At 44.1% G+C, this 143,777-nt stretch overlaps 2 protein-coding genes and 1 long non-coding RNA gene across 6 annotated transcripts; all 3 read left to right on the forward strand.

Annotated features, from left to right (window-relative positions):
- The first annotated feature begins 3,375 nt into the window (after positions 1–3,375).
- On the forward strand, positions 3,376–82,050 carry TRPM8 (transient receptor potential cation channel subfamily M member 8). Its single transcript, XM_032355506.1, has 25 exons — positions 3,376–3,492; positions 7,613–7,686; positions 13,814–13,970; positions 14,679–14,856; positions 17,789–17,961; positions 24,368–24,542; positions 25,559–25,626; positions 27,892–28,089; positions 33,298–33,400; positions 34,495–34,613; positions 38,277–38,567; positions 40,343–40,438; positions 41,248–41,377; positions 43,336–43,481; positions 45,789–45,901; positions 46,286–46,502; positions 52,698–52,789; positions 54,063–54,204; positions 55,265–55,436; positions 56,582–56,759; positions 66,256–66,446; positions 70,813–70,912; positions 71,976–72,009; positions 76,708–76,800; positions 79,824–82,050. Exons 1-24 carry the CDS (start codon positions 3,376–3,378, stop codon positions 76,756–76,758), a joined length of 3,315 nt encoding a protein of 1,104 aa, XP_032211397.1. The 3' UTR covers positions 76,759–76,800; positions 79,824–82,050.
- A 6,240-nt stretch (positions 82,051–88,290) lies between these two features.
- SPP2 (secreted phosphoprotein 2) lies at positions 88,291–121,438 on the forward strand. Of its 3 annotated transcripts, none has more exons than XM_032355240.1 (10): positions 88,294–88,490; positions 95,768–95,869; positions 100,691–100,876; positions 100,967–101,091; positions 105,004–105,126; positions 106,229–106,336; positions 110,972–111,026; positions 112,834–112,881; positions 115,366–115,463; positions 121,094–121,438. In XM_032355240.1, the coding sequence occupies exons 3-9, from the start codon at positions 100,795–100,797 to the stop codon at positions 115,434–115,436; spliced, it is 612 nt and encodes a 203-aa protein (XP_032211131.1). In that variant the 5' UTR covers positions 88,294–88,490; positions 95,768–95,869; positions 100,691–100,794; the 3' UTR covers positions 115,437–115,463; positions 121,094–121,438. The 3 variants fall into 3 exon arrangements, with proteins under 3 accessions (XP_032211134.1, XP_032211131.1, XP_032211132.1); XM_032355241.1 differs by lacking the exon at positions 88,294–88,490 and adding an exon at positions 94,036–94,140; XM_032355243.1 differs by lacking the exon at positions 112,834–112,881 and having other exon boundaries at positions 88,291–88,490.
- Positions 121,439–124,972: 3,534 nt separating this feature from the next.
- LOC116597244 lies at positions 124,973–130,726 on the forward strand. Of its 2 annotated transcripts, XR_004288512.1 has the most exons (4): positions 124,973–125,684; positions 125,816–125,913; positions 129,743–129,874; positions 130,580–130,726. It is a non-coding gene; the product is annotated as an uncharacterized LOC116597244 (long non-coding RNA). The 2 variants fall into 2 exon arrangements; XR_004288511.1 differs by having other exon boundaries at positions 124,973–125,913.
- The last annotated feature ends 13,051 nt before the right edge of the window (positions 130,727–143,777 follow it).

Below are 143,777 nucleotides of genomic sequence, written 5' to 3' on the forward strand. Positions count from 1 at the left end.
CAGAACCCAACAAATTAGCTGATGGCCTCTCCTCCCATTTGCTCCTGTGGAGGGGAGGTCTATACCGGTTTTCTACACTGGTTATCTACATGCTCTCTCAATCCCCCAATGCAGAAACCCTGTTACCATGGTCACTGGTTATCTTCCCCTTGCCCAGCCTCTCGATGCTTATCCTGTTTATTGAGTCTATTTTCCAGATTACATGAGCAAAGTAGTCAATTTTGGTAAATATAAAAAGTAGAAAAAAGAAAATAATTGCTCACTATCCTACCCCCTACGTTAGCAGATAGTGGTTAGCATTTTGGTGTATTTACTGCTTGGTGCCTTCTACACATTATCCATGAGGCACTTAACCATCTGTCCTGCTGGAGCTGCCTTTCCCGTGGGCTCCGAGCCACCTTTATAAGGAACTGAGAGGGGGAAGGACCCACTGAAGGTTCATAGCTTAGTGCTTCACCCAAGGCCCTGTCTGTGAAGCCAGAGCTCTAAATTGCCAGGATTCCCTGCTTTCTGCTTTTTCTTTTCCTACTTGCAATAAATCATTATAATTTCTTCATGCCATTGAATTATACCCCCTTCATGGCCCCATCCTTTTATTTCTTTTGGGTGAAATGTTCTATTAATGGAAATTGAGGTTGTTTCTAATGGTCCCTATTACAAATAACTCAGCAATGAATAGCTTTTCAGTACAACTTTTTTGTGTTACTATTTCTTTTGTCTAGGGTCCCCAAAGCCAGTGCACCTCATCAACAATATTTAAGTCCCTTGCTATACCATTGCCCAGTTGCACTGCAGGTAGTGAAATGGTTTCCACACCACTCAGTCATCTGGAAGCCTCTGTCTCATTTCCCTCTTCCCAACATCAGATACTCTCATCTGAAAATACCTCCTCTCAGTGTATCATTGTTGTTGGGCTTTAATGATAAGGGAGGCTTAGTCTGTTTTCAAGTTTACTTGTGATCTGTGTTTTCTCTAAGGTGGGTTGGGATTTTAGCCCTTAACCTAGTTTTCTACCAGGTTTTGTATTATTCTGCCTGGTGGTGTGACTTTGTTACTTTTTCTTAGCCTAGGATGTATCCATTGGTTTCTCCCTAGTGTGATTTTCTTTTTCATTAAAGATTAATTCATTCACTTGAGAGAGAGAGACAGAGCATATGAGGGGAGCTGCAGAGGGAGAGGGAGAGAAAGCATCCTCAAGCAGACTCCCTGCTGAGTGCAGAGTGCAATGTGAGGCTGGATCCTGGGACCCCGAGATCATGATCTGAGCCGCAGCCAAGTCGATCGCCCAGCTGACTGAGCTACCTAGATGCCCTGGGGTGTGACTTTCACTCCTTCCTCCCCTACTGGCTATGGTCCCATCTGATTTACCTGCACTTTCCCAAAGTTCCCCAGGAAGGGGAACTGTGGGTCTCCTTTCACTCTCTGGGCCCTCTCCCTTGGAGTCTTCTGACCTTTACCCATGGTCCTCGGTTATCTGTCCCTTCCCCTAATGCCCCAGCTGCTCTCCACCCATGCCTTAACTCCTGACCATGTTCAGGGGACGGGTGAATGCCTTGAGCCCCTGGGATGTGAGATGTCCTAAAGAAGGACCAAACTCATAATCCACCAACCTGAGCTGGGCTCAGGAAGGCAGCTGGAAACAAATGTCTGATGCAGGCATTTGATGAGCCAGAACAGGGCAGCTCACTGCCTGTCTCACGCAACTTGCCCATTTCTTGTTTGAAGTGTGACTGAAAAGCAAAAATACACCTTTTCCCATTGCAACGAAAAAAGCAGTTTTTCATTGTGAGGCAAATGAAATCTTTTCCTGACCGTTGGTGCCCTACTTAGAAGCAATTTGCTGTATGGGGATCACAGTAAATACCTTGCAGGATTGATCTGTGGTTTTACAATAATGTATGTAAAGTACCAATTAATACTCAGAGCCTCTTTTTGAAATGTCTGGGGAGAGAAGTAAAAGCACTCGTCATTTTAAACAGCCTGGACTGCTGCTCTGAGTGGGTTTCAAAAAAGGTTCCAGACTCTGTGGTATGGGAGAGTTTTGAGGCTGCCTGGGGTGGGGGCAGTTGAGACATAGAAGTCAGACCCACAGGCTGAGGTTCGGAACCTGTGGCGGAGTGGCTGGTCGAGGCCTTTCCACATCCAGGGGTTCTGGAAGGTGATGTGGAAGCAGTTTAAAAGCTGGAGGAGGACTTAGGGTTTGGGAAAGGGTGTGTTGTTTACTCATTTAAATTATTCACTCAGTAAATATTTGTACAGATCTACTCTGCACACCTTGCCAGGTCTTGGGACCTGGTGCTGAACAAGAGAGATCTGGTCCACCCACCCAGAGATCTGGTGGAGGGTGGAGGTCACAGGGACATGCCCCCACCTGGGGGTCACAGAGCACCTCCCCAGAGAAGTGGCACACACATGAGGCCCAGAGGATGAGAAGAAGATGAATAGACAGGGGGTCTGGGGAAGAGGGTTCCAGACAGAGGGTGTGACCCCAGGGGCCACTGGAGAGGCTGGCAAGGGAGAAGGAGGGGGGTCTGGCTCTTGTATGTGCTGTGACTGGAGGGCTGTCACGAGTCGCTGAGGAAGCTTGGTACTGGAAGAGGAGACTCAGGGAGACTGGGAAGGATAATGCTTTCATCCTAGAAACGTCATGTCTAGTATGTCTGCCAGATGACACAGGCACATGGACGGAGTAGCCATTGGTGCTTTTTGTCTGCAGCCCAGGCTGAGGGTCAGAGGGCACCCTTGCAGGTTGAGATGGGAGGGTCTGGGCATCAGGAGAGCAGGGGCGGCCTGGGAAGCCACCCTGTCATGGCTGAGGCTTCTGTGTGTCCTGGGCTAATGGCCTGCTGCCAGGCCTGAGAGGGAATGGCGAGGTGTCCTTGGGGTCCAAGGGTCAGCTCCCAGTCTCAGGGTGACCTGGACACCCAGGCCCTCAGCCCCTGCCACCATGGGATGGATCAGGGCCAGGATCCTTCTCAGAGTCCGGCCCCTTCCTCTAGATGTCACAAGTCGTTGTTAGGGTTTGCTCTTTATGTTCCCTTGACTCCAAACCCCTTAAGTTGGAAGTAGCTATTGTGAAACTCCCAAGTGTGGTGGTCTACAGTGTGGACCCTGCCCCAGAGAGGGGCATCTGGGCAGGGTGTGGGGGGTGTGGGCAGACCTGTGCTGTAAGGACCAGAACTTTAGCAGGTCCTGGAGGATGCGGGGAGGATGAGGCCACAAGAGCAGGGCAGGGGTGCTGTTACTGGTGGGCGTCCTGGGGTGGAGCAGGAGGTGGTAGAGACAGAGAGCATTGAGACAAGGCTGTCTGTGGAGCCCTTTTACTGTTTGCAACTCAAACTAACCCCCTGTCCCGCCCCATTCTCCACAGACAAGATGTCCTTCGAGGGGGCCAGGCTCAGCATGAGGAACAGAAGGAATGGCACGCTGGACAGCACCCGGACGCTGTACTCCAGCATGTCTCGGAGCACCGACGTGTCCTACAGCGAAAGCGTGAGTCCCCAGCAGCGGTGCCGTCATGTCGGAAGGCAGTGCTCTGCCTGTGATGTTATTTGGGGATGCGCACTGTTTCTTTAAAAAGATCGTACCTCAAAGTGTAGTGTTTTGTTCTGTGGCTTGTTTTGGTCACATAAGGAAGCATATTCTCTTCTGTGTTGTTTTTCCAGTATCCTTATTTTAAACGTTGTAGCCTTAAGACATTGTTACATGATGTGTTTATTAACAGGCATTCAGGCAGTTTACAATACTGAGCTGTTCACACTGGTTAATGCTTAGTGCTTGGTGTTCTTTCACACTGGTTAATGCTTAGTGCTTGGTGTTCTTGCTTCGGGTTCGGCTGGTTCACCGCAAATGATTCTCGAATCTAAGTCCTTCTCTTCAGCTCTGTGGCTGGGTCTCAGTTTGGGTCCTCATTTGTTCTTGCAACAGCTTCTAATTGTTCTCCTGGGCACCTGTGTGTCCTGTTCCAAGACAGCAACTACGCTGCCCTGCAGATGAGGGGAACCGCCAGCGATGCTTCCTGGGGGCCAGCAGGGGCCCTCTTCTTCCTGTGACCAGACTCTGTGGGGTGGGAGAGTTTTGAGGCTGCCTGGTAGGGGAGCATCTCCCCATTCCTGTCTGCTATGTTGTTGCTCAGGCACGTCCCACTGGCTTCGTGCCCATCCTGCGGGCAGATCCAATATGCTCGCTTGTTAGGATATAAAGACAGCATTCTAGTCTGATATCAAGGCCCCCCTCGTCTGTGGTGTTGGAAGTCAGAACAGTAGCTCCCTGTGGGGTGAGGAGGGAGGAGGGTTTGGGAGGGGTGCTGGGCATGTCAGTGTCTAGGTCTGACTGGTGGTTACAGGGGGCTGGGTTTGTGATCTGTTGGTGAGCTCTAACACAACAAACGAGGGGCAAGCGGCCCCCGCATACTGCGTATGCAGGCAGCACTGGTTCTCAGGTGCTGCTCCAGCATGAGCCCACCCCCAACACAGAATGCCTCCTTGGATTTTACACCTGGTCTCACCTTAGCCCTGGCCCTGCAGGAAACAAATGAAGGGCAAAGACAGTGGGGCCTCTCCTCCAGCCTCAAGCAAGAGGCCTCCCTGAAGACAGGAAAGGCCTTTTCCCCATTTTGCTCTTGGACTTGGGCTGTGATGCCTCTGGGAGATGGACAAGGGCTGACTTTCCCTTGCCATTCTCCATGGCTCCCAGAGGATTTCTGGATGGATTTCCTGCTCACATCCTCAGAGGTGCTGGCGGCTCCCCCGGCTAGAACTGAGACCACCCAAGGATACCTCATTTCCAAGGGGTCCTGTTTGCAGCCACCCGCCTCCCCCAACCCCCTGTGAACACACAACTCTGCAAAGTGCATTTTCAGAGGGAATTTTTAGCTACAAAGCAGTGTTTGCACCACCGCTCGTCTGTGATCATTGACTCCGCAGGACTATACAGCTGTAGAGTCCTGTTCATTTAGTTATTAAGTAGACTTAAAATTAGTTAAGATGTTAGAAAATATTATCAGGGAGAAAAGGCATCACAGGCTTTGAGATTTTTGCCTTCAGATGAGTATAGGAATTGTGGTTGTTTTCCACTTTTTTATTGTCTGTGGAAGAGAATGTTCAAGTGTCAATTTCCAGCTTAAGGAGGAGTAATAAAAATACTTTTGCACCTACCACCAGCTTAAGGACAGGATAGGACAGACAACCGAATGGGAAAATGACAAAAGGCATGAGCATGCATTGAATAAAAGAGGACACAAAAGGGGAGCCTGGGTATCTCAGTGTGTTAAACCGCTGCCTTCAGCTCAGGTCATGATCTCAGGGTCCTGGGATCGAGTCCCGCATCGGGCTTTCTGCTCGGCAGGGAGCCTGCTTCCCTTCCTCTCTCTCAGCCTGCCTCTCTGCCTACTTGTGATCTCTGTCTGTCAAATAAATAAATAAAATCTTAAAAAAAAAAAAAAAGAGGACACAAAAATAACCATAAATGTGTGAAGAATGGCTCAGCCTCTCTATCAGCAGCAAGACTTTGGAAGGCCCCACGTGCCCCCCCCTCCCCCCCGCCGTGCCATCCTCTCTCTCCTGCCAGAGGTCACTGAGAGCCTGCATTCTGTGTTACTGTGTTTATAAGTTTATTATTTGAATATATATATAAATATATATCCCTAAACAATATATCATTTGTTTTTTAAAGATTTTATATATTTATTTGAGAGAGAGAGAGAGAAAGAATGAGCAGGGGGGAGGAGCAGAAGGAGAGGGAGAAGCAGGCTCCCTGCTGAGCAGAGAGCCCGATGTGGGGCTCCATCCCAGGACCCTGGGATCATGACCTGAGCCGAAGGCCGAGGCTTCACTGACAGACCCCCCCCAGGTGTCCCCCTATTGCTTAGTTTTATCTGGTTTTGGTATACATGGATGTCTACACGTATTCTTTGGGGAGTTTTTTTGTTGGTGGTGATCATTACGTTTTTGAAATTTGTCCGTGTGGAGAGATGAAGCAACTGCTGGCCTGTTTCATTCCTGTTCAGTGCTCTGTCCTGTGCATGTCTGTCCAGCCTGAGGGGAATGTCTGGGTTTTAGGGCTTTGCTGTTAGGAGCAATGCCATGTGAACGTTTTGGGGGGTGTGAGGTGGGGTTCGCTGGGAAATGTTCTGAGGGTGAAGTCGGGTGGGTGAAGGTAGACACCTCACCCTCATGGGGTCTGGGTTTAAGACGCAGGATCTATGGGATAACTTTAGTTTGAAGGGTCAGGAAGAGGAGGCATGCGGTCCCTGCTTCTCTGATGTCTCAGAATGTAGGGTGGTGGGCACCAGGGGGCAGATTGCCTCATGCACTGTGGACTTCATTCTTAGAGACTGCCTGCCGCCTGTTTTTCTGGGGCAGGGCCGGTGGCAGCCTTGCTGCCAAGGATGTGGGGGTCAAGGCTGGCTTTGGTGCCAGCGGCTTGACTTAGGGGGCCAAACCTCTATGAAGTTGTTGGAAAAGTCAGCGCCCTGAGGGAAGGGGGTTTGGACAGCCAGCCCTACTTCCCCAGGGCAAGAATCCCGGTAGGGCTGACAACCCATGGCCAGGCATTCTGAGCTTGTTGGCTGTTCACAGGACAAACCTACCTCTCTCTCCCCAGGGCATGATTTGTAGGGGGATAACTTTGCTGGACATGGTAAATAATTTTCCGGAGTATTTGTACCAGTTTACTTACCCACCCATAGGGAGCACGAGGCCCCATGGTGTCATATCTGGCGTCAGCTGCCTTTTTGATTTTCTCCACCTGGTGGGTGTGCCATGGGAAGTCGCTGTGGTTTTCCTTCACACTTGCTTCATTAATAGGGAGGCTGAGCCTCTCTTCACATATTTATGGGTTAATTTTATGTCCTCTTTTATTCGATGCATGCTCATGCTTTTTGTCCTTTTCCCCTTCAGTTGTCTGTCTTATTGTTGGTGATTTCAAGTGGTTGAGATAGTCTATCAATCCTGTGATGATTAATGTGTATTAATCTTGAGGAGTATAAAACTACACTTGAGGAGTGTAGTTTTTTCAATGCATTTGCAATTATAGTCTCCCGCTTGAGGAATATATATTTTTTCAATGTATTCTTCATTTCTTTCCATATAGTTTACTTTTGCATCTGAAGGGAAGACTTTGATGTATAGAAACTTGTGGTTGTTTATCAGAATGAGGTCCTGGATATGCCTTATGACCTTCTCCATGGGGGAGTAAACACAACTCTTGAAGGAGTCTTTGGAATATGTCTTCTTTTGAAAAGCAAGTGTAAGAGGAAAGAGAATCTGCTTTGATACATTATTTATGCTACACTCTCAACAAACGCTTACATTCCCTTGGTAATCCTAGGGACGGAAAAACATGATTTGTATGTGTATCATGACATTTATTACAAGATAACGCCAAGTTAACTTGTATAAAAATTTGCATTTAGTTATAAAAATTTAAATGTATGCCTCTTTTAAAAAAACTGTGTGGTACTCTAAAAGCATGAGCGGATGCTGGGTGCTATGAATATGTGGTAAATTCTTGAAACCTTTGAAGTAGGTGTAGATCATATTTAGTATTCATTAATGACAGCAGTGTGTGAGAATAAATTAGTGATATGCTGTCCAATGTTCTTTCTCCAAAGGACTTGGTGAATTTTATTCAAGCAAATTTTAAGAAACGGGAATGTGTCTTCTTTACCAAAGATTCCAAGGCCACGTAAGCAACAATTTTCCCTCCGTTTTTGCTTCCATGTTGGAAAATAAATTATTAACAACCATTTCAACAGACGAACGAATGTTCAGTAGTTCATTATTAAAGTTGTTTTCATCTTGCAATTCCCAGAAATGGTTTGTGAGCAGGAAGAATTTGGCAAGTAGCTTGAACTTGGTCCCTAGGGCGAGTCCCTAGAGCAGTATCATTTCGTTTTGTATTTTTAACTTTGGTAATATTTGGTAGAGTCTCCAAGAGAGGCTGTTGCCCCCTTTGGTGTTTCCATGAGCCTGGGAGCCCACCAGAGTAGCCACAGCAATGAAGGTTGTTGTGCTCTAGTGGTTGGCAGATGGCCCCAAGCAGGAACATGTGTGGCAATCTGGCTTCTCTTTAGGCTGTTGACCTTTGGCCTTCCCATCCAATCGGGTGTTCATCCACTCTGAGTCTCAAGTGTTTTGGAGCATCAACATGGGGTTTCAAAAGCCATGGGGAGCATCCCCCTGCAGCTGTAAATGCAGGCGGTACTTGATGAATGTTAGCTAATGAGTGACTGAGTTATTGGCCCAACTGCTGATCTTTCCCGTCGAAGATGTGCCTGGACCCAAAGAGATAATTTTAGTGTTACCTCCCTCTCATCCTGTCCCTTTGCCTTTCCTCTGTTGCCTGGGGCTGAGAGAAGAAAGAATCTAGCTATTCATTGGTTAGATAGTTGCTGCTGTAGTTTATAATTACATCACCGACCTTCTGCTGAGCAGAGGCAGCCAACAGAGGAAGGATGTAAGAACAAGCAAGAGGAGGTGTGTTCGAACCAGCCCTGGGTCCCACCTTGGCTTGGCTGCCAGCTCATTGCATGATCTTGAACCAGTTATGCTTTTTTTCTGAACAGAATTCTCTGATGCTAAAATGCTAGCAAAGTATACCTAACGGGTTGTGGTAAGGATTCAATGAAGTAACACCAAAATACCTACCATAGTGCCTCAGAGCACAAAAAGGTCTTAATAAATGTGTTTTCTTGCTTTGTGTGAATTAGAACATGAACATCAGAAAAGCTAAGAATCTCTGTTTTGTCACTGGTGTAAACTTACTCATCATGACTCCTTTTGATAGAGTATAAACTTCATGAGTCAACTATTTATTCCCTCAATGGTTTCAATGAAAGACTTTGCTGTTAATCTATTGGTTGACTGGTAGAAAATACAGTTTATTCATTCATTCACTCAAGAAATATTTATTGAACATCTACTATGTCATGGGGACTTATATACTTAATTGTTAATTCTACAACCAGCCCCCTTTGAAGGTAGCTGCTCTTTAAAAAAAAAAAAGAAAGTTTATTTATTTATTTATTTGAGAGAGAGAAAGTGAGAGAGAGAGAGAGCCAGAGCGAGAGAGAGTGAGCACATTAGTTGGGGGAGGGGCAGAAGGAGAGGGAGAAGCAGACTCCCTACTGAAGAGGGAGCCTGATGTGGGGCTTGATCCCAGGACCCTGAGATCATGATCTGGGTCAAAGGTAGACACTTAACCAATCGAGCCACCCAGGTGCCCCAAGGTAGCTGTTCTTATCATTGACAGTCAAGGCATGTGAGCCCCAACAGTTCAGTATTTTACTGGTCACACTGCCAGTGGGAGATGGATGAGGGACTGGACTCAGGTTTTTGGATTCCCAGCTTGTGTGCTCTTTTTGTCTCCTGACCCTATACTTTCTAAGAATGGGACTGCCTCAGGCATATTGTATTCATCAGCAATTTCTTAGGTGCAGAAATCAGTCTAATTGGTTTAAGTGAAAGGGTTAGTAATGGGAACTTTTGGCTGAAAAGCATAACCAGAGCCAGGGCAGTGGCATAGAGACTCTGTCTCTTCCCACTTGTTGTTTCTGCTGTCCTCTGGGTGGGCAGGCTCTTCATAATTGGTGGCAAAGTGGCTACTATATCTGACATGTTACCAGTGGCGGGGGGAAGAGGGCCTCATTCTTAGCAAATCCTCCAAAAATTCTGGACGGATGTTCATGGTTCTCCTTGGCCTTAGTTGGGCTATGTGCCTACATTTAAACTTGTCCCTGGAGTAGGGAATAAGATATGCTGATTGGCCAGACGTGGGTATTATGTCCACATGGAACCCATGTGGAAAGGAAGGATGCCTCAAAGGAAAATCAGGGTGTTCCTGCTAGCCAAACAGGAAATGGATGCAAGGTAGGGAAACCTATAGCTGTCCACCTTAGAGGGCTTGGTTACAGCCTGAGTCTGGCCCAAAACAAAGGGAGATGTGGTGAACAACCCCCATCTTGAACAACACAAGCAGAAGACAGGAATGCCTCAGGGTCTTCTGGTTCCCTTTTAGAAGGGCACAAGGTTGTAGACCAGGGCCAAGACTCTGTACTCTTTGAACTTCCCCGTATTTATTGCTATTATCTCTCCATAGGTGATAGGAATACTCTGTGTCATCCAAATTTCCTATTGGACAAGGACATCAAATGAAGTGACTATTAATATTGATACCCCCAACTTGCTTGCTTGCCGCACAAGCTGACATAGGTTGTCTGAGTCTCCCCAGAGAATCCCTGTGGTTGCTCATATGTGCTATGTGCAGACTGCTCAAGTTTCTCAGCTCTACCCCTTGTGGATGTCTATTTCTTGAGTAGTTACTGGAGGGTGATGCCCAACCACTGCCCCATCTGGTGAAGGCCTCTGAAACATTGCTGTCTGGCTCAGGGGCTGCGTCCCGGCACTTCTGAGGCTGTAAGCCCCTGGTCTGGGTTTGCTCTCTTCTCTTCTCTCTGCCTTGGCCATGCTGCACTCTAGATAGAAATAGAGAGGACTCTACTTTCTTTATAGCTGCTCTATGCAATGGAACTTTCAGCCATGATGGAAATATCCTATATCTGCACTGTTCAATATGATAGTCACTAGCCACAGGGGGCTTTTGAGCATGTGAAATGTGGCTAGTACAATCAAGGACTTGAATTTATGTAATTTTAATTTTAACTACTTTAAACATAAAATTACATTGCTACATGAGACTAAAGGCTGCCTTAAAAGTCTTTAGTGAGAACAGGTGAGGCAGAGACTTCTCTTCCCCATCCTGCAATGAACTTTTGTGGGTGTGGACAGACCCTTGTGGGTAGCAAGATGGTAAAAGCTAAAGAGAGAGAAGAGGAAGCCAACTTGGGCCCTAGTGGGGAGGACTCTGAGACTACTGGGGAGCAACCTTGGCTCTGTAATAGAGCTGAGTAAGTACCCCAAGTAAGGGACTGAGTAAAAGAAAGGACTGAGGAAGTTGAAATCAATTCTGGTTGTCTTTCTTTTCTTGGCTAAACTGCATGATGCCCCCAAACCTGTGCCAGAAAAGGGGCGAGATGACTGCTGAAGGCGGGATTTTGGATCCAGGCTTTACCTCCGTTTTTATAACCCTGGAAAATACTAGAAGTCTGACATATATTTTGAACACAGATAATTTCCATACTCTATAGTAATTAAGACTTTGAGTTACAAGGAACTCAAGCTAGCTTAATCTACAAGGGCTGACTTACTATAAGAAATAGTAATGCCACCCAGAACCCAGGAAAAACCTTGTCTCAATCCAGCGGTATAGATGGGATTGTAGAGCAGCAACAGGCTCACTGTGGTCCATGTTACACATGTACTCTCCAGCAGGAACCCACACTAATGTATCATTCACAACCTCACCCTTAGGAGGGTGACCTGCTTACGAGGATTCCTGCCATGGTGTACTTGTTCCTCACCGTATAAGGTCTTCGCTGGTTACCCTGGGCTTCCAGCACTTCAAAAAGATCTCTGTTAGCAGAGTAACTCATTTCACATAACACAGTTGAGGCCAATTGCTTCCAGGTAGTAGAATCTTGGTTACCAATAGAATCTGCCTCCTTCTGGAGCAATCATAAAACCTCCTCCTCAAACTATTTTTTTCTCCATTGTATTTTTAGAACCTGTCATACCACTATTATCATTTGGTAAAATGAAAATGTGATCTACTGCCATAGAGTGCTTTTAGAATTAATTCTATATTTTCCATCTGTCAAATAAGCTCATCAGTGAAGAAGACCTTGAGAATATAGCCCTTCCCATGACAGCTATATATGCTTAAGTCCACCTTCCAGAAGGCACAACAAACAAACAAAAAAAAACTTTACAAAAATCACTGAGGAATGATGAGTATTCTAACTATTTACATGATGACTAATCAATGTATTCATTCACTCATTTATGCCTTCATCATTTGGAAGATATTAGCCAAATGCCCTTATGCTAAGAACAGAGAATAGAAGATAAACAGAGTCTAGTTAGAAGCAAACCCTAACAGAATTTCTCAGCTTGTTTACGTTTATTTGACCTAGCCTGCACAGGGAATCTTTGCTTCAGAGTCGCCACATATAGTTGCCTAGGCTGTGCACTGCACAGGTGTGTTAGTGTCACAGGCCTATGTCTGCCAGAGGGAGCATCTTTTTAGGGTGACTACATACTTTATTTTGAGACTTGGACCACTGACAAGCATGATGAGGCTCTGACCCTACTAGGCCTTGAGCAGCAGATATAAACTGGGATTGTTCTGGGCAGATGAGGACCTTTGGTCATGCATGCTGTTCTGCTTCCCCACAGGCCATGGCTCCCTTGAATTCTTTGCACCTTCTGACTCTTGTCCAAAGACTAATGGGAGAGACAATAGGGGGAGCCAAGTGGGTGGGGCAGGCAGAAAGAAACTGGGAAAAGGGAGAGCTGCTTTGGCCACACTGACTTTTTTTTTTTTTTTTATATTAAAGATTTTATTTATTTACTTGACAGAGAGATCACAAGTAGGTAGGGAGGCAGGCAAAGAGAGGGGGAGAAGCAGGCTCCCTGCCGAGCAGAGACCCCCCCCCCCCCAATGCAGGGCTAAATCCCAGGACCCTGAGGTCATGACCTGAGCCAAAGGCAGAGGCTTAACCCACTGAACAACCCAGGCAACCTGGCCACACTGACAATTTTGTTGTGGTTCCTCTTCCTCTCTTTGGAGACATGGTGATCAGGATGCAACACAGCTCTGGAAAGAGGAGCCAAGTAGCCATGACATGGATTTTTAGATTTTGTTTAAACTGCATTTTTCTTCTTTTCTGTTGCCACTGCCTCTGCTATTCCTTGATCTGTGTGTATGGCAACAGCACAACCCAAAATCACTTGCTGGAGGGTGTGCTATTGTTTCCAACCCTCTCAGTAACCCTGGGAGGACTGGGGCTGTGCTGGAGAAAAGGAGGGGTTGGCTTCTTCTGTACTAAACTGGTGTTAGAACATATATATATATGTTATATATAACATACATAATAGGTGTTATACCAACTGTTCCCGAGAGGTCCCCCAAACTGGAGAGCAGGGGTCCCATCCAGTTAATTGCTGGGTGTGGTGGGTTCAGCCCAGGCCTGCCTCAGAACAGATTTTCAATCCTTTCCCTCTTAACTGCCTATCTTTTCATCCTCCTCCGATTTTGTAAATGCACACGTGTCCCTGAACAAACACATATATTTTAGTTCTGTGGCACTCTACATGGGGAGAAATAGTGTTTATTTATTGCAGTTTGTTCTTGTCTAGCCCAATGATAGAAAGTCTCCCAAGCAGCTGACATCTAGTACAGACAGGATGGTCTCCTTAATTTCTGAATTGCTTTGGGTCCCTGCCAGGGGACCCACTGTCTCTAGTGAGTACCAGCCCTGAGAAGGAGGACTCACCTCACCTCAGGCAAGTATTACTGGCCAGACGCACCCTGGCAGGGCTGGCACTCAGGGCTCCTGCATGTTATAAACCACACGGGTAGCTACATAAAGAGTCTCCAGATTTCAAAGGCTTAATCCCATAATAACCTCAAGGCTATGTATGCAGAGACAGACTCCATGAAGGCACTTCTGTACCTCAACTCTCAATACAGAGCCAGCTTTTTGGTGCATGCACAATAGACAACAGGGATAAAACAGCAAGATAGCTTTTAAACAATCCACTGAGATGATGACTGTAGTCTGAAAATAGGATTTGATGGCCAGATCTCTGTGTTTATTTAAGCTAATAACATGTAGTTTATTCTAAAAATGTGATGAATGACTCAAGTAGGCTTAATGAAACCAGTTCTTTCTTGTCAATATCATCCTGCTCAGGGACAATGTGTGCAAGTGTGGCTATGCCCAGAGCCAGCATATAGAAGGCACCCAGATCAACCCAAATGAGAAATGGAGTTACAAGAAACACACCAAGGAATTTCCGACAGATGCCTTCGGGGATATTCAGTTTGAGACTCTGGGGAAGAAAGGGAAGGTAAGCAAAGGTTATCTATTTTAGCTGATTCACACAACCTGAACTCCCTTAAGTTACCTTGAATGGGTTCACAGGATGGAGGCAGGAGATATGGGTAGTCAGTCCAAAAAGCACAAGTCAAAAAGCGGTGATTAGAATATGTACAGCTGGAAAACTCAGCTCCTGACTGGCTGCCGCCCAGAGGCTTTCCCTGAGGACACCGCCGGCATGGTGGTATCCTCAAATGCACAGGAGTCTCCGGTCTCCATGGCATCACCAGCCCTAGGCAGCTGGAAACCTGGGACTCCTCGCATCCCCAAGCCCTGTGTTTGCAGCCCTGGAAGGTGGCACACTGCTGTGTCTCTTCCCAGGGCCCCATACCCCAGAATGGGCCACAATTATCTCTTGCCTGCCCATAACTCCCCTCTCTCGGTCTTGTCTCTTGGTGTACAGTCAACACTGACGCTGGAGGGTTCCCCATCCCATCCTGTTTCTACTCTGCTTCAAACACTTCACAGGTTCTCCACCGTCTTTAGGATCAATTCTCGAGTTCTCCAGCTGGCCTGGATGGCCCGCTGGTGGCACCACCCCTCCCCAGCCTACTGTTTTCCTTCCACGTCCTCGTGGGGACCCGCGGTAGCTGCTGGCCCATACGCCTCGCTCTTCCCACAGGAGCAGGTGGTTGGGAGGACCGGTGCCCCACCCTGACACTTTCCCTCTTCCCCGCAGTATATCCGCTTGTCCTGTGACACGGACGCGGAGACCCTCTATGAGCTGCTGACCCAGCACTGGCACCTGAGAACTCCCAACCTTGTCATTTCTGTGACTGGTGGTGCCAAGAACTTCGCTCTGAAGCCGCGCATGCGCAAGATCTTCAGCCGCCTCATCTACATCGCGCAGTCCAAAGGTGCGGGCGGTCCCTGAGGGGGTGGGGACACGGCGCCGCCTCTGTCGATGCTGGGCCCCGTTGTCTTCGGGAGACGGAACTGAGTCCCCAAATGCAGTTCATGCACAGAATATAGACTCTCTAGAAGTACACGATTAATCATGATCTATTGAAAGCAAGGTCCTCGAATGGACAAGACAGGGAGCTCTGGTAGGTGGTGGTGAGGGGTTTGGGGTGGGAGGTGATGGTGAGGGGTCACAAGGTTAAATCAGCGTCAAGGTGCTTCCTTGTGGGTTCTTTTGTCTCCTTGAATCATCTAAAGTTTTCATTGTGTGGCTTCTACATATAAAATTTTACGCAGAAAATACTCTGGCAAACCATAAGGCAAATTTCATTTCTTTGCTCTTTAATTTTGAGATCACTGATGTGCCTTTGGAAATAGCGATGGTGCTTGACAGGTTGTAAGCACTAGGTAAGAGTTTGATTGAGATCAAGATGAGTAACTGTAGCTTTGTTACCTGAAATATTCACCACAGTGTTGCCTTTCTTAATTTTTTTATTATGAAATATTTCAAACCTACAGAGAAGAAAGAATCATATAAGGCACATCTTTATACCCTTCACTTAGAATCACAAATTATTAATATCTTCCCACAATTGTCTTATTACTTTCCAAAAAATAGGCACATGTTCGGATTTTAAATTTTTTATTTTTTTAAAGATTTTATTTTAATTATTTATTTGACAGAGGGAGACACAGTGAGAGAGGGAACACAAGCAGAGGGAGTGGGAGAGGGAGAAGCAGGCTCCCTGCCGAGCAGGGAGCCCACTGCAGGGAGCCCATCCTAGGACCCTAGGATCATGACCTGAGCCATAGGCAGACGCTTAACAACTGAGCCACCTAGGCACCCCCACATGTTAGGATTTTTTACTCATTTGAGAGTAAACTGCAGGCATCATGACCCTTGGCTCTAAGTATGTCGGCATGAACCTCTCAAGAACAGGGATGTTCTCTCACATAACCCAGTACAATTTTCAAACCTGAGAAAGTTAGCTAACCAGTGCTATTATCTTAAAAAAAAGTCCATATTTTATTTTTGCGGATTATTTCAATATTGTCCTTTTAAGCAAACAATAAAGTACAAAACAGAAACTCCAAAACAAAAAACACCCCCAAAACCAAAACCACCCACAAACTCCCCAAACTGAAAAGCAAACAAACAAACCACCTCCTTTTTCCCCTCCTCAGTGGACTCCATTGACTTAGCTTTTCATTCTATAGCAAACTAAAGAGCTTTTTTTCATCTTGGATTGCTCTGAAGAGTTTCTTGGTCTTTCAGGCCATTTTGAAGAATATAGGCAAATCGTTTTAGCAGATGGCTCCTTCATTGGATTTGATGTTTCCTCACGATTAGATTCAGTTTATCAAAGCCTAATATTTTAAAAATGTCTTATTAAGAATACTAGTTAACTGGCAGAACATAGGACACATGTCTTATTTTATTTTATTTTTTTTTCTTGCCCATCTTTTGTTAGATTTATTCCTGTGTATATTATTTTGTTGTTGACATCACTTTTATAAAGGTACCTTTCATTAAAAACTTTTTTTTATTGTGTTATGTTAGTCACCATGCAGTACATCATTAGTTTTTGATGTAGTGTTCCATGATTCCCTGTTTTCTTTAAACGTCAAGAATGTTCCCATTAGTTCTCCCTTTCCTGACCCATCAGAGGGAGTTGCAGTAGGAGTTTACTTTGTTTTGAAACTGACCAAGTCGGCTTCCTTACTACTAAATCCTGAACACACATTGTTCATTCAGAATACTTCTTAAATGCCTACTGTGTGTCAGGAATTGTTTTAAGTGCTGGGAATATAACAGAAAAAAAAACAAAAAAACAGACAAAAATCCCTGGCCTGAGTACTTCCAGTCAGATGAAGGGAAGGGCTGGTGCTGGATTTCAACAGTCTCGTGTCCTTTGTGTTGGCTTCACTTTCCCACACCTGGTATGAAAGGGGAACATTGACAGCTAAAATTGTCTAGAGGACAGAAACTGGGTGCCGAGGGTCTGCCATTCATGTCCTGTTAGAAATGGTTGCAGGAATCGGGGAGGACCACCCTAAGGACCACGCTGCATTTACCTCAAAATATCAGAAGGGCATTTATGTGTGAGGTGACTTACCTTGTTCCTTATCGTTGAAGACAGTAGTAAATTACAGAATGGAGACAAATAGTGAGCAAAGGGACTTTCTAATAACTGGGGGAGAGGGCCGCCTAGAGACTCTAAGAGCTAATCAAGAGCTAATCAAGACTTGCCAGTGACCATCCTCAGGCTGGATTCCTGCCTGGGTAGTACATTAGATCTGGGTGGCTTCCAACTTTAGATTCTATTATTATGCTAAATAATATTTTATAAGTATTTTCTTTACTTCATTTCTGAAAAAAAAATGTGCAAAACCCTTGACATTGTGATGATCATCAAATGTAAACCTTAAAATACCAGTGTGCAAAATTGTGTAATTATAAAGTAAAGCTACATGGTAGGCACCAGGGTCATGGGAGTCTGGGAGGAGAGTGCTGGCTTTTCATGGCAGCCCTGCCTTGACTTGCTCTCAAGCTCCAGCCTGGCATTTATTATCCATAACAGGATTTACCTGCAAGGCTGGGTAAGGATATAGATTCCCTGGCCCCACCCCCAGAGGATCTGATGATTTAGATCAAGAGTGGGGCCCAGAATTTGGATCCTTTTAAAACCAACATCTCTTAGAAATGCCTCTAGAGATTCTCTTCTCCTTCCTCTTCATAGGGTCCTCAACAAAGCCCATTGCAAGGGGTGGCTTGCAGTGCCTTGTCCTGGTGCTCACATGGTGGGGACTTCTTCAGGGGTCTGTGAGCACAGGATGGGAACCTTACTCAGAGCCAGCTGAGCATTTGCTCTCCTCCGTCTTTGACAGGCGCCTGGATTCTCACTGGAGGCACCCATTATGGCCTGATGAAGTACATTGGGGAGGTGGTGAGAGACAACACCATCAGCAGGAATTCAGAGGAGAATATCGTTGCCATTGGCATAGCAGCTTGGGGCATGGTCTCCAACAGGGACACCCTCCTCAGGAATTGTGATGCTGAGGTATGTGACAGGAAGAGGGATGGGACAGGAGGAGGTCTGTGAAGAGAAAGAACATGGCGTGGGGCTCTGGTCTGAACATTGTGGCTCTGAGATGGGGACAAGCTCATAGGGAACTTAACTTTACAAGGAGCACCTTTGGGACAGACAATTAAGAACAAGGTTGACACGGGTACCTGGGTGGTACAGTTGGTTAAGCTTCTGACTTTTGATTTTGGTTCAGGTCATGATCTCAGGGTCATGAGATTGAGCCTTGCCTCTGGCTCTTTGTCTGTCTCCCTCTCCCTCTATCCTGTGCCCCCACCCCCGGCCAATGCATTCTCTCTCTCTCTAAAAAACAATGATAACAACCTCCCCAAAATACCAGCAACAAAAACAACAAAAACCCCCCAAAACTAAAAACTCTCCCCAAAAGAACAAAAACCAACCCAACAAAAAGAGTGACACCATCAAAGAAGTCCTGCGAAAGAGTTACTAAAAGGTGTGTTTTGTTTATTAAAATTCTTCCTGACATTATTGTGTTGAAGTCAGATTCTTTATTCATTATAAACATTACTTGAGTCTGTCCCAACAGGGCTCAAGCCTTGGGCACCATATCTTTATTGCTTGGCCACACTCACAAGAATTGCTGGGAATGCTGGTTAATTTGGCTTTAAGAGAGCTATGAATAGTTTTCTCCTTAAAGTTTCCTATGAGCATATTTAGAAAGTAATCAACCCACATTTCATGGTATAAATGCAAGGTAGATACATGAGGATTTTTAGCAAGTGTAGAATTTTGAAAACAGCGCTTCTAGTGAATTGATAACCTCCTTAAACAATAGGTGATGTCTACCTAGAAGCTTTGGACCAGATGCTCAGAAATCCCAGTTTACTCTACATCTTCTTCCACCTGGGACTCTTTGGAAGTTTAGGTGGTAAATGTTCAGGATTTTTAGAATTATTCTGGTTCTTTTTACTTTCTATCTTTATTTTAGAAGATTTTATTTATTTATTTAGAGAGAGTGAGCATGCATGAGCAGGGGGAGGGGCAGAGAGAGAGGCAGAGAGAGAGTCTCAAGCATAGTCCACACGGAGCATGGAGCCAGATGCAGGGCTCAATCTCATGACCCAGAGATCATAACCTGAGCTGAAATCAAGAGTAAGATAATTAAATGACTGAGCCACCCAGGCGCTCCTGGGTCTTTAAAAAAAATTTTTTTTAAAAAAGATTTTATTCATTTACTTGATAGAGACAGATTACAAATAGGCAGAGAGGCAGGAGGAGAGAGAGAGAGGAAGCAGGCTCCCCGCTGAGCAGAGAGCCTGATGTGGGGCTTGATCTCAGGACCCTGAGATCAGGACCTGAGCTGAAGGCAGAGGCTTAAACTCACTGAGCCACCCAGGCTCCCCTTTTTAAAATTTTTTTTAAAAATGATATTACTTTTGTGCCTGGTAACATTTTTGAGGTATGTAAGGGACATAGGAGAGTATGGAGCCATTTCCAAGCATCTCCCAGGAGGCAAGGTGGGGTGGGAGGAGGAGGGCTTTGCAGAGAGAGTAGACTGGGTGTGAGGAACTTTCCTAGCTTTGTAGTCTAGAGTGAGTCTGAATTTTTATAAAAATAAACTTGTATTATTATGGGATGGATTAATTGTGCAGAGTGAATTGTAGATTTTGTTGTTGTTTCTAGATGCTCAGCCAGGGGTAGCAAAATCATCTCCCATCAAATGTCAACTTCAGGGGTCAGAATGGCCTGGGTTAGGATTCTGAGGACAGGGGCAGGCTGGGTGGGAAAGAATGTAGTGTTTATCTCTTAGCCATGTTTGTACTGGGCATTGGCTTAGTGTTGTATAATCACCATTGCCATGGGGATACATTCCATATATGAATTCATAGAGTCACAAGAACAACCCTATAAGGTAGGTACTTCCCCCTTGCTGGATTGGAATAGCAACAACAAAAGAGTTCAGTATTTCTCTGATGGCATCCTCTATCAATAAGTAAAATGTGAAATGATTATGTAAAGATTAAATGGAGAGTTCTAATCACTTGGAAATTAAGAAGAAAACAAATAAACAACATCTTGCTAAATAACTATTGGTTCAAAAATGAACTTTCAGGGCGCCTGGGTGGCTCAGTTGGTTGGACGACTGCCTTCAGCTCAGGTCTTGATCCTGGAGTTCCGGGATCGAGTCCTGCATAGGGCTTCCAGCTCCATGGGGAGTCTGCTTCTCCCTCTGACCTTCTCCTTGCTCATGCTTTCTCTCACTGTCTCTCTCTCAAATAAATAAATAAAATCTTTAAAAAAAAAGAACTTATATTTTTGAACTTTCAAAACTATAATCACAGATCACTTAGAAAAGAATGCAAATGAAAACATTATATGGCCAAAGCTGCACTCAGAGTGGGATGCATAGTCCTACAACACTTATTAGCAAAAATCAAGAAAATAATTCAATAATAATTGAATAATATCTGACATTATTTAGTCTTCACAACAATGAAGTGCTACAATGAAGTGCTCTCATTACAGAGGAGAAAACTAAGTCATAAAGAAAGTAAGAGGTTTTCTTTATTCACATGGCTTGTAAGTGCCACAGCCATGGTTCACAGTCTTTTAGCTACCACAGTGTTCAAATTAATAGGTTTGAAAATAACACCACTAACAACCCTTGAGAAGGAGGAAAATAATAATATTCCATCAGAAATAAATTAATTAGAAAGAAAAAATAGGAAGAATAGAACTCTTATTTATTCTCTGAAATAATTTTAACAATGTAAGGAATAAATAGAACTAAATCAAATAGAATAATCTAAATCAAATATAATAAAAATATTGGGAAAAATTTTACAGATGGAACATACAACTGTATGTCAATACATTTGAAAATCTCATGGAAATTTATATTTTTCTGTAAAACCATAATTTCCAAAAGATGATTCAACAAGAACTATAAAATCTGATTAAAAGAATTATCAGTGAATGAGCTTAAAGTTTAGGGAAATAAAAATCTTTACAATTGCTCTGGGCTAGATGATTTCACCCAGAAAATTTTAAAAAGTCTGTTAAGAGTTAAATTAGGGGCACCTGGGTGGCTCAGTTGTTTAGCATCTGCCTTTAGCTCAGGTCATGATCCCAGGGTCCTGGAATTGAGCCCTGCATTGGGCTCTCTGTTTGGTGGGAAAACTGCTTCTCCCTCTCCCACTCCTTCTGCTTATGTTTCCCTCTCTCATTTTATTTATTTGTCTGTCAAATAAATAAAAAAAATCTTAAAAAAAGAGTTAATTTAAAATATGGTTGTAGTCTCCAACACATATGGAAGCATGAGATCTTCATAAATTTCTGCAGAAAGATCAAATCTGTACCCTTTCTGGAAAACCATTTCAAAATTTGTATTAATCACTTCTCGGCCTTTAGGCTAAGATCAAGTGCAAAATTTGTATCAAGTGCATGAAGACTGTTCATACCATACTTATAAATATCACTAGAGAATTTAATATTTAATATTTAGACAAACACTGTTTAAAATATTTCTAATAATATCAAGAATTAACATAAGCCTAAATATCTAGTAATATCAAGAATAGAGGGATCTTTAGGTAGCTTACTGTGTAAAGAGAAAGAAATTTGTGCTAAATAATATTTGCAAAGATTTTCTGATAATATAGAAAATATTTGCAGTTTTAAGTAGAAAATTTTGAAAACAATGTAAATTAATCTATATGTCCAGGAAAGACATAAGTGCACTAAAATCTTGATGATTATCACTGAGTTGTGGAATTAAGCATGATTTTATTTTTTCTCATTCTTTTCTGTATTTTCCATGTTTCCTACAATGAGTATGTATTATTTTTAGATATTCAAATTATAACACTAGTTTTTATTCCTTTTACAAGTCTGCTCATGATACTTTGGTGAGTTAGGGTAGTCTACTAGCAAACCCATATGATTTTGTGGTCAACTTCTTTGTTTCTTTTCTGTCTTCCCTGGAAAACAGTGCTTGGTCTTTTGCACAAGTTGAACCCAGTAATTGTTCACAATAACTTTGTTGGCCATATCTTCCCATGTGGTTTCTATTCATGGCTTCGTTACAAACCCCACTACTAGTAGATGGGCTCTACCAGAACCCAGATTTAGCTGAACCAAAACAATACCAGGTACTGAAGTTTTATTCATTTGGAGTCTGTGTTACACTGTCAGAAGTATTGTTGCATTACATATACACAAAAAAAGAGCTCATGCCTCTACTATTGTTGTTATCTAAACTTTAAATCCCTTTGTCAAAGTACAACCATATATGGGTGCCTGGATGACTCTGCCTTTAAGCCTCTGCTTTCAGCTCAAGTATCAAGTGTATGAAGACTCCTGTGGTCCTGGAATCAAGCCCTGCACTGGGCTCTGTGCTCAATGGAAAGTCTTCTTCTCTCTCTCCTTCTGCCTGCTGCTCCCACTGCTTGTGCTTTCTCTCTATTGAATAAATAAAATCTTTTAAAAAAAGTACAACCACAAGGCAAAACAGCACAAAAAAATGAGTGTGAAATTTTATTGTCACACTCATTGAGTGAGGTCATATTAAAACCCAAAACTGATGCAGGAAAATTGAAATAATTTGAATATCAAGTCTTCTTCCAGTGATAGGATATATCCTTCACTTTATGCTAGTCTGTATCTTCGAGGAAAATTTTACAGTTTTTCTCACTAGGACCTACATATTTCTTCTTAATATCGTTTCTAGAGGTAATGGATTTTTGTTATTATTGTGAATGGGGTGTTTATTCAGTGTCATTTTGGAAGTGATTTTCATGAAGAAAGGATTTATTTGTTGTTTTGAATCAAATGTTTTGAACTCTTTTTTTTTTTATTCTAATAGTTTTTTAGTAGATTCGTTCGGTAGTCTGTGTTTGCAACCATATCACTGATAAATAGTGTTACTTTTAAACATAACTTTTCCATTTAATTATATCTTGCATTTTTTGCCTGGGCTAAAATGTTCAGACTAATGTTAAATAACAGTGATGATAACAGGTATCCCAATGGCATCCAAAATACCTGGTATCATAGTGGTAGGAATGAGACTAGTATTTTTACTGTAGACAGAATTTGGTGAAAGCTTCAATAACATTATTTTAAGAAGGTACCATAAGGCATCATCCTTTTATTTTTAGTTTATAATTTTTCTTTTTAAATTGAGAATGAACATTGAGTACCAAATATCTTTTCGCATCTGTTGGGTTGCTATTTTTTCCCCTTTAATCCATAATCTAATGGACAGAGCTCTGGGAAACAGTGTTACTTATTCCTTAATAAACTAATTAAACTGAATTTAAATAGCCAATATTAGGAGTTTAATATCCTCATTCATTAGAAAGCATGGTCTTTGGCTTTTCCTTTTGTGATTCTTTCCTTGTTAAGGTTTTAGAATTTGTGTCTGTAAAAGTGTAAGTGGAGTAGGAATGCTTTGTTTCAAGAAGGTTTGTAGGGCTCCTCTGTAATTGCCTGGATGCCTGTCTTGCCAATATTATCCTATCTGTCATTTCCAGGACTCTCCTGAGTAGAGCTCCTGGCTGGGTGAGGACCACTTTGAGAAGAGAACTGTAACATTTGAAATTTTTTTTCATTCTTCCTTTGTTCTGATTGAACATATATACCATTAATAGAGTCAGTAACCTTCTTCTCCTCATTGAATTTTCAACTTGACTTGTATTCTTAGAATTCAGTTTGAACATCTTTTAATGTAGCCCTAATCCTTTAAGAACTAAACACCTTTGAATGGGACACAGGGGTCCGGAGCTTCTTTGTTTATGCCCACCCCCCCAGCTATTATTTATTCTATGTCATTAAGTGTTAGGACAAAGTATCTGTTTAATTGTTTCTTTTTCTGGTCCTATAACTATGGACTTCTAAAGAGCAGAGATCCCATCTTGTTCACTTTCTAATTCATAAACCCTGGCCAAAGTCTTGGCATATGATAGGAAATATATATGTGTTTATGTCAATCTTCCTCTACCTGCATCTACACACACACAAATATAAGTCTGTGTATGTATATGTGTGTATGTGTATAAAACTACATGTACACACATGTGTGTGTATCTGGATACACACACATACATACATCAACATACATACACACATACTTCCTTGAATGGAATAAGAACTGAATTGGGAATCTGATCCTTACACTGTCACTGGCCATTTATGACAATGGGCAGGTGACCCAACCATTCTGAACCTTCAATTCTTCATACTTAAAATGACGTCCTGTACTATAAGACCTCTAAGACCCTTCCAAAAACTTAGGACTTTGGGAGGAGGCATCAATATGTTTGAACCTGATGGGTTAGCCTTCATAATAACATATAAAAATATTATCATGCATGTTGGCCAACAAATAAATCTCAAAAACAAGATTCTCTGTGCTATTCAGGGATATTTCTCAGCTCAGTACATAATGGATGACTTCAAGAGAGACCCTCTGTATATCCTGGACAACAATCACACTCATCTGCTGCTCGTGGACAACGGGTGCCATGGACATCCTACAGTTGAAGCAAAACTTCGGAATCAGCTGGAGAAGTACATTTCTGAGCGCACTATTCAAGGTCAGGATTCAGAAAGTGGATCTTAGACCTAGTATCAAGAGCAGTAGCAGCAGCACCAACAATGGTAGCCACCACTCATTAAGTGAAGCATGGTGAACCCAATTAGGTGTCCTGTTGCCAGAGAGGTGCTGTTATTTCTCTTCTTTCTTTGACATCCTAGGACCGTTGTTGCCAACGTGTGGGAGCATAAATGCTGCCTTGTTGCACTCTGGTTTGTCAGTACAGAAAACCCGCTGTCTCTTCTTCTGCTAGACAACGTTCAAGAACAAATAAAATCCATACTGGCAAATCTGAGCCTATGAAGCAATGTAATTAGCTAGGGTAAAAATGATAAAAACCAACCCATTAGGTCAACAGTTGGATGGGTTATGTGTTTGAATCCTGGTTATTTCTATATAGTGGAACCATTTAAAATATTGGTTTCAAGGGAAGAATGTAGCAGTTAAGTGAAAGCCTTTATCTGGTATGGGAAGTGACATATTCTCTCTCTTCACCACTGTTGAGATGTTGGTGTTGAGATACGTCTTATTATGGAACAAGAGTACCTCACAAGGTAGTGATAGACTCCATAACAGGGATTTATTGGAGAAGTTTTCAACATCTTTTTCCTTTTTCAGTGGGACATACATGAAGGAAGGCATTTATATATGTAATACTCTTTCTTGAGAGAATACTTAGTTATGCAAATTTGCCACCCACTCAAGAAAGCATAGGATTATGCAAATTAGCAAGAGTGTATTATAAGGATAAACTTGAACCTGGTCTAATATTAGTAAAAGTAAATTATTCACAGCCTTTAGCATTTTAAATATCAGTAACAAATTACAACATGACATATGTCATACTGGTTTGGGGTGCAGAGACACACCTGTCAAGATCAATGGGGAGATTTCAAGTCTGAGATCTGCAGTCATCACCCCACACCCTGGGAACAGAAGCTCCTGGTATGCTTCTTCCTGAGATAGATGAATATTTCTAATGAGTCCAGAGTCAGTTTTATGTTCTATGCCTTATAGATTCCAACTATGGTGGCAAGATCCCCATTGTGTGTTTCGCCCAAGGAGGTGGCAAGGAGACTTTGAAGGTGAGTCTTGGTTTGGTTTTCTAGAAAATTGATCAACAAACTAACCCAACAAATTTGCTTTGGAGTTCACGTTGATCTAATCTGACTAACTTCTTTTACTATTGCAAGTATTTTCACCACCCAATGTTCCCTAGCAGTCCAGAGGAGACTTTGCAAGAACATGAATAGCTTATATACCTAATATTGGCTTTGGCCATCAGCCCACCAAAGAGAAGAGTTGATATTAACTCATAAAACTACAGATCATAACCAGCATATATATCGGAAAATCATGGCCACCCCATCTGCATGGAGATGAGCTGTGATCACACACAGAGAGGCTACTCTCAGATGGGTTTCCCAGACCACTGAAGGTCCAACCACACACTTCCTGGGCCTGGAAGGATTCCACCCGTAAGAAGGAACCCCGAGTCCTAAGCGACTCTGGGATCATAGAAATCTTCCTGGACAATTCTATAACTCCAGTGTTGAGCAGTGGAGGAGAATTCTGCTCCCCACTCCATCTGTGTTACTCAGATGTTTCTGAGTTGCTCTTATCACCAGCCAGGCTCCTGCTTGACCTTTCAGAAGGTATCAGTGTGATTGCATACTTGTTGGTATTTGAAGGCATGCACACCATATTGAAGATCTCACTGTTTTAGCAATAGGACCTCACAAAAATTTGATTTTTTAACTCCTTCTTTTAATTAATTTCCACGTTCATTTGCCTATCCCCTTGTATCCTCTATCCTGTGTATCACGATTCTTGGTCCTCTCCACTCCCTCCCAGAGTCTCCTTCTAGAGTTACAAGTAATTCCCAGTGAAGTTATTTGGACTCCTAATCTAGCACTTTGTTTATCCTTTTTTTTTTTTTTAAAGATTTTTATTTATTCATCAGAGAGAGAGAGGGAGAGAGAGTGAGCACAGGCAGACAGAATGGCAGGCAGCGGCAGAGGGAGAAGCAGGCTCCCTGCTGAGCAAGGAGCCCGATGTGGGACTCGATCCCAGGATGCTGGGATCATGACTCGAGCCGAAGGCAGCTGCTTAACCAACTGAGCCACACAGGCGTCCCTGTTTATCCTTTTATATAACAATGGCCTTTCATTCATTCATTCATTCATTCACTCACACATATTTATGGAGCACCTGCTGTGAGATGTCCTGCTGAGACCATTGTTAAATGAAAGTTTTCAGGGAAAGACTTTTCAGGGAAAAATTAAAGATTAAAAAAAAAATTGTCAGCACATGAATCTTTGAAGAGCAGAAGAGGAAGAGAGGAGGAGGGATGGAGAGAAAGGAATTGAAAGATGGTTATGTTTACTAGCTCTCTTTCAAATTTTTGATTTGGAATTCTCTGACTTCCAGAGAACCACTGTGGGCCCAGGCACTGTAGTTCTGTGGCATTCCCCTCAAATGACTGTGCGGCCAGTAACCACATCCAGGACAGGGGATGGGAGAGGGGAGGGACAGCTTCCTGTCTGATCATCTTATTCTGGCCCCAGTATGTGGACACACCGGTCCAATGGGGCAGGCAGTGGGGTGCAGAGCTGGAAAAACCCCTCAGCTCGCCAGGATGAGACACCAGACACTCTATGGGCGACATGTCCTCCAGGAAGGCGTTCAGTCTCTGCTAAGGATAGGGGCTCCTTGGTTTCTTCTGTGCATGTAGATCACTGTGTCTTGCTGTTAAGTGATTTAAAATTCTTAAGACTTAGAATAGCTTCTGTAGTTTTGTAAAGGAAATAATAAAAATGTGGTGTGTATATATCTGGGAAACAAATTAAATTTTATTCTCTTTTCATAAAAAGGGCAAGGAAAATTATTTGGGAATTATAAGGGATATACATGTCAACATATGTGGCTACTGCTTTGAAGGTATTTTCATACCTTAAAAGTATGAATACTGATAACCTCTGTCAGATAAGCTGTCAACAATAATATTGAATACCATTTTTAGGACTTGTCATGCATATCTATGATGTCAGTATTTGAAATGATCAATTTTGTATATATTGATATTTTAAGCACTTTTTATGGAGAACTTAAGCTCATCACATGTGTCCTTATTATAGGAATTAGTATTAGCACAGGCTATAATACAACTGGCTTATGTTGCTCATTCATAGACAATTGCAAAAATTTGGTTTGCTTCTGATTCATATAAAACCCCAAAAGGAGAAGTGCAGAGATGTGTCAAGGTGTGTGGTTGACCAGCCTGGTTCTGGTGCGTTCCACTGGTCATCAGGGTGTCTTCAGTCTGGCCAACTCTGTCTCCTTTCTCTCAGGCCATCAACACCTCCATCAAAAGTAAAATCCCCTGTGTGGTGGTGGAGGGCTCAGGGCAGATTGCAGACGTGATTGCGAGCCTGGTGGAGGTGGAGGATGCCCTGACGTCATCCGTGGTCAAGGAGAAGCTGGTGCGCTTCTTACCCCGCACGGTGTCCCGGCTGCCCGAGGAGGAGACTGAGAGTTGGATCAAATGGGTGAGCTATAGGAGGCTTCTGGGGGCTGAGAAGAAGATAGCCAAGTTCATGGGGAAGGCGGAAGCGTTAAGAGTTCAACTGTGCTAGAGTTACAGCTCTTTTGTCCATTCTTACCGACACTGAAGCAATACTCTGGCCCAAAGTAGGTTTCTTGTTGGACATTGCAGCTCATGTAAGTTAAATAACTCGCCAAGTCTCCATACCTGGTGGGGGGTAGCATTGAGGGTTCAAACTCAGACCTGTTTGCAAAGCTGGTAATCCTTTTACACCATGACTTCAACAAACGTTTAGCTTCTGAATGTTGGTGTGTCAGTGGAGCAGAGGAAGGAGATTCTTGGCAATGTTTTACAACTGCAGATGCTAAATGGAGTCTACATCCATTGGAGAAGTGGTTACTACAGAATAATTGCCTTTCTAAATTCACTGGCCCAAGATTTAACTCAGAATCTCTCACCTTTCTCATCAGATCATGTAAGAAACATGGACTTATCAGGATCTCTATTACACTTCTTATGGTTAAGCCTATAGAAAACTATGTTGACATGGTACCATAGCTTCTAACTACTCTGTTTTGTGAATGCTGTTGACTTGAACTGACTTCCACTTCCTTCACTGCTCAGTTCATTAGAAAGCCCACATTAGTATCAGTGGGTGTGTTTCCATCAGCTCATTCTAGAATGGCCTTCGATGTTTGGGTATTTCTTAGGAGTATGTGCTGCCATTTGGGAATTTTTGGAGAAAGAAAATAACAGACTATAGACAATGGGAGAGTTATTTAAGTCATAGAGCCCATTTTGTCATGAGAGTTCAAGGTTGAATATATTATAAAAAATATTCTTTTTTTTTTAAAAGGTTTTATTTATTTATTTGACAGACAGAGATCACAAGTAGGCAGAGAGGCAGGCAGAGAGAGAGGAAGGGAAGCAGGCTCCCTGCTGAGCAGAGAGCCCAATGCGGGACTTGATCCCAGGACCCCGAGATCATGACCTGAGCCCAAGGCAGCGGCTTAACACACTGAGCCACCCAGGCGCCCCTATAAAAAATATTCTTTAACTAGACTGGCACTTTGACAGTATTTAGTTGTGAAAGCACCTCAAAATGTCCAGTGCAGCAAACTGAAACCCTGGTATAGGGTAGTCTTGTTTGTGGTAGCCTCTGCCATTGTTTAAGGCAAGCCTGGATGAACCAAAGCCTTGTAAATAATGAGGAAAATCAACCCAGTCTTCTAGGCCACTCAGTTCTCTAGCAAATAAACACACAGTGGGGACTCTACTGGTCTTAATTAACTTCAGATGAATGGACAGTTAGCTGATACTCTGGGTGAGGTGCAGTGGGGTTGAAGTGATCAGGAAGGAAGTTCTTCCTGGATTAAGCCTTATTACCTAGAATTTAGAATTTAAAAGTTCAGATGCATCTTCTTCCAGAGTCAGTGTTGGTACTAAATGATGGCCTGCCCCACAAATGCTTATATGATATTCCTACTCGAATAATTGCATTTTCCAGATTTTACTAAAAATGTAAAGTTGGGGGTTTTATATGGAAGTTCATTCTAGGATTTTCTTGTATCTTGGCCAAGTCCAGTTGAAAGACAGACACAAGAATCAGGCAAATAGAGATCAGATTTTATCAGCTTCATTGAGGATGAAGGCAAAGTTGACAGATGTGGCTTAGGGGTATAGTCGTAATGAGCTTCCTTGTGCTGAGCCCCAGAATGAGACAGACGAGCCCACCCAGACAGAGGCAGCCATGGATAGAGACTGCCTCCCCCCAGGCTAGGTATGTGGCTGATAGCAGACCAGAGCACTAACACTCTGCAAGGAGCAGATCCCACTGAAGAAGCAGTAAAGGGCTGGCTGGCCAGGCAAAGTGAAAGCTACCAATTAGACATGTCACTCCCCCACCCTAAGTAGGAGGAAGTGAAAGGGTGGAGGATATCAAGGGGCTTGGTTGGGATGGAGGCTGCTCTGCATGGAAATATGTGGATAAGAAATAGGAGTCCTTCCTCCCCAAAGTGGTATACAGTTTTGATTCTCCACATACGGAGACCTTAATGTCTGAGACAATTCCAGACATATCCGCAGAGAATCCCAGAGACATTGTGTGTTGAGCACTGTGCTCAAGGTGCTTTCCCGCGATGTATGGGAGGAATTCAGTGGTTGGTTCAAGGAGACCCATAGAAGAAGAAATAGACAACTCTTAACTTACCCACCCAGGATGGCCCTGAGTCCTCTCCAGTGGCTTTCCTCTCACTCATGCAAGTTGGCTTGAAGAATCTGAGTCAGGTCATGTCCAAAGAACAGAGACCATCTAATGGGTCCCCTTAATGAGGGATTTTGATTTCTGATTTCAGAAAACTATTATAGAAATCTGGAACAGGCTAAAAATCAGATGCATTTCACTTATCCTTTCTGGGATTTATACCTCATTCATAGTCATATCTAATATGCTAATGATCCATCATAATTATAATCACGTCAGAAGACATCGATTAATAATAAAAATTCGTCTGGCACTTTAATTATGCACTTATATGAAGGTTTGCAATTGGTACAGATTTTCCAAAAGACCAAGCTCAAGAGAAGAATTATTAATTAATGAATGTATATATCCAGTCAGATATTAATTGAGCTCTCCCCCAAGGCTAATTATGGGTGATTTCTCTTATCTTCTGGATAACCAACCTCAAACTCTGAACTCACGGTTTCTTGACCTTTCCAGGGAACCCATTTTATCTCTCCACTGGGATTATGCTTTCTCTTTCTACTAGTTCACCCAAAGTTGTTAAACCTGTGCCTAGTCCTCACCTTCTCAAGAACTTGAACCTCCGTATTATCCCAACCTATCAGTCAGCCTCGGTACCATTCATTTATGTCAAACTGTTTCATCTACTCATTTATTCAGTTGATATTTATTGAGCATATATCATATGCCAGGTTCTGGGATAAGCATTTCAGAAAGAACAGTATACATGATAGGAAGAGTCCTGTCCTCATAGAGAAAACAGAAATGGAAAAAAAAAGTTTAAGTTGAATGATTACAGTATATAGCATCATATAATATCAAACTGAAATGAGTATGCTAAAGAAAGGTAGCATGGATTCTGAAGGTATTCTCAGAGGAGGTGATGTGGGATCTGAAGGCTGTGTAGTCAGTGGGGTGAAAACTGGGACTGTAATATTGAGAAGAGCATGTGCAAAGGTCCTGAGGTGTGAGGCAAGCATGGCCTACCTGAGGCCCTGGAATAAGTCAGTGAAGGTAGAAGTTTTTGAATGAAAGCTGGAGAGCTTATGAGGGGCCAGGCCAGGCAGCTGTTTGAACACTGTTTTGAGATTTGGGTCTTGTTTAAATGGAATGGGAAGTCACTAAAAGGTTGAAACAGAATGAAGATGTGGTGAGTTGTGTTCAGGAAAACTCGTGCTGGCTGCAGTGCAGGGATAGGGCTGAAGGAGGAAAGAGGGAGGTTTCAGGGTGGGAGACCAGATAGGGTTCCCCAAAGCTGTCCCTGGGTCTCATCAATTCACTCTGTATCCACGTTCACTTTCTCCTTCCTCCTTTTTGTTTGGAAGGAAAATCTCATCTGTGCTGCCCACCCTCACTTGTGCCCAGACTCTTGGGACATGGACCCCTCTTACCAGTCATTCCTTCCCTTCCTTTCCTTTCCTTCTCTCCACACCTCCCCTCCCCTCTCCTTTTCCTTTCCCTTTCCTTTCTTTCTTTTTTTTTTTAAAATAAAGATTTTATTTATTTATTTGAGAGACAGAGTGAGAGAGAGAGCATGGGCACAAGTGCAGGGGAGGAGCAGAGAGACACTCAGACTCCCTGCCGAGCAGGGAGCCTGATGTGGGGTTGGATGCAGGGCTGGATGCTGCTTGATGCTAGGCTGGAGCCCAGGACCCCAGGGTGACAGCTTTAGCCAAACACAGAATGCTTGACTGACTAAGCCACCAGGCGCCCCACCACCCACTGCCTGTCATTTCTAGTTGGACCCCTTTCCTTCTGCTTGAGCTAGGGCTGCCCACATGCAGAGAGGACCCTTCCCTTCACACCCCCTCCCGCTGCCCTCAGTGTGCATCCTGTGGTTTTCCTTTATTTCCTGGTCACTCCTGGACTCTGCATCCACGAAGGAAAGTCTCTAGCACCGCCTTCCCAGGAGAATGCAGACAGAATGGTCCCTCCTAACATTCAAATCCAAGGTTTTATCTGTTGCATGGCTTCCAGGCTTCCACCCTCCCACCTTGGCCCAAGACCTCTGTCCCCCTGCCCAGGCGAGACTCTCCGTAGTTCCAGATCCTTGTTTTCAAATGTTGCTGGGCCCCTGTCCCTGACCTGGAGCCCAGTTAACCAAAACCAGGCTGGCTTCCTCCTCTAGAGGAGCTCTGTCTCAGTAAGCTCTGGCCAAGCTCAACGACATCTGAAGCCTTGGGATTGGGTTTTAAAATGAAATATTACAGAAATATCACAAAGAATAACAACAAGTTCCTTATTTCTTTATCTAGTCACCAAGTCCTCTTGGCTATTGTTTGCACTGGAATTCTCCTTCCCACGGGTTAAGCCCTCCTGACCACACTTGGATGGTTTCTGTGGCTTTCTGTTGTTCTTTTCTCCTTTATTCACTCATGTGACACGTGTGTGCATGTGTACACACACACACACACACACACTCTCATGCACTCTCACTCATGCACACTCACACATGCACACACATACATAAGCACACTCACTCATGCACACACACATGCATCCTCACACATGCACACACTCCCATTCATATGCACACTCACACTCACTCACACACGCATAGTCACAATGCACACACACATATGCATGCACATACTCATACATGCACAACTCACATACACATGCACACTCGCACACTCGCACACACACACTCACTCACACATGCTCACACACATGCACTTACACTCACCCTAGTCCCTGAGTCTCAGCTCTTCAATAGGAACTTTTTCTCATGTGTTGCACTTGTTCAACCAGTACTTTGTTCTCGTTGTGGCTAAGGACTTATTATTCCAATTCAGAGCTTAGGTGTTTTGGGCACAGGCTCCGTAGGTGAGGGAAGGGTGTCTGGATCACCCCTATAGGCAGTCTTCAAAAAAAGAATGGAATAAAAGGTTCTTCACCAAAAGAGAGACATTTTTGCTCCTTATGCCTGAAATCAATTGCCTAACTGTGCTCTTTAAATCTTGCCAGCTCAAAGAAATTCTCGAAAGTTCTCACCTATTAACAGTTATTAAAATGGAAGAAGCTGGGGATGAAATTGTGAGCAATGCTATTTCCTATGCTTTGTATAAAGGTGAGTAAAAATAGCTCCTCTGGAAGTTTTAGCTTTGTGTTGCTTTCTGTGGCTTCTAATGCCCTGCATTTATTTTTTGAACAGCTTTATTGAAATATAATCTCATACTTAATTTTGGTTATCACAGATTGGAAGCCAGAATAACTACTAGTGGCCTGCTGAGTTAACCTCCTTGGTTGAATGTATTTAATAGAACAAGAATTTTTATGTCATTAAAATAGTGGCCAAATATAATCCCAGCACTCTCCAAAGTGCTGTCTGTAACAGTGTTTTAAAATTTTCATCTGAGTCTCGGGAGGTGGAAAAAAACTATGATAGGCCTTTGTCCTAGGTCTTCACATATATGTGCATCCATGCATACACCTTCACACAAATAATTTTGCATTTAGTTTCAGGAATTTACAAGTTTCCTGAAGCTTATGAATGAACCTGTTTTGAAATTCTCATCTGTGATCTTTGCTGTCTTAGAAATCCATTATGGTGGAAGTTACCTGAAGTAAATTGATCCTTGGCAAAGATCATGTAGAGTCGAGCCATCTGATTAGTATATGTAAGGTATGCAGACTAGGGTAAAGGAACTAGGAAATGTGATTTAAGCATTAACTATTTATTAGAATTATTCTTATTGTGTTTGCCAGAAATCTGGTTGTAAGTGTATTTATTAAAAAGGGATTGTATTTGTAGAGATACATAGATACAGAATACATTTGCTCTGGAAAAGACATTAGAAAATTTTTATAATATGACTCATTATTTCATAGACTCAGAGTTATATAAGTCTGATATGGTCCTTGAAATGCAACATTCATGAAATTTGAATCTATGGAAAATATCAACATAGCACAATTGCACCATTAGGATATGAAATGGAAAGATATTATTATGGCTTGAGTTGATCTTCATTATATGCTTTAGGACATGCAGAATATGGACAAGAGTGAGTAAAATAAACAATATGTAGAAAAGTGGGTAAAATGACAGTTCTGAATGTCTGATTCGAAGGGAATGTGCTTAGAATCTGCCTTACAAGTGGCCATGGGATGGTTCTGACTCTTTTTTCTGCTGAGTTGCTTTTTTCCCCTGTCCTCCTACAGCCTTTAGCACCAATGAACAAGATAAGGATAACTGGAATGGGCAGCTGAAGCTTCTGCTGGAGTGGAACCAACTGGACCTCGCTAGTGACGAGATCTTCACCAATGACCGCCGATGGGAGGTAAAAAAGCTCTCCTGGGTTAGGCCTGTGTCAGGTCTGACTCACTTCTTGCTAGGTCTTCAATACCAGATCTTGCAGAGATCTTGCAGAGTCCCCTTTGGTGCCAGCCGTCACTTTCCTCATCCGTAGTATATATAGGACATTCGCATGGACTTAGAAGGTTTGTAGTCAAGGGATTATAACAAAAGAACTCATGGAAGAAAATATCAGTCCACTAACTCCATCCAGCATTCATGGCCCATGGTCCCAACATGAGAGGTGCCTCTCCATCTGGGTGCAGAGGTACAGATGCCCTCCTCGGAGCGGATGGGGACAACTTATGGGGACAATAAGGACACGATGGCTGAAAGGGGTTTATCAGAAGTAGTTCAACTACTTCTAGACAAGACAGTGGTGCTCATTTTGCTCCCTGCCCCATCTCCCCAGCCACACTGTGATAAAAGGGTTGTCAGCAGTGAGATTCCTAAGGGAAAAGTAGAAGAACTTCATTGAAGACACACAGTGAATGTCTTAGAGCTAGAGACTCTAGACTCTCGGCCAGAAAATCACCTCCAATATGGAAATTGTATTTTCTGATAAAGTTATGTTTTTTTTTTTTTTTTCAGTAGACTGATTCTTTTTACTTTTAATTTGATCAGAGGTATATAGCACTGCATTTTTTAGCAGTGTCTTCTTGTGTACAGCTCAAGTAAAATCAGCCTTAGGAGCTCTGTTCAGTAGGAAGAATTACAACCTGTCACCCTGGGATCTGTGAGGCTGTACGGTGCTTTGTCTTCTACTCTTTTAGATCAGTCTAAGTCATCAGTGGGCAGTGAGAATCTATTTAATTTTATATGAGTTTGTGAAGATCGGAAAGTTCGTGTATCTCATGACATGTTCATTCTGAATATGAGGCTCAGGAAAACACTTTTAGGCCCATCGTTGCAGAATCAGATGAAGACTTGGTTTATATAACTACATTACCAATTTTAATAATGTAATGCAAATAAAGTAATGGTGTATGGATTTTTAAATTATTCATTCCCCTAGCAAACATTATATTGTGTTTGGTCTTTGTGGTAGAATGAACCCTATCGCACACCGCAAGGCTTTAGTAAGTAGAAAGAAGGTAGAATTATAAGTAGATTGAGTTAATTGATTTGTAAATTAATCCCTGTGTGTGAGATCTTCTATTTAAGTAAGGTCAGGTAGTGCAAATAAACATAAACTTAAGCATATATTGAATGGTACATCTAATTGTATTAACTCTACTGAAGATAGTTCAGTGTAAAGGGCATAATGGCTAAGAGAACAGACTGCAGACCCAGCCCCTCTGCGTGTCTTAGCCTCTGCTACCCCAATTTCCCTATAGGTGGTGTGTTGGAGTCAGTTCATACTGGCGTGCACGAGCTGACTGCTAAGGATTCAGAGATTTTGTGAGTCAGTTGTTAAATACAGTCACTCTAAAAAATTAAATTATATAAACTCAGAATTAAATTTTTAAATTTAAAAACAAAGGCAAGAAATAGTCAAAATGCATCACTTTCTAATTATTTTACAAAATTTGCTACTATGCATGCTCTGGAAGTTATTTATAACTGTTGGATCTTCATGCTGGAAATACCAGCCAATGAAGTAGGTTCTTCCCCAGGTCTATTCCCAATTCTGCATTCAGTGAGGTCACAGTGGTGGCTGAAAATGGGGCACAGTGGGAGCATTGGCACCACAGGAATTGGCAGGTATCACAAATCAGGGCTTATGATCTTCTCCCAGAGATGCAGTTGTTAAACATGTACCCACACACCACCGCTCGTCTGAGAATGGAGGTGATGGTCGTAGAATCAGGGCATTACCTTCCTGATTGGGCTGTTAGAATGATTATCAGATCATGTTTCTGAAGCACTTAGGACATTGGCACATATGAAACATTCTGTATGTATTTGTTGAAAAACAGGTAAAAGCCTTTGAAACCATGGTAATATTTGTGTAAGCTTCCACAGCGCACGAAGCAGGTTCGTGGTGTTAGCTTACTTGCCCCTCCCTTACCAACCCCTAGCAGGGATGATCTCATTCTGCTGGTTAATAACCCAGGTCTCCCTGGGTACCAGCGGATCAAGAGCTACTGATATTTTTTGGTACTCCTTCTCTGACCTGTGTTAGCTCTTTCACCCCGGCAAGTGCCTGTGTTATTGACGAGCAAACTGAGGCTTGGAGAAAGCCTTGTTCTAGGTCACGCATGTAGGTAATGGTAGAACCAGGATCCGGAAACCAAGATGTGTCTGACTGCAAAGCTTTTCTTTTTCCACATATGACAGTGGTTCCCGCCACCCAAACCGGTGGTGGCACGGGAATCACCTGGGAACTTGGGAGCAACACAAATTGTCAGACCTTATGTCAACTTGCTACAGCAGAAATTCTAAGAAGTCTCTGGCAACCTGGGTTTTAATAAGCCCTCCAGGTGACTCTGATTGAAGTTTGGGGCCCACTGCCCTGTCCAATGTGTGACCAAGAGAAAGGAAAATGATCTAGAAGAATATGGGAAATGCTGGGCAATGGGACATTTGCCTTGAAGACTGGGGAGAAGGTGCAGCTCCCTTCTGCCACCGTGGGGCAGCCACCCCTTTCCTTTCCTACCCCACCTGGACGACAGTGTAGGGACTTACGAGACACTTGACCATTCCTGTCTAGGCAATGTGTGATCCCCAGGAGTTTATCGTGAGGCAGAAACAGTGCTGTCCTTGGCAGAGGATATTCACCAAAAGTGGGGGTCAGGCTAGCATCAGGAGTGGAGTGGGCTGTGTGGACAGTAATGAAGAGAGAGAGGGAGAGAGAGAGAGAGAGAGTGTGTGTGTGTGTGTGTGTGTGTGTGTGTGGTAACAGGGATTTGGGGGACTAGAGACTCCAGGTCCCAGAAGCAGCTGCTCTTTGGTTCTAGATGATGGTTGTCTGTGTTGTCAGGGTTTCTGGTTTTCCCTCCTAAATCTGGATTTCGATGCTGGTGATGTGGGGATTTTTATGAACCTTCTAAGTGGTAATGTTGGCAACTGAACCCAACTCTGAGGTATATTTTGGAAGACATGAAAGCTAGTGTGGCCTGTTGCCCACTCATTTGTGTCTGAGGTAAACACTAATCATCTTTAATAAGAGTCTCAATAAGCTCCTACGGGATAGGTTTATCAGGGATCCCAGAAAGGGGAGGTAAAGATAAATAATACCCAAGTGTAACTGTCAAGGGTCCCAGTGACTGACTGCGATGTAACGTGACAGCCCTTGGCAGGATGGTACGTGACTGGAAGGAACAGCTCCCAAGGTGCAGAGTGAACAGGCTGGCCATTGGTTCACAGTCAGTGTCTACTGTAGACTTCAGAGAGATGGGGTGAGCCCCACTGTCCCGGGTGCTTCTTGCATGCCAGGCGCTGGGATGAATTACTGACCAACATTCTCCCCGAGTAATTATCTCTTCTCTACAGTAGCAGGAGGCCAGGTCACCTCCAAGCCCACATCTGGCTGACTTCAAAGACTCTGCCTTGCCACTTCCCTGTCCGTTTGAACTATGATCCAACATTGTGTCAGAGCTGAAAAGATAAAATTTATTCCCCAAAAAAGATTAAAAGAGAAATTGAAGTTACTCTTACTTCCTTGGCTGACCATGTGGTCTGAGTCTCCTCTCTGCTTTCTCCACAGTCTGCAGACCTTCAAGAAGTCATGTTCACGGCTCTTATAAAGGACAGACCCAAGTTTGTCCGCCTCTTTCTGGAGAACGGATTGAACCTGCGGAAGTTTCTCACCAATGACGTCCTCACTGAACTCTTCTCCAACCACTTCAGCACCCTTGTCTACCGGAACCTGCAGATTGCCAAGAATTCATATAATGATGCCCTCCTCACATTTGTCTGGAAACTGGTGGCTAACTTTCGGAGAGGCTTCCGGAAGGAAGACAGAAGTAGCAGGGACGACATAGATGTAGAATTTCACGTAGGTACCAGGGCGGGTTGTCTCCTTTTGAGTCTTCCCACAAAAAGTATCTCGACCTCCATCTTTCCCACTTCTTCCCTTATTGCCATAAAGTAGGTAGCATGTTGGCATTGTTAATTTTTGCTACTGCCTTTACTTAAGATAATGAGTCTACCTGGTGAGTAGTCAGATATCTTGCTCTAAGCTCTGTGCTATACTTCAAATTATTGTTGCAGCTTTTCTTCATTGCAATTCTCGGTGTGGCACACACACTTTCTGAAGGCATCTGACTAGGAAGAGGGACAAATGAATGGCTCCCTGTTCATATCTCAGTCTTTTGGTTTTGGGTGTGATCAATTGCCCATGTAAAGGTCGGCCAAGTTTTCCTTTGTAGATAAAAGGGGTAGTGAATATTTTGAAAGGGATAATCCAGGTTTCCATCTGGGATTCTGTTGTGGAGGTACAACCTGAATTCTCTCAGGTCTTTGTGTTTCAACCACCGGCAGGCCAAGTTTCCAAATGCCTGCACCTGCAACTCTGCTGAAGGTTTGTTCTGGTCGGAGTCCTATCAATACCAGCAGTTGGTGTATAAATACCCCAGCTCCCTCCCCACTGGGAGGAGTTAATTCTGAGGCATGTGTTCTACACTGGCTCCCAGGATTCCCTAGTGGTAGTAATCTCTAGTTACTGAGAGTGATAACTTGTTGATAACACACCTTTTCCATTGGTTCCTTCTTTTCCTATCTTCTTTTCTCACTATCCTATGGGTTTTCCTGGGATCACCCCTCAAATCAACTACATATCTCAAATTCTTGTTGCTTCTGTGAAAACTCAAATGAGGTAATTATCTCCTGTAATTTTAGGATTTTAATGTATGCATGTGGGTGCATTACAAAAATTTAAATGCGTTAGTTGTTTGAAGGAATTGGAACTCTTTAGAAAAGCTTCTGTTTGACGCTATTTGTGTTAAAAACCTTTGCAGTATCCATAATTCTTCCTAAAGCATTTTGGATCTTGGTAAAACCTGTAGGGGAGTTTAGAAGGAGTAGAGATGTTGTTTTCAATCTGAAAAGCTGAAAGAAGATATCAGAAGATAGGGAATTCTGAGTAACAGCCATTGCATGTATGAGGAATCAAAAGTTTGAACAATGCTCCAAAGAAAGAAGCAAAGTTTTACATTGTCATTATTGAACTTAAGCTGTAGGAAAGTTAGAACTTAGTTGGAGGGACTTTTTTTTTTTTTTCTTAAGATTTTATTTATTTATTTGACAGAGATCACAAATAGGCAGAGGGGCTGGCAGAGAGAGAGAGAGAGGAGGAAGCAGGCTCCCCACTGAGCAGAGAGCCCAATACGGGGCTCCATCCCAGGACCCTGGGATCATGACCCGAGCCGAAGGCAGAGGCTTTAACCCACTGAGCCACCTGGGTACGCTAGAGCTACTTTTTAAGATGAGAAACAGATTTATGTGATGAGAGGAATTCTTCAACCTTCCAGAAATTGTTCAGTTTTTAAATTGCTGTTGGCACATGTTTCTACCCTTTGTGACTTTCTGCCTGGTCATATGTTGTCTTTTATGATAGGTAAGAAATTTTTGACAAATTATCCTACCCGGTAAGTTGAAGTGATGAAAGTCATATCACTGTGCTGTTGAACTGGATTCCTATGCTAATATACGGAGCCCTCCATGCTTGGCGTGCTCCCTTAGACATCCTGACACCTGCTTTTATTCTTATGCCAGTGCATCTACTAAGGGGATATTCTATTTGCACGCTGACCACACACTAATTCCTTGCAGGACGTGTCTCCTATCACTCGGCACCCATTGCAAGCACTCTTCATCTGGGCCATTCTTCAGAACAAGAAGGAACTCTCCAAGGTCATTTGGGAGCAGGTAAATGTCTGGGCCTGTGCCAAATTTACCCCAAATGCTCGCTTTGTTGTGGTTGTTCTGACCTCAAAACTCACATGCCTAATCCAAGACATCATCAATAAAATAGGATGTCTTGTGTCAAGTGAATACGGTTGTGCCTCTGTTTCCATGTCGATGGAGGCGTGATTGAGAGGGGAGGTCCCTGGAAGGTAGCTATGCTTGGTGAGCAACCCAGTAGGCACTTGCTTCTCAGGTGTGTGTATGTGTTTTCCAAGTGGAGACAGTTTTTAAGTTTAATTAAAAAATTAATTTCTAGCTTTATTGTGTTAGAGATAGGAAGTAGGATTTGTATCATTTTTGCTTTGGGGAATGTATTGAGATGTTTTTCCTTGTGATTTAGCACATAATGGTTTATGTTCGTTGTGTAGAAGCTACATTCTCCATTATTAGAACATAAAGTTGGATATTGAGAATAGAGTTCATGAGCACAGTCTTACTAACTACATCATCAGCTCTCCTGTGTCCTCAACCACTCTTCCCCTCTTTGAGCTGCCACAGTTTGGTGCTAGGCAGTCAGGTCTCATGCTATCAACAACTCACAACATTTATCTTGATATTTTATTTTTATATGCTAATTCCACATTCAAGACTGTATCTTCAGGGCCAAGACTATCTTGTGTACATTGCAAAGTTTATTCTGAATCATTATGAATGGTTCAGATTTCACCACTTCTTGCTTTTGCCAAGAGTTTGTCCTTGCCTGACATTAATGTTGACTTGACCACTTTAAGGAATTATGAATTAACTAACGTTATCCACCCATCTAAAAGACCAGGGGCTGCACTCTGGCAGCCCTGGGAGCCAGCAAGCTTCTGAAGACTCTGGCCAAGGTGAAGAATGACATCAATGCCGCAGGGGAGTCTGAGGAGTTGGCCAATGAGTACGAGACCCGTGCAGTTGGTGAGTCTCCAGGAATGGGCCACCACAGTGGGCACCCACGTGGTTTGAGACACACATGCACCTGTAGTACTTATAGGCCAGGTGGCAGAGGTCAGAGGCATGTCCAGGCTCCCCTCTCTGGCATGATTTAGGGCTTGCAGACCACATGATCAGGGGTGTGCATGCTGTGGCAGAAGCCAAAGACCCCTCGGCTGTACCACCTACTGATGTTTTCAAGAATGGACGCAGGAGGGATGCCTGGGTGGCTCAGTTGGTTGTACGACTGCCTTCGGCTCAGGTCATGATCCTGGAGTCCCGGGATCGAGTCCCGCATCGGACTCCCAGCTCCATGGGGAGTCTGCTTCTCTCTCTGACCTTCTCCTTGTTCATGCTCTCTCTCACTGTCTCTCTCTCAAGTAAATAAATAAAATCTTTAAAAAAAAAAAAAAAGAATGGATGCAGGACAATGTGGGTGTCTCATCCCACAACTGCCAGGGCCACACACAGGCTAGGTCTAAGAAACTCAGCACCACAGTCTGGGGGCAGAGAAGGAGTGTTTTAGGATGCTTTTGAGAAACTATGACAGATCTGAGACTTTTTTGTTAAGATTTTATTTATTTATTTGGCAGGGAGAGACACAGCAAGAGAGGGAACACAAGCAGGGAGAGTGGGGGAGGGAGAAGTAGGCTTCCTGCTAAGCAGGAGCCTGATGTGGGCCTTGATCCCGGGATCCCAGGATCATGACCTGAGCCGAAGGCAGATTCTTAACGACTGAGCCACCCAGGCGCCCCCAGATCTGAGATATTTATCTGTTAGTTATCAAGTTAGCCTGTCTGTTTCATAGAGAGAAGACCCTACACCACTGGGTCAGAGATGCAGATGGTTTATTACTAAGGGCCCAGGCAGCAGTCAGAGCATCGTCTTGGAGTGACATGACTAAAGGCTTCTGTTGCCTGCCCTGCAGCTCCCCCAAAGTTTAGGAGACTTGGGGCTTCTCCTGGGGCTGCAGGTGACCCGCCCATGCTCCCTTCCAGGGTGTGATTGCTCGTTACCTGGAATGGAATGGGAGAGAGGCACTGCTAAACATTACCCTTCTGGAATGTCTGTCTTCTGTTTGCTGTTCAGTCATCCTTGAACAAAGCTTGTCAGTGCGGTTTGCCCAGACGGTCTGGACCAAGCAGGAGCGTGAGAAACTCAGAACGATTGCTTCCCGAAGACAGAGAGTTTGGGCCTGCTCAGTTTTTCCTTTCTCACTTGGGAGTTTTCAATTTGCAATGGGGCAAGCTGCAAAATTGCACACAACTTTGTTGTCTCATGTAATGAAAAAAAAAAAGCCTCATGCGTTTGGCTTCTCTGTGTTGCCAAAAGGGCGTCCAATCGCTTTTCAAAATATATTACATTTCAAAGATATTTTATTAATTTCTGATTAAACTCAGAAAATGGATCTCAAGTATTTTGACTTTTAAAAAATTTCCCGGGAGGATTTATACTTCAGTTTCTAGCATTAGGTCTCGAAGTGTAAGCACACCTTTAAAACAATAGGTCAGTGTTTCTTACACTTACTGGTTGGTTGGTTGGTTTGCATGGTGTCTGATGAGGCAAAAAGCCCTCATCACGAGGCGGAGAATGTAAATGAAGGGAGATCAGCTGCTCTGGGAAAGGAAGCAGTGGGTCTGAGTCTCTCCCCAGGGCTGAGCCCCACAAAAGGGGGGTAGCTCCCCGTGTTCCATGCAGCTCAATTCAGTGGGCACTTACAGACCCCTGCAGCTATCAGGAGCTGCGTTGGGCGTGGTGTCCCCCAAACCCCCTTTGTTCAGCGGAGGATGACGCCATGCCGGCATTCTCTCTGCCTTTTAGAAACCAGGCTTTTCACCAAGTCAGGGCTGGGTCGTGGGGGCGGGGCAGGCCCAGTCTGTGTATTTGCCATCTCTGCCTCCGGCTTGGCTTCCCTCCCTCTGGTGGTGGCCGTGTCCCCGCAGAGCTGTTCACAGAGTGCTACAGCAGCGACGAGGACCTGGCGGAGCAGCTGCTGGTGTACTCCTGTGAAGCCTGGGGCGGAAGCAACTGCTTAGAGCTGGCGGTGGAGGCCACGGACCAGCACTTCATCGCCCAGCCTGGGGTCCAGGTAAACGGCGTGCAGTCACCAAACATCACCTTCAGAGATGGGCCCTTTGCATCAGATGCTCTTTGAACAAGAGAGTGTTAAAAGCAGACCTTCTCCTCTGATATAAGAACCGAAGCAGGGAAAATTGAGGGACGTTCCAGGAGATGGCAGCACATAGGCTTTGGTAGAGACCCTTGCTTCAAGAGACAGTGCAGGAGAAAGAGTATTCTTGGAGTTTCCACCAAGCACCCAGTACGGCACCATACTTAGGGGCTGGGTTGCTGGATCCCACATCTGAGGCTCAGTCTACTGTGTCTCCAGTTATGTGTGTGGTGATGGACCAAGGCATACAAGCTCTCTGAGCCTTAGTTCCCTTGTCTGTAAAGGAAGGGTTGCTGGGGGGTTTCGGGGAGATAGGATGGGACAGATGCAGCCCTCGACTTCAGTGCATCCTGTTATAGTTATTATGGGTAGTAATGGCACTAGAGGAACCAACACGACATGGAGTGAAGCCAGCCCAGAGGTTTCCTCCACTGAGTTAAACTAACTGTGGTTTGCATTTGGTGTCTCAGCTTGCCGAGGGGAGTTTTTCCACCCATAATCCTGGTTGGAGGGGTCTGGTGTGAAGCGGAGAGGAGTAGGAAGATGTGGGTGGATTGACACTTATCTGTCACCCACATGATGTACGTGATCGTGTTTTATCTTCATAGCACGTGTGGAAGTGGAGGTCATCTCATTTTACTGATAAGAACTCAGCTGTTCAGAGAGGTTCTGGAACATTCTCTAGGTTGCACTGCTAAGAAGGAGCAGAACTGAGATTTGGTTCCATGTTGATTGTTTTGTGGACTTCCCATTACACCCTGAAGCCAATAATCAGCGTGGCACTGGGATCAGGGTTGCCCGGAGGGCTGAGTTGGAGGCCAAGGAGGGCCACACTCTGCTCACAGCTCCTTTGGCCCCAAGCCCCATCGTGTTGGTGCCCCAGAGCTTGGGGTCTGGGGAAGGCTGACTCTTGATCTTGTCCGAGCTTACCGGTCCCAGCGGTTTCAGCCGGATGCCAATTCAATAATATTCACAGAAATCTCATGGCCAGACACATAGGACCAGGGAGCTGGTTCCTGGGTGCAGGTTACAGCCTGGAGTCAGGTGTCGCTGGTGTCTATGGAACCCCAGCTAGGGGAGAGCCTCCTGTGACTGGGGGCTAGTGATACCGCTTGATGTATTCCTCCACCTTGGCAGGAGAGAAGAGTGAGGAAGGCTGGGTATTACCTGTCTTTGTTTGGCTCCCCGAGAAGCAGGCCCCAAAGCGAGGATTTAAATTCTTTGTTGTGAAGGTGAGCCTAGGAGGTGCATGTGGGCGCCGGGGCAGTGAGAACGGTGAGAGAAGGAAGCAGACACGGGTGTGCTAAGAGTTGCCACTGTGCTCTGCAGGGCTCAACCCCATGGAGACTTCCTGGGACTGTATTGAACTTGTCGTGGTGTGGCAAACAAGTTGGTGTTGACCCACCAAGTGCAGTTTGTCCTTTGTTGCGGCTGCCCGTCATGGGCCAAGCACACGCCTGGCCTCAGCAGCCTAGGCAGAGCCTGGCAGGCTCCCTGGAAGAAGCGGCTTCTGGGAGAGGGAAGGTCTGATGCGGCACAGGGGCCCTAGCTCTCCCAGCCAGTGCATCCACGCCAGACCCCTTCCGACGAACAGGGCCGTTTCTGAGAGCTGTGTGTTTCTTTGATGTGGACGCGTCTATGCTCACCCTTTTGTGTTGCCATGAAGTGTGGGTCTCGGAGGCAACCTGAGTTTTCTAATTCCCGCCTTCGTGGGAGGCCCCATTCCATCTCTCCGGGGTTGGTGGTCTGGGAAGAGCGTTTTCCTGCATTTCAGCTCCCGCTGATGTTGTGATGCCAGCTGTCGCCCTGTTCCTCTCACCTGTCGGCCTCCAGCAATGAATCCTGGGGTTCCTGCAGGTAGCAGTGGACGGGTGTGTGAATTTGCAATCAGCGAGGAGGAAGGAGCCAGAAAGACGCTTGTTTAAACTTACATAAGAAGAATTAGAGGTGGTTGAAATTCATGGCTTTCGGGACTTTGGCCTCAGACAACCTCTATTTTAAAGTTCACAGAACCCAAGTTAGGAAAGGACTGAAAATCAGACAGACTTGTGAATGGTTTTAGCATAGCCCCGTAGACTCCAGATAACTAACACCAAAGGAGAAGACCTTAATTTGGAGGGTTATTTATTTTGAGGGGGTGCGAGGGCTGGGAAGAGAGGTTGCATACCATCCTGAATTTCATTGCATTAATAATGACCCACGTCCTTTATCTTTGTCTCCCTGCAGAATTTTCTTTCCAAGCAATGGTATGGAGAGATTTCCCGAGACACCAAGAACTGGAAGATTATCCTGTGTTTGTTTATTATCCCCTTGGTTGGCTGTGGCTTTGTATCCTTTAGGTATGAAACCGAGACATGTAATTGTATGTGTAAGAGAGTGTGTGTGTACATGTTCTTATGTAGAGGGTTATAAAGCCTGGCATTTATGACATTCGTGAGAATCCCTACACAGTAGGGCTGGGGGTCTTTTCTGGCTTTTCCTGGTTTTGATTTTTAAATAGGTAGCGGTAGAGGTATGTCTTCAGTTTCCAAGGCGGAGCTTGGATTTGTTGGTCCTGGAAAGTCAGGGGCTGAGTTTTGGCCTGGTTGGTCTCAGAAGGCAGCTCTGGCTCCTCTGCCCCCAGCCGTGGGTCTGGATTCATCCATGTTCAGGAGGAGGACTGCAGCTCCTGCAGGACATGATGCTCTAGAGGGCGATGACAGTGTTCTCACCTCTTGGTCCAGGAAGAAGCCCATCGACAAGCACAAGAAGATCCTTTGGTACTATGTGGCCTTCTTCACCTCCCCGTTTGTGGTCTTTGCCTGGAACGTGGTCTTCTACATTGCCTTCCTCCTGCTCTTTGCCTATGTGCTGCTCATGGATTTTCACTCCGTACCACACTCCCCCGAGCTGGTCCTCTACGCACTGGTCTTTGTCCTGTTCTGTGATGAAGTGAGACAGGTAGGACAGTCCCCATGTGAGACACCTCTTTCCTCAGCAGGTGGCATCTCCCTAGAGCAAAGGAGGAACAGAAGTTGCTTCTGAAGCTCCAAAGTCATGATTTTTCTAAAGTAAATGATGCATTTTCAAAATCTTAGCACTCTAGTGAGGTTTCTTAGCACCAAGCTCGCTCCTTGCTGATTAATGTTAATTGATGGAAATGAATTACTTCAGAATTGGGAATGTGTTCAAAGAGAAGATCGACCTTGGACTGTAACCCACTCCTGCCATTACCATCACCAGGGGAGTCAGGGGAGCTGGGGTGGGGGGGGCACTTTCAAGCTAAGAGCATCTTAATGCCCAGTGTGTCAGAGTGACAGTGTTGGAAAGTCATACAAGTCCCTGTGGATTTCAGGGAGTGTGTGTGAATTATTCATGGTGCTTTTCTGCAGTTTCTTTGGGATCTGTTTTTTTGGCAGTCTCTCCCTGCCATTGAACCCAAAACTTTAGCCCAGTCTTGGCACATAGCAGGTGCTCAGTTAGTCACTGTTAGAGGGATAAATGTTGAGAGTGAAGCATGATGCTGTCCCTAGAGTATTATGAAAAGTCATCCCAGAAAATCTTTTCGGACTCAGTGATTATTTGAGTGCTGCTGTTACTGTCACTTTTGTTGTCCCACCTGAGCCCAAATCCAACATCATACCCATTGCTGATGTTTACATGATACTATGACAGGTGTTATGAGAAATTTGGGTAGGGGAGGCAGGGAATGCTGCACTTGACCTCACAGAGTCACCGCCTTGTGTAGAAATCCTACCTTGCTTTCAACTATCATGCCAAGTCCGATAGACTTTTTTTTTTTTTCTTTTCTTCATTTTTTTGGCTTTCAGGGGCTGTGGATTGAAGACGGTTCTGATTTTTTTCTTTTCTCAGCAGGAGAGTGTCTTGATCAATTATCAATATGTACGATAGTCAGGGGGCCTGGGAGGAGTCTTGGCACCAGTGCCCTGCATCTGCCTTCCCCTGCCAAGAAGGTGCAGATGGGGGATAGAGATGGCATAGAAGTGGAGGAAGAACAAGACAAATGACACAAGTCAGTGCTGAGCATGGACACATATGGGTTTTCTGTCTCCAGCACCTATCCCTCAGGGTAGGACCCTGCTGATGGGTGGAGGATTCTGTGACCTCCCATCAGCCTCTTGAGGACCCCACTTCTGGCTCATGAGGTCACAGCTCTATCTGGACACATGGGAGCTGGGACCCAGTGTATGAATTTTGGGAGGTACAGTTTGTCCCATAACCCTTCCATATAGTCTCATTCTCCTGGCTGTCATCTTTTGCTAGTTTTCCTTCGATTTACTGTGTGTCAGCAGCCAAAGGGTGAAAATATAATGCTGGAGAGAAGAAAAGATGCAAGGAGGATTCAACATTTAAAGCAGGAATGGGCCCAGGCCCATGTAAGGAAGTAAGGGAACAGCACCTTTTCTGCTGGGACTCTCCTGAAAGCCATTGTAGGAACTGTCTCTGCATGAGGTCTTGTGTGTTCCCTTCTCTTATCCTGGTGTGGCTGGGTTCGGAGGTCCTACCTTCCTCCTTGTCCTCCATTTCCAAAGATGCAAAGAGAAAAAGACAACATTCCCAGTGCAGGTTTTGCAGAGGAAGGGAGTAAATGGTGAGGTTACAGGCTTTGTCAAGCTGGAGGGGGTGGAGCTCCATTCTCTTGGAATGGGAGGGGGGGTTCTTTCCGCTGAAGTATCCATCCTGTGGTGAGGCTGCTTCCAGAGCCTTGCTGGGTCTGTGGAAGCAGGTGGAGCTGGAGGGGTCCCCCAGGAGGTCATGCAGGACTCTGAGGGGTCCCTGGTGGTTTGAGTCACACACATGTCCCTGAGCTCTCTGGGCTTTGGTTCACGTTCCGGGGAGCAGTGTAGGGTGCCAGGAGAGGCATGGAGTTTGTGGAGACATGAGCAACACACCCAATGGTTCTGGTTTCTTCACATCAGGTGACCAGCCTGACACCCTAAATGCAGCCACTGAGCAGGATCGCATAACAGTGAAGTCATAGCCCAGGGTGGAAAGAAGCCATGGGTACTTACAAATAAGCAGGGAGAGAGACTGAGAGAAAAAGAGGGAATGGGGCTGGGCACAAAAAAGCTAGCAGAAATTGCACATAGACAATATGGTAATAACTTACTTAATTTCTTTGATCTTTTGGTTCCTCATTCCTAAATGGGCATCTCCCTACTGTGAGAGATGATTGCAAGGAACAGAAAGCCCCGATGCCTTATGTGGAAACCTTGTGGGTCTAGTCCAGCACAAGCTCCTCTGGGTGGTCCTTTTGCATTTCTCCAGCTCCTCATGCATATGCTGCTGTTGCCCAGAAGTGAGTGGCATGGAAATGGCCTAATGCAGATGTTTATTTCTTACTCGTATTTGACCCTTCGGGGCTGGCACAAGGGAGGGTGTTGATGTACTTCTGGCAGGTGTGTGTATGTTTTTTAAGAAAAGAGCTGATGAGCCAGGGTCTTCCTAATTCAGACCCAGAGCTGTGCTGTGACTGGGGGCATGGAGGGAGCCACGATGGTAGCTTGTGAGGCCAGAGCAAGGGAGATGTGGGAAGGGGCTCGAGGTATCCTTTGGAGCTGACGCTGCTCTTGGTGGTTGCTTCCTGCAATGGGTGGTGAAAAAAAATTCTTTTCTTGCTTTTCCCCTTCCACATTCATGCTCCCAGTGATTTCTCCATGAGTCTTGGGACTGACCCTGTCTCCCTAACTGCACTAAGGCTATGAGGTGAAAGTCCAGGTGTTGTTTGGTTCCTCCAGGCATCGAAAGAAGTCAGGTGATCTGGAGACAGGACTTATTCTGGGTTTCTTCAGAGGACAGAGCTTGGCCTGGATGGAAGATGCAGGGAGATGTGTCTCGGCATAAGCCAAACACTTCATTCATGCATTCCTTTTAATTACTTATTGAGTACCTACTAGGTGCCAGGCACTGTTCTAGACACTGGTGATATAGCAATGAGCCAAACACACAAATACCTTTGTGCTTATGTAGCTTTCTCTCAGTTAACAGGGTTGGCAGGGTCATTTCTGGGAGCTTCCAAGGAGAGAACAGCACTGCGTGTGTTTACTGGGACGTTGGCCTAGAGGATTTGAAAGAGTGAAGTCTTAGGTCACAAACCTCTCCATACAATGTTGTATGTACATTTAACTACTAAGTCATTTATTCAAAGGAGACTCAGGACAAGTGTATGTTGTTTGGAGAAGGACTCTGGGCAGGCAGCGTGAAGTGTTGCCTAGGAGCTGTGTACAGTGTTGTCTAGGTGCCGTATGAAGTGTTGTCCAGGTGTAGTGTGCAGTGTTGTCCAGGTGCTGTGTGAAGTATTGTCCTGGTGCCATGTGAAGTGTTGCCCAGGTGCCATGTGCAGTGTTGTCCAGGTGCAGTGTGTGGTGCTGCCCAGGTGCCATGTGCAGTGTTGTCCAGGTGCAGTGTGTGGTGCTGCCCAGGTGCCGTGTGCAGTGTTGTCCAGGTGCAGTGTGTGGTGCTGCCCAGGTGCCGTGTGCAGTGTTGTCCAGGTGCAGTGTGTGGTGCTGCCCAGGTGCCGTGTGCAGTGTTGTCCAGGTGCAGTGTGTGGTGCTGCCCAGGTGCGGTGCTGAGTTGTCCAGGTGCAGTGTACAGTGTTGCATAGAACAGGGACATTGAGTAGAGTGACCAGTGGGCTGACGGGCAGGAATTCTGGGGAGGGAAGTGAGCTGCAGAGGTGCCCGGGTAAGATAATGCACTTCCCAGTCATTCCCGGGGGCCTGCCAGGTGGAGGTGAGGCCCACATGTTCTGGCTGAGTCTCTCTAGTCTGTCTACATTTACAAAGGGTGATATGTGATGGGCAGGGTGATAATGTAGGCATATAGCTTTAGGCAAATGTTTCTTCTCTTTTCTTTAAACATCATTTTGAACAGACCAGTTTCATTTAGCAGTCGTGAGTATTAAGGCAATGATATGGGAGCACCTTGGGCTGAGGGCTGGGAGAGAGGATCCAAGCCCAGCTCTGCTATGGGAGAGCTGATCCTGCAGTCTGTGAGCTGGGCTGCGGCACAAGGCCTCCAAGATTCTCCTCCTTCAGGGAGTCTGACGCTCGGGGTCGCTGTTTCTCTTCCGGCTGCAGGCTCCAGTGGCTAGAATCCTCAGTTCGCTTTCCCCTGCTGACCTGGCGCTGTCTTAATGAACCTAACTCGCACTTGTCAGGAGAAAAAGAGACCTGAACAGAATGTTACCTGTTTTAGGTTATGTCTGGGTGTCACAAAGAATACTCTCCTAATGTTTCCTTCCCTGGGGGCAGATGTAATAAACTAAGTTGAAATTTTCAACCAAGGCAGTCCATAATTACAAATGTCCAGTAATCAAGTTGTGGATATTTATGTAACAGGAGACAAGTTCCACCATCCCTTTATGGAAAATGCTGTTCAGTCTTAAGGCTCATTGAATCCCCCAATCCTGAAAGATACGGTGAAATAAGTTTTTTTGTATTTTATGAATATAGCCCATCTCTGTCATTCCATTCATAAAAAAGGCTTCTATTCATTTAAAAAAAAAAAAAAGTGCTTTCTCACTGCAGCGGTGCCTCCAAGCTGATCTATTTAGGGTTTTTCCATCTCTCAGGCCAGGATTCTGAAAGGCTGAGCTGGGCTGGGGCTGCTGCTTGCTCTGTACGTATCTGCCTCCCAAACCCAAAAAAGGGTTTTAGAGGGAACAGGTGGAAGGTAGGGCTTGTCCCACCCACTCTTATTTTGCAGATGGTTCTTGGCGGGTAATCCACGAGACTGGGACCACTTCAGTGGATGCTGAGGTGTGCTGACTCGGTTTTGGGACTCACCCATTCAGCCATCCCACAGAGAAGTGTGGTCACCTTGGGGCTGGGAGATTTTATTTCCTTGGTGCTTGATTGCATAAGGTCCTCACCACGTTTGTCTACCAAAGCTGCTGTTTGCATTTATAAATGAAGAAAAGAAAATACTCCTTAAGAAATGGATGATGTTTCCTGAATCCTTTCCAAGTTTAAAGCTGTAGGATTTCTGTGGGTTGTAGTGAAGCAGCAGGATGCTGACAAGATGAAACTCTCTGAGACCCAGAACCCGTGAGCCTGCCACTTGCTGGCATCTGCCTCAGACAAGTTCCTTAGCTTTTGTTTCCCTACGCTTTATTTTTGGGGAAAGAATAGGAAACGTGTGTTCTATTTGAATATCAGATGGACCCATAGTGGTGAGTTCATTTAGTGAAATCAAAAGGATTGAGTTGATGACACTTCTTGGCATTGGTTTTGTGCCTCGCACAAGGCAATATGCTGGATTCCTTACCTGAGCTCCCTTGGATTTTGTCCTACCTCCCCTCCAGTCCTGACTACGTTTCATTTTAAGGATGTCTAATGACTACTTTTGCCCCAGGGCCAATAGCTTCCTTGAGAATTTGTGTTGCACTTAATCTGAGATCCAGTGTGCCAGGAGTCCAGCACAGGTGTTTGGAATCCTGTGGGCTCTCAGCAAATGGACAGATGAACAAGAGGGTCAGCGGTCCCCAGACCCAGCAGACAGAACACCAAGAGGCTATCTAGATGTGGTCTTCTACTGGATTGCCCTTTCTCTGTTTATGTCCTGACATGCCTTCTTCTGAGAAATCATGCCAATATGCACAAATGATGGAAGGATCACTGATACACATTGTTCCTGTCAGTCATTTCTGCAAACACATCTGCCCACACAGGTGAAGCACACAACCCCTGTGTGCAAATTTAAAAAAAAAATCTTTTCATCAAGATGTTTTATTTCCACATGCCAGAAAGTATTTATGATAAATACACAAATCGATGATGACAACAGTATGGATAATACCCTCTAGTGTTGTGCAGTGCACAGCTTATACCACTGTACCGGGTAGCCTGGGTATTCCACATTTGCCTACACAGGCTGGGCCCACTGTCTGTGGGTTCATCTTTAAAGAAGAGTAAGGATGCCTGTATCCCTTTTCTGACTTTGTCAGCAACACATGCATAACAGAACAGCGAGCATGCAACCTACTTTCCAGTCCCCCTGGAATATCACAGGGTATGAGGGGGGGCATACTGTTGACTCAAAAAAAATGTGTGAACATTTAAAAAAGAAATCTGGAACCAGTTGATGTTTCCCAGCTGCTGATGCTCTCTCTCTCTGTCCCTTTCTGTGCTGCAGTGGTACATGAATGGGGTGAATTATTTTACTGACCTGTGGAATGTCATGGACACACTTGGGCTTTTTTACTTCATAGCAGGCATTGTGTTTCGGTAAGTAGACCTCACCACCTTTCCCAGTTTCAGGTGCTTTTGGATTTCCTTGGGTGGGTAAGTGAAGAAGAGGTCTTTGATATTTCAAGTCCAAGATGAGTCTGTTTCCCTTCTGCCCCCATTTTGAGATTATTGCAAACACCATTGTCTCGGCCTCTTTGAGACACAGCTTGGCTGGCATAAAGTTGCATCTCTTCTCTTTTCCCTCCTGGTGATCTATACTTGAGATGCATCCAGATCTATACTTGGTGCATACAGAATTTACGAGAGATGATTAGAAATTGAGGAGAGCCATATAATCTTTGAAAATGTACTTCTGCTTGGATGCTGGCTATGGAGAATGTCTCTCAAAGCCAGAGTATAGGATGAGAAAAACCAATCTAGAATCACCGTTGAAAAACAATGTGTACTTCCCATGGTAGAGAAATTGGGACACACCCAAACCATGGCTTGCATTGCCTATGCCCACCTCTCTCAGGCCTGCCTCCCCCAGGTAGCTTCAAGGTGAAGTTCATGGTCATACCTGAGCTGTATGCATGGTGTCCTCTGGCAGAGAAGCCTGACTCTTCATATATATGCCTACCCATGCTCACTCTGCAATTTGCAGTGAATAAAAACCCAATTTCCGCCTCTAATAATTTTTCTTTCTGCTTGGGTTCAGCATTTGAACCACATGATTTCTAGAGAATTCCAGGTAGAAGGCATATAAGGCTTTCAATAAACACATTAGCACGGGGTGAGCTAACCAAATGATCTGGTACAAATGAGGGAAGTCTCATTAGGGGAAACCTGGCAGAGCCACTTCCCAAGAGGTTGGGCAAGGATGGGGATTGGGATCATTATAGGGGCTGTGGGAGTGAGGAAGTCAGTGGTAATGTGACTGGGTTCTTGCAGTAGAAGTGTTGGAGGATGAAGGACTCAAGGGCAAGAAACTCTGAAAGCTCTGTCATTGCTCTCCTGGAGGCCACAGGAGCAGAAGACCAGTGACTGACGGGTGGTGTCCTTGGACTGTTTCCACTAGCTCCCAGGGCCCTGACTATGTTTCTTTGTGTTTGGTTATGATGGGTTAGCACGGTGATGGGTATTAAGGAGGCCACGGATTGCATGGAGCACAGGGTGTTATACACAAACAATGAATCATGGAACATGACATCAAAAACTAGTGATATACTGTATGGTGACTAACATAACATTGAAAAAAATAAAATCTTTGAAGAAATTAAAAAAAAACAAAATTTTGAACTGTTTTATTAATATCTCCTTCCTTCCATAGGCTCCACCCTTCTAATAAAACCTCTCTGTATTCCGGACGAGTCATCTTTTGCCTGGATTACATTATATTCACTCTAAGGTTGATCCACATTTTCACTGTAAGCAGAAATTTAGGACCCAAGATTATAATGTTGCAGAGGATGGTAAGAATGGAGAATATTGTGGTTGCCATTCTGCTTGTTAGACCCAGAGTTCCTTCTGTTGTTGGTAGAAGGGTTTTACCCATAGACATGTCACAATTGGTAAGGTTTGCTTCCTTGATGTGTTTTTCAATCAGGGGCCTCTCTCAGCTTAAAATTTAACAGAAGATGACTACTAGGAGCAGATGGTTAGTTCAGTGCATTGCTAAGAAAGGTATCTATTTGGATTTTACTCTTTACCAGGTGCTTTCATTTGAGTCACATGAGTCAAACTGAGTCACAGCTCAGTAAGAGCATAGACAGAATAGGGATGGTTATAGCCATTTATAGATGGGGACCATGGAGGTTAATATGTTTGTCTGGAGGTGTGCAACGGATTAGGGCTTCAATTCTATAAACATGTGGTATAGATGTAGGATCAGCATTACCAGCGCTGTTCCATAGGGACATCCAACAGAAAGATAATTACACACTGACGATGTTGGTTTCCTAAGCTTGTTTTCCAGATGACCCAAACCTCCCGTGCTTCTGTCTTTAAATCAGATGGGCGTTTGGATTAGCTCATCTGGAGGTTGCTTTCCAACACTGAGGTTCTTTTGAGTTTGTGGTTTTTAATTCAAAGCATATCTGAGGCATCAAGTCACTATGAAGTCATGCTGTGTGTGCAAAAAGTTAAAAAAATGAAAACTGTGCATTCTTTTAAAGACAGTTTTTATTATCCTTAAAAAAAAAAAACAACACTGAAGACACAATGTAGGGATTTCAAGAATGTGAGCATGAGAAGAGGTAGAGAAGGACAGGTACTCTGAGGTGGTGCCTCTTTTGCTTTCAAGCCGGTCTCTTATCCAGAAAATTTCTGGTGCTGAGTTGGTTTGGAGACCTATAAACAAAAATGCATCAGTTTCAATTCTGGGAGATAGATGTCCCAAGACCCCAAGGTGGCAATGGTCATTTTTAAAATCACACTGGGTGACTAGAACCTCCACCCTTCCCTGTAGTCAAATGAGCAGATGAGCCCCCTGGGGCACAGACCTGACTCTGTTCTTGTGTCCTCCCTTGACAGCTGGTCGACGTGTTTTTCTTCCTGTTCCTCTTTGCGGTGTGGATGGTGGCCTTTGGCGTGGCCAGGCAAGGGATCCTCAGGCAAAATGAGCATCGCTGGAGGTGGATATTCCGCTCAGTTATCTACGAGCCCTATCTGGCCATGTTTGGCCAGGTGCCCAGTGACGTGGATGGTGAGCCTGACCTGGCCTGGGAGGGGACATCTAGGAGCAGGTGGTTGCTTCCAGAACCAGCCCCCAGCGCTCCCTGCTCTGATCCAGAGCAGAAGTTGGGCCAATACCAGGGACTGAACGCTGACCCTCTCAACCTTTTCTTTGTGTCTGAGTGGGATTTTTACGTCCGCCTTGCCAACATGTCCAACAACGTTAGGCTGCAATTTTGAAACTTCTTGAAAATAGTGTTTCTTATGTTTTCAACAGCGATGTTGCCGTGGACAGCAATGAACCTCACTAGTGCAGAAATGGGTGTTGTGAGTTGTACTCTCTTATATAACTGGGTGCCCATTTATTTCCAGAAAAGCAATATTGAAAATTTTGCACAGGAACCTGCAATCTCAACTTCTGGCCTTAGCTTCTGCTGAGCATCCTTCAGAGGCAGGAGAGTGGCAGCACAGATGGCATTAATATGCTCACGCCTGGTTTATGTGAGGAAAGTGCGGGGCATGTGCAGACCAGTGTGTGTCTTGAATGAGCTGTCTAAAGCATCTTTATGATGCTGACGAGAGCCGGGGCTTGTCATGTTCTGTCCTGCTGGGACACGATGATTCTGATGTTTCCCCTGCCCTACTGGTTGCATTTCTGAGCTCCCTGGTGTTTTGTCCATTATCCTTGTGGCCTCGGGCTGTCCTGGCCTCTTCTGCTGCAACCTCTTCCAAAACCTAAGCTCTTTTCCTGTGCCCTGATGGGAAGGCACGTTGTTAGTGTTATTTCCCTTATGCAGCGGTAGTCACCATTTTACCTAAGGGAGTGCATTTTGTCCTCGGGACAGCCCTTTCCCCGGTAGCTTTAGTCACGTGTGAGGATTTGGATTTTCTCCAAGGTCCGCATTCTAGGGTCTGTCGCTACCGTTCACGCAGTTGTGCAAATCCTGTTCTTGACATCCCTGATTTCATTCCTCATCTCCGGTTCATCAGGTGGTTTTGTTGATTTTATCTCCTCAGTGTCTGTGCAACCAGAACACTTTCTACCATTCCCACCACCCCAAGCCATCCTCACCACCTGCTCATTGTCATGTGGCCCTCCCACCCCACCCTGGGGGCGCTGTAGTACCGTTCCCTCCAGAGGGTCCTCTCCTTGCCTTTTGGTCTCTACGTCCTCAGGTACCACGTACGACTTCTCCCACTGCACCTTCACTGGGAATGAGTCCAAGCCCCTGTGTGTGGAGCTGGATGAGCACAACCTGCCTCGCTTCCCCGAGTGGATCACCATCCCCCTGGTGTGCATCTACATGCTCTCCACTAACATCTTGCTGGTCAACCTGCTCGTTGCCATGTTTGGGTATGTGCTCAGTCATGAATTTCTCGGGTGTTTCTGGTGGGCAGACCGTGTGCCAGCTGGGGCTGGAGAAACCAGGAGCAAGGCCATGATGGTCCACCCTGGAACAACTTGTGTTAGCGCTTAGGGGACTGCAGGTCTGGAGGCAGGGGCCGTCTTAAAGGGACTATAATAAAAATACAGCATGTCCCTATTTGCTGTGCTGTAAGCTTATATGACATTACACCCAGGTACCTGTGACACTCTTCAGCACATTCAGACCTTGTACGTCTAGCACGCATTCAGCCATCTCCCTGGGTGCCAGGATGTGGGTGTGGCACTGGTGCGGTGCAGCTCCTCCCCAATATCCATGTTTTCTATGGACTCGGTGGCTTGGATTCTAGGGTTTAAAGGACTCAGCCTCTGGTTAGTTGCTGCTTTGAAGTTTTTCAGCTTTCTTCTTAAAAATTTTTTAAAGGTATTATTTATTTATTTGAGAACAAGCAAGAGAGAAAGTGAGAGAGAGCAAGAGAGAGAGAACATGAGCTGGGGGGAGGGGTGGTGGGAGAGGGAGAAGCAGGCTCCCCACTGATCGTGGAGACTGATGCGGGCCTTGATCCCAGGATACCGGGATCATGATCTGAGCCAAAAGCAGGCACTTCACCAACTGAGCCACCCAGGTGCCTGATGCTTTTCAGTTTAAATACAGATCACAAGAGCAGAGTCAGAAGAGTGACTTTCTTTTGGGGCTCATGTCTAATGAGGTGGAGGAGAATACGGTGGTGGCTCTAAAAAATTTGTATTGCCTTTGGTAGCTCTCCTTACGACTTTTAGAAAATCATGATTTTTCTTTTCCTTTCATCTTTTTTCAGAGGGTTTCCAGGGGCTCCAGGTGTAGTTAAAGTGTGAGAACTGTAGTATGTTGTTGCTTTAAGGTAGGTAGCGATTTTGAGTATGTGACCCCAGCGCAGACAGACAATTTAGCAACAAAATATCCTTGTTAAACCTTGGGATGGAAAAGAAACAGAATCAAAAACCAAAAAACTAGGAAAGACAAGATAAACACTTTTGGTTTTGTAAAGCAAGTGTTGAAGGTAAAGGTTTGCTATCAGATGAAGTCCTGTGGTAGGTAATGGAATGGCAGAAATGTGTGGTGGCCAAAGACTTTTGGTTCCTAATGTAGAAAGAGCTTCTGCATATTGGTAGCAAAGAGAAGATACAATAGAAATTTGGTGGAGGAAGTGCCATTCGGAGAAGAAAAATTCAAATGGCAGAAAATCACATGAAACAGGGCTCCATCTTGTTGATGGGAAGGGCCCAATGAAGCCAACAAGAGGCTGGTCTAGGACCCATCAGATGAGTGGAAATTTTAAAAAGTCATTTGTGTTAGGGATGAGGCTGGGAAATGGGCATTGATGCTGGCCATGTGAATTGCCTCTAGGTCTGTGGAAAGTGATATGAAAAGAGTTATTAGGAGAAAAAAACATACAAATCTTTGACTTAACTCTCTTACAACTGGGATTCTATTCTAAGGACGTATATACAAGGATGCTTGTTGGATCATTGTTTGATGCCTGTTGATAGGGGGATGGTCGAATAAAACTTGTTATAGATGACCGAGTTTTGTGCAGGTCTCACAAAAGGTAGACCTCTATTTACTGACTTGAAAGGATGATATTTTGCTAAATATAAAAGGCAAATTGAAGGCTAATTTTTATGGCATAATCTCATTTCCTTCCAGTAAAAAATAAATGAAAAGAATCAAGTATGTATTTTCACTCGTTACAGTGATTGTATATTGCTTTCAGAATTTAGAAGAGAAATAAGAAAAAATCCATTGTCCCATAGAGCCCTGGGCCCCTGAAAGACACAAGGATTGCACATGGGGGTCAATGGCCTCCCTTTGCACAGGGCTGGGTGGGAGCACGTGCCTCTGGGGATGTCACCTGCCTGTCAGGCTGAGCAGTGTAGCCATCTGGTCTTCCAGTGTACAAAGAAGCCCTCCCCCAGCCCAGCCTCGACACTGTCATGTTTCTGAAATGGCACTGCTCTACTTAAAATTCTGGAAGGATTTCAGTATTTCCGCATAGCTTTCAGGGTAAATTTCAGGCTCTTCAGCTTTTTCCCAAGGCGGTCCATGACCTGGCTTTTGAACACACCCAGACGTCTGCAAGTGCTGGTCCCTCAGCTGGGATTGCTTGGCTCCATTTTGCTTGTCTCAGCCCCAGTTCCACTGGCCTTTTAAGGAACTATGCATTGTCCTTTGCCCAAGGGGTCCCTGATACCCTCCCCACTTTGTGTAGAGACTCCTTGCACCCCCTTGTGCAGTAATGACCTTCTCTCCTTCTGGATGGTACATTCTAGAAGATGGAGATTGGGCCTGTCTCAGCACCTGGGACCTTGTGGGTTGTATGGATGGAACGAACAGGGCTTTTCCCATGGTTAGTTCATCATTCAGTTATCGCTCAGGAGCCCGGCTTCTGGGTCTTATACTCAAGAAGTACTAGCGGTGAATAATGGACCAGCAAGGGCTTCATTACGTAGATATATAACATCTGTTCCGTGGCAGGTGCCTGGGCCACGGAGATCGTGTGACTGTTGTTTCCACATGGACTTAAAGAGGGAATAGGTTGCCTTCTCCATCACCATCCCCAGCAGGTGGCCAGGGAAGGACTCAGGAGTCAGGACGCTAGATGTTATCCTGGCCTGAGCTGCAGAGACAGGCGTCAGATGCTGGGTGATCGTGTGTCCACGTGAGAGCAGCAAGAGAAGGCAATTCCCAGAGGTGAAGTTGGGCAGAGAGGAAATGGGATGGTGTGGGGTCCCATTTTACAGTGATGACACACCCTCACGACCTTTACACCCAACACTGGCAACGCCTTGTGAAGTCTGATCACAGAGATAATTTCCACAGAAGTTAAACAAAATGGCCAGCAGCTCCCAGTGCCAGACAGTTGAGCTACACGAATTTGGTAAATCTCAGAGAGGCCCTTAGAGCTGTCCCATGTCTGTGTGCTGTGAGATAGTCACAAGAGCCCTTCTTGAGGACCACACCGCATGGGAGTCCATTATCTGTATCACAATCATGAACAGATAGAACTTGGGGCCAGGAGGGACAGGAACCCAGCCTGTCATTTTCATGTTGAGGAAGTGGATGCTGGACAACTCCATATCTATGGCTCCGGCTACAGTCCACGGCTCCGGCCACAGCTCTGCCCACTCAAGGCTGGATGCAGCCCTTCTCCTTGCAAGACCCCAGGCATGGCCTGGTAACTTAATGTTGCCCTATTCAGTGCTTAGGTGTGACAATTTGGGGGCATCCCTTCCCTGGGCGGGTGCTGTCGAGAGCAGTCCTGGGTTCAACCAAGGGCTTTCTCTTCGTTAATCACCATTCTGGGAACTTGTGAGCACCCAGAGCCACTCCCTTCCCATCCTTGGGCTAAATCATCAGAACATGGTTTCTGATCATAGCGGTCATTGTGCTGGGCTTTGGGAGCCCACCACCCCAGGCTACAACCCTGCCTGGCAGCACATACAAATATTCATGTAACAGCATAGCTGTACCCAATGGCAACCTTATGAACTGGAGTGTAAATGCGCACTTGGGAATTTTAAAACAGCACCGAAGTGCTCTCCAGATGGTATTCAGTGGGGGAGGTAATGGATGCAGGCCTCTGTGATTATTCTGCATTAAAGTTATCGATCCCAGGCCCTGTGTGGCTTATCAGAGCATGACGTGAACTTCAAGTCAGTAGATGATACTGGGTCGTCTTGACACACAGCTGTGATGCTTGTGGACACTGTGTCCTGCAGATAAATCCCTGTGCGTTTCTTCCAAAGGGGACTGGCCAAACATGCCCTGACTGAGGGTTATTTCTGGGACCCAGGTGTGTTTTAACCTTTGGAAAAATATATGTCCATTATGAATATGCATAAAAATAGAGAAAATGAAAGAATCACCTGGTACCAGCTAAGGGTTTGGTGCCTCTCCACCTGGTTAAGAAGAGTTCTTAAAGTGGATGGGGGAAAAAAAGCAGATAATGTGGTCCTAAGACAACCTCAGGTTTCCTGATACTCCTCTGGGCCCGGCCGTACACATGCCCATCATGGGCTACCCTCATGTAATTATCGATTATTTTCATGTAGGTGTGGCTTCCTTATCATTTTGCAAATGAGGAGTAGGAGGCAGAGAGAGGTTAAGTCTCTGCTGTTGAAGAAGTTGATGGGCACATAAACAGATACATATAATACCATAAATAATATACTGTAGTGTAACAATATAATGTAATAGAATAGAATACAGTATCATATAAGCAGCACTGAAAAATGTTGCAGGGACTGTGGAGCACAGGGGGAGGTTAGGAAGTGAGACAGAACATTGGGGACAGGGCTAGGGTGAGCAGCCTCGAGCAGAGGGGACATTTGCTTAGAGGACCTCTTGCTGGGAGCCCCGAGCCCAGCCCGGGGTTGGGGGTGAGAGAGGGAGGGCAAAGCAGGGGGAGATAAAGCTAGTCTGGGGAGAATCAGCCACTGAGAAAGGTGGAAAGGTAGGCAGGGGCTAGATTGCAGGATGTTTTTTATGCCATGTTAAAGAAGCTGAACATTTTCTTGCAGGTGAAGGGAGATCTCATGGGTCTTTACACAGGTACAAGGCATGGTCTTCATTGTGTTAGGCTGATAGCAAAATACTTACCTGAGTTAGCACTTTAAAACTCAGTGCAGTGAAATCGCATGTTGTCTGTTACTGTGTGTAAGAGTTACAGACGTTGTGCCTACTTTTTGATGCCGTGGAAATGAGAGGGGAATCAGGATGTGCACAATGGGGCAGTGGGAGGATGCAGAAGTCAGGGTCCCCAGGGCCACAGGGCAGCTCTGGCCGGATATTGCTGGTGTGTCGGGAAAGGAGGAACAGATGGAAAACGTATGAAATCTGTGAAAAGCTTACAGGAGGTGTTTCCTGATTGAAATCTAGCTGGCAACTCTCTCGTCTTTCAATTTATTCTAAAATTCTGCCATTGTTTTAGCAACTACTTTTCCATTGTGATTTTTTTTCAGACTTGACATTCTGTTCTGTTGATTAGTCTATTTTGGTTTTTACTACCAAGTGGCTTTAATTACTGACTTTAAAAAAATTATTTTCACATCTGTTGTACAAGTTCCTCTCATTATTCTGATGCAAAACTTTTTTTTTGATTTTCTCAAATATTTAATATGGAGGCGTCTAAATCTTATCTTCTGAAATCCTTTTTTCTTTCCCTTCCAAAAAAAAAAAATCTTGTGAATGTTATTGTAATGATGTGAACTTTGCAGAATCATTTAGGGGAAGCTGGCACCTTTAAAAAATGGTATCTTACCATCCAGAAAAAAATGGTGTGATTCTCCATTTATTCAAATGTATATAGTTTGCTGGTGATCTTTAATGTTTTATTCCTACAGAGCTAAAAGATTTTTTATTACTTTTTTTCCTAACCATTTGTGATTGTGAGAAAAATATTTTTTCTATTTTTTTCAACAAGTAATTTTTGATAGGTAGGAAAGCCATTAAAGTTTTGCTTATTTATTTTGGAGCAAGTCTCCTTGCTAAATTCTTTTTTCCCCTTCTTTTTTTCTTATTGTGTCATGGACCTTTCCTCATATTTCTTATTTATTAACCTCCTTTCTTTTTCTCCTACTTCTTTCTTTTTTCCTAATCAGAAATGGATGTTGAATTTGCCAGAAGACTTTCTAGCAACTATCGAAATAACGTTTTTCCTTTTGATCTATGATGTATTATGAAAATGATGAATTATATAAATGATCTTAATACTTAGTCATCCTCTGTTCTTTGGTCATGGCATATTATTCTTTGAACGTACTGCTGGATTTCATTTACGTTCAAGGCTATCTGAGTCCTGAACATTTGTTATCTCTTGGTAAAATTCTCAGTGTCAGCAAATTTCTGAAAGTGCATCTCCCTTGAGGGGCTCCTGTCTCCTCCTGTCCTGCTCAGAGGAGGGCGCTCAGGTGGTCTTAGGGAACCAAGCTCAGTCATCACTGCACATCTTCTGCCAGCGGGGTAGCAGAGGGCACAAGATATCATTGGAGTTGTAGGGTCAGAGGGGACACTGTTATTCCTCTCAGGGAAGACTCTGGATGGACAGGGGTGGCAGGGAGACTCCCAGAGCCCGTTGGAAGAGATGATCTCGGAGCTGCTCTGGACATTTAGGTTTGCTGAGGGGGGTGGGTGTGTACTGGCACCAGAATGCTGCCTTTCCTCTGCAGAAATGGAAGACAGGGTCTAAAGAACATAAAAATGATTTTAACAAAGCAGTTTGAGGCAGTGCTCAATTATCAGCCTTCCCTGGGGAACCCTCATGTGTCTTTGGCTGAGTCCAGAACTAATTTGGGGGAGAAAAAAAAGAGAGAATGATTTAGAAGCTGTTATCATATGGGGAAGGTGGGCCGTAGTATAAATAAACCTCAGCATGGCTGGCCCCACAAATGTGTTACTTATGCAAAGCGGCTTTGGGGTATTAATGTCCTGTAATCATCTAGCTCATTCTCAGCCCCTGGGATGTGGATAAGGGTTTTTACAGTTTACCCAGGAAAGGAAGGCAGCTCACTGGATCCACCTGTGCCCGGAGGTGCAGGTGAAGTGGAGTTTCCAACAGGAGGCCACTGGGTTGTCCTGAGGGACACTCGGAGCAATGATAGGAGGCAAAGCTTTTCAGCCTAGAAATGCTACAGATGAAGGCCTTAGCTTGCAGGCATTGGCCCCAATCCATTCTAGACTGGAGATTGGCTGGTGACTCTTTCTGTGAGAGCCAGTTAGGGTCTTTGCTTTGGCTATATGCAAAGCAGCCATCCCCACCTCTCTGCTTTGGAAAGGCCATTCTAAGCTGACCATCCCTGCAAAACTGTGGGGAAGGGTTGGAGTTGGCCCCCAGTCCCAGTTTGCCAATCCCTTTTCCAGATAACTTGGAAGACATGAGATGTTTTCAGTGCCTCTGAGTGATCAGTTAAGCCAAGATGCAAATTTCTTTCCACTGGAACTCTTCTTGGCCGTAGTGCCACACTGAGCTCCCAAGGAAAGGAGGGAGGCCCACTGGGGGTACAAGTCAGCTTCCCCTATTCTTAGCATGCTAACTCTCCCTCCCTTCAATAGGAACTGTTAATTCCTTCTGGGTGGAACCTCAGAGAACAATATTTGATGTGTTAAAATGGATGCTGTTGCTTTTTTGTGTTGACTATTGTGTTGTAGGCGTGGAAGAGGCAGTCAGTAGATATCATTTTTAACTAGATATGTTAGTAATTTAAGATACTCCCAGAGACAGTAATTTGAATGGTGACACTTGTTCTGTTGCAAAGTAATAGACTAATTTCTGGCAAGTTCTTAGCCAGGACTTAATGAATCTGGGGTGTGTCCACCATCGTCCCCATTACAGTGAGGGACCTCCAGTATCCTTTGCAGGCAGAACCAGGGAGGACTAGCGAGGACACACAAAGATGTTGGAATTAGGCTCAAAGCACCCTGACCTACCTTTGGAAGACACTGCAGGCTCATTGCTAGATTCACTCTGCTACACTCTTGTACTTACAGTCTTGTTTTTTCATCTAAAAAAAATCTGCCACATAGAACTGACACGAAAATCAGTCCAGCAGGCATTCTGCATGCCTACTATAGGCATTTCAGTGCAATGGATGTTCAAGAAACGTTAATTCCCTCCCTGCAAAGACTGCACCCTGGAGCTGAGTTTTAGGTGTCAAAGAGACACTGGCTGCTAACCTGTCCTCCCAGAATCCAGGATTTGGGGTGTCCCATTCATTAGTAAACGCTCACACGAGCAAAGCCAAGCTTGTAAGCAGAGCCGTAATTGTGATGTGTGTAGGTTAGTGTTTTGCTTGTGTATATGATCTTCCCTTAGTTAAGGATATTCAAGTCTTAGACCGTAATGTACCAGGGGGCAAGAATGAGGTTTCACGGCAAATGGATCCGGCTTCTCCACGAGGTCCCCTCACTCAGGTTTGGTTTGTGAAGTTTTTGCCCAGATTTGGGAGAATTGAATGTATCCCCTGTCAGGATTTGCTTAGAGGGGATTTCAAATGTTGATTGCTCCTTCTTTGGCTCTCGAAGGGGTGATTTGACATCAGTAATGAAAGTATCTTGGATGGTTGAAATTCACAAATGGTAAAATGCTTCATCGTTTTCTTTAATTAAGTAGCCGAACCGAATCCTTTGGAAATAGAGCATAGCTCAAAACATTTCATGGTCTGGTCTGCAAGGCAGCGAGGCAAACAGATGCTGGACTGGATTGCAGGGTCCAGGTCCTGGCTTCCTCATTTCCTAGTTGGGAGACTCAGACAATATTCGCTTGCTATGCCTCAGTGTCCTGATCCATTCATTGTAGGTGATGATAGGCCTTACATCCTCTAGAGAGTTTTTTGCAGATGACATCATTAATATAAGTAGGCTGCTTGGGATAATGTCTGGTACACGTTGAGCATTAGCTATGCTGTAGTTGATTTGATTTGCAACCGATAAATCAATGGCGCAATCAGACATTTCTCTGATCAATGGACACTTTTTTCAATTATATAATTCATATCCATTGTGTGACGCTTAGGAAGCAGACTACAGAGCATAAACAGCATTCATGATGTGTGTCAGGGTTGACCACTGGTAATGATGGATTTATTTCTCCTCGTGACTTACAAAAAAAATTATGTACTGAGATTATGTCGTAAGTATGAGTTTGAGCCTAATTATTTCACTTAACATGTATCAGAAGCATTTCCCCAAAGTATAAAAATTATTCATAATCATAATTTTTAATGGCTATGTAATGTAACCCTATTAATTAACTATTAATTAGTTAACCGTAATGAGTGATATATTTTCTTAGTGTTGAATGTTTCTGTTGTCCCCTTCTGTTGAGGCAGGAGCTTGGGGCAACTGTTACTTTCAGGACTGTGACAGACAGCTGTGTGTATATCCATATATACACATTTTTTTTTTTCCCTCAGTACTTCCTTAGTCTTAGGTTTCCAGAAGTAAAGTCATTGGATCCAAGGGCTGAACATTTCTAAGGCCCTTGATAGATGTTAATAAACTTCCTTCGCGGATTATTTACAATTAAACTTCCATTAGCAATGTATGAGGGGCAAATTGTTCCTAAGAAAGTCGACACCTTTGGCCTCTTTGTGGCTGACATAGTAACAGACGAACAGAAAAAGGGAATCCTTGAAAGGTCTTGAAGTAAAGCATTTTTTATGCGTTCAGCAGACAGCCTTTTTTGGTGTGTGATAAAAACAAAAACCCCAAACCTCAAAGCCCAAAAGCCAGACACAATTCTGGTCCAGCATGAATGGAAGAGTGCCCGGCGCCGAGTTGTCCTGGCTCTGGGCTCCGTGTGGCTCCTCCTCTCCTATCCTGGACTCAGGCTGTCCCAGGAATACCTTGTTCCCAATGTCACCGTGCTTGCCAGTGAGGTGAGGAGGCACGTGGAAGGCTGAGGCTTGTCCTTCTCTCCCCTCCTGCCAGCTACACTGTGGGCACCGTCCAGGAGAACAACGACCAGGTCTGGAAGTTCCAGAGGTACTTCCTGGTGCAGGAGTATTGCAACCGTCTGAACATCCCCTTCCCCTTCGTGGTCTTCGCCTACTTCTACATGGTGGTCAAGAAGTGCTTCGGGTGCTGCTGCAGGGAGGGAAACGCTGAGCCTTCCGCCTGCTGTGAGTGGTTTGTCCGTCTGTGCTGGGGATCAAAAGCAATGATTTATCACAGGGCCTCCCGCCGGTCCGCGTGGCCGCAGGAAGGAATTACGCACCGTTAGGTCGCGGCACACATCGGTAGGTCTGTAACGATCAGGCACCAGGCCAGCCTGTGAATGAAGAGAAGGGAAAGAGTAGATTCAGGGAGTGTGGCAGATTTGCTGGGACAGTCTTACTCTGGAGGAAGGACTTCCGGGTAAGCATCCTCATCATGTAAATCGGACATCGAACGGGCATGCTTTATGGGACAGGGTCAAAACATGACTTTGTGTTTGCTTCTGGGAGATGTCAGCCCTACTCCGGCAGAGCTCATGACTTCTCCGGCTGCTCCTAGAGAAATAGGAAATCCTACAGTTACTTTACTCTAAATTCAGTCCAGTCTATTAACCAGCTCCTTAATTGCCATTCGGGCTGGGTGGGGGGAGACTTCCGTCTTTGTGGTACCCCCTCTCAGCAGGCAGAGTTGTCAGGAAGTGTGGGCTGTTGGCTTTTCCCTCTATTACGCCCCTTCTCTACCACCCATCAGCTGCGGTCACTGACCCGCTGTAGGTTGGAGCACAGGAGGAAGGAGGTGAAGAAGCGGAAAGTCTTTCCCAGAAAAAGGGGGACTGTTCTAAGCCTGCTCCATGCTCTCTGACCTGGCATATGTGTAAAACTGATCCTTTACTGTGTGGGCACTGGGTGAGCCCTTCAGCTGTTCCCTGGCTGGCCCCTTAGCTCCAAGGACTTGGCAGTACTTTCTCTGGTGGCTGCTTCCCCTGAGCCTCCAAATGCCGGGGGTCCATACTGTGCACAGTCTCCCTGACGGGGACCCACTTCCTTTCCGAAGGCAGGAAGGTCTACAGCTCAGTCGGTTCTCTCTCTCCTGTGGCCACCCACCTCCTTAGCTCTGCCAAGGTCCGAGGTGCAGGAGGGTCCCTGCACAGCTCCCTCTCCTCACCCCCACTCTAGGAACCAGAATCTGTCACCATGGGGTTCTCCATCACATTCAGGTACCCCTCCTCAGGTATAGCTGTCTTCCCTGCACCAGGCTAGGTTCTCATAATGCCGAATCCTGGAGCCCCTGAGCCAGACAGATCATCCTAGCATACAGATATGTTTCAACCACATTAAGCAGGAAAGAAGGGAGGGGCCTATTTTTATGCATTTGCACGTTTGGACACAGAGAAAAAGAAAGGGTACCACTAGCCCATTCACTCTGCCTTCTAACCTTGGATTTAACCTGGGGGATCTGGCTCTGGGTTGGGCTGGGTAGCCTCTCCATCACACACAGCACCGGAGTTCATGTGCTGCAGGGACCACGAAAATCTATACATTTCTTTTCTTTTAAAAATCAGAAGAAAAAGAATGAACTTTTAGGTCACAAACTTTTAATCAAAGAGAGTAAAGCATGAAAAGGGATAAACCCTATAGCACATAGAGAAGAAACAGTGTAAAAACAGTCGTCTTGCTCAAGGCTTGCTTTCCTTTGCAAATACGAACTTTGTTCTGGGGATACAGTTATGAACAAAGTCACATGATGGCTGGGCTCCTTGGGCCATATTTTTACCAGAATGGTTCCAGAGAAAAAGCAAGCCATGGGTAGAAGTAGCAGGGAGGAAGGTTTTGACTTGATATAAGCACAGTCTGTGCTATGAGGAAGTGAAACGAATAGCTCTGTGAGGGCATGAATCCCCACCACCACTGGTTGGATTCCGTCTGGGCCTAGGTGGATGGAAGGGCTATCGGGGATGGAGGTCCACTCTCCAAAGATACACTGTGCTCAGTCCAGGATCAGGGGAACCAGAAAGCTCGGGGTATAATTAAGGACAAATCTCTGTCTTCAAACAGTTCTTAGTCTCAGGAAGGAATAGAGAAATGGAGGGAATGGGTGACCATATGGCAAGTCCTTCTCCACCTAGAGTGTGTTGATGGTGGAGATGGGGAGCTGAGAGTCCCGTTTACTCATTAGACTTCTGGAGGTGTCTTTTCATTATGCATTCATTTGCTTCTTCCTGATGATCACTAATTCCAGAAACAGCAGCACTCTGTGGTTGGCAATGCCTCTTGTGGTAACCCATTTCCAAAGTTCACTGTGCATTTGCCTGCAAGTGAGGGGGACGTCATGGGATTTAAGCCTAAACTGTCCTTCTATGGAGAAGAAGGAAAGATTTTTCAACTAGCTTTTCAGAAAAGGTAGAATCCAAACTTCCATCTTGGGTACTTTCTGGTGACCTCCTACAGTAATCATGAAAAGGTATGCTACCAGTGATCCACTTGTATAAAATATATTGCTTTCCATGAAGCGAAAGTATTCCATATTCATTATAGAACATTTGAAAACTATAGAAAAACACAAATAAGAGCAAGAACACGTGTAACCCACCACTCAGAGATAAATATTGTCAACATAATGGTATCTACTCTACTATTTTTGTGTGGCTATGTGATAGCTAGGTTGTTCTGTAAAGACATATTCATAATCTAATCTGTTCATTTGGCTAATGATACATCATGAACATTTTCCATATCCCTAAATATAAATCTCTCTGACAGTTCTTTTCTTTCTTTCTTTCTTTTTTTAAAGGATTTTATTTATTTATTTGTCAGAGAGAGCGAGCTAGCGCACACAAGCAGGGGAAGCAGAAGGAGAGGGAGAAACATACTCTCCACTGAGCAAGGAGCCCGATGCAGGACTCAGTCCCAAGACCCTGGGATCATGACCTGAGCTGAAGGCAGTGGCTTAACCGACTGCGCCACCCCAGTGTCCATATATGACAGTTCTGAACTGTAGAGTATCCCAGACTATGGCTGCGCCATATTTAATGTAACCAATTCCTTGCTGTTAAACATGTAGACTGTTTCCATTCTTTCAGTGTCACACAGTGCGATGATAAACAGATGCCTTCATTTTTTAGCACATCTGAATTTTTTCCTTGGAGTTATTCATAGGAGAGAAATTTCTAGATAAATGCATGTACAGGTTTAATTCTTTTGATATTGTTGGCCACCTTCCTCTTCCACCTTTTCATCCATCATACCCGAAGGCTGTGACAAATTTACAGATATTTCCTACTGAAACCTGTTGATCCACATCTTTGCCCACATAGGCTACAGTTATTACTATAGACTCATAGACTCTGCTAATTTTCCACTTTGGTTGGTGAAAATGCAACGTCATCATCCCAACAGCATTGTTTTGACTGCTAGAGAAGTTAGCCATCTTTTCTTTCTTTCTTTTTTTTTTTTTTGTCATTAATCACTGTTGCTCTCTGGTTCTGTGCTCAGAGTGTGTTGATCCTTTCTGTGTTGATTTTCAGGTACTCCTATTGGGCTTCTGCAGACATTTTCATTTGAGGAAAAGACATTGGAAATCACTTGGCTAAGAAAAATACCATTAAAAGAAATTCAGTTAGGGATTACTTTCTATAAATCTGTATTTGCTATGTAGGATTTGCTTCAATCCTGTCACTTGCCTTATTGGCTAGGTCTTTAATTTCCGATTAATTCTTTTTCAATCCAGGCAGAACTTATAATTTAAAGGCAATTTAAAAACATAACTCAATAGACTTTTTTTCCAACTGGACACCTACATGAACATATGTTCTTTTCTTTCCCCCATGAATTCATACAGCGAATGGCCGCCCAGTGCACCACTATCTGAAACATAGGCGCCAGGTTGATCTGTTATTTTGTTTGCTTGCCTTCCGAAAGGCCCAAGTATTGTAAGAAATTGAACTGGGAGATCTTGCTGGAACATGCCCTCAGGCCAATTTTATGGCAAACCATGTTGAAAGGAAAAGACTAGACGTAAGAGTTTTCCTTGAGGTCTACACCCAGACCGCATATTTCACAAGGGGAGGAATGATGTCCAAGGCTTATTTTCCTCCGAAGTTCCTATTCTGGGTTTAGGCTTAGAGTAGCAATCCATCAGTAATTCTCTGAGTGGTTGATTTAGCATTTTTACGTCATCCAAATGAAAGAGGAGCACATATAAAATGTGAGGACAAAATTTATTACTGAAATGATTTTGCTAAGTCACAAAACACACAGGCAGGCTTTAGATTTATCTCTATTTAGAATAAAGATTGCATTCCTATTTCAGGCAGGCAGCTCCCATTCCTCATTGTTACTAAGAAATTCATTAACATTCCATCACTCTGCTGCTGTCACTGGTAAGTCACATTACTTAGATCAGCCTGTGCGGGGACAAATCTAATTCTTCTGGCTCCAGGGTATCACAAAATGACTAGCAGGTGTTGATTTAAGAGGTAAGGGGCAAATGAGACAATTTGAATGTGTGTGTGTGTTTTTTTTTTTTTTTTTTTTTTTGGTCTCATTATTCAAGGTTTCAGAAATGAAGACAACGAGACTCTGGCGTGGGAGGGTGTCATGAAAGAAAATTACCTCGTCAAGATCAACACGAAAGCCAATGATGCCTCGGAGGAGTATGTCAGTAGTTCATTTCTGCTTTGCTAGGCTCCCCTTGTATACACAAGGTGGCAGAACATAAGTAGCTTATTTGTGTAAACTCTGTAAAGAGAATTTATAGCAGAAAGAAATAGCACCAAAAAGATATTACCTAGTCAATTGAAAATAACAAGCCCCTACGTGTGTGCCAGGCTTTCAAGAAGGGCAGAACCTCCCACCTACCATCCTGAATGTCCTCCAGGTCCTGGGGGGAAGAAAGAGGTATTTGGGGACTGCAGGACAGGGCACGGGAACCAGGTAACAAGAGTGTGGCTCCCTCTGCCATGGCTGTGGCGGTGGATTCTGGGGAGACTGATCATGGACAATTGGCATTATCTTGGTGGTGCCACACATGTGTCTCTGTGATGAAGAAATAGAATCGAAAAGCATTTGGTAGATCAGTTAGAGACTATCCTTGAGAATTCCTCACCATTATTTATGAATTATATGGAGTTGTCATAAATGTCCCATAGAACTAGAAAAGTCACAGCTAAATCCATAGATGGTCCCCAAGTAGTGTGTCATGTATGGCCGTTAGGCATGTGCCCTTCTTATTATGCACGTTAACATGGTTAATGGTCCGATGTAACTCTAATTGAGAGCTCCACAGTACCTTAAAATTTACTCTATCTAAGAGTAAATGTAAGCACACCCAACCCCTGCGCTACGTTCAACACAGCTAATGGGACATGGCCATGAGGTACCACGAGGTACATGGCATGCTCTTTGTCTTTGAGTTGCAAGGTAGACTCCCTAAGCTTTCTCCATTCATTTCATCCATAGACGCTGAGATCTTGATTTTGGAAAGGAGGGAGGGACCTTACCGCTCTCTCAGCAGAGGTAGCATGCACTTGCTATGCTGCTAACTGGGGTAAGAGTGGGATCCCACTTCATTTGGGAAGCAGCTGACATGGATTTAGTTGAAAATGAAACTAATCTGTGTTTTGTTTTTTGAAAGACTGAAAAGTTGAGTCTAATAACCTTTTCCTCCCCCTTTCCCTTCTCTTGTTCTCTCTCTCTCTCTCTTAAACTTCTTTGAAGAATGAGGCATCGCTTTAGACAGCTGGATACAAAGGTATAGTCCTGATAATAGTTTTGGAAACAACTTTTTTTTTTTTAAAGTCTGTGTTATTTGGGGCACCTGGGTCGCTCAGCCGGTTAAGTGTCTGACCCTTGGTTTCAACTCAGGTCATGATCTCAGGGCTGTGAGATCGAGCCCTGGGCTGGGCTCTGCACTCAGGGTGGAGCCAGCTTGAGATTCTCTCTCTCACTCTGCCCCTCCTCCTCCCCACCTCACCCTCCTGCTCACATGCAATTTCTCTCTCTCTCAAAAAAATAAAAAATCTGTGTTATCTTTGAGCTTTCAGCTAGAGGCCAGTGGTTGCAGTCTGAAAACAAAAGAAGTTAATTATTTAAAAAAAAAAAAGATAGAAATGACCCTGTTCTGTATTCATCTTTCTTCATTCACTGAGTGAGGTCTGGGTACTGCAACAGAGCTGCTTCTCAGATGTTCCCGGCCCCTCCGGGCAACAGGGCTGGAGTCCCATTCCCATGATCTCCAAACTCTTTGATGTCTCTGTCAGGCCCAGGACCCCGTCTTCCCTTTCTCTCAGCTGTAAAAGCAGGTGTAAGATGTTTGTAGTTACAGAAACACCTGCAAGGCTTGGAAGAGCGATTTGGGAGCCTAAGTGGCTCTGTGCTCATCTCGGATGCTGCTCTAATTTGCTAGCTACTTAATTTGAAGGGCACTGCAGATGCACAAATACACATGTGAACATTTGGGTTGGGAGAGTGTGCCCACATCCACCCGGAGTTGGGTGGCCAGAAGTGATGATTAGGTTTAGCAGAAATTACAGCTGACTCATAAATACTGGATCCCTGTTGGGCTCTGTGGAGGAGATCATGCGTAGTATTTTATCATGGTATTTTGAGACAAGCATCCTGGATGATGATTGTCACATTCCCTCCCAGTGCTGTGCTCTTTGGTGGCTGGACAGTACCCCACCAGGTAAGGCAGAATCTCAGGCACCCAGTGCCTTACCTGGACCAGTAGGGTCTCAAGGAACATTTGCTGAGTGAAAAAATGACCCAAGAGATCCTCATGGAGCTCTTATATAAGGATTTATCCAGCTCAAAATTTCTTGGTTATTATTGTGTTATTTACCACCGGCGTTCTTAAGAACCAAGGCTGCATTTTCATAGGCCTCACCTCCTGCAGTCTGGTGCTGACGGGACAGTATGCCTTCCTGGTCCCCCCGAGCAGCTCTTCTCTTCCTTCTGACTCATCCTCCCTTTTCCTTTCTCTGCAATGACCAGCTGTATACACTGGAGTCAACTACTCAGGATGGTGGTGTATTTTGTGCAAATGCTTTGCTGCATAACGAACAATCCCTTATAGTTCAGTGGCGTCAACCCACCATTTTATTTTGCTCTAGCTTTTTTTTTTTTTCCCCCCCAGTAGGTCGGGGGTTTGCGAAGAGCACATCTGGGAAGTTCTGCATCATGTGTACTCAATTGGGTTTCTTGGGCTGGATACAGTGGGTGGTGAGGCCAGGATCTGGCATCTCAGTGGGCTTCTCTGCTGCCCATGACTTCTGATCGTTGTGGCTTGGGCTTGTCATCGCTTGGCGGTCTTGAGGCAGTCCCCCTTTTTCCAAGAGTGAGGAAGCAGACTGCCGTTACTTTTGAGGGCCTGGTGTGATGTCACTTCCACCAGAGTCTGTTCAGAGAAGCCACCGACCAGATTCAGTCACCCACCTACTGAGGTAGGAGTGGCACTTGTGGACAGGCACGAAGGAACCATTAGCAGCCATCTTTGGGGACTCTGTATTACATAATAGCGGATCTTGTTACAGCTTCTCTCATTCTGATGTTGTGTTGTGGTTCATTCCCTGAGGGGCTGGGAAGATTCCTGTTTGATTGGAGTTGAATGCTGTACGTAAATGATTATGCTAGGATGTGTATCACGATTATAACCAATGGAGAGGAAAAAGAAAAGTGATAGGTATATTTAAAGGTTATGGAAAATTTAGCGAATATTAGGAGACTATATGAAAGGAGCAATTGGAGATAGCATTCTCAGAATGAGTATTTATATTAGACACATATGGTATGTAATAAATAATATATATCCTTATATGATATATTCACTTTTCTACCTCATGTATTTATATTTAGGTCCATTGTCTGTTGCTTCTGTGGCGGGGACATGTAGCACATCATATTTACTGAGCACCCGTGATGTGCCAGGCATGGGGCTAAGAGCCTTCGAAGCAGATGTGGCCCCCCACTGTCATGAATGGAACATTTGTGAAGTGGCGTGGTTATAGGACCTGAATTGTGTAGGATTTGGTGGCAACAATGATTTTCTTTTTTTTTTTTTTAATATTTTGTTTATTTATTTGTCAGAGAGAGAGAGAGAGAGAGAGAGAGAGAAAGAGAGCATGCTAGCATAGACAGACAGAGTGGTAGGCAGAGGCAGAGGGAGAAGCAGGCTCCCCGCCGAACAAGGAGCCTGATGTGGGACTCGATCCCAGGTCGCTAGGATCATGACCCAAGCCGAAGGCAGCCGCTTAACCAACTGAGCCACCCAGGCGTCCCGGCAACAATGATTTTCAATGCAGGATCTGGCACGCACTCCACAGATCACCTGTGTCTGTGTCAGCAGGGTGCAGGGTCAGCAGCTGGGAAGGCCCAAGTCCAGAGAAGCAGGGAGCATTCCAGGCAGCAAACGAGGGGCAGCGTGAACTGGGGAAGCTCTGAGTGGGAGGGAAGTGGGGGTGGCTGGGCCGTCCTATGAGGGAACTTGCTTCTGTCCAGTTGGATTTTATCCCCGTGTGAGAGAAGCTTCTGCAGAGTTTTAGCCGGAGAGGGGCACATCTGGTGGACTTTTGCAAAGACCCTCTGAGCCACTGGGGTGGCCACACAAGAGCAGTTTAAACAGTCTGGTTTGAGAATAGAGGCACCCCAGACTTGTTTAGGTGTGTGTGCAGAAAGCAGGCTATTTTTGGTTGTTGTGCTGTTTTCACTCATGGTCTCAGTTGGGGTAGCTTTGGAGGGAGAGAGGGGCAGGGCTGGAGCCTCTCTGGGTCGTGGGTCCGAGGTCATCAGTGAATCAGGGCATTGGAACCAGGAGCCGTGCTGTTTACAGACTGAGACCTCCTGACCACTGAGGATCTGGCGGTGACAGCATCAGTGGGGACAGTGGGCCAGAGCTGTGGGGGCTGTGGGAGGTGGGGGCTGGGAAAGTCACTTGTCATGGTTGAAGCTGTCCACACACAGGCCAGGAGTTCCCAGGGTCCTCAGAGAAGAGCTTGCAGGTTCTGTCCCTTTTGCATGCCCCTCGATGTGGAGCTCAGCCCCTTTGCTGGTTTCTACTGGAAGCCCACTGGCGCCATGCATTTTGTAGGTTTGGGAAGAATCTGGGAGGGTCCCAGGGAGGCCTCAGATTGTGCACGGTTTCACTCCCTGTCTCGCTGCTTCTCATTCTACTCCCCTGTCCCCTCTCCTCTTTATTCCCTCCTGGATCCTGTACCCTCCCCACCCTACTGAGCAACAAAAAAAGTCTCTCCTTTGCATCCACAGAGAACTTAAGGGAGGGATCATCACCTGTTCCTTGAGCAAGTTCTCAGAATCTTACATCTGCTTTTAGCAGCTTATTGAAGTCATTCTACCCTCAACAAATATAGGGCTCTCACTAAGCCCCTTCAACAAATAAAAAATTTCTCCATTCATTATACCCTAAAACAAAGTCATTCACAATTGACCCTAGGTCTGTAAGTAGCGATCTTACTAGACCTTCTTTATTTTAGGCAGCTATTAGTCCTTATGGACTCGTTTCATTCTTAGAAAAAAAAAAAAGTTAAATGAAGAGATTATTACTGGAAATAAGCCCAAGATAAAAACATATATTTTTTTCCCTTGAGTGAGAAACATACCAAGTTAGAAACCAACTGTATTGAAATTGCACTATGTCCATGAACTTTTATCAAATATACTGATAAGGTGTGTAATTTAGAATGAGCTTCATTCATCTTGTGTCATAAGTTGTGAAAGATGCACATATCAAAAATAATTTTATTATGTATTTTACTTAAATTGTTTTGCTATGTATACATTTTTTGTGGGAGTAGACACTTCAGTTACAAATATTTGATTTATTAGTATTTTATCATATTATTATTATTTTTAAATATTTTAGTTATTTTAGAGAGAGAAAACAGGAACGTGGACATGAGTGCGAGGAAAGGCAGAGGGAGAAGATTCCCCATGGAGCAGGGAGATGGAGGTGGGGCTTGACCCCAGGGCCTTGGGATCATGACCTGAGCCAAAGGCAGACACTTAACCAACTGAGGCAACCAGGTGCCCCTGTATCATATTTTCATTAGTATTATACTTCTACTGAAGTGAAACGTTGTTGATATCTTATAATTTTATTAGCATTAACTACATATGCCATGATTATTTCTGCATATTATTTCTCTGTGTGGTTAAAACCTGTCATTTCTATCTGAGAACCATTGTTGATTTTCCTTTGAGAAAAGCTCCCACTCCTTGGTGTTGATGAGTATTTGCTGGTGCCATGATTTCGGAAAGTAAGCAGGGGGCAGGGTCCATATCGCCTGCCACCCATTCTGCTCTGTTCCAGGATACTCCATACTTGCTACTTAGTATCTACATCTGTTTCAAGGAAAAGCCATAGAGTAATCATTTAAATCATGGACAGATGGAAAATGTATCTTAAGACCAGTTCTATGTTTTCTCCCTTTCCAAGATTAATGATCTCAAGGGTCTTCTGAAAGAGATTGCTAATAAAATCAAATAGAAATTCATGGACTGTAATGGAGAAAAATCCGATTATAGCAAGGTAAGTCATGTTAATGGACTACATTTTTGCTCTGAAAATTTACATATTTCAATACTAATTTAAAATCATGATATTTTTTCTTAGTTATTTTATTTTCCATTATTATCAGATTTGAAGATAATGCATTGTTTAAAAAATTCAAACAATATACGGACATAGGAAGGAACAAGTAGAAGCCTCTCTTCACATTCCTTTCCCACAAATTTTGCTCCCCAAGGGAGGTTAGCACGGCCAGCAATAAAGTACATGTATCCTTTTGAATCTTTCAAAGGCACTCACAAACTATATAGCTATTTGGCATTAATGGAATCACTGCTCAAAGACTTGATATTTTTTTCTTAATTCTCTTTCATGGGCATTTTTATGGATCAGTGCCAGAAACATGTTCCTTATTCTCATGATACACTATACACTCTGCAACTTTATTGCTGTGGGACAGATACATGGATGTCAATCGTCTTTTTCCACCAAACATATTTTAGTCACACATTCAAGGCTTTTCAGCAGTAGCTCATTTGTACGGTAGAAATATAATTCAGTTAACTGGCAGTTGAACCCAAGATTTGGCTCCGTGATCTTACCATTTGCTTTAATTATGTTTTTTCATTACCTGTCTAAATTATAAACATAATAAATGTTAAAATGTGAACATGTAGATTGAAGGAAAAACAGCAATGGGGATTCCATTTGATGAAAATTTATTAAAAGAGTAAATTGCAAGGAACAGAAATACAATTAAGACTCTCCCTCCTCCTTCCCTTTCTTTCCTTCCTTCCTCCCTTCTCTCCTACTTTCCTTTTCTTTTTTTTTTTTTTTAAAGATTTTATTTATTTATTTGACAGACAGAGATCACAAGTAGGCAGAGAGGCAGGCAGAGAGAGAGAAGAGGAAGCAGGCTCTCTGCCAATGCGGGGCTCGATCCCAGGGCCCTGGGATCATCACCTGAGCTGAAGGCAGCGGTTTTAACCCACTGAGACACCCAGGCGCCCCTACCTTCCTTTCTTCCTTCCTTATTTCCCTCCTTCCATCTTTCCCTTTGCTTCTCTTTCCTTAATCTTTATGAGTGCCCACTAACTTCCCAAAGAAGTCCCGTGTCAGGACCTAGGCTGAGGCTCCCACACCGAACATGGGCTAAGCCCTAAACACTTACCCTGCAGAATTTCTCTTCACAGATTGATTGTGTCATGGAGGGGATTGTGTTGCATTAGGTTCCTTTCAGTATTTCTGGTCACTCCAACTCTTCCTTGCGTCCTGACAATTATGGATCATAGATATGGGGGACTTTGTTAGAGCAAGACAGAAAGATCCATGTTTTATATAATCTGGAAGGCAGGCATGAACTCCTAGATGTGCTCAAGACAACAAGTCTTACATATTTAGAAGGAATGTATTTCAACTCTCACATAATGAAAACAATAGTATTGTTTTGGTGAAAAATAAACTGTAGTTTGGGTTTGAAACACTTGTCATTTTGTTTAATTTATGAGCTGAAATACATTTAAAAAAAACCAGAAAGAGATAACAAAAATTAAACATGATTTTTGCGGAAGATAGAAAAGGTCAGAAAAGATCCCAAATGAGAGGCCCATCCACCTCTCAGCTCCAGCATCCTCAATCTTGTTCCTCTTCAGATGTGTTTACTGTGAGTAAAATGAGCAAGTGCACTGGCTTCTTATTGACTTGCCTTTTGTGAAAACTTAATTTTTTTATTGATATCAGGAGAGTTGATGAATTGGTGAAGGAAAGTGAACTGGGAGAAAGACATCCCTCCATTTCTGTGCAGGCCACCCATGAAGGAATGAGGATGAGAGAACAGACGGCCTATAAATTCATAACTGTTGGTATCTTTAGAAACAATGAATTTGGAATGTCCAGGTTTTTTTTTTTTTTAAATTGTGACTTTATAGTTTTATTCTTTTTTTAAAAATTTTTTATAATTTTTTATTTTTTATTAACATATAATGTATTATTAGCCCCAGGGGTACAGGTCTGTGAATCACCAGGTTTACACACTTCACAGCACTCACCAAAGCACATACCCTCCCCAATGTCCATAATCCCACCCCCTTCTCCCAAACCCCCTCCCCCCAGCATGTCCAGGTTTTTTGTATATATTTTTTCTTCTCAATATAAGACCCATTTTCTTTTTCTTTCTTTTTTTTTTTCATGTTGTTTGGCATATCCTTCAGAAGCTCACCTTCAGAAGCTCACAGAAAATGTAATTTTATAGGCAACCGTCTACATGTTGCTAAAATATTATTCAGATATGTCTGTCTCTAGAGGGGTGAAAGTGATCTTTTTGGGGGTAAGGGCAAGGAAGGAGAACACCAACTGTAGGTGGGAGTGACCTGGTGTTGGTAGGGGTAGGTTCTTACCAATTTGCCCATCTGGCCTCTCCATCCTTAAATCAGCCTTTGATCCAATAACTTGGTATAAAATAAACAGTTGTATATGTATTTTCCTTTCTCCCACACAAGGTTGAAAGGAATTAAGAACTGAGGACAGAACAAAGCCACTTGTTTTCTCATAGCTTTATACTTAGAGTGGACTTAAGGACCTGAGGGCCATGGGGGAAAGACAGTCACTGGAAATGTCTTGATCCCTACATAATAATCCACTGATTCTTGCATTTGCCACCCCGAAACTCTAGTTCAGGGAAAGAATTGGAAATTCTTTTGGATGTCATAATAAAACTTCATTTCAACAAAAGCAGTTCTTAGCTTTATTTTCAACTTGCCCTTTCATTGATGGGAAACCACTCTGCAAATCAAGCACTGGGAAACTTTCTGAGTCTTCGCCTGGCCTGGCTGGTCTCTTACCTCATGGCAAGTTGGTCAGAACTCAACATCTTTAAGAGAAAACATGGTCTCACAGCTACTCCAATACCAAAAGAAAATCAATTTTTTAGAAATGCGTTTGGACTCATGACCTGTATATTACCAATATATTTAGAAGCAGATCATCTCCTGAGCACGGACATGGGGAGTCCATTCTTAAGACAGTGTTCTTTCTCTGTTTCTCAGGTGACATCAGAAGTCTAGGTGGGAACAAGTCAAGGAAGGCTGAAGAAGAGCTTTGTTACTGACCACTCAGTGAGAACTATTCAGGCCCTGGGTGTGCCCAGCAGATGGTTTTCATCGCCACAGTGTGCTCAAATCTGAGAAACAGACATGTGATTGGTCTCACACGAGAAGATGGATGTGAAGGAAGAGCTTTTCCTGAGGGCTGCCCTGTTACTTCCTGAGTCTCCATCACTCGTCCTCGCTGTGGATCATTGTAGAGTGTTCCTGCACTCGCCTTCTTTCTTCACTTCTCCCACTTCTGACCCATGTGTACTGCATCTCTCCTGGGAGTAAGAACTGGGTCAGGCCTCTCCTCCCATGCCAGTGTTGTTTAGCGCAATCGCTTCTCTGCTACTTCCCTTTGTGGACGATGTGACTAGTTAGTTGGCGTGTTGTTTAAAGTCTGCCCAGTCAGGGCCGATTCTGAACCACGGTGGAGCAAGAGAGCCCTGCTCTTCTCAGGAAAGACTATTCTCACTTCTCGTTATGCTTTTTATTTATCAGTGGAGGTGACACACCGGCATCCTGTCTTCTCCCACTTCGCCAGGAGCTCTTAAAGATGTGAAGATGAAGAATCACTCTGAAATGGGACCTTGGGAGGCACCCCTGATTTTGTATTCAGGGGTTGCTCCTTTCTTCTCTTACTCATTCTTTTCTCAGTAAAAATAACCCATGGATATTATAGAAAATTCAGACTACATGGAAAAGTAGAAGGAGTATAAATAGTCCCACTAGTGGTTAAAGATAATCACTGCTAACATTTTAGGGTGTGTTTCCAAATCTATTTTTTTCTATGCATATTTTATTTCTCTTATAAGATTTTACATGATGTCATCAGACTACATATACAATTTTGTATAAGCCTTTTCACTTAGTATTTTATCAAGGACGTTTTTGTTATATTCATGGTCGTCTTAAACATTATATTAATGATTCAACCTCCAGTGATTTCCGTAGTGCAGGTCATTGAAGGCTGTTTCCAGTAGGTTGGGGGGATGAGCTTGGTGCATGCATCTTTTTCTGCATTTGGGAAATTTTTCCATAGCTAGACTCCTGGGAGTAGATATTGATTATCAAATCATTTACAAGGCTTTTTCATAAATGTATAGCAAATAGGAATTATTAACTTAAGTCTAAGATAAGAGGCTCTTGAACTTAGAACTCTTAACATAAGGTATTATATTTAATCCTTCGCCTAGGCAGAAATCAACATGCTTACTTAAATATTTTTGTGAGATGCGTGAACTTAGAACTCTTAACATAAGGTATTATATTTAATCCTTAGTTTAGGCAGAAACCGACACGCTTACTTAAATATTTTTGGAAATTGGAGGTATTGGTTTAGAATTGGGGAGATCATCTAGCTGAACACTTCTAGTCTCAGCTTTCTCTGGAAGGGGAGGTAGCTTTGCCTAAAAGATGTGCTAGAAGAACATAAGGCACTTTAAATGTCCATAATTAGTTTTTCCAGCTTTGACTAGACTATAAACTCAGTGGCTGAAGAAGGAAATCTTGGAAGGAAGCTATTAAAAGATCATCTAATTAAAAAAACTACAAAAGCATGAACCAAAAAAAGTGTTTTATCATTTTGTCTGGGCTTTAGTTAAAATGATTACTCACAACATTCATAATGTTGGCAGGGAATGAATTCATGGGAATGAATGTCTTTTTTACTTAAACCTTATTAATGGCTTAAAGGGGAATCCTCTTCAATAGGGTTGAGGAGCTCGTGGTTTCAGATGCTGAAAGTAGATGGAATAAAATTTGTATGACAGAAATTGCCAATGAGTGGAATTTTCAAAACTTCTCTGTTTGTGGGAGAATGTTCCTTTTGTTTCAACTAGAGTATCTGCCTTTTCTAAAGCCACCAAGAAGAGTCCTAGGTTCTCTCCGTACTGCCTGGGAAAAAGAAAGTGTGTGGCAGTGTATGTGTAAGGAGTCTCAGCCTCTTACTCTCATTCAAATAGTGAATTTGAATAAAGTCAGTAAATAAAACTATTTTCAGTTTGTCTCATAAGACAAAATTTAGCATTAACTATTGGCCGATCCCCCTCAGCCTGTTCGTCCATACACTCCTATCTCCATTGTCCGTGTTTTTGTTAGTTTAAGAAAAAGACCCACACACACCTTAGTAACAGCAGCACAAGAAGTTCTCCTGTTGACGATAGTGATGGAGAAACTGGCCCATACTCAGAATTCACTGGTCCTAGAGAAGAAAGTGTTTTCAAGAAAGTGAAGTGTTTTCAACTCAGCTTGTCTGGTAGATGTTTTTGCATGGCCACGCCCCATGATATTTACATATGCAAAGTCATTATTTTTAAGTGTAGCTCACAGAAGGAGCACAGGTGTGGATCGGTACCTCTAACCAAAGCTGCTATATCTTTGTGTGTGGTGCTCACTGTGTCCTTTGCTATTACATAGGTAATCTGCAGCTTGGTTTAAATGAGTGTGTCAATGAATTAGATGACAAGGAAGAACGGTCTGGTGTTGCTTCCGTCATTTTATTGACAGTGGACATAAAATAAAATTCTTTTTTTCTTCTTCTTGAGAAAGCAGTAAGGATTTTAATTCTCAACACAAATGAGAGATACAAGTACAACAGAAGACACAAACTAATTAATTTCCTGATCATTTTAGACGCCAGGACCTCTCTATGGAAAGGTCAGCTCAGTTTCTTATGTAGACACGACACTATTTTGAGAAAGTGTTTAAGACAATGATCAAATATGTACATGGTGAGAGAAGAAATAAAAAGGTGGCTTCCCTCATTCTTTTCCTCAGTAAGTTACATATTTATAAAAACAGGTGGCTCTTAGGGACGCCTGGGTGGCTCAGCCGGTGAAGCATCTCCTTTTGGCCCAAGTCATGATCCAGGGGTCCTGGGATTGCATCCCGCATCAGGCTCCCTGCTGCGCAGGGAGTCTGCTTCTCCCTCTTCCCCTCCCCCCAGCTCATGGTCTCTCTCTTTCTTTCACTCATTGTCTCTCTTTCTCAAATAAATAAATAAAATCTTTTAAAAAATATATGTGGTTCTTTCTGGAGTCTTTTTAATAGTTTTACACAGAAAAACTTAAAATTCTTCCACCTCTCACAAAAAAAAAAAAAAAAAAAAAAAAAGCTTTGTGCCTGTCCTGAACAAGAAAATCGAAATAGGGTGACACTAGTTTCACGACTGCACTTTACATGTAGGTGCCACCTTCTTTACTTTAAAAAGGTTTACTGTCCATATATCTGTACCAAAACAATAGACTGAAGTTCCCCCCCTTAGGAAGTTTTCAACCAAAGTGGAGTTAGGTTGATCTCACTTGAAAAGTGCAAAAAGGGATATGCAAGACCAGTGTCTGTTGTGTGACTCCAAGAGGTGCTCTGGTAAGAAGTGGTTGCAGGAAGAAGTAGTGTGTTGGGGCCACCACAGTGGGTGGACACACTGTCCCTGCCCAGTCTGGCTGGGAGCTGTACCCAGGTCTCAAACAGATGTCAGGTCCCCCAGCTGGCAAGGCTGGGGCACACGGGAGAGCACCGTCAACTGGATCAGAGTCTCAACTAGCCCCTGCGTGCCTCGCCTCTCTTCCATGACTTGTCCACACTCCCACTGATAGTGGTCCAGAAACCGAGAAGCCCCAGTTCTGAAACAACACAAACATTAGCTACCCAGTAAGCAATGGGCAAAGTTCTTGTCTATGGTAAACAATACAAAAATGGGCAGTGAGGCCCCGCTACTTCACTGCTGGGGTTCCTTAGGTTCACTGTTAATGAACAAGTACAAAATGGCTTCTTCCACATAAGGACAAACTTTGCACTAACATCTCTCCAAAACCAATCAGGTCTCCAGCTCTAGCCTTGGTTTAAGAGGTCTAAAAATATAAACAAGTAACAGCCCTTCCCACGTTAGGGCCAAGACAAAGCGAGAGTTGGGCCCAAGATATCCTCCATGCAGGGTCCCTGGGTTACACACAGCTCTAGAAGCCAAGGGGTGTGAGCACATTCAAGTCATGGGCTTTGAGACTATATGACCGTGGTGGTTGTTTCTTCCCTTCTGTCACTGGTATGTCCATCATGGGTGGCTTGATGACTGCTGGATCCTTGGCCGTTTAGGAGGCCTGGACTGGTTCTGTTGGAGAAGGCTTCAAATTCCTTAGTTTAGTCAGATTTGTTTCTATAGGAATTTTGTCCCCAGGGTTACACGAGCTGACTTCTCTAAACAAAAATCCCCCATATGTCATCACCCCTCAGACATGCTTAGCTGTTTCTGAGGTTAGAGAGATCTCCTGTGAGCTCACAAGAGGGTCAAGATCTGTCTTGGGGCCAACATGGATGTCCATTGTCCACAACCCCACGTGATCATGGAGTCTCAGGCCCAGCCTGGAGCATGGTTTCCTTGCTGAAGGCAGGGTCCTCTTGCTCCAAAGCGGCCACATTTGTTCCAGAGAGAATTGAGGGAGTTATCCCTTCAATCTGTCTCAGCTTCTTCTGGGTCTAGGAGACTGAGCTGCAGGTCGCCATGGAGACAGCCTCTGCCCACAGCCTCTGTCTCAAAAATAAAAGTCTCAGAAGTCGGGCCCTCAGCCGAGCTGGGGCTGGTATCAGAGATGAACATCCCACTGGCCTCCCCGCCCACCCCTCCCGCCCTACACTTTTATTCTCCTGAAGATGGAAGTCTTTAGGGGAAAGGAACCTTTGGTGGTTGATCAGACCAGAGAGCACCAAAGCCCCAGCTTAATCATGAACATCTGTGGTTCAGAAAATAGCCCTCTGCTCTGATCAACACATTTATAGCATCGAGTTTTAAAAATCAGTTTCTTCCCCCTACAGAAGTCTTGTTTGACAAGGAGAAATCTCCCTCATCCCTGTCTATGTACAATGTGCGGTCATTAACTGTCCACTGTGAGCACTTTCTGGGTAATAAGGATGGTTCAGAATAAACAGAAGCATTTGAAAGCCCCTGACCCCCCACCCTGTTCTACCATCTCCCAGAGGAGAGGGCACTGATTTAAGAAGCAGAAGTAACACCGCACGGCAGTGTGCCCAGTGAGGGAAGGTGCAAGGGCAGTGGGGTACAGACTAAGAAGGGTCATGAGAAGGCTCTGAGAAGCACATGCTTGGTCACTTAATGGAGGAAACTGGATTCCCCCCAATTCTTCTCATGGAGATCACTCCCACCCTTATTTGCACAAACACCGGAGAAGCTCCTGGGGGGTAGACGGTGAAACCCAAGTGGCTGAAGATGGCTGCTAGCCACTGTGCACAGGCAGTGGGGAGGCATATGAAGTTGCTGGGGGAAATCGAGGAGGACCCACCAAGAAGGGGACATAGGAGAATGTGTGGCTTAGCAGGGGTACGTTAAGGGGGAAAGCCAGGGACAGTGTCTGGGGCCCCCTCCCTGCCACAGGGCAGATCTTCGGTAAAAGAACATACAGATCACAAAGCCATCATGGCAACAGATCACACGTAATGTAGACCATGGGCCACATCATACCTGTGAGCCCCTGTGGCCTCCCGTCTCCCCAGATTACAGCAATGTCCTTGAGATGCATGTTTCCACCAAAGTCTTATCTCCCCCCTTGACTCTTGATGCTGTTTGAAATCTGTCTTCCTGACATCACGATGCAGTGTATCAGCCCCTGCTCATGTCTTCCATGGCTCCTTGTGAGTCCTGCTCAGCTCCCTGAAATGGAGCTTGTGACCTCGGCAGCCTGGCCCTTACCCACTTCCACTGGTGCTTGGTCTGAGCTACCTGCCTAGTTCCTGAACTCTAAGACTAGCTGCCTTGCATGGATCCCAGGCCACCACCCAAGTGGCCCTCTTAGCCTGGGCTGAATGCTGTGTCCTCCTCCCAGCCAGATCCTTACTTCTGACTGCTCAGCACTCCACGGCCTGGGAAAACCATGCAGCTTGTGCTGCCTTCCCTTCCGGTGACTTTCCCTCCATCTTTGGTTTCATGCCCTTCACGGATAGAAGAATAGAAGACAGTCTGATGCCATGGCTCAGAACTATGGGACAGGTGAGCTGGCTGGGAATTCCCACTCCACTGTCGGCTCGTTGTGTGGCTTCGCAAAGCTTATATAAACTCTCTCTGCCTTGGTTTGTTCATCTGTAAAATGACCTCAAACCACAGCCCCGTTTGCCTCAGAGTGTTGAGAGAATGAAACGAGATAGCTTGGAAGGGTCTCAGGTCTGCCTGGCCCTTGGTAACTGCTCAGTGAATTTGGCATCTCTACCGTCACCACTCTCTGCTGTTCCATTGTTTAAAGTCTCTTCCACCTGCCTCTTGGTGAGTTCTTTCTCTACTGCTAGTGCCCAACTCAGACATCACCTCCTCTAGAAAGCTTGCCTTGATCCTCCACTCCCAGAGCTTCCTGACCCTTCGACCTCATGGCACAGGTAGAGAAGAGAAGCATCTGTTTGTCCCCTGGGTGTTGGATGAGGACTTCTGGAGGCCACAGGCCTTGGCCAGCCATGTTCCCCTGCCCTGTCCAGCCACCCAGCTGGGAATATCAGCACTTGGCATACTTGTACCCCATTTAAGGTCCAGAATCCTGGTCGTGAAGTTCTGGTTATCAGTTCTTATCATGATCTGCTTATGTGTCTTCCTCCTCCTTCTCTGTGAGGTTCTGGAGTGAAGAGACTTTGTCCTACTGGTTTGTTTTAGGCACTATACCTAGGTGATGCTGGTCTCTTGCAGGACCCCAGTTAGGTATGTGTGGGATTGACCTGGGATATTCTTCACTGTTCTCTAACCTGCCCTGAGATTTCTTCATTCATGTTGTTTCTTCTCCCTTCTTGGCTGGTTAAAATATTACTCATCTCTAATTAAACACCGTCCAGTTCTTCCCTGGTTTCCAGGGGGCAGAGATCACCGGTCCTTCCCCAGGTGGGTTTGGAACCTGAATTGACTGCGGCCTGTCCATGAGGAACCATTCACGGTCATGGTACAATGATCTGTTCCCCAATAGATTAGCAGCTTTCTTCGTTAACAAAAACCTGGTCTTTTTCATCCTTTCATTAACCCATGGGGGTAGACATACACATCATGTGCCTTGCAGAGTTGCTTATAATCTCAACCCTGTCCTCAGAGACCTTACCGTCTATAGGAAGAGGCAAGTCCAAAGGATTTCAGTCCTGAGTCTCGCATGAACTAGAATGAAGACTTCAGTATGGGGCTCCCGGGGAGCAGGTAGAAAGGGCTTCCAGCCCAGCTCTGGGGAGCAGGAAAGCACCCCCTGGAAACAGCTAAGGGCTAAGGAGGACTAATCCAGGGAGGAGTGTTTGAGGTAGAGGGCGAGGGGTTAAGAGCACAGACTTGAGCCAGTTTGCCTGGGTTGAAATCCTGATTCTGAAATTTGCTGAGTCTACTGCTGGGGCAAACAGTCCACACCCACATAACGTTAGCTATTGTATCTGTCTGTCATTTATTAACTCAGCTTAACTTCTGTGTTCCGGGCAAATGTTTGAGCGTTTGGTTATCCTGTGACATTCACCCTTGGGGAAGATTTTGCCAGGGGAAATGAAAACAAACTGAAGGACTGCAGGGACCCGTACCTGTATAGAGAAAGAGGACGGGGACTTCCTGCAGGGTCTCAGGGGAACCCGCGTGGACGAAGGCTTTAAGGCACATCTGCAATCATGACCCCAAACTGCATTCTTCACATAGCAGAAGGCTTTGTTTTTATTTTTAAAATAAGCAAAAAAAGGACATAGCTCCCCAATTAAGAGTTTTAGTCGCCTTTATTTATTTATTTATTTATTCCCCCCTGAGTTATGAGGTAGGGGAATACTGTTTGCAATAATTTCTTACGGACAGAAGCGACAATTGCACGTGCTCACCCTGACTTAGTGCTTTTACGTCAGTCCAGAAGAACGAGCCCTGATTCTCCAGGACTTGCCAGAACTCTGGCTTGGTGCACGGTTAAGGGCAAGGTGCTCTGTCCTGGTTTCCTGCCACCCCTCACTGTCCCTCTTTCATTTCAGCGCTGGCAAACGGCTTTGAGGTCTAGTTAATTTTTTTCTGAGATGAATGATGGATAAAAGAGAAAATGCCCTTCCAGGTTGATGGAGAGGGCTTCTGGAGAAAGCTCCCACGGCAAAATGAAGCCCTCCCCCTCCCCTGGCCCCCGAGGCTCTCTGCTTTTTCTTGAATCTGCCCAGCAGAAGCTGCAGCACTCTCGGATTATTCCAGAAATGGTTTCCTTTCAAGCTCTGCTGTCAGTTTTCTTTAGGCAGATTAGGTGGTTTATGGATGCTTTTCTCTGAGCCCTGTGCCTTCAGTGACCCAGAACTGAAGACACCCCAGGGCAGGTTCTGCAAACACCCCCCCACCCCCCATCACTTTCCCTGCAGATTTCTCTGCCCGCTCCCTCCCCAGGGACAGCCCAGAGCTGACACCATCAGCATCTTCTGCACCCTGCGGACACCTAACTCTCTACCCACCAGCCCCCTAACCCTTGGAAGCCCCAGGCTCTGAGCCCTGCTGTCCTTGGAGCATCAGGAAGCAGGAAACTCATTCCGAGTGAGGGTTGTTTCCAGGTCAGGAGAACAATTTCCTCCCACTCCTGACAGCACTCTGTGGTCCAGCTGCAGAATTCTGGATTTAAGTCCCTTCTTTGTGAGCTTTCCTCTTCAAATCCTTCCGTAAGTAAGGGACACCGTTTCTGCCCTTATTAAAAAGAGAGGAGGTTTTCGTTTCCAGAATGAAAAGCACCTGACTGGGACTGAGCACTTTTTTTTAGGCTCGGAGAAGGGAAGATAAATTCACTTGCATGGAGCCCACGCTGCCTGCCTCTGGGTTAATCCTCCCGTATTTCACTCAGCCCGCGGCTGAGATGGTAGGAGAAGGAAGCGCTGAGCTGAACCATGCATGACCCGGACTCCCTGCTCTTTGAAACCCTCGGGATCTGCCCCTCCCCGGATAATAATCGATAATGGAAACGGCTTGGGTCAGAACACTGATGGCCGCCTCTTTTCGGTCCTTTGGGTTGCTTTGAATTCATTTCTGGAGATGGGGCAGGGATAAAGCGCAGACGTGAAGTGCTGAGCGTTTACAGTTTCTCTCTCCCTGGCCGGCTTCCCCAGCCCTCTGGGGAGTAGACGTTCTTGCTGGGTTCCTCAGGCCACCGCGTATTGTGGGGTTGATCCTTGTGAGGGATAGTTTGGGAACAGACACCGGGCTGGCGAGTGGATAGGAGGAAGGGGGTCTGGCTGGCTGGATTCGAGAGACAATTTATGGCATGTGGAGGCTGGGTCATGTCCTGCGTGTGACTGCACGTTCGTGTGTGTGTGTACAGGCGAGGCTGGGTCATGTCCTGCGTGCGACTGCACGTTCGTGTGTGTGTGTACCGGCGAGGCTGGGTCATGTCCTGCGTGCGACTGCACGTTCGTGTGTGTGTGTACAGGCGAGGCTGGGTCATGTCCTGCGTGCGACTGCACGTTCGTGTGTGTGTGTACAGGCGAGGCTGGGTCATGTCCTGCGTGCGACTGCACGTTCGTGTGTGTGTGTACAGGCGAGGCTGGGTCATGTCCTGCGTGCGACTGCACGTTCGTGTGTGTGTGTACAGGCGAGGCTGGGTCATGTCCTGCGTGCGACTGCACGTTCGTGTGTGTGTGTACAGGCGAGGCTGGGTCATGTCCTGCGTGCGACTGCACGTTCGTGTGTGTGTGTACAGGCGAGGCTGGGTCATGTCCTGCGTGCTACTGCACGTTCGTGTGTGTGTGTACAGGCGAGGCTGGGTCATGTCCTGCGTGCGACTGCACGTTCGTGTGTGTGTGTACAGGCGAGGCTGGGTCATGTCCTGCGTGCGACTGCACGTTGGTGTGTGTGTGTACAGGCGAGGCTGGGTCATGTCCTGCGTGCGACTGCACGTTCGTGTGTGTGTGTACAGGCGAGGCTGGGTCATGTCCTGCGTGCGTGTGTGTACAGGCGAGGCTGGGTCATGTCGTGCGTGCGACTGCACGTTGGTGTGTGTGTGTACCGGCGAGGCTGGGTCATGTCGTGCGTGCGACTGCACGTTGGTGTGTGTGTGTACCGGCGAGGCTGGGCCATGTCCTGCGTGCGACTGCACGTTCGTGTGTGTGTGTACAGGCACACACACACTCTGTCTGACCCTCCTTGTTTCCCTTTGCCCCCTCTCTCTGCAGTGGCCATGCCAGACCTCCACCATCCTCACTAGCCTCTGGCTCCCCTGCCTCCATCTCCTTCTTGGCAAACAGCCTTGCACCTACTCCCCCATCCCCATGGGTTCTCACTCAACCTTCCTCCTCCAGATTTAGAGACCTCCCTAAACCCAGACCCAGGGTTTTCTCCTCTTCCCCGCTGCCACACAGGCCCTGTCCTTCATCTTCTCCATGTCAGTCCTCCCTCGTTCCCCTCGGTGCACCTCAGGTTAAATGTGGGCCACAGCTCCCCACTTTCATTTAACCTCTTTCCTTCTCAAGGGACCGTCTCTCATGGAAGTATTTCCATGTGCTCAAACCTTTCCTATTCTCAAAAAGCTAAGCCTCTGCTCCCCATCTTTCCATCGGCCTTCCTGTCCCTTTCTTTCATGGTCTGGGTTGTCACAGATGTCCCGTGTTCATGGTCTCCATTTCTTTCCCTCCCGCTCAGGCATCAGCTCTCCTTCTACACAAACACCTCTTCCCAAGATCACCAGTGAGTCCAGCGCCTTCACACCCAACAGCGTTTCTCAGTCCTCTTACCCTGAATCTCAGCAGATTTGACACTGGTGATGGTTTCCGTCTTCCTTTTCCTCCTCTTCTCTTGGCTTTCTGGAAACCACAGTCTGTGAGTTTTCTTCATACCTCTGATGGCACATTCCCAGTTGCCTTTGGAACTCCTTCTATGCACCTTGTCTATCAATGATGACATTCTTACGGCTCTGTCTTGGGCTTTCTCCTCGTGCCACTCTGGGGCCTCTCGTTCATGCTCACAATTTCAGTTACTGTCTACATGGTGTCAGGTTCTGGATTTGTAACGTCCAGCCCAGGTGTCCCACCTGGGATCCATGTCTGCTTACCCAATGGCCTCGCTGCCTCTCCGCTCACACTGTCCAGTGTTTACACCAGCCATGTCAGGTGGAAATCCTGGGGTCCTCCTGGGTGCCCTCTCTCCTCTCACATCATACCCTGGCAGTGGTACCCTAAATGTCTCTGAAATCTAACCACTCGCTCCTTCTCCACTGCTACTAGCCCCATCCCAACCCCAGCAATTGACTCCAACCCTCCCTGTTCACTATGCATTATGCACTTCCTCTAGACTCCACAGCTGGGCCAAAGTGCCCTCCTCAATGGGAAAACCTGATCATGCGACCCTCTTGTTTAAAGCTCTTAAGCAGCTTCTTGATGCTCTGAGGATAATGACCTTGAGACGCTTCATGCTCTGGTACTATTTACCTTTCTAGCCTCGTCTGACTCATGCTCCCCCTCCCTGAGCTCTGCCCCCTCAGTTCCTCACAGGGCACCCCAGAGAGGGGCAGTGGTTGCTATGAATAGGGGGTCTGGGGCAATGGGCCTGTGGTGGGGAAGCCATGTGTTTTCCCTACTCAGAGGTGACCGGCTCTCTGCTGCTGGGCGTGCGCTCATTCTACACCTTCTGCCTGGGACTCTCTCTTCCTTGCCTCATTGGTTCCAGCTCAGCCTTCATCCCTCATCCAAAGCTCAGACTCTCTGGTGACACATGTTCAGAGGATGCCATGCTCTGCTGCTAGGTGCCCCCAAGCCTCCTCTGATGTTCTTTGTCACTACAGTCATTTTGTGTGTACTTACGGGATCTTGGATGAATACTTATCTCCCCACCCACCACAGTGTAAGCTCCCCAAGGTCAGGAACTATGTCAGTGTAAGCTCCCCAAGGTCAGGAACTATTCCCGATGTATAACCAGTGAGCCGTGCAGTGCCTGGCATATGACTGTTGGCGAATGTTCGGTCTGTGAGCGAATGCCTAGGTCAGGTGCTTCCTGGGAGGCACTCGTCGCTGGTTTCCTATGTCTCTGCACATCTGCCTTTGTTGTAGACAATTTGTTTCAGGGTTTTCGTATGATGAACAGCCTTGAAAGATTGAGACAAGGTCTCTGTTCAAGAACAAGGACAGGTGCGCTAACTTTCTGATAAGAAGGTAACGTCTTCCTCTGGGAGAAAGGGTCGGCACCCTACTGTCTGCTAGGAAAGATCTGGGTTCTCTAGAACAGGAATCCTACAGCATGGTTGGTTGTATATGTGGGTAGAGTCTGGCTCTTCTTCATCGCCCAGGCGGACCCGGGGCTCAGATAACCAACACGAACCATGTAGGTCCCCTGACTGCTGCAGTCACTGACAGGCTGCCCATCATCTCTGACACGGGAGTGTTGGGTCTTCTCCCAGCTTCCATGTCCATCCCTGGCTGGGTGAAATCTCAGTCAGACCTTTCACAATTCTTGATATAAATTAGACTATTTTATTCATTCTGCATGTTTCTTGGACTTTGGTGTCAAGATGTGGGAAAACGAAGCACAAGAACATCATGAGCCCAGGCCCTTTTCGGGCTTCCAAGAGACAAACCACATCCCGGGATCACTGCTGACCGAAGTGGAGGCTTTGGTGACCAAGTTTCTTCTTTCCTCTCATAGTTGTATGTTCTCTTTTTTCTTCTTCTGATGTGTACCCCTTCTGATTTTACCCCTCCGAGTTCTTTCATCTCTGCTCTATTCCCTTTCAAGTGGATAAGCTAGTTTCTTGCACAGTGTTTGCAAAATCGTAGCGGGGATTTCTAAAGGGGGAAAACGTTGCAGGTTCTGGAAAGGATGGTGGGAAAAGCCCTGGTTCAGAAGTTAGGGGACGTAACTTCTAGATCTGTTCCCATTAACTAGTTATGTGAGATGGAGCAGGTCCTGAAACTCTGGCTTCCTTATCTGAGCTCACACATGCATTCATTCATTCGTGCCCTCATTCATTCTACAATCACTTTTTAAATTATTTGACATAGGGGCGCCTGGGTGGCTCAGTGGGTTAAGCCTCTACCTTCGGCTCAGGTCGTGATCTTGGGGTCCTGGGATCGAGTCCTACATCAGGTTCTCTGCTCAGCAGGGAGACCGCTTCCGCCTGCCTCTCTGCCTACTTGTGATCTCTCTCTGTCAAATAAATAAATAAAATAAAATAAATAAATTATTTGAAATAAATGACACCATTGCTTCCTTCAAAGGACTCACACTCTAATGAGACAGATGAGAGAATTCAAGTTCCTAATGGGATGTGAAAAGCATGATAACAGAGGAGGTCCTGGACACCCACTGCAGGGACCACATGGGCGGGCAGAGCAGCAAGAAGGAATCACAGTGAACCGTGCAGGCAGCTGGGGTCTCCCCCGAGTCTTGTGGGGCAAGTGCTTGGCCAGGAAGAAGGTCAAGAAGGAGGTTTCGGTCAAAGGAAGAAGGAAGTCCCAACAATTCCTGTTGAGCCTTGACTAATCAGGCTGTGCCTCTACCAAGAGATGGCTCTAAGCCTCCAATGGAGTCCCTGGGGAGAGTCTTTATCACCCCCAGGGCTGTGAAAAGTGTACCTGCCAGAAGGCAGCAGGACAACACACTGAACTCTACCATTAATCCTACCATCTAGGCCCCATCATCTTGTCTGCCCAAAGGGGGTGGAATCAGTATCCCTCAGGGGATGGTTGTGGGATGTGAGTGCTCAGCAGGGTCCTGGCACATGGCAAACATCCAAGCGACTGCGTCAAAACCAGGGGAACACTTTGAAAATTATTTATGACTTTGTTTTTGCCTCTTTGAGAACATGACCTTCTCCCTACTTGGCCCAGGATCTCCATCTGCCTGGGCTGGGAGGAGGGAGCAGCTATGAGAAAGAGAATCCTGTGGGGGGGAATCTAGAGGTAATTCTCCATTTCCAACTGGCATAATAGGATTAGGCTGCAAGAGGTGAGGCTTGAGAAGCCTCAAGCTTGAGGTGGATTTATAGATTCTTTATTCCTTTACCTTGGTCTTCTCCCCCATCCCTTTATCATAGTCGTCCGAAGGAAGACAGGGCAGTGCAAGGCATCTGGCCAGAAGATGCCAGACTCTCATCATTATTTACATCCATGCGAGTCAATGAAAAGAGCTGAGAAAACCTCAGCCCCCAGGGGCTGGCTGCCCTTCCAGAAGCCTGCAGGAGGACAGAGCCATGCTAGTTCCCAACGAGTTCCAGAAGCCTGCAGGAGGACAGAGCCATGCTAGTTCCCAACGAGCTCCCGCTCCCCATGTTCTTCAAACAAGCATATGCTTGGGGGAAATGATTGGTCTGAAAATAGCCACATCTTACAGGTAGGAAAAAATATTTACTATCTCTTATTAATCGCAGAAAGGCACAAAACAATCCCAAGATTTTGGAAGCATCAGGGAAGCTTTTCGATAAATCCTTGGAGGGCATTCAGAGATGGAGCCTGCAAACATGTCTGCTGATTTACATTTTTAAAAGGACAGAGTGTTGTTTTAGAATTCTCTGGATTCCTGTCTCTTAGAAACGCTGTTGGGCTCGCAAGGGGTTAGCACAGGATTAGACATGGTGACTGGAAGTATAAAAGTCTGCAAATTATCCTTCCTCTGGGGGTTATTGAGTTCTGTAGTTTGCTTTGCTCTTAAATGGTGCTTATTTGCTGCTTGTGGAAATGGAAACAGACACAGGATTTGTTCCAGGTCTGAGCACACGGAGTCGAGGGGCAAAGACACCAATAAGGCATCTCATTGTGTTCCTCGCTTTTTTCGTGAGAGGATGACATGTGGTGTTGTGCATTCAACAGATAAAGAGACGATTGCTATCAAATATTTGAGGCATTTCCTCCCACTCTTGAAATTTGAAATTTAATTTCTTTCCCTTCCAAAATAATATTTGACATATTTTAAAAAGCCAAAAAGTGCCATGAGGCTTAGAGTGAAAAATAACAGTCTGTGCCTAACAAGGAATGGCGACAAACCCTTAAAGTCTTTTGCCTGTTTGTTCTACTTTTTTACGTGTATATTTCTAAATAATAGGCTTGTACTGCTATTTGTAGATTTTTCGATTCCTGGGACTTCCTACTGTGGAAGATGAGGATTCCTTTTTTAAATGTCCCCTCCCCACCCACACCTCCATGCAATAAACATTTCCCAGAGGTGCCGCCAACCATGGCTGTTCAGTGCTCATGTGATCATGACTATTTCTGCATGTTTCACAGCAACACAGCATATCCTTTTGTCGTTGCCACGGTTGCCCTGTGTCATCTATTTGGGAGTCTACCTTCAGGTGGACTTCTGACCTGGCCAACAAGCTTCAGAGCATATAATAGCTGATGTGAAATTCTCCAGGGCTCTCTTTGCATTGGGCATTGCTAATTACCCATGTTCTAGAGGATGATTGTTCTATCCATCCGGGTCTTTTGTGACTGTGATGAAGAGCATCCCTTTTTCAACTGGCAGAGAGCATATAGCATAAGCAAAAGATAAGGTTTGATTGTTTTAAGCTACTGTGGTTTGGAGGTTGATGTTGGTTATCACACTGTAACCAAAGTTTTCCTAACTGAGTTCTTTCCTGACCAAATATTTATTTTTCATGGAAATAGCAATGCATCATTTAAAAAGATTTGCTTAATTTTCTCCGTACCAATCAGAAATACAACTCAAAGTCTACACGAAGTGGGGCGCCTGGGTGGCTCAGTGGGTTAAGGCCTCTACCCTCGGCTCAGGTCGTGATCCCAGGGTTGTGGGATCGAGCCCCGCATCGGGCTCTCTGCTCAGCAGGGAGCCTGCTTCCCTTCCTCTCCCTCTGCCTGTCTCTCTGCCTACTTGTGATCTCTGTCTTTCAAATAAATAAATAAAATCTTAAAAAAAAAAAAAAGTCTACATGAAGGGTCTGAATCTCTTCTCAGAATTATTTACCAGAGACTCTATTAATATTATCCTTTCTCTATTCAAGGATGACCCTCTAGCCTCCTGCACAATTGTCTTCCTGGTGGTTCTCATCACCTCTCTGCTGTGGAGCGTAAATCCCCAGTGACTTGTGTTTGGTCCATGAGATGTAAGCAGCAATGTTGTGTGTGACCTTTGGGAAGTGTGTTAAGAAGAGGCTCATCTTTCTCTTTCCTGCTTCAAGCTGCATGGAATAGAATGTGATGGCTGGAGCTCTGGCTGCCATTTTGGACCATAATGATAGGATATCCTGAAGGAGTCCAGATTCTTAATAATTGTGGAACCTCCAGACAAGCACTGGGCTGCCTATCATCACACTTAATTTTTTTTTTTTTAAATTTTTTATTTTTTATAAACATATATTTTTATCTCCAGGGGTACAGGTCTGTGAATCACCAGGTTTACACTCTTCACAGCACTCACCAAAGCACATACCCTCCCCAATGTCCATAATCCCTTCTCCCAACCCCCCTCCCCCCAGCAACCCTCAGTTTTTTTGTGAGATTAAGAGTCACTTATGGTTTGTCTCCCTCCCAATTCCATCTTGTTTCATTGATTCTTCTTCTACCCACTTAAGCCCCCATGTTGCATCACCACTTCCTCATATCAGGGAGATCATATGATAGTTGTCTTAATGTGAAAAATAAACTTAAATATCATTTAATATGGGGTTGAATTTCTGGTCACATGAGGTTGAAGCTGATTCCTTGTACTTAGCTAATTCCTTTGTTTTGGTGAAGAACATCCTCTTATATGTTGTGGTTTGGTTAAGAAATAGAAGTGACTGTACACCCTAAGTATGAGGGGGTTTATACATAAAAAGAAACTGCTAAATCATTCCTTCACAGCTTTTATCAAAATTCATTCCAAATGGATTAAATAATTAAAATGTAAAATGGGAAATTGTAATATATAGGTAAATAATTATGACTTTAATCTGAAGGCTTTCTAAAAATGATGCTAGTAAAAACTAAAAACAAGTTGAGTGAGGTTTAAAAGAAAAATAAAATCTTTCATAGGACATATCATACCAAAACTAAAATATATGAAAATTTTATAGGAAACCATAATTAAAATACAGGGCTGCTGATCAAAGTTTCTTTCCTTTCATCAGGGTTTCTCAACGTTGGCATGACAGACGTTTTGGACTGGATAACTCTTTGTTATTGGGATGGGTGTCTGTCCTGCTCATTGTAGGATGTTCAGCAGCATCTCTGGGTACTAGATGCCCAGTAGAGTCCTCTGCTCTAGTTATTGACAACCAAAAGTATCTCTGGACATTGCCACATGCCCTTGAGGAGCAAACTCAGCCCCAGCTGAGACCTGTAGCTCTACATGGTAGTTCTCACATTTGAGCATGTGTCCACACCACATAGAGCATGTGTAAAATACAGACAGCTGAGTCTTCTCCCTAGAATTTCTGACGTAATAGGTCTGGGGTGGGGAGGGGTTGAGAATTTCCTTTCTTAGAAAGTTCCCTGGTGGTGCTGAAGAAGTTGACCTGGGGAACACACTTTGAGAACTGCAAGTAATCACATCATCCCCTAAAATATGAAAGCAGCAATAATATTGATATTTCCAGGACACAGAAATATTATGGTCATAGGTAGTCAAGGTACGTCTTGACAGTGGAGTTCAGGAGTTGAGAAACCATGTTCTTACATGAGATTGCAAGATGGAGGCAAAATTTGTGATTTATGGATCAGATGAAGATTTCGTTTACATTTGCTCTAAACTTAGTGACTTTTCTTAAGTTTAATATTACTAGAGAGATGACCAAAATGAAAGAAACAATGATAAAGGTGATAGCAATGGATCTTAGTCTGTGATGTAGGTGTCCATCCATCTTTACTAAAACTTTTCCCAATTGCTTGTTAAGCTTCCCGTGATAAATTTTTTGCAAATGTCCAGGGGCTGTGTAAAACAAACAAACAAACAAACAAAAAAACTTTGCAACATTTTTCACTTATAGCTACATCACATTTAATAGTTCACCTAAATAATTTTTGTTGGAATAGCAGAAAACTGCTGGAATTTATGCTGTACTCCTTTCGGCAGATAGGAAAAAAAAAAAAACCCAAAACAAAAAACAAAAAACAAAAAAAATCATGATGGTCTGAATGTCAACAGATGGCTTATACATATTCCAGGTTTACCAGACATGACGCAGTTTTAGATCATCGCTTTTGAGCACCAACTGCATGCCCTGTGTCTTATTACAGCCATGTGAACCCACACCCGCAATGATCTATCTCATGCCAGCAAGCTACAGACAAAACCAATAGCCCTGTGCTGGCAACATTATTTTATTGTTGTCTCCTTAATCTCCTCTATTCTTTTGCAATTACTTTTATTAGTATTGCTCATTTAATGAGACCTTGGAGTTTGGAGCCAGATGGTGCTGTTAGTTAAATCTGGAAGACTCTAATGGAATTGAGTTCAAACCAGGTTAAGAGTAAGAGAATTACAAATCTCTTAGCATACTGCTTTGTGAACTTTGGCACCCCAGAAATTAGTGTAGGTTCCAAACGGGAAGACCCGAATTAAGGTTCAGAGACCACGTGGGCTCCTAGCTGACATGTGGTGTGGAACAAACAAGACAGGGCACGCTCCCTGTCTCACGGAGACTGTAGTCTCCTGGAGGTGAAGGACAGTAAGAGGCAAGACCACCAGGCATCGTGATAACTTGTGGGAAGGGAGGAAGCAGAAATGACGTGGAGGGGTGCTCAGGAAAGCTCTCTGAGGAAGTGATAGTTAAGCTGATGCCCGGATGATGGGAAGAAGCTGACCCAGGGAAAGCAAGAGGAATGTCATCACTGTTTGTTAGAAGGAATAGAGCATTCAAGTTGTGGGATCCAAGTTGTTTTGTGCCCCCAAGGAACTGCGGGGACACCTGTATGACCGGAGACTATAGGGGCAAGTCGGGTGGCCACTTCTGAGTCTAGAAGCTACTGGACCCAGAGATGTTGCATGGGGCAAATGGAAATTGGACCCTGAGAATATCTAGGGTTTTTTTTTTTTTTTTTTTAAAATAACCTCTGTGGCAATGTGCTGATGAATAAGTCCTGTAGAAAAAGTGTCTTTGGGATCAGAGCTGTAAATATTCATGATCCCACCAGTCTGTGATGTCATCAGAGGCATGATTTTGACCCTTTGTACAAAGGGCGGGCAAGACAGAGGCAATATTTTGATTAATCAAATTGCCTTACATGGAAATATTAATTTCATACTTGATACCACACTTCCAGTAGGGCACAGTGGTGGCAGTAAATCTACCTGATGTCGCCTCTTCATCCTTCCTGTCAGTAACAATGGCTGGCCTGCCTCTGACCAACATCTTGTCCCACACTGTGTCCCTGATCAATGGCTACAGTCCCCTTCCCAGAGGTCTCTGCTCTGCTCTGTCTTCCTGACCTAGGTCCCCTCCTCCCCTGTGGGTGCTTCTGCTTCTGTCAAGGTCAAGTTCAGACACACACCCACCTGGGAGTGAGGTCAGGAGGAGTGAGTGAACTGCCAAGAACTCTTACAGCAATGGATGCTTCTCTTGCTGGCACTCATATTTGCCTTGTGTAAGCAGGAGCTAGATCATTCATTCACTTAAGCTATTCTCTGGACCTGTTGCCTTATACATAACAGATACAAGAAAGTATGTATTGAATTCCATTCTTACTAGCAGTTACCATTTATTGAGCGATTAATTGGTCAAGGGCTCTTCCAAGTGTTAGTGATTTAATCCTTATGTGATGGTCAATTTTATGAGGAAACTTGACTGTGGTGCCCAGATACTAGGTCAAACACTTTTCTGGATGCTTCTCCAAATATGTTTTCAAATGAGATTAACATTTTAATCAACAGACTTTGAGTAAAGCAGATAGTCTCTATAATGGGGGTGGGCCTTGTCCAATCAGGTGAAGGCATCAATAGACAGAAACTGACCTTCCCTGAGCAAGAAGGAATTGTGCCCGCAGATTGCCTTTGCATTGCACTGAACGCTCCTTGGGTCTTCCGCCTGCTGGACCATCTTGTAGATTCTAGACTTGCCATTCTCCACCACTGTGTGAGCCAATTCCTTAACACATCTCTCTCTCTCTCTCTCTCTCTCTCTCTCTCTCTCTGTGTCTCCCTCTGTGGTCTGTTTGTCTCTCTAAACACCCTGTTGGCTCTGTTTCTCTGGGGAACCCCAATAAATAACACTTTATAATTTACTATCCATGCCCATTTTAGAGATGAGGAAGTTGAGGCAATAAGCACAGTGCCTGAAGACAGACACTTGATGAGTATGACGCCAAGATTCCAGGCTAGGTCTTTCTGAGCCACAGCACAATTCAGCTTCTCCTGCAGAACTTGAAGGAAGAGAACACAGGGACCTGCTGATAACACACACTATTTACTATAAATCCTCTCTCTTTTTTAGTATTCTCCAGGTACACTGGGATCTTATAGCATGTGAGAATCATGCAAATTTTCCTTTAGCAGAGAAGGCTGGTCAATAGTCATGTACACAGTACGTGCGTTTCACCTATTTAGGCACTATATATGCAATCCTCTCATTTACAGTCATAATTTCCAAAAACATCTTGAAATAACACACAATTTCCACACACAGTCAACTACAAGATCTTCAGGAACACAAGAAAGAACTAAACTGACATCAGTTTAAAATTCACGGTTTTGCTGAAAATAAGATTACATCTCCCCTCCCTTACAAAAAAGCAATCACAATAAAGAGAAATAAGCAGTACATGTGGATGAAATTAAAATAGAGAAAAACAAACAGCGCACACAGAGTCCCGAGCCTCTTGATGTCTCTCGCCGTGGGCTAAAGTCCCATCTTGAGGTCAAAACTTCAAAAGTAGCCTCAAACTGGAACCTTTCCATAGGAAGAGCCAGCAGTGAATATTGACCTCAGGATCAATTGTTTCTGTTTAAGCTGCAGACTGCTCCAGTTGGAGACAGCAAGCCAGGCCCCAGCTGAAAAAGAGCTGTTCGTCACCCCCAAACACATAAGAACAATCTCGCTGCTTCTCAATTAAAATGATTCTTCCCGGAACAGAGAAGATGGTGATGAAGATATTGATCTTGTTTGTGCTTGGGATGAACTACCCATCTTGTGCAGGTAAGGCACTCGAAGACACAGTTCCCCTTCCCCAAACGCTGTGGCCCCCGTGCCTCGTCTCACTATGTCCCTGTGTGTTCGTGGGTCCAGGTTTCCCGGTGTACAACTATGACTCGTCCTCCTTGAGGGAAGCCCTCCGTGCGTCTGTGGCAAAAGTGAATTCCCAATCTCTGAGCCCGTATTTGTTTCGGGCATTCAGAAGCTCCATAAAAAGAGTAAGTGCATTTACATCTTCTTGATTCCTTTTAATATGTGCTGCTTTCTGCTATTTATTTATATTTTGTCTGTTGGGTACACTTTGAACATTTTTCCAGGTTTAAAAGATAATAGCTAGTCCTCTCTTTCATACTGTTTTTGGACAGAGAAAGAATTTAATAACAGTTATTGTCCTAAGGCCCTCATAGCCCGTTTGAATGCAGGATTCTTCTGGGGTGTCTTCTCTCTGGCCTGGTTTCCCATTTCCAGATGTTGCACTGCATGTGTCCTGCTCTGCTTCTGTATCCACAGCCTCCATGGTTCCTCTTGAGATGTTTTAGTAAGAACTGCTCGTTTATGAGAAAGGAGACTTTCTCGATTTCAGCAGTCCTGCTCCTTGTACTTGGAGGCAATAACTTCTGGCTTTTAAGCCCAAGAAATCCCAACTTCCTTTGTCAATTTGGTGATGGTTTGTTTCCTGTTAGCTTAGGGAAATGGGGAAATGTGAATTTTCTTGGGCTTCCAGTGACTCGGTTTGTGATTGGCAAAGAAAGAAATGCAGAAATTCACTTCCAAGGAAATGAGGAGCCTGGACAGAGAGTTACCTTTCCCTCCTCTGTCTGCAGGTGACTTCACGGCTTACTCACTGTCCAGGCATGGGAGGAGCAGAAATTCCCCCAGGCTAGTGGGTGCTAAGATGGGAGAAGAACCAATAGAACGTGTGTGTGTGTGTGTGTGTGTGTGTGTGTGTGTGTGTGAGAGAGAGAGAGAGAGAGAGAGAGAGATTTGGAGGGAGAGGGAGAAGTTGAATGAGTGAGTGAGAGAGATTTATCATAAAGAATTGGCTTATACTATATGGAGGTTTGGTAAATCCAAAATCTTTACGGTGGGCTGATGGGTTGGAGACCCAGGAAAGAACCAACACTGCAGTTTATATCTGAAGGCAGTCTGCTGGCAGAATCCCTTTTTGCTCAGGGAAAAGACTGTCTGTTCTATCCAGGCCTTCAACTGATTACATGGGGCCCACCGACATTAAGGAGGATGATCTGCTTTACTGAAACCTACTATATTAAAATATTAGTCCTGGGGTACCTGGGTGGCTCAGTGGTTAAGTGTCTGCCTTCAGCACATCCCAGGGTCTTGGGATCAAGTCCCACATTAGGCTCGTTGCTCAGTGGGGAGTGTGGTTCTCCCTCTGCCTCCCCCTTCCCTGTCTCTCATGAATAAATAAATTAAATCTTTAAAAAAATAAAATGTTGGTCCCATCCAAAAAACACCTTCACAGAAATATCCAGTGTTTCACCAAATATCTCAGCATCATGGCCCAGTCAAGTGGATACATAAAATTAACCCTTATAATTACCAAAAGGATTTGCTATTGGTTTTTTATTGCTCGGATATTTTTGTTTCTTTTTGGAATAAAAAGCCAAAATATGCTCAAAGTTTAGAAAATATAACAAGAAAGAAGAAACCGAAAGTACTATCTATTATCCATTCCTCTGAGACACCCACTATGAACGTGTAGGAGAAGGCCTTTTTTGATCCTTTTCATATATTGGTATAAAACATATTTTTAAAAAGAAAAACAGGAGCATAGTGAAACAGCAATTCCAAAATACCACGATTTACCTCAGCAAGGATGCTGGATTTGGGATTTTCTCTAGTTGATTCTTTATTATCAAACATTGAAGTTGTCCCACCTTTTTCAAACAACACAAAGTAGAAATTAATGGGTTGAAAGTGAGTTTGGATGAAAAAGCAAAACCATTAGGCTTTTTTCCTTATTCTGAAAAGAGTGCTTAAAGATGCAAAGAAAGGTTGCAAATTTATCTCATAGTTCAATAAAATTATCTGCACTCAAAAAAAATCCCACATTTTCATCTTTTTAACTCAGCCTTTGTGTCGTCAGTTTGTTTTCATTGAATTGCTTTAAGGGAATTGCCGGAGCACAGTCTGGATGGAGAGACCCAACAATACACTCCAGCAGGAGAGGGCTTTATTATTCTTTTTTATAAGGTTCAGATTTAATATCTAATATTTTAAAATTATGAATAAATTCAGTAATAAATATTGTCGAAGCTGAATTTTTAGTCTCATTTGTTTTCAGAAAACTTTACTTCTTTGAGCACTCTTTGTCCATTGTTAGACAGAGATGTGAAGGTCCCCCATCCCAGGCTTGGAGTTTGTCTTTTATTTCCAAACACAGTGTTTTAGCTGTGCCCATCCATCCCAATGCATGAGTGGTCAGGGCACTCACAGAGGGTTCTTCCTACCCTCTCCTCACTGGGAATTTGGTTGAATGTGTGAGGACTCAGCCTTGTCAAGGTGGGCTTTAGGACTGAAAAGGACTAGAGTTTTGGAGTCTGAGGGTATGGTTGGGTACTGGGTCATGGCAGCTCCCAACTGGCCTCCCTGCCACCATCTTGTCTCTGCCCCAGTGTGGTCTCTTTGCAGTACCCATAGTGATTTACATCTTAGTTCTTAAATTCTGAGAAGTCCCCATTGCAATGAGAATGAAATCTATACACCGTCCCATGGGTGACAAGATCATAAATTATGTGACACAAGCTGTCTCTCAAACATCATAGTGTATGGTCCTCCTCTTGTTCATTTTTCTCCAGCAAAAACAGCTGGGCTTATTCTGCCCCAGGACATTGGCCTTGTTTTTTCCACACACGGCAGACTCTTTCCCATTCTATAAGCCTTGGAAGGATTTCTCTGGCACTTTCTCTACAGTAGCTACTTTCTCCTCCCTACCCCCATTACCACGCTGTTTGTTCCTTCATAACACCAAAACCTTCTAGAATGACCTTACTAACTTCTTTTTAAGGTGTTTACTCTGTGGCTGTATATAATCTAAGCTGGAATCTAAGCTGCGCGGGGTCTCCCCTACTTTGTCTTTGGGGCTGGACACACTGTGGGTGATCTTTAAGTCATGGGATTTCTGTGTCATCAGAGCATCACACATTTGTCACGATGTCTGGAAGTTTCCCCCCCGTATCCCACCCTTGGTGTAAAGGAATAGACAATTGTGAGAACTCATTCATGGACCACCGCTGATCAAGCAGGAAGCAGGATGGGGGAGTACTGTAGGGCAGTAGAGCAGAGATGTATTTACAACTTCATTTCTTATTTCAGGGATTATTAAGAAATTATGGGTCATTCTTTTAGGAAAATGACCCTTAAAAATACAGTTGGTTTTCATTATTTGTCGCAGTTGTGTTCTATAAAGTCACCATGCACACTAAATTAGTACCTGCTGAACCACTGCTCCTGTTCTAATGCCTGTGTCCTCTCCATGTGGCACACCCAAACCTTCTAGTGCTTCGGAGCATGGACAGCACTCTGAGACTACACATGGGGGCCATGTGAAACAGCAAAATCACCAAGAAAAAAACCCCACAAAAATGAGAATAACACAGTCCAAAATAAACCATAAAAGTGACACTTGTCTACAGTATGACAGCTGAAGCTAGAAGGCAGAGCTCTGCCTTGTCTGGCCTCAGTAGGGAATGTGTGCATGGGGAAATTCAAGTTCTTTGGCACTCAGTGCCTGTCCATGGATGACTGCAAAGAGACCCTGAACATTAACTTCGGGGATTATGATATATTTTGGTGAGGAGGCACATTTGCAAAAATGGAATCTCTGAATCATGAGGATCAACTATAAATTAAGTCATTAGAAGTAACATTGACCTTGTAGTTCAGACACCTAAGTTCTGGTTCCGTTTTTTTAAAAGAAGTGTTATGTGCCTTTGGAAAAGCGCTTCTGGTCCCAGACTGTGGGGGTGGAACTGGGGGATTGCTAAAACCACTTAACAGCTTTCCCAGGGAAGGAGTCTAACTTTTCCCATTGTACAGGAAGAAATATTTGTAGCATCGTAAACTTCAGAAGCTCCCCAAGGCGAACTGATACTCTGTTTTTTGTGAAGGTCAACGTTTTGGATGAGGACAGCTTGAACATGGACCTAGAGTTTGGCATTCGGGAGACAACATGCAGGAGAGATTCTGGAGAAGACCCTGCTACGTGTGACTTCCAAAGGGGCTACTATGCGGTAAGTTTGGCAGGAAACGCCGTATCCCAGAAATTAGCAGGACAGAGCACCTCACTTCTTCCATGACCTGGAGCTGTTTCAAGTCATAAGGAGAGCTTGGCCCCTGCCAGGCATCCAGCCCCACTGGGAGGCATCAACTGTATCCATACTGAGTTCCCCGGGGTCGGGGTGGTGTGGCTTGGTGGTTGAGGACTGGAGTCCGTGGTCTTGAGTGATCCTGGCAAATTATTCCGTTGCCTCAGTTTCCTGTCTCTTGGAGTGGGTAGAATGATGGTTCCAGGCAAAGTGAATACAAAGAGGCCAACCCCAAAGGCAAATTCCAGAGATGTTTCAAATTCCATTTTAAATGAATCGAAAACACCCACTGTGTTATTGGAGTGAGTTGCATTATTTTGTAGTTGACTACTGTGTGATATCTGTCCTCCTCCTCCTCACTGACTTGGCCTCCATGGGGTCAGGATCATGGTGTGTTCAGTTTTGTTTCCCTGGCAACCAGAGCATGGCCCCACACTTGCTTTAACACCCATGGGCAAGGGTCTGGTGGATAAGGTTAGCGCTAACACTTGCTCTCCTGGGTTTTGGTGTTCAGATGTATGAATTCTCCGGTTTTGTTACTTTATGAGTTTGTTACTTGATGAGTTACTTTGTGTCAGGGTCCCTTCACAACAGTGTAAATTCTGAAAAGGAAATCATTTGTTTTGTTGTTTCATGGGAATTTTCTCTGTAACTGTTTTATGAAGGACTCAAACCCACGAGTCACGGTGTCTGTTCCTAACAGAATCTCACATCAAAGAAGAGAACAAAGTCCTTTGTGTTCTTCCCACTTCCTTTTGTTTCTCTGGGAAACTTCCGGGCAGCCCAATCGGTGCTCCTGGAGGGAATGTTTGCTCTCCCAGGGGACTCGTGATACACCAATGCCTAACAGATCTTTAAATGTTTCATTTGTTTCTGCTTCAGTCTGAGAAGGTTTCATTTTAGAAACATGAAATGCCTCTCTGAATTCTTCCTTTCTGTTTGCCTTACAGCATCACCCGAGCTCTCACAGAGGTCCTAACCCGTTCTGTGAGCTGCTGAGGACTGAACTCAGTGTTTTCTTTTGCAGTCTCCAGCTATTTGCAGAAGCACGGTGCGGATGTCTGCCGAACAGGTGCAGGGCGTGTGGGTTCGCTGCCACTGGTCCTCCAGCTCTGAGTCTAACAGCAGTGAAGAGGTAGGACCAGGGGCTTCGTGGCCTCTGGAACAGCACCTAGTAGGGTCCGTGTGAGTCTGTGACAAACAGACCAGTGTGATAGAGTCACGGGAACATCACCAGGCAGAGGGGAGTACAGCTCTGCTGGCTGGAGTCTTCCCTACACCAACCTTCTTCCTCTCTCTCTCCCTCTTCCACTCTGTCTTTATTTCCCAGACATTTGGAAACAGAGAGCTTAAAGCAACAGTTGACACATCTTAAAAGTTTGAGAACTGAGTATGCAGCTCCCTGACCCTGGTTTCGTGGAGGGAAGGGGAAGGGGCATTTTTGTCAGACGAGAGTTCAAAATCAATCAGCAGCTCAGCAGTCTAGGTCAGGGCACTTAACTCCATGATGTGCCACTTCTTGGTGAGATGCCAAGAGTAAAAGCCACCTGATAATGTAGGGAGAACTGAGTAAGTTGGTAGACAAGAAAGATCTGATCCAGCATCTGGTCCACAAGAGATGCTTGGTGAATGGCAGGACATGGCTTTCCCCACCCCGAATGTGTTGAAATTGACTTGCCATCATTCTGTAAAATTAACAGTATGTCAATTTATGACTTGAACATATATTACATATTTATTCATCTATCTGCTTATTAACTGCTTTCCTTACTAGAATGTATGTCTCCTGAAGGTGAGGAGTGTTGGTTTTTGAGGGTGTAGGACAATGTTTGTCACAGGGTAGAAGTCTAGTAAATGCTTATTGAATGAATACAAAAGAATGGAGGAAGAGAGGGTAAAAAATATGATATGTGGAGGAAACCTCTTGACTCCAACTAGGCATGAAAACATAATTGTTACATTATTTATTCAAGATGGGATAACATTTTCGACTGGTATTTTAAAATATTTGTACTTCGGTACAGCTGGATCTGTTTAATGACAACATTTCTCTACTCAGTTTCTTAAGATTTCATTCTGTAGGTGAGAATAACATTAGAAGAGCAAAGAAAATTCAGCTTCAAGAATTATACATTAAAGTTAATGATCCCATATTATGAATATACTCATACCATAAATAGTTTGCGTGGAAGTCCATTGTGGGATTAGGATGAGAGGAAGCTAATAGCTAGGCACACCTATGACAGGAGACAGTTTGACAGGTGCAGGAGGACTAAGCCCAGGTGCTAGGATGTTCTCCACAGAAATGTTCAGTTGCACACTGGTACCTTTGAGGATCAATCCACAGGTGGTTTCTGGGCTTTCCATGGAGCCATGACTTCAGGACCTAGTTCCTGGGTATTAGGGAAAGTATGAAGGACCTCCTTTTCTAGACTCCACTGAAGCATCTGAGAAGTCAGGTGTGTTCATGCTGACACACTCGCACGCTTGTGTCCTGGCTAATCCAGAAATGACAAGGAACAAGCACAGTGTTTCACAAACATTTTGTTCATATTGAATTGCGGGGACGGGAGGGTTGTTCATTCAGCAGGAGCAACCCTGACAACCAGGCCAGCATGTGGGGGCACATGTCAAGAGGACAGAAGCTCATCTGGGCACAGGAGAGCTTCCCTGGGGGACTTGATGGGCTCATCAAGAACTTTCATCAGGACAGAGGGGACAGTTATGGAGTGGAGCAAGGAAAAGCAATTCTAAGCATGAGGAGATCATGAAGGAATTCCCTGAGGCATGAGAAGCTGGTTGGGTTGGAGTGGACAGAAATCATTATGACTGTAATGAACAAAATACAGGACAGAGGCATAAGGGTTGATCTGGAGAGGAAGTCAGGATGGACCTCAGGGGTCACGTCTAGGATCTTTGGCTTCATCCTAATGGCAATGGGCCTGTTGGCTAAGAGCTCTAGGAGGCTGGCAGGACAGGTGAGAGGGAATGCTAGTGGATGCCAGGAGTTAATAGTGGGTGTTGAAAATTGATTTTAATTCATTCTATGACCTTTAACAAATTGAAGTGAATTCAGTAACTTCCCCCTGCCCCATTTAACCCCTCTTCCATCTCTGATTTAGGAAGTTGATTCTGATTGCACAGCTCACAAATCTGTTGCAACTTTCTCATTGCATAGTGAGGACTATACACTTTTCTTCCAATCCAAGTTTCGTAAGAAGACTCTGACATAAGTTACATTGGCCCTTGAAACACACAATATTTTAAAATAAACTCTCAGGTGGATGTTCCTCAAAGATTAGGAGATTATAAAGAACTGTGAACAAATTAAAAAAAAAGAATTCCTTAAATTAAAGAATGCTGTAATTTAAAGGAAGAAGAAGAAAGCAGATGGAGATTTCAAGTAATTCCTGGAAACTCTGAAATAGATTTCTTATATGAAAGAGAAAAAAAAAAAGAAAGAAAAGAAAACAGCTGTTAACCATTTTCGTTGAAGTAAGCAGTGATCTTATAAACATAAAAGAGAATAGACTAGAATGAATTTAGTCATCAAAGAAGTAAATCATTGCTGGAAGTAGGAAATAGAAGAAATAAAACCGAAATAAAAAAACCTGGAGTAATGAAAATGAAGATCATTTGAAAAACATATGTAGGTTCTAGAAAAATTTCCAGGGAAAGCAACATAATGTGAACAAAGGTGTAACTCATGGAGAAAAAGACTGAAAATCCAAAATATGAGGAATAAGGACTTCGGTAAAATGTAAAATCTCTTGTAACGATACAATGTGAGAAATTACTGAATGTACGAAGCTTGGATTTTCCCCTTACAGGATTTTTAAAAGGATAAAAGTTGTAGGGAAATTTGAGGAAATAAATTTCTAAGTTTGCTAATATGCTTCTCTCCTTCCCCAAATACATATTTATGTTGCGGCAAGGTTCCATTATTTGTGTTAATTTTGAAAGTGAAAAAGAGAGGATAAAGGGCTCTGGACAGGACAGGATCCCGCAGCCAAACACTTGGTTTCGTCCCCATCTAGAGTGCGATGCTAAGACCTTTAGGTTGATGAGTGAACTTGACACTTGAGAAACTCTGGTTTGGAGTACATGGGATGAGATTTGGCTAAGCCTTCAGCTGAGAGACCTAGAAACAGTTCAAAGGGAGAAACTGAGGAAGAAGAACTAATATGGAATTCTGAGCTCAGGGAAGGGGAGGGGACAGGCATTTGATTTACTTACTGTGTTCCATTTCTAATGATAGAACTTTAACTACAAATTGCCTAAGCCCCAGTGGGCTAAGTCCCTGGATCACATTCCCAGAAAGGACCCGAAAGAGTTGGCGTCATGGGTAGTTAATTTAGGAGCATTAAACACCACCTGTGCCACTTTTCTTTCTCCCTGTCCCTCCCCCTTCCCCACCACTCCCCGTCTGCCCTAACCCACCCCGCTCCTTTCTCTTCTCCCTCTTTTACTGAAGATGAACTTTTCCCTTGTATCAGGAAGCAGGGTCACAATGTGCTCCAGATTCAGATCCCCTAAACTTAGGAGGAAAAGGGAATTTTTCTCTCTAGGTCCACTGGTGATGCCTCTTGACATGACCTTTTTGGCCTGGCTTTGGTTATGTGTCTCCCCCCCCCACCGCCCCACACCCCAAACTTTAAAAATTTACACTTTTATTGAGTTACAATCTACATAGTATACAACTCACCCTTACAATGTGTCCAGTTCAGGGGTTTTTAGTATATTCATAAGGTGGTACAACCTGCATCAGTATCTAAATCACCTCGAAAAGAAACCTTGTCTGCATGTGCCTCCATTCTGTGTTCCCTATCCCCCAGCGCCCAGCAACCACTCATCTACAGTGGTCTGGGTCTACAGATTTGCCTGTTCTGGACATTTCGATATAAATGGAATTATGTATCCTTTTGTGACTGGCTTATCTCACTAAGCATCATGCCCATATTACCTGTTATAGGGTGTATCAGAACTTTGTTCCTTTTTAGTGTTGAATAAGATGGTTTGTATGGATATACTGTGTTTGATCCAGCCTTTTACCTGTTGATCAACATTTGGGTTACTTCCACTTTTTGGCTATTATAAATAATGATTCAATGAGTATTCGTGTGTGGTTTTGTGTGGACATATGTTACGTGGGCTTTCAGTGGCTTCCTGAAGACGACTTGTGTAAGCCTTTTCCAGTCTGAACACATGGGAACTTCACAGACAGGAAACCTCCACATCTGACCTAAATGTAGTCTCTTTGCAAGTCCACATAAAATGTTCCGTCTTAGGGCACCTGCATGGCTTAGTCGTTAAGCTTCTGAATTCGGCTCAGGTCATGAACCCAGAGTCCTGGGATCAAGCCCTGCATCGGGTTCCCTGCTCAGCAGGGACCCTGCTTCTCCCTTTCCCACTCCCCCTGCTTGTGTTCCCTCTGTTTCTGTCACTCTCTCTGTCAAAAAAGTAAATAAAAATCTTAAAAAAAAAAAAAAAGTTTCCGTCTTGCTGGTCCCCAATTTTTGGGAACACATTCTGATTCCAGTGGAAAACTTTTTGGAAAATTTAAACTTCACTTAAGTTTCTCTTCCCATGTGCTTTCTTAGACACACATGTTTTACACCACGTGAAGTTATTTAATAAAATATGTTGCCTTATTTCATTAATACTTAATTATGTAATGCATTAAAGTTCTCCAGATAATATTTGCATTTTTTACAGTGTCTCCTTCTTTTCTTTCATGTGTTGATATATCCCAATGCCTACATTGACTTAGATGTTTTTGGGGGACATACTGGGATCCTCTAAATGGAGAAACAACTACCTACTTGGTAAGTTAAGATCTGTTCTTTTTAATGATTTTTTTTTCTTGAAACAACTTCATATTGAAACTCTGTTAGTGAGTCATTTAAAACTGGAAACATTGAAGGACACTTGGGTGGCTCAGTCGATTAAGTGTCTGCCTTCGGCTCAGGTCATGATCCCAGGATTCTGGGATTGAGTCCTGCATCAGGGCGGGGGCGGGGTGGCGTCCCTGCTCAGCGTGGTGACTGCTTCTCCCACTGCCTGCCATTTCCCCTGTTTGTGCTTGCTCCTGTTTCTCTCTCTGACCAAAATCAATCAATCAATCAATCAATCAATCTTAAAAGAAAATTGGAAACATCGATACATAACCTTCGAACAGTTACACTAATTCCAGAAAATGAACATTCTCTTTTATTTTTGTACCTATTTTTTACTTTCTTTTTTAAAAATTTCAGTTAGCCAATGTATAGTACATCATTTCTTTTTGATATAGTGTTCAATGATTCATTAGTTGCATATAACACCCAGTGCTCATCACATTAATGCCCTCTTTAATGCCCATCATCCCGTTACCCCGTCCCTCCACCCACCTGCCCTTCCACAGCCCTAGTTTGTTTCCCAGAGTCACAAGTGTTTCTCTGTGTCTCTCTTTCTCCCATTGTCTCTCTCTGCTTGACTTACTTTACTCAGCATAATCCCCTGCAGTTCCATCCATGTTGATGCAATGGTAGGTATTCATCCTTTCTGAGGGTTGAGTAATATTCCATTGTATATATGAATCGCATCTTCTTTATCCATTCATCTGCTGAAGGACATCTTGGCTCCTACCTCAGTTTGGCTATTGTGGACATTGCTGCTATGAACAGTAGGGTTCATGTGCTCCTTCTTCTCACTACATCTGTATCTTTGGGGAAAATACCCAGTAGTGCAATTGCTGGGTCATAGGGATTTCTATTTTTAACTTCTTGAGGAACCTTCATACTGTTTTCCAGAGTGGCTATACCAGCTTGCATTCCCACCAACAGTATAAGAGAGTTCCCCTTTCTCCACATCCTTGCCAATATTTATTGTATCCTGTCTTGTTAATTTTAGCCATTCTGACTGATGTGAGGTGCTATCTTATTGTGGTTTTGATTTGTATATCCCTGATGACAAGAGACGTGGAACATTTTTCATGTGTCTGTTGGCCATTTGTATGTCTTCTATGGAGAAGTGTTTTTTCATGTCTTCTGCTCATTTCTTGACTGGATTATTTGTTTTTGTTCCTTTCTTACAATTAGGCAATAAAGATACAACTTACCATTTAGGTATCCCTGTATATTTATACAGAGATTTTCTGTACATGATTCAATCTGATGGCCCTATGTGTCAAATAAACAGGGCAGATGTTGGATTATACCTTAAGAGGGTCCCCTAACTCAAACATGCTATTTCGTCCTGGGTACACAGCCCAACTTACAGGGTCCAGGTGTGCAATAATGTGTGGCTGGACGGTCTAGACTGAAGCCCACGTAGTTGATTGAGGTCTAATTCTGTTATCCTCCTGCCATGTGATGAAAGCTGGTCATCCCTTCAAGTGGCTTGTTTGGGAGGAGGGAGGGCTTTCCTTTCTTTCCTTTTTGTGTGGCCTCGCATTTGAAGTGGGATGGGGATTGGGAGCCATTTTTACTTTCCTGAGGTTTTTCCCCACTAGTGCTAATGGCAGCAAAACTATTCGGTGGTCTTCCACTGCTTCCTTGCTTAAGAGGTGTATTTGGGGCATCAATAATAAAATCATGGAACATCCTGGAAGTGAAGAGAGGGACCTTGCCTTATGACTGTTCTGTATTACTGGTCTCATTTCTGACAGATCCAGAAGTGAATTTTATGAACGGTCACTTGGTAAGTGGTCCTACTTTCTTCCATATGACACCAACAGATGCTTTTTGGATCAAGCCAGGCTCTGCTGAAACCATTTCATAGTAGATTAACCTCTGAAGTATGAGCTATTTTAAATGAAAATGAAGAGAACAGTACTGCATAAACTTGGTTTGCAAATCACTAAAAAGGCAAACTTGAGGCATCGTGACTTGCTTAAATGTTAGCAGGAATCAAAATAGCAAATTGGGCTGAGGATATCAGCACTGACCTTTCCTCCTGCTTCACTTTGGGGGCATTTTCTAAAAAAGCTTAAATTCTCTTGAACCCCTCTTTGCCCTCTGGCTGGACTGGGTCTGAAAGGTCCACTTCCAAGATCATTGGTATGGTATTTTGGGGCCAGCAGGTAACATTAGTGCTAATATAGTTCCTCCCTTTTACAGATCAGCTTCCCTCTCATTTAATTTTCAGAATAGATCTGTGAACCAGGTGTCTTATGACCTGCTTCTGTAGAAGAGATGAACAATGACTCTTGGTGCTAATAGTACGTGCTAGACACTTAGCTCTGTGCTAATTGCTTGACACAGCTTTCTCTTCACAACCATCCTATGAGGCAACACTATGTGCCTTCGCATTTTGTAGCTGAGAAAACTGAGGCTTAGTGAGTTTCTGTAGTGTGTCCAAGGCTATATGGCCAATGTGGAACTTGGATCCAGGTAGTGAGTGGCAGAGACAGGACTTTGGTACAGACCTGTCAGACTCTTCCAGCTTTTGTTTTTGCCAATGCTGTTTTCCAGAAAAGTTGTGAATTTCATCATATTTTGGAGTTCTTCATTAAAATGAATAGACAATGAATTCTGGAACACTGAAAAGAAATTAAATTTAATTTAATTTTAAAAATGAATAACACAGGTACTAATATTTCATTGGGCTCAATGTTTGATCCTCACTAGGCATATTGAATTTATTTCGAGTGGTAGAGCTTATAATCTGAGGCTTGGTTTATTTCCTTTTTATTTTTTAACTTATTTTTAAAAAGATTTTATTTATTTATCTGAGAGAGAGAGAGAGATTGGCCAAGAGCAGGGGGAGAATGGAGAGAGAAACTTAAGGAGACTCCCCGCTGAGCATGGAGCCCAGTGTGGGGCTGGGTCTCACCGCCCTGAGATCATGACCTGAGTCAAAACCAAGAGTCAAATACTTAACTGACTGAGCCACCAGGCACCCCCTGAGACTTAATTTAAACAAAAGTTTTAGACAACCTCCCAGTTTTTGCTTTGGGAGAACATCAGTTATTTGAACAGTGTGACCATTGCAGAGGACATTTTTGAATACTTTTTTTTGGGCATTGCCTTCAGAATCTATGACACATTCTTTTGGATTGCTATAGTTGTGGAAAATATTTGTCCTTGGATTTGATTTTGGAAATAGCCAAAATAAATGTGATTAATCAGATTAACAACCAACTTAAGTGCATTAGTTACATATTGCTGTGTGTCAAATTATCCCCAAACTAAGCAGCTTAAAACAACAAATATTTGTTATATTATAGTTTCTGAAGGTCAGGAACCCCCAGGCACCTTGGTTGAGTGGTTCTGATGCAGAGTCTCTAACAAGCTTGAGATAAGATGTTATCTGGGGCTGCAATCTCATTTGAAGGCTGGACTGGGTCTGAAAGATCTACTTCCAAGATCATTCATGTGTTTGTTGGCAGGCCTCAGCTCTGCATGTGCTCTTGGACTGAGGGTTTCAGTTTCACCCTCTGTGGACCTTTCCATAGGGTTGCCTGAATGTCCTCAAAACATGACAGCTGGCTTCTCCCAGAGACAATGATGAGAGAGAGAGAGAGAGGGAGCAAGTCACAGAACATCTGAGACAGAAGACACAGGATTTTGTGACCTAATTTTGGAATTTGTGTGTCATCCCTTTTGTGTATTTTATTAGTCACACAGACCAGCCTTGGTCCAGTCAGAGAGAACTATCTAAGGGTGAATACCAGGAAGCCATCATGGAGGCTGGCTATTGCATTGGGAAAATGTCATTTGGGACCAAAAATATTTTATGACTGTAAGTTAATGTGACTGATCCTTTTTATGTGGCTCAGAAGATAATTCCAGAGCTGAATTTTAAAAAACCTTTTTGGGCCTTAGGAACATCACAGATGCAGCTATGCAGTCATCTCAGAGACTTCTATGAAGATAACAATTTAATTTATTCCACCAAATGTGTGTGACAAGCACTGAGCTGATCTCATGGAGGACTTATAGTAGTGCCTGGAACAGATTACACAGAGAGAAAAATAAGCATGGCTTCAGCTGTGACACCACGCAGGGGAAAGGAAGGACGAGCCAAGAAAGGAAGACAGAGCTGTCCTGTTCTTGGACATCTCTCAGCAGTGTGGGTCTGGTTATGCTCGTCACACCTCTTCCCACTGTTCATAGTCGTGGGGTCCATGTTGTCTCAGACCTTGGTGTGAATGATAGAGCCTATATGTCCTTCCATCTGCAGAGAGCCCGAGAGGGATCTTTCCTCCTGGGAACCGAGGGTACCGGAACAGGTGGCACAGACTTCAAGAATAAACACTGGCTTTGAGTAATAGCTTCAAGGTAAGGGGACATTGTTAAAAATGTGTATTTAAAAATAGAAGCTGCTTGGAGAGATTGCCTTAACACTGCTGTCCTCATGCCCTCAAATGTCTTACTCTGTCATTCAGCTCTCATCTTCGCTCACCTTCCCACCACCTGGTCTCCTCTAAGACTCTGTCCCTTAGTCATGTCTCCCATCCCACAAACCTTGAGCTTTCTCCTGTGGCTTTTGTATTTGTCACCATTAACATGCTCAAGTGTCCAGTTGAAGAGCAAACAGAGAGACGGACAGAACAGTCACTCCTTTGATGCTCCCCCATCCCAGTGACTGCCCTCCTTCCTCCTTATATACTGAGCTTCTCCACACAGTTGTGGTCCTTGGCTGCTGCACGCCCCCCTCCACCCATTCACGGTCTGCTTTTTGCACACTGGGCTTTCAGCCCTCCAATCCAAGAAACTGGATCTGCCTTCTTTTCCTTGATCAATAATTTAAATACTGGTGACCACTTGTAGTTATCTCCTTAGCCCACCCTCTCCTCCTTCCATAGATTGCTTTGTCATATCTTCCACCTGCTGACTTCATCAATAATCTGCAATTACGTCCAAGCACACATCTCTTACCATGCTCTGTCCTGGATGAAGTTGGTATGGGCCTCTGTATCCTCCTGGAACCTACCCGGTGCCCTCTTCAACTGCCTTCCTTAATTCAGGCTGTTTTCATCCACCTTATTTCCTCAAGCTCAAAATTTTAGAGCATCATTGACCCTTCTTTCCCCTTTCTCTTCTCCTCACACCCACAGGGGTCCAGTCTTATGAATCAAGGCCACACATTCTCCCTGGCATTGGCCACTCATGTCATTACTGTCACCACTGACCAGTGCCTGCATTTTTGCACCAGGTCCTGACCTCATGCTGTTCACCTTACATGCTGTCCTCAAGCTTATCCCAAAACAGAAGAGTCAGATTCTTTCCATATTAATCCCTTAGTGTTCGCTTCACTTGGGGATAAAGCAGAGGTATGCAAAATGCAGACACTAAGCCAAAAGGAAGACTAGCCTATTCCACTAGTGTGGTGGGAGCTGAAAACTGAGCCCGGGTATACCAAACCCACACTGAGTATCACCAAGTATATAAATTTCCAGTTACTAGGGATTGGAGCAGATGTAACTAAGTCTTTCTAAAGGTTTCCATGTAGTAAGGGGACATCAGGAAGGGCACACTTGAAAAGAATCTTCAGATGCAATTATAGACTTCAATTCAATGCACATTCATTTTTACACACACACACACACACACACACACACACACACACACACACGTTAATAACAAAGTCTGAGCCTTCACAGACTTTAGTTTGCATAACACTGCATACCTTCAGGATAAAGTCTGAGCTCCTTAGCATGGCACACAAAGGTCTTGGTGATCCAGCCCCTGTCCACTTCTCCAACTCTGCCTTGGCCCTAAGCTCCAGCAGTACTGAGATCTCACAGCTTGTCATGCTGAGACCTTCACATGGGACTGCTCCCTGGCTAATCCCTCCTCACCGGTCAGGCCTCAGCACAGTGTCATTTCCCATGGGAGGTCTACTCTGACCCCTTTCCAGCTGTCCTCATCACAGAGCCCTGCAGTTGCTCATCTCTTTTCTGTCCCACCGGGCTGCCCCAGACGCCCTGGGCGCGGGGCGCAGAGTGCACGCAGGACTCAGGGCCCATCAGGTGCTACTGTATCCCAGGGCCCTGCCCAGAGCCTGGCACACAGCAAGCATTCGACAAGTATTTTTGAAGGGATGATGGAATCCTTCACTTTAGGTGCCTGAGACTGTTATTTAAAAAAAAAAAAAAATCAGTTAAGCATAGTATAATTAATTTTTAACCACTGGAATTTGAAAGAAGTCAACTGACATTTTACAAAAATAGAAGGAAAATTTACCAGTGAAGCTTTATTGGATGAAAGATGCAAATGGTAGGTTTTCTATTTAATCTATGTGCCTCCTAAAAATAAACACTGGCTTCATATGGAGATCTAGAATCTACTCATTATGAAGAAATGGACTCATTGTATTCCTTTTTTTTTTTTTTAACCAATTTAAATCATTTCCTTTTGCTTTATAGAGTATCCTCAGGGGGCAAAATAGAGTTCCCCATGAACTGGCTGTGTTTCATTTATTAATAATATGATTATATTGGGCATATTCATACACATAGATTGCAATATATTTGCAATCCATGTGTGTGAATAATATTGATTTGATTTCTATAACAAAACTGATTGCTTATCAAATGTTTTTCAAGGCAGCACCCATGAAAGGCTTGACATTGCCACAGTTATGACCCAGTTATGACCCTGAGCTCCCGTGACCTTCAGATTTCTCCATGGTGCTCTGAATTTCCTAGAATCCCAAAATGAACCTGGAAAGGCCAGCACAGGGACCTGAGTCTGTGGACCTGGCTCCAAGCCTGCTCTGCCACCAGGAGCTGTGAGATCATGCTCCAGTCTCTTAACCTCTTGGCTACCTTCCTTCAAAGGTTCATTATTATTTTCATACTTGGTTTTGGCCCCGCTAGACCGTGACCTCCTTAGCAACGCATGGCCCTCATTCTTATTAATTATTTTAGTTTACTACCATAAAGTTAAGAATAATGTCTAGAACATAATAATCAGGCTGGAAGGAAGGAAAAAACACATGCGTGACCCAAGGCAGGATGATCGTGTTCAAGTCGTGGATGTCATTTTTCTGGTGGGGAGCTCCCCAAAGACAGAGTCTTTGATTCAAGGACCACGGAACCCTCCGAGCCTGGTTTTATAGGGACTAAGTGTTTTTGTAATTTAATAAACAGTGTTCTAGGCGTCTTTCAGGTTGCTAGAAAATCATTTCATGTATAGGAATCCATAGCGAAAGGTAGGATTCCAACATGAGCTTTGGAATTTTTTCTTATTTGCTCCTCTAACATAGGGGCCATGAAAATCAGGTCCCAACTCTCATGCTGTCAGGGATCTCTCAGCTATAGCCCTTGCTTGATCTTTATGGCTGGAATAGTTCACCCTTTTCAATTATTCAGTGGCCAGATGACCACAAACCACACGGAAAGCACCCAAACCACAGCGGTGTGAGCGAGGCGTTTTCCTTTATGTTGCAATGACGATTTGTGTGGACCCCTGAAACTCAGCCCCAAAGCTGCAAAGCAGGCCATTGCAAGTAAGGTCTGATGTGGACGGTGGCATGCTGAGAAGGATCAGTTTCATGAGTTTGTCAGTTTGCTTAACAAACGTTAAGATCAGAACACTCCAGAGTGCCCCAAGGAAGATCAGAACACTCCAGAGTGCCCGGGTCTGTGTGTGGACCTTCCCATGCACTGCCTTTTAAAAATCTTGCAACAACTCATATGAAGCTTTGTCATTCTTTTCGGTTTTGTAGATGAGGAAGTGCGGACATCAGAGGCTCTTGCTCTTAGAGGTGATGCTAAGATTGGGATTTAAAGAGTTCTTTTAAAATTTGCTTAGTGAGAGAGAGAGAGGGAGAGAGAGCACACCAGCAGGGTGAGGAGCAGAGGGAGAAGCAGATTCCCAGCTGATCAGTGAGCCCCACGCTAGGCTCCATCCCAGGACCCCAAGCTCATGACCTGAGTCGAGGGTAGATGCTTAACCAACTGGGCCACCCAGATGCCTCCGAGATTGGGATATTGTTACTGATATCTGTCTGTCTCTCTTTCCCTGCCCTGTGACATTCAACCTCATGTCAATATCTCCATGTATAGGAAACAGCATGAGAGGGCAAAAGTCCAAGGATTAATATTATTTTTTTAAAGACTTTATTTATTTGAGAGAGGAGGGATGGGCAGGGGGAGAGAGACAAGCAGACTCCCCACTGAGCACAGGGCCCGGCACAGTATTCGATTCAGGACCCCAAGTTCATGACCTGAGCTAGAGTCAGATGCTTAACGGACTGAGTCACCCACGCACCCTAGAAACCCAAGGATTATTTACATCTGTCACGTGTTGGGTGAAGCTAGGTAGGCAGCCTCCCACTGGAAGGCAAAGATTAGAAGCCTGGAAGCCTTTACACATACCTACCTATCATCAGCTACCTGGGAGGGGTGACCCCACAGTGTGGCCCCTTAAGTGAGCTGGCTGAGTGATTTCCATATTCGGGGATCAGACCCATGAGTGACAACTTGTTGTCATAACCTCCCAAGGCTGCCCACCCACCGGAGGAGCCAGACCCCTTCCCCCATCTGAGATAGGAAAGACCAGCTGGTGCCTGGGAGATGGAAAGCTGGCCATGTGGGGCTGTGTCCACTTACAGTCTACTCTGATGCTCTTTTGTTGTGCACACCTGAAGGAGGGAGGACAGTCCACTCTCAGTATCTTGGTAGTTATGATCTGTAAAGTTGCTGCTAACACTGAATTAGCAAATACTGAGCCGTTGTTCCAGTGGGAAGTAAGGGTTAGGCTCCCGTGAGCCTTTGGTCACCTTTCATCAACCAGTCAGTACACGGCCTTGTTTTATGTGTGTTTCCATTGAAAGGCACTTTATTTAACATCCGCTATTGATCCATATTGAACTCACGGTCAACGGCACCATAACTCAGGCCTGGACCATGCTCCTTGAACATACACGTATTCTCCATAAGGCATGCCGCAGCCTTCTGTGCTAAACAGGGCTGGACACCACCCCGGCACGATGCGTGGGGGCCATTTGAAACGCAAAATCACCAACAAAAAATACAAAAATGCCCAAAGCATGGCCCTTAATGGTATGCAAGAAGGACACTTGTTTACAGTATGAACTGAAATAAGGAGACAGAGCATGACCTTGTTTGACCTTGGCTGGCAACATGGATGCTGGGAGACTAGCTTTTCATCACCTTAAGCATTCCTAGAATGAACGCAAAATCACCAGGAATATCCATTTGGGGATTACAAAGGAATGTTAGCAAGTAGGCAAATTTTTGCAAATAATGAGGGTTTAGGTCCCCCCCCACCATTACGTTCCCACCTCCTCTTTACTCTCTCAGGACTTCTTTCCGCCTGGCTTGAAAGAAATGCTGTCTGCACTGCTGCATCCCAGGACCTCTCTCCAGTGGCTCTGCCCTGCTCTCTCTCTCCAGCTCTTGGTGCCTCCAGCCCCCTGGCCTTCCCTTTGCCCACTGAACTTTGTGGCTGCGTCTAGTGTTTCTTTCCTGTTCTAAGTCTTCTCTCTGTTCTGCATGGGTCTCTCTTCTTCCTCCTGCTCCCCAAATGGAGGTGGTCCCCAGAACTCCAGCCTGGGCTCTTCCTTTTCTCACTGGCTTCTCTTTCCCACGTGATCCCAGACACCCTCAGCACTTTGATGCCCATCCGTCAGGGGGAGCCTTCCACCCTCCATTTCCAGACTCTGCCTTAACCAACAGCATGCCAGACTCTGCCTTATCCTCCATGTGGATATGTTTCCACATGCTCAAACTAGAATACTTCTCCCCTTCCCCGGCAGGTGTCTGTTACCTCTGCTCTTTGTTCAAGGAGCTGGACACGTTGCACAGTTGTTCCAGTCTCTAGGGCCACCTTGGATTCCCTTTGAATACACCCAGGAGTGTTGGGTCCTGCGTCTCCATAGCAGGAATGTGGAATGCATGCCACAGAGTCTAATCCCCTCTCCTTCTCTCTTTTCACAGCAAAATACACTGGAAAGAATAGAAGTGCCAGAGAAGAAAGATGCTTCATGAATTGTGTGATTTTTCTTTTGATGGGTTCCAGTCCTTAATAAATGCTTTATTCTTCCTCTTTTTCCATTGACTGATAAAAAAAAAAGCATAGCTATCAAATTTTTAGATAAGAAGCAATTACATGAGGAGATTAATATTACCTAAGGATTTTAGGAGCTAAGAACTCACATAGTAGCCATGCATAGTATAATTATGTCAAATGTGTGTTTTAGATCAATAGGCAATGCTTGTAAATTCCTTATTCCTTTTTTTTTTTTAATTCCTTATTCTTAAAAAGACAATCAGTCCAGGCAACTTGGTGTCAAGAGTGTCTTTCCTTTTGTGACTTATTTTAATTAAAAAAATTAATATATCATCTGGTGAATTAGGGATGAAAGGCAGGCCCCTCCCTACCATCAAAATGTTCCTGTGGATTCTTTTTCTCTAGACTTCTCAGTCCCGGGCAACAATATAGAAGAACTAGCTTTCTGTCAAAGTGGATATTGCCAGGAAAGTACCCAGGGACAGAGGTCTGTGTTCCCAGGCCACTTGGCAATTGCAGCAGCTAGAGGACTTCCTGGATCCCGGCCCTTCTGCAGTAGCCATGAGAGGATTACAGGACGTGAGAATCCACAAACCCAAATGCAGTCCCTTTCCAGTGAGACTGAAACTCTTGTCAGATCCCCCTGGCTTTCCAGGAAGAGGTCACAAGCCCCTGAGAACTATTTCCCAGATGGGTGATACAGTAAAGGCATTATTGGTCATTTGCACCTTCATTTAGAAGTGACTGCTGGGGCACCTGGGTGGCTTAGTGGGTTAAGCCTCTGCCTTCAGCTCAGGTCATGGTCTCGGGGTCCTGGGATCAAGCCCCGCATCAGGCTCCCTGCTCAGTGGGGAGCCTGCTTCCCCCTCTCTCTCTGTGTCTGCCTCTCTGCCTACATATGATCTCTGTCTGTCAAATAAATAAATAAAATCTTAAGAAAAAAGAAGAAGTGACGACTTACTCCTGCTCCGGTAGCAAACTGCCCCACTTCCTATAGCTTCTCAATGTCTGCCAAGACTAGAAACTGTCTTGCTCCACAGTCTTGCCTATTTTTCAGAACTTTCCTGGATATTCCCATGTACTAATTTTATTTCCACTTTGAGATCAACATGTCAAGTCATGAAAAAAATTCTGTTGGTATTTGAAATCAATTACACCAAATTTGTAGCTTATTTTGAAAACTTGACATCTCTCAACTTCTGAGTTTTGTTCTGTGGGAGTAAGCTATACATTTCCATTTCCCAAAGTCTTCTTATGTGACCCTTAATAGAATCGAAGAGGGTTTTTTTTTTTTTGGTGTACGTGTAAGAGGTGTATATGGCATATTAAAAAAATTTTTTTTTGCATGAAAGGTGTGTTTGGCATTTAATAATTTAAATTATTTATTGGTATTTTCTTTTTGTTATTATAAATAAAATCTTTTGTCATTCTATCTTATAACATAAACTGACTAATATATGTTAGGTTTTTGACCTGTCTTCAACAATTTTCATATTGTTTTTAATAAGTTTTTCAGTTGCTATTCCAGAGTGTCCCATGTATACCATATAGCTTTTGCAAATAATATTAATTTTGCCTCCTCTCATCATTTTTCTGTGCCATTTTTTTCTTTTTCTTATTCTCTTTGAGCATATTTTGACAGGGTTAGACAACAGTGGTATGGTGATAAGCATCCTGTCTTAGTCCTCACTTTGATAGCATTCTGAGAAGCATTTCAGTGTTGCACCCTTAAGCTCCATGATGCCTTCTGGTCTGGTATAAGCGGAGTTTATAGTTCAGTCCTATTTGGGTTGCATCCGTTCTTCCACTGCTAAGAGTTTAAAACATAAATATAGGGGCGCCTGGGTGGCTCAGTGGGTTAAAGCTTCTGCCTTCGGCTCAGGTCATGATCCCAGGATCCTGGGATCGAGCCCCACATCGGGCTCTCTGCTCAGCAGGGAGCCTGCTTCCAGTTCTCTCTCTGCCTACTTGTGATCTCTGCCTGTCAAATAAATAAATAAAATCTTTAAAAAAATTTAAAAAAACATAAATTTCAAACAAACCTCTTTGGAAAAATTTTTTTGAATTTAAAGTTGGAGATTTGGAATTCGTCTTTCTTCTTTGATAACAAAACATAGTGAATCATGTTAATATATTTCCTAAACCGAACCATCTTTGCATTCCTGGAATGACCCCACTTGGTCATGGTTTACTATTCTTTAAAAAAGCTGCTAGATTCCAGTTGCTTCATGGAGGATGTCCAAATTACCATTCATACATGAGAGTGGTCTGTTACTCTCTTTTTGTGCTGTTGTGCGTCTTACTGGGTTTGGGTATCAATGTTGACCCAACACGGTTTGTATGTGGCTTTCCCCTCTTCTCACCATCTCCCTGCACCCTGGTCTAATAAAGGAGCATCCCTGCAGGATGCATCCTGCATCCATGGAGGACAGGTATGACCTCTTCAATGATCACAACAATATATTAACCCCATTTAAGTAATTTTAGTATTTCTGTCATCTGCCTTCCCCAAACTTTTCTTAAATATTTTTATTTATTTGACACAGAGAGAGAGCGAGGGAGAGCACAAGCAGGGGAAGTGGGAGAGGGAGAAGCAGATTCCCCATGGAGCAGGGAGCCTGACTTGAGGCTTGACCCCAGGACCCTGGGATCCTGACCTGAACCAAAGGCCGATGCCTAACTGACTGAGCCACCCAGGTGCCCCCTTCCCCAAACATTTTTGCCAACACATTTCTGCCACTGTGTTCTGGAAGGAGAGAATAGCAAGAAACAGACTTCGGCCTGAAAAGGTGTGCTCAGCAACACTCATGGGCACTGGGGTAGGAGTCTGCTGGGTCATGTATCTGGCAAAGAAACTGTCTGATTTGTTCTGTGAATATGTGCCTGGGGATTGTGCATGTCATTCTCCTCACCGAGCACAGGCACCGTGCTCTCACTCGGCCCATGCCTTCTCCAAACACTGATGTTCCCAGGATGTTAGCAGACCAGCAGGGATAGACACACTTAGTGGGGGAAATGGGCTCATCCACCATTGGCAAGGGTGGGGACTACAAAAATACAAATTGTGAGTGTAGGACCTCCAGGCTCTGCCGAGGCTGTTTCTAATTCCTTCAGGCCAGAATTCAGGTGAATGGTTTCCTGTTGACCCAAAAGAGTTCATGGGTTTCCTTTGATCAGCACACACCTGTCCTCTTCCAGCTCCCACCTCTATCGGAATCTCAGTACAAGGACAAAAACCTCTCCCTAGAAATGTCATTGTGCCACTCTGGGGTTGGCAGCAGAACAATTTGTCCTCTATCCAGAGGCAGGTGTGACCAGAGCCAATCTGTATGAGGTGACAGGTTGGCTAGGGAATCATTAGCAGTGTGAACAAGCATAACACTGTTGCATTCTTGTGAGCCCCTGGGAACATGAACACCCCTCTACAGAGGGACCGCATTTACCGCCCTTGTCCCTTCACAGCTTGGATGAAAAATTGCCCAGGGTTCCAACATTTAACATTCTTTTTCATTTTTCCATCCTCGAATGTCTTGGTGTGGCTTGGCGTGTCGCCAACCCATCACATACCACGCTTGTCTTCCCTCGTCCAGGGGACATGTGAGAGGAAAGCTGTACACTCAGGTCTTACCTTTGGAGCCGCCTTAGCCTGAACGTTTGCTGGTGTCTTCCTCGAGTTTGGGGCAACTTCCCAAACTGTTTTGTGGGTCTTATTTTTTGTGTTACTTTCCTTCCAGACCACAGCGGGAGATTTAATTCTGGTCCTAAGATTAATTTTATGTACACTTCACAATACATGGCCGGATTTCTTCAGAGATTATTGGGCATTAGTGGGTCAGGGGAAGTGGGACGGGGACAGAGTAAGAAACAGTCTACAAAGTTCTCTTCATTAGGGATGCCATGTTCTGGCCTTTTAAAATAAAGCTTAGCTTAATCACCTCTGAGCTTTCTGGACTGTCTCTTTCCTTCTTTCTCTGTTGTCTTTCCTCACACCTGTCTTCTTCTTCTCTAGGCTGTGGTATCTTCAGTCCTTCTGCAATCCAAGGAAGGCAAATGAGGACTTTTCCCATCTTGCACAACTGTCTATATGAAGAGCTCTGCTTATGTAAATGGTAGATTTTACGGAGGGTATGTGGGGCCCATTGTGGATGAATGTGAGTGGGGTGAGGAAGAGAAGCCCAAAGGGGCTTCGGCTGGAGCTGCAGCTGCAGTGGGCAGGTGTAGGGTCTGGGTGGGTGGTCTTGGGACACAAGGAGCCTAGAACATGGTGGGAGCTGGATTCCCCTGAAGTCTTTCTGGAGGTGAGACTTCTCCAGAGTGGTAACGTAACATCCTTGCTATGTTGTATGATTTCCTGTGGTTGCCCTAATCATTGCCCAAGGGCAAATAATGTTTCCTAGTCAGGAGCCTAGCCACAGTTGCCGTGGTGATGATGGAGCCACTGATCCATGCAACATATGAAATCTCTGGCTAGGATCAGGCAGTAAACTACAGCGAGCTGCGAGGGTCAGATGCAGAAAGGTGAGCATTGGTAGTCAAGAGAATTAGACACACCAGAGGGGTTGTAACCTTCATCCCACCCTGGGAACTTTGAAAGACCGAATCTCAGATTTAATTTGTGACAACATCCACCCCTTATGTCCCCTGGCTAGAGCCATTTCTACACAAGAGCAGGATGTTTCTGCTCTATCTCTGAACTGTCCTGGTTCTACCCACCGGTTCACCCTGCCAAAGGAATGGATTCCCCATGGTAAGAACCCATCCTCCTGGAGATGCCAATAGACAGAGGGAGAGAAGCAGTCCAAAGCTGTTCATTTTGATGGACTTGCCAATAGAATTTACATAAAACAGTAAGAGGTCAATGAGAGAAGCCACAGATATGAGACCCTCAGCTTTCTCAAACTCATGTGTTTGAGTTTGCATATTTATCCAAAATCCATGTGTCTTCTGTCTTCCTTCTCCCTTTGACCCCACTCTCCTCTCCACCCTCTATGTTGCGAGGTCTTCTGCATCAACCCTGGAAGGCCCCCAGAGCTGATTTCTCCCCTGAGCAGCTCAGTCTGCTTCTCTCCCTCCTGGTGTTCTCATGGCCTTACATGTGGGATGTGGCTTAGGATTGGTGCCATCGTCTGTGTTGGTTTCCATGTTCTCTTGTCTTGGTAGTAGCTGCTTCAGCCATTCTCCTCCCATGTTCCAAATTAGGCAGAGTATCAAACATGTATTTTCCATTATATCTTCGGTCAGTGTTCACATGAGCTTTCTCCCTGTTGTCCTTCATTGTTTTGCTCTCTTTGGGGTGCAGGCCTGTTTTATTCCAAGTGATGTTACTCATTTTGAAAATATGATTTGAATTTGACTCTATTACCATGGTTAATGGTCAGCTATTTCAATCAATATATAACTCACTAATATGTTCACCCTGACTGGATCCTTGGGCTAGTGACAGGGAGGGAATCCCTCTTATAAAAAGATCCTGAACCAGTGTCATGAGGCCAGCTACACTGGGAGATTTGGGTATTTATAACTATATTGGTTTCTCGTTGCTGCTGAAGCACAAACTTTGATGGCTTTGAATAATACAAATGTATCATCTTACAGTTTTGAAGGTTTGAAGTTCAAAATGGGTCTCCTGGGGCAAAATCAAGGTATTTTTTAACAGGGATGTGTTCTTTCTGGAGTCTCCAGGGAGGATTCATTTCCTTGCTTCTTTTGGCTTCTAGAGGCTGTCCTCCTCATTCCCTGGCTTAGAGCCCCTCCTCCATCTTCAAAGGTCAAGTCTCCAGCCTTCCTTTCCAACACTCATGGCCTTTTCTGTGACCATGCCACATTTGTCTTACAAGGAACCTCGTGATTCATTGGGTCCACCCAGACATTTCAGGATATCTTCATCTCAATTTCTTTAACTTAAACACATCTGCAAGATCCCTGTTACCTTGTAAGATAACACATTCACAGACTCTGGGGGTTAGGATGTGGTCATGTTTAGGAGGCCATTCCTCACCTGACCACAATCACCGAATCAAACAGCCAAATAGCTATCATTTATTGGACACCACAGACCAGGCAGGCACTCCACATGGATTCCATCATGCAGTTCTTAAAATAAACCTATTGGGTGCCTGCCACTATAACTGTAATTTGACCAATGAGGAAGGCATGGCTTAGAGAAAACTCACCCTATTGCTAGAAAGAGGCAAACCCAGAGCTTACATCTCAGCTCTCTGAATTGTGTTCTCCCTTCCCTAAAAAAAATTTAAAGTATTAAATAAATAAATAAATAAATAAATAAATAAACAAACTTTTAGAAAGTTAACCAGTGGGTTTGAAGTTCTCTTAGTAGATAGGAAGCAAAGAGAATGATAGCCAGACTGTTGGCCTCGTAGACCACTTTGGCCATCACATGTTTCCGGTGCGACTTCTTACAAAACCATTGCGAGCCCACCCTGCAGACTCACCTACCCCTTGGATAGATGTGCATTAAGCATTCTATACACCAAGTCAGGGAGCATGGTTCTCTGCATCAGCTGTAGGGACTCCATACCGGTGGGCATGGAGAATTGATTTACCCTAAAGCTCTCTGTTAAACACTCACACTGTTGCCCGTCTATTTAATTCTTTTTAGAGTGAAGGCCTGGAGTTCCCAGTTTATGCAATTAGATGAGGACCTGGGTTCATTCCCAGTTTTCCTGAGCCCATGACCTTGGCATTCTTTCTTTGGATATCCAAATAGACACTCCCTTGGCTTTCACTCTCAGAAAACTGGCATTCCTAAAAGCCAAACAAAACCTACCTCAGAAGAAAAAACAAAATTGGTGAGCCGATAAGACATTTGAGCCTTATTTTTCCCTGAACTAAGATGTGGTGGAGGTAATGGCTTTGTGGGTGCAGTGGGGGAGGGTAAGAAAAAAGGAGCTGTTTCCTTAGACTCCCAGCTGCTTCACAGTGCTCGGAGGGAGCAGGAGGGCACTAGGGGGCAGGATTTGCTAAGCCGGGCTCTGCGGGCCTCTGGTGAGGAGGGCGAGGTCCAGGAACTAGGTCACAATGAAATTGGGAAGTGCTCGTCGTTCTGTGGGCAGAAGCACTGGGGCTCTTGGTGCTTCATCCAAGAGAGCTCCACGTGGTTGCAGCCACTGTGGAAGGCTTCCTGTTCATTCCACCCTTCCTTGCTTTCTTTTCTTTTTTGCTTTGTCACCTGTTCCCCTGCGATGCTCCCTCAATGACCAGCTCAATGGATCAGCTAGTGTGACACCTGGTGGCTCAGAGGGTGGTCTCCTACTGTTTCCCACTTTGAGGCACACATTGGGGGAGGGACATCCCATCTCAACTCTTTTTTTTTTTTTTTTTAAAGATTTTATTTATTTATTTGACAGACAGAGATCACAAGCAGGTAGAGAGGCAGGCAGAGAGAGAGAGGAGGAAGCAGGCTCCCCGCTGAGCAGAGAGCCCGATGCGGGACTCAATCCCAGGACCCTGAGATCATGACTCGAACAGAAAGCAGAGGCTTAACCCTCTGAGCCACCTGGGCGCCCCCCATCTCAACTCTTAAAGTGAGTTTTTGTGGTAGCAAAACTCACATTTTCAAGAAAATGCATTGCATTTAATATGTGTGGTCTTCTGTTCTCACACTCGCCCTGCAAGCAGTGGCAGGGGGGGTACCGGACAGTTTTGGGGAGTTGCACTCTTTGCCCTAGGGACTGGCTTGTGGTAAGTCTGGTTCTTCCACTTAGGACTCTTTAGAAATGATATCCTGTGCTCTTTTTTTCCTGGGTTCATTTGGCCTGGGCTTGGAGCTGACAGAGCTCCCCTCGAGATCCCCAGGGCATCTTGTACCACACCTTAGCTGCCTCCTCCAGGTCTACTTGCCCACTCATGACCCCCACACTGGACTGACTCGGGATAACCCATGCCAGCTGACTTGGGTTCAGTAATATTCCTCCAAAACTCGTATCTATCCAGAACCTCAGAAAGTGACTTTATTTAGAAATAGGGTCTTTACAGATGCAATTAGTTAAGATGAGGTCATCCTGTATTCGAATGGACCCTAAGCAGTGACTGTGTCCTTATAAGAGGAAACAGAGACATGGAGACAGGAAGAAAGGTCATATGACAATGGAGTGGACACTGGAGTTTTTGCCTACAAGCCAAGAAAAGCCAAGGATTGCCAGAACAACCAGGAGCTAGGAGATATGCCTGGACCTGATCCTCCCTCAGAGCCTCCAGAAGGAACCAAACCCACCAACACCTTCTGGGGGCTTCTGGTCTCCAGGATTCCTTCGTTCTCTTAACTCTGCATAGGGGGGCAGAGCGAGGTCTTTTCATATTTGTGTTGGCTCTCCAATCCCATCCTAAAAATGGTGTTACCCACTGTGTATATGTACATTGTTGAAGTAGGACCGCATAAAGTTTATAATAACTAATTATAATAGATGGAATTGTGCCTCCCCCCCCAAAAGATATGTCTTCCCAGAACCCATGAATATGACCTGATTTGGAAAAAGGGTCTTTGCCATTAGAATTCATTTAAGGATCTCAAGATGAGAGCATCTTGATTTCAGGGTAGGTCCTAAATCCAATGACAGGTGTCCTTTCAAGGAGGGGAGGACACAGAGACACACAGGGGAGAAAGCCACGTGAGAAGAGAGGCAAAGATGGGAGTTATACAGCTCCAAGACCACAAATGTCTGGAACCACAAGCAGCTGCAAGAGGCAAGGTAGGGATCTCCCCTGGGAACTTGGTCAGGAACATGGCCCCACTGACACCTTGGCTGATACCTTGGTTTCAGACTTCCAGCCTCCATGAGTGTGAGTCAGTCAATCTCTGTTGTTTTAAGCCACCCATTTGTGGTAATTTGTTATGACAGCCCTAGAAACCTAACACACGAATTATATTGTAAGCAATTTCCCATGCTACTACACATACATGGTGGTAATTATCTTTAAGGACAGCACACTATTCTATAGTTTGGGAAGCCTGTCAATCTTCTATGGAAAATTATTAAATATTTTAAAATTGAACTAACTAAAATAGCAAGGACTTAAATGCACTTGATCATGCATTTTGAGAACCTGATGACATCTTCAGGAAGATCCCCCAGAAGTGGAACTGCTTGATCAAAGAATGCACGCTCTGCTCACATGCACCTCTCTTGCAAGAAGCCGATTGCTCAAAGCCTGTAAATATAATTTTACACTGGTTAGTATAAGATGTGTAATAAACCTGTGACCTATCTGTATGACAATGCTTACAAATGCTGTCCTTGTGAGCATGAACAATAACTCCCTGAGGACCAGGTAACCCAGCACTTAGCTTTCTGGATTTCCCTCTGATATGTTTTAGTCAACATCAGCTCATGTCTCTCCATCTTAGTGGCAGACACATATTTACAACGTGCTTCTTTGTGCTTTTTCTTTTATAGGTCTCCACTCTAAAAGCAAACCCTTGGGGGACCTCAGTGGCTCTGTCGGTTAAGCATCTATCTTCTGCTCCGGTTGTGATCATGAGGTGCTGGGATGAAGGCTGGCCTCGGGCTCCCTGCTCAGCTGGGAGTCTGCTCTCACTCCCTCTGTCCTTGCCCTCCAACTCATGCTTTCTCTCTCTCTCAAATAAATAAATGAAATCCTTTAAAAATAAAAATAAATGAAGGCAAATCCTTAGAGATAGCCAGTCATCCTTAAGTAGCCAGAGTAACAGTTGCATAGGGGTGCTCCTTAGCCCCCAGGTTTGAATAACATGAATGTACTGGCTGCTGCATGTAATGTTAGCCCGAGAGGTCTGTGGGTAACATTGTTCTGAAGAAGACAGCACAGAAAAATCACTGAACACTGTAACTAGAGTCAAAAGATCTGCAATTCAATTTGTACTTTGCTAACATCAGATTATTTTTACCTTGGGAATGTTTGCAAGTTTCACTTCACCTCAGTGGCGTATCTGGGCAATAAGAACATTGGGGTAAATAAACTCGAAGATTCCAAGATTCTGTTCTCCCGCTGATGTTTGAATGGCCCATTTGAAGGGCATTGGTGTGTTCATTGCTCGGTACTGGAGCATATATATCAGAGTCATACCAAGCCATCCTACGCGCTAAATAGTGATACATGGAGTCCAGTTCTTGCCAAAATAACTATCACAAAGATCATGATTGTATTAAACAGAAGCAATTGCTCTAGGAGCCTACCTTGGTGTTTCAGCTGAATGAAACACTTATTATTATATGAACTACCATCTTGACACAAAAGGTTTTAATTAAAGGCGATAAAATAAATCATGGAATTATTACCAAACTAACTATTTTTTCTCATTTGTAACTTTATAAAAGACTGGGTCCTGCCACAAACTTGCACAATATGTCTACATAATTCTGACCTGGAAATGACTTTTAAGATTTAGTCCAGAAAGAAGCCGATTAGCGTAATTAAATATGAGATGCCTTATCCATTTGGCCATTAACTATTGGATAATCCTCCCTCTTGGTTCAAAGAAAGAAACACAACACATATGCTCATCCACACATTCGGGCCACACACACAGGTAAGCATGCATAGGTATGCATAGCCACACACACTAGAAAGTGTGCAACCTTCCTCTTAGCAACTTACGCCAATGCCTCTTCTTTAGGAAGAGCTAACCACCCCATGCATCATGGAGAAAGGCCTGTAGTAGTAAAGCCATCATAGAGAAAGATGACATGTGCATGTAACCCCCCTTTAAATTTAGCGGGGAGCTAATAGATAGGGGTCCTCAGGGTGTGTGCAGGATCACTGGGAGATTCAGGATTGACTTAGTTACATTATTTTTCCTTAAAGTTATGTTGCTATCTGGTTTCCTTCATTTTTCTCAGTTTTGATTTGTTTATGTCATTTCATAAAATGTGTTGAGTCTTTGCAGTTGGGTGAGCTTCAGAGCACACCTGTGGCAGAAGTGCGGAGGTCTTCTGTCCTCCTGGAAGCTGACTGCCAGCTTCACCCAGTGACTGCTCCAGAAATGGGCATGTGAATGCATGCCAGCCAGAGACGAGCGATGAAGAGTGTGCTAGAGGCTACCGGGTATGCATTTTGGGTCTATCTTTCTTCTACAAAGATGAGGTTGATGCAGGGCAAGAGGAAGAGCTAAGAGAATCTGAGGCATGGGACCAGAGCCAGCAAATTCAATGAAGCCCCAAACCTGTCTTATCCCTGTACTTCCAGAGCTGATTCATTCTTTATTGTTGGATCATTTTGGGTAGGTGATTATTGGAGGGGTTTGTGTGACAGATTGTCACATTTGGTTCATTTCGTTTTATACAGGAAACCAGAATACAATAGGTTATGGCTTCAGGGCCTGCCCAAGATCATCATTTACTTACACAAAGCCCACCCAGCACCAGGTCCTGGTCTCCTGATGAGGAGACTGCAGCCTTTATAACCTCCAGCAGATCTTGCACATACTTTTTCAAATGTTATGCTTTGATGGAGCAATGGGTTCTTCTGGTGAGAGTCTTTGATGATCAGAGAAAATAGATAAAGTCAATGGAGCAGTATTTGTGTGGGACACCATATATTGATGACCCAGTTTACTGGGATTCTTCTTAATCCTTGCTTGTGCACCAAGGTACCAGCCTAATGAATAACATTTTAGAGTTTTGATCTTGATGGGCAAGCTAATTAAGATTCATGTTCTCCAATTAGTTCTTGCCTCTTGATTAGAATGTTTTTGACTGTTGCTGTTATAATGCTCAGAAAGGATTATAGGTTCCTGAGGACTTCTTGCATACATACCCATTCTAGACTTTGCCTTATAGGGAACAGGAGGAGGAGAAGAGGGGCTAAAGACAGCCTCCCACCCACATGCCTGGACTTTTTTCAGAGAAACATGGACCCTCTTTCCTTTCTTCCTCTCCTCTTCGTGGCTTATGTACCCTACTCCTGATTCTACCTCCCAATAACACCCCTTTTGTTGTTGTTCTAGACGTTGTATTCAAGGACAGACATATAAGACCCTGAATCAGACAATGTGGTCTTAAGACCTGGAAATGACCATGTGCAGGTCATTGTCTGACATCCAGGCTTCCCCTGGAATAGGAGAATGAGAACAACAGTCTCGGGACACATCTTCTGCCCAAGCTGCTTGTTATGGTGACCCACTAGTTCATGCAAACATGTTGGGTGCCCGCTGTGTGAAAGGCATATTGCCAGGGACGAACAATAAAAAGAGATTGTGGAGCATTATCTAAGGGTATCTTGTTACCATTATAAAAATCCTCGTTTGGAAACTGTATTGAACATTGTATTTCTCCTTAAACTACTCTCATCTTCCAGATCCATAACTTCCCAGCTGTCCTATTACTCATATCATATTACTTTGTTGTATTACTTATCTGTTTAAATTACCTCCACTTTGCAGGTTGAAACAAAATACTATCCTTTTCATGCCCTGCTACCTTCCTCCACTGAGCAGTAATTGTGTCAACCGGAAATATTATAAAGGTCATCTGGCCGGGGCATTTATTTGACATTGTGAATCACTGGGTTTTATAAGTGATTGATGTCCCTGACAATTCTCACTTTTTGTTTTGCATTTAATCAGTCACATATGGATCAGGAATAACAAACTTTTACTCTCTGTAAAAAGATGGTGGTTAGGGCGCCTGGGTGGTTCAGTGGGTTAAAGCCTCTGTCTTCGGCTCAGGTCATGATCCCAGGGTCCTGGGATCGAGTCCCACATCGGGTGCTCTGCTCAGCAGGGAGCCTGCTTCCCTCTCTCTCTCTCTCTGCCTGTCTCTCTCCCTACTTGTGATCTCTCTCTGTCAAATAAATAAATAAAATCTTTAAAAAAAGATGGTGGTTGGGCGCCTGGGTGGCTCAGTGGGTTAAGCCGCTGCCTTCGGCTCAGGTCATGATCTCAGGGTCCTGGGATCGAGTCCCGCATCAGGCTCTCTGCTCAGCAGGGAGCCTGCTTCCTCCTCTCTCTCTCTCTGCCTGCGTCTCTGCCTACTTGTGATCTCTCTCTGTCAAATAAATAAATAAAATCTTAAAAAAAAAAAAAAGATGGTGGTTAGGTTAGCGTGTTTAATTCAGAAAATGACATCACGTAGTTAAAAATATCCTTTTATATATTATGGGTTGAATTTTTTTGCCCCCCCCCAACCATCAAAAAGAAAAAAAAGATATGTGTGATCTGAATCCCAATGCCTCCCACTTATTTGGAAATAGCCTTATTGTAGATGTGATTGAGATGAGGCCATACTGAAGTAGGGTGGGCCCTGAATCCAGTACAACTGCTGTCCTTATAAGAAGACAGCCATGTGCAGACAGACAAACGGAGAAGGGCACATGTAGGTGAAGACAGAGAATGGAATACTGCAGCTGGAAGCTGAGGAATAGCAAGGACTGCAGCTACCACCAGAAGGTGGGAAAAGGTAAGAAAGGATCCCCTTTCAGGGTTCAAAGAGCATGTCTTTGCACACATATTAATTTCAGACTTTCAGCCTCCAGAGCTGTGAGCAAATAAATTTCTCTTGTTTAAGCCACCAGGTTTCTGGAAAATTTTTATGGAAGCCTTATAGAACAAATACAGTATAAATGTATACAGGAAGTTTGGGAAGTAGAAGTTTTCCAAATGCTGTTGTATTACTTATCTGTTTAAATTACCTCCACTTTGCAGGTTGAAACAACACATCTTATTATCCCAGAGCTCCTATGGGTCAGGAACCTGAGGGTGGCTTAGGTGGGCCTTCTGCTTCCCTGTCCATCACAGGCTGCACTCAAGGTGTCGGCTAGGGCTGGGTGCTCATCTGAAGGCTCAACTGGGATGGGGTCAGTCATAAACTTATGGTGGCATCTGGTTCCAGCTGACGGACAAGAGAGGAGGTCCAGGCTCCTTGTTCTTTACCTTATGAAAGATCCCGCCTTCTGCCCCATTTTGCCATTCTCATGGAGACTGCTCACACTGCAGAGTGTTAAATAAAATTTGTTTGTGTCACCAAAATTGTCTCCTGTAGTCATTCTTTAACATATCCTAATATGAACTGAAGTCTTCAGAGACAGAGAGAGGAGGTGCAGCACTTTGAAGGATAGCAGAATGCACTACTCCAAAATATGTTTCTTTGGCAGAAGGATTAATGTGAGCTGATTATTTTGAGACACAGCAGACACAGGAAAAGTTCTGAAAATGAAGTTGAAATTACCTTTTTTAAAGGGAAATTAACATGTATAAAGAAAAATTTCCATTTGTATGAGTGTCTCTTTCTCTGTACCAGGAAGAGAAGGATGAATTAGGAAATTCTCTAAACCATGAGAAACTTCTATCAGTGGAGAAGTCACCACTCAAACCTGCATAACATCCTTGCCCTTATTTACCATGGCTTTCCTAGCAACCTCTCTGGGACTGGCCTCTCCTACACCGACACATATCTTTCTTCCTTTTGTCTTTAGCTAAAATGATATCTAAGCTGAAGATGGTATCTTGGGCCACCTGGGGAGTTGCTCGCTTTCCTTTGGGTATCTCCTACGTATATAATGAGGTATATATGTTAATCAACTTCAGCTTGTTTATCTTTTGTTCATCTATCTTTTATTTAGGGGTTTCAACTAAGAACTCAAGAGGGTAGGGGGGAAGTTATTTCCTCCCCTACAATTTCCTGAGCTTATTTGATTGGACTTTCCCTCCCTTTCTGCTTTGGGGAACTTTCCAAGGGATGTTTTGGGAAGTGCTAACCTAGAGTTATATTTTACTAAGTAAAATTAAAACCCATTGCAGTTGCTTGTTCTGGCTCTTGGATTCAGGGAAGATGTGTTCTTGGCATTGCAACTTGGAATTCAAGATTCATTTTGCATGAAACAATGCAGCTAGAAGTAGTTGAAATAGTATGATTAGAGCAGTAATTTGGGTATATGTGGGTAAAACAAGATTTTGTGGACTAGCTTGGGAACCAAACTACCAGGGATACAGCTCTCACTAGAGAAGAATCCACTCAAGGTTGCACACAGATAAGAAACATATATACGGAATTCATCCCAGGCTTCGCTGGGGATCGGACTTTGTTGGAATTCTCAAAGTAAAGCTTTTTATCAAGCCTAAAATATGCATCCATTTTTTGAATGACTGAACCTAACATGAATGGTTTTTACTTGTTGCCAACTTATGTGCCTTGAAATTCTGAGATGTTCTTTCATATTGAATTTCTCTTAAGAATTAAAAAAAAATCCTGAGTAAATGTCTTACAATTATAATCAACTTTAATTACTTGTTGCTATGGAGTTTTGCTTGGTTACAAATTCTTCATCTGCTGTTCCTAATTCAGCTCAAGTTTCAGAAGCTGAAGGAATAGTCTGATTCTAATGAGAGACAATACATAAATTTTTTAACAGGTTTAGCAATGCCTACCCAAGGAAAGCCAAGAAAAGAAAATGGTGGTGGGGGAGGATTTTTTCCTTCTACCCTTCTAGGTTTTTTGACTGGTATAATAATAAAATTAACATGACATATTAAGAGGAGAAAACCTTTATTAAATTAAGTTTATTTCATTATGTATGTAGGGGGCCCCCCAAAAATATGAGACCTGAGTACATGCTGGACAATTGAGGCTTATATGTCATCTTGAGCTAAGAAAAGGGATGGGGCCTGGAGCTTCAAAGAGGAGGAGGGCAATTCACAGGAAGTTGAGAAGATCAGTTGTTTGGTAATCAGATGTTTGTCCTGCCATGTGGATAGGTCAAGAAGATAAGAAAGTGATCTCTTAGTAATAGCTTTCTTTCTGGGGCTTGACCCCTATGCAAATTCTTTTAGCTAGTTTAAAGGAGAGATGAAAGTTTTTCTTGTGTCTCCTGGGTCTTGACTATCTTCAATTTAAAATAGTCCACATGCCAAAGTGGCAAATTTTGGGGAGGCTTTTTCTGAATCCCTTCAAAAACAAAACAAGAGACAGCAATACTTCATGAGAGCTACAATACAGATCTTTGAGAAGAAACATTTGGAATGGTTTTCTTTTTCCAGGATGGAGATTTTATCATAGCAGCTTGTGAATGGGAGAAAAGCCATTTGTCAAAGGATTCATTTTAAAACTCAAGCTGTTAGTTGGGAGGCAGGCTCCCATTAGAAATTTTATGCTAACTTGTTTTTCCTGACGAAAATAAAAGTTTAGTATTTGTCAAAATGATTCTGATGATCTTATTCTGTTGTTTGGTGGAGCGAAGTAAAACATCAAGGCTAAACCAGGCCAGGTGGATTTAACAAAATCTTCCCAGAACAGAAGATACTATGTCAAATGAAAGTAAAATCAAACTGCAACAGTGCCTAGGGCTTGTTTCAAACACTTAATCCATACTACTCATGAGAGCTGAACATATGTCATTATAATTCCTCAGATGGCTGTTATGTCATTTTGGAAGGGACACTTCAGGTGAAAGTGGAACAATTTAGGGGTGGGATGGTAGCAGTTTTGAAGCTTGATTTGAGATGGTGGCTTTGTAATGTGTTTGCTTGGCTATGCTTATCTGTTTCCTAGGGTCACCTTTCCTATATGTTTGTGGTTCCATGGGAGACCAAGGACATTTGTGGGAGATTCTGAGGGCACAGGGACACTCTAGTCATTCTGTAGGTCTTGCACTTCCCTGAGCAGCTGATTCACCTTTCCCCTTGTTGGCCTGAATGAGCATATGGGCCTGCAACCAGTCCACCTTCCCTTGGATTTCCCTTCAGCTTCTTTGACTCTTGGGTCAGGTGTGTGTGTTCAGCTTCATGAGGAAGGGGCTGGCTTTTGCAGGACATTGGTCCCATCAAGTTTGGAGATAACAAAAATGACTCAAATCTGCCAACTGAGGAGTAGCCATCTGTCCATCCTTGTGGGGTTCCAGCTTTGATCTTTTCCATTTTACATTGGTCTTCCCTTCTGACTCCTGCCCTGTGGACTTCAAGCTCCAGCATCAGACATGAGGATAATGGCATTACAGATATATAAAAACAAATACAGATATGAAGATATATAGAGATGTGGTGGTTCTGTGTCTCTGAACTTTAACTGGTACACATGTCTGCCTACAAATATAAATAAATGAAATATTGAAAAAAAATAAATTAAATACAAAAAACTGTTAACAATTATCAAACTAGACAGCTGGTGTATGAATATTTATTTGACTATTTTTTCAACTTTTTTGTATGTTTGAACTTTTCTATATACGTGATTTGGAGAAAGAAAGAATGAGTCGTAGTAATGAGTATGGTTTATAGATTTTCAGTCCAAAAGGAGTAATGTTATAGTAAATGATTTTTTTAAGTTAAATTGAGTAATACATTCATTCAGTGAGTAATGGGACGGCATTCAGTTGAGCCAGGCATTGTCCTAGGTGCTGAGGATTCCATGGCAAACAAGACCATCAGAGTTCTTGCCCTCATGGAATTTTTGTATTCTAGTATTTTTCTTAAACATCTACTATTCATTGGCAGTCTTAACATTTTGGCCCTTCATGGCCATTCTTGATATCGATGAGTAATGCAAGTGGCAGTAACCAATCACAAATTCCCTCTACTCTCTGAAGACTAGCCATTACCTGATATTCCTTTTTTACCAATTGGACTCTGTCACATGCTTGGTGTGATCAATAAGCAAGAAGCCAGTGACCATTTTAGGTTATGGCCTTTCAGTTGTACACAGACAGTAAGACTGACCTAAGCAAATGAACCATGGTAATTGTCAAGGTCCCATTTCCTCTAGGGGCTGCCTCTGAAGTTGCGTATCAGGACAGTGCTATGGTGGGAGACAGTGGGTGGACAGTGGGCAGGTGTAATGCTGGATCATGGATACTTGGATACAGAGGTAAGAAGGTGATATACAGAGAGATGCTGAGGCTCTACACAGGTCGTAATTTGGGATCCACCTCTGTTAAGAAGACCCAGTGTTCTTGTTGTGATGACATGTCTTTGATGAAAGATTTTAAATGTCCTAGATGACAGTATGTGGGGATTGCTCCTTTTCCTCTTTAACAAACCCAACACAAGAAAAGCAAACCTATATAGTTTGGAAAGGAAGGAATAAGTAAAAGATGAAAATCTGAATATGATTTTTTAAAAACCCTCTCAGTTTCTACAAGTTCAAAACCAGAGGAAAAAGTTGCTGTTTGTGTTATCATTGTCTGTCAGTGAATTGTTTTCAGTTGAGTAGCATTGTCTCCCGAGTCTATTCTAGGAGACATGATGAAGACAGTAATTCATTAATTGATAGTGTTTAGGAACAGAAAGACAAAGAAATGAAGACTTTTGTGTAAGATTTCAACGCTGAAAAGTTAGAGAACTTCTCTGAATGAGGTTCTGGTTTTGGTTCTCTTTGCCTTGAGATTAATTTCTTTTGCAATCCCTTCTATGGCTGTCCCCAGGAGGCTTGAGCCCTGCAGGTGACACCTCCCAGGCTCCCTTATTGTGGTAGACAGAATAATGGTCTTCCAAAGATGTCCATGTCCTAATCCCCAGACCTGTGGATATATTTCTTTACATGGAAAAGGAGATTTTGCAGATGTGATTAAACTAGAGATCTTGAGATGGAAAAGTTGACTTGGATTATGTAGGGGAGTTCATGTAATCAGTAAAGTCAGAGAGAAGGAGTTGTGACAGCAGAAGCCAAGAGTGGGAACAGAGACAAAGAAATTTGAAGATGTTACCCTTGCAACTTTGAAGATGGAGGAAAGCACTGTGAACCATTTCACTGTGGTCCACTGTGAACCAGAAAGAAATGCAGGGAATTATTTCTAGAGAGGGAAGAAAGCTAGGAAACAGATTTTCCTCTAGAGCCTCCAGAAGGCACCAATCTATCTAACACTTTGACTTTAGCCCAGTGAAACTGATTCTGGACTTCTCATCTTCAGAATTGTAAAATAAACTTATGTCATGGTGTGTTGAAAGTTTGAGCTGTTTTGTTACAGCAGCAGTAGGAAACAAATACATTTATTAATGGCTGCTAAATGGATTTGGCCAAGGGGAGGCATTATTGAGAGATTGGAGGGTGAAGGAATAGAGAAGCCAAAGCATTTATTCTTTTCTTTCTCTGCCTTTGGCATTACCACTAACAGGGGACACATATCCTCCTTGGATCCAGCTTAGACCAGACATACCTGGCCATGACACCATCCCTGGGCTTTGGTAAATCCACTTTCACCCTTTGTTCCTCCAGCTTGTGATGGCATCAGCTCCTGGCTGATGCTAATTTCTGTTTAAAAAAAAAAAATCTCAAATGAGGTGCACGACAGAGTGTATACTTAGAGGGATTATACATGTATCATGATTGTACATGTATTGTGATATCCTTAAGTGAGTTTGTTAATTAAGATCCCTTCCCAGTTGTATGGCCCTACCTGTATTGTGGTGCCACCACAAACCATGCTCCTATTTTATCAAAATCAATTTTGATTTGTTGTAGAAATGTCTTTGTAAGCAATGTGCTTTGATTCTAGTTAAAATGAGAAAAAACAACAAGCAAGATTGCTATGATTAAAATGCTCATATCACCTATTAGATTGGCTAGTGTTTTTATTGCATTAGCAAGTTTATTACTATGTAATGCTTTATAATCTTAGATAATGACAATCTTACCCAGGACATTTTACCTATTATTAATCTGTAATAACCAGTCTCTATGTGGCCACAGATGACTCTTGTCTCCTGGTATTTACACGCTGTATACTATCCAGCACACTGGATCTGTGTACCCAATAGAATATAACAGAAGTGACAGTGTGTTATTTTTGAGGCTAAGTCATAAGATATTTTAATTTCAACTTTAAACTGATTTTTAATCTATTTTTTTCTTTTACTGAGTGGAGGATTGAAATTGAACCGTAATTGTGCTTTTGTCAAATCAGCTTTTGTATTTCAAAGTTCAGTTAGATGCATACGCATTTAAAATTGCTATGTCTCCCTGATGAATTGACTCCCTTATCATTGTGAAATGTTTCTCTTTATCCCTTTTAATATTGTTTGCTCTGGAATTTACTTTGTGTGATATTAATAAAACCACTCCAGCTTTCTTTTGATCAGGGTATATCTTTTCTCTTTTCTACTTTTACCCTGTGTCTTTATCTTTATTTTTATTCATTTATTTATATTTTTAAAAAATAGACTGCATGCCTAACTGTGAAGGCCAGTATGGGGTTCGAACTCACAGCTCTGAGATCAAGACCTGAGCTGAGATCAAGAATTGGATGCTTAACTGACTGAGCCACCCAAGCACACTCCTATCTTCATCTTTAAAGTGGATTTCTCATTGGCAGCATATAGTGGAGTTTTGCTGTTTTATTTACTTGGAAAATCTCTGTCCTTAATTGAGGGGCATATCAGTCAGGGTTCAACTAGAGTCAGGGAGTCAGTAGGAAATATCTATTAAGAGTTTTATGGCAAGGAACTGGCTTACATGAGTGTGGGAATGGGCCAGAAAAATCTAAAATTATAGAAGTGTCCTTCAGGAGGGCAGACCAGAATTCACAGTCACAAACTTAAGCTTGTGATTTAAGGCAGAATTTCTTCTTCATCAAGAAAACTCAGCTCTGCTCTTCAGGCCTTAAACTGATTGAATCCAGTCTACCCAGATTTTCTGGGATAATCCCACTGACCGACAGTTGACTGATTATGGACTCTAATGACATCTATAAAATACAGTACCACCTGGGTTATGTTTGATTGAAGAATCGGCATCTGTACTTTTGGTTTTTTGCTTTCTAAAAAACATTCCCTGTTAATCCATCTTGGCCAGAAATATCTAGTTATTTGTTTTTGGATAGTATGAAACATATTCATAAAATGGCCTTTCAGTTTTTTAAAATGTAACCTCACAGAAAGAATGAGAGAGACACAATTACAATCACAGGAGCAATTTTGGAGATCTATCTTCCATTTCTAACTCTAACTCACAGAACCTGAAGTATAAAGTTCTCATGGGGAAATGAAGTTAATAAGCCATCACCTTCACTCTGTTGTGGCAGTCAGGTTTCACATACCAGCAGCGAGTCCTTCAGGCTCCATGAATTTGGCTACAATTTCCACTCAGTAGGAATCTGTGTCAGGCCTGTGAGCCTCTAGCTTCCATTCTCCCTTGAGCTGTGTAAGTGTATTTGTAGGCAACTTACAGTGGAAAATGAACCTTCTGCCTTCACTGTCATGATTGGTTAGCTCAACTCAAAATCTTGTAGTGCTGACAACGAAGTAACTTGGCTTTGAGGACCATATCACAAACAACCAAGATTACTTAGATGGATAACAACAGAGGGTTTCAGAGTGCCAGCAGACTACATTTCTCTGGAACTTGCAATAAATTTGTAAAATTCACGCACATGTTTGATTTTTGCTTTACTTCATCCAGTGACTCTTTCCACTAAAATATGATTCTGATCTTTTTCATTTTTTGTAAATGATTTTTTTCTCATTTTTTAAATTATCTTAAAAATTACAATGTAGTGCCTGGGGGGGACAGGGGTGGATGGATGCGCAGAATGGGTGAAGGGCAGTGGCAGGTGCTGGCCTCCAGTTATGGAATGGATAAGTCATGGAGATAAAAGGCTCAGCATAGGGAATATAGCCAATAGTATTGTAACAGCACTGCATGGTGACAGAAGGGATCTGGACTTGCTGCGAGCATAACATAGCATTGTACACCTAAAACTAGTGTAACAAGCATCAACTGTACTTCAACCAAAAAAAATGAAAAAAAATTTTTTTAATTAAAATGTATTTTCATACTAAGTTTCCAAACATTGGTAATATTTGCTGATTATATAATTACATGTACAATTACATACCTATGTAATAGATATTGGTTTCATACTCTTCTCTTCATCTACTGTAATTCTTACAAATTCTACCTTATTCTTACAAATTTCCTTCTTGGAGTATTTCATTTGTCTTCTAAATATTTCATTTCTTCTAAAGAGGAAGCTAATATGGCTTCAAGATCCTCAGATATTAATTTTGGTTGAAATATTGAGAGTTTATTAAACAATTCTGCAGTGATACAAGTGGCCAATCTAAATTGTCATGTCTTTACCAAATGTTGAGTGTTCCAGGCTTTTAAAAATATGCTTCAAAGACAAGTGAGAGATATTATTTTTCTTTTTTCCAAAAGGAAAAGAAATACCGTATTTATGATTTGCGAAAAATGATAAAAGTTTCTAAGTGATTTTGGGGAATAAAGAAGTTATGCCAAATTAATTAATTTGCTAAAATTTCTTTGCAGCTGAGTGGCCCTGCCTCTTGTGGTTACTGTCATCCCAGACCATGCCACTTTTTTACCAGAATCAATTTTTTTTTTGTAGGAATACCTATATAACTGATGTGTGTAGATTCTACTTACCTCCTTATTAATAACAACAATAACAACAACAGCAACATTTACTAAGATGTTCATGGAAAATATGAACTATTTGGGGCACCTGGATGGTTCAGTAGTTTAAGCATCTGACACTTGGTTTCCACTCAGGTCATGATGTCAGGGTTGTGATGTAGCACCCCATGTCAGGCTCTGCACTCAGTGAGGAGTCTCCTCGAGTTTCTTTCCCCCTCCATGTCTCTCCCCTCCACTTCTCCCCACTCTCCTGCTCACGCCCTCTCTCTCTCTCTCAAATAAATAAGGAGATAGATAAAATATTTTTAAAAAGAAA

The sequence above is a fragment of the Mustela erminea genome, chromosome 8, assembly GCF_009829155.1.
Source record: "Mustela erminea isolate mMusErm1 chromosome 8, mMusErm1.Pri, whole genome shotgun sequence".
NCBI lineage: Eukaryota > Metazoa > Chordata > Mammalia > Carnivora > Mustelidae > Mustela > Mustela erminea.

Coding starts and splice junctions, on each gene's coding strand:
- TRPM8 (XM_032355506.1), top strand. CDS start 3,376: ATGTCCTTCGAGGGGGCCAGGCTCAGCATGAGGAACAGAAGGAATGGC. Junction 40,439..41,247: donor CCAAGGTCATTTGGGAGCAG/GTAAATGTCTGG, acceptor CCCATCTAAAAG/ACCAGGGGCTGCACTCTGGC. Junction 66,447..70,812: donor CGCTGAGCCTTCCGCCTGCT/GTGAGTGGTTTG, acceptor TCATTATTCAAG/GTTTCAGAAATGAAGACAAC.
- SPP2 (XM_032355240.1), top strand. CDS start 100,795: ATGATTCTTCCCGGAACAGAGAAGATGGTGATGAAGATATTGATCTTG. Junction 100,877..100,966: donor GAACTACCCATCTTGTGCAG/GTAAGGCACTCG, acceptor TCGTGGGTCCAG/GTTTCCCGGTGTACAACTAT. Junction 106,337..110,971: donor AGTCTAACAGCAGTGAAGAG/GTAGGACCAGGG, acceptor ACATTGACTTAG/ATGTTTTTGGGGGACATACT.